The following is a 117,760-nucleotide window of genomic DNA, read 5'->3' as shown; positions in this document are numbered from 1 at the left end:
ATTCCACTGTTTTATTCAGTCCCACATTCAGATGCGTGGGAGGATTCAAGCTGAATTCAGTTTTTTCTGTGTTCGTGGGAGATGGGAGCAGAGCAGGGCCGCACTGACGCTCTGGAGCCGTGTGCGTGTCTTCCACTAGAGGGAGGCATTTTAAAAGTCAACAGAGTTGCTCCTCATTAGGAGTCATTTATGGACCAGGTGCCGCTCATAAAAGCGCTTCAGCTCAAGCTATTAACTTCATTAGCTTTGCCCAAAACATTCCCCTGCATATCCCACCGTGCAGCTTTTACACAGCCAGGTGCGGCATATTTACGCCGAGACTCTGAATGCTCGAAGCCGCACACAGCTTTAGGATCATTTAACCCAATTTGCTAATATTTTCACTCAGAGTAATTGTCATCAGCGGATTGGGTTGGCTGCTCGGGAACCAGAGTATGGCGACATGTTCGGAGGTGTCAGCCCGCTGATATGATGAATGCCCTCGCACCCGCACATGAAGGTGACTGGCTCCGGCGCAGCGCAGTGAAACCCATGGGTGGGCACTGTAAATAGTGGAGGGGAAATTACCATGAAGGCTGCTTTTGGCGGCTGCTCGTCTGCATTGTGTCCTGTCCCCGTGTAAGGGGGGAGAGTTTTATAGGAGCTCATTTGTTCGGGACCCTTGGCCCCTCCAGGGTCTGTCATTGCTCAGACAAGCCAGGCATTTCACAGCTTGGTTGCGGGGGGGGCGGGGAGGAGGAGGCAGGGAGCAGGTACACCCTCGACCATCTTCCATAACTACCAGCATCAGACACACCCAGGTGCCTGGACCAACCTCTCTCCCTCAAGTATGCTCCTGGGCGTCTATTTTGTATAGGCACAATAACCTTTAGCAAAATACACTAACGTTGATATTAATGAATGTTTGCTTTTCAACATATTCTGTTAATCTCCACTTGTAAATTCAGACAAATTCAAATCAACACATTTCAACCTTAAATCTGCGTCTGTTGAAAAACAGATCTCTTAATTCTTGTTTTGACTTGTATTAGTCAGGACATATATACAATATGAGAGTAATCACTTGAGGCAGAATTATACAAGGGTACAATGAGAGTTCACGAGACATACATTTGAATGTGCTGATGATGTAAACAAGTGTTACGCAACCGTCTACACAAGAAGTTCAGGAAATGCCCAACATTTTTTAATGAGGTTGACTTCATGAACCATTAGCTATTCCAGGTGTGGAATAAAAGAGCCTCACCGCTTACTATTAATGCAACAATTGTACTAAAATCAGCTCCAAATGTTGTTGTGCATCAGGGGCGTTTCTAGGATTGAAAGAAAGGGGGGGCTTAGCCCCTAAGGATGCTGAATGTTTGCGCGTGCAGCGCACACCAATTTTTTTTGGGCTCATTTGGGGCTGCGGATATCCATGTTTCATACAGTTCATAGATTGGTTCAATAAGAAAGAGTGTGATTTTTCTCTGTATCTTTGCTTGCATTCATTCAGTATAAGATAACAGAAGAGACAGAATTTCAGGGTCATTGTGAAATTTGACAACACAAATATGAACAGATTATAAACAACAACATTCTATAGGCACTGATATTACTGTAAAACAGGCCTAATGACGCCCCTGTTGTGCATGATGTCATAAGTACTTAAAAAAAAGCTATTTTACGTAAACACTACAACACATACAAATTGAAAAGGTTCAAGCCTAATCTAATGGCGCTATATATATTTTTTTCCTACCCTTTATATTCAAAATAGTGGGCTTGTCTTTTATTTACCTTATGTAGAAAATCTAATATCAAACTTTGTTTTTTAAATACTATAAGGATTTGTACTGTATAAAGTGTTTGTGAAGTATTTGGTGGCTGTGGCTCATTAGGTAGAGATGGTCGTCCACTAACAAGAAGTTGAGCGGTACGATCTCAGTCTCCCCCATCTCCCATGCCGAAGTGTCCTTGAGCAAGACACTGCACCTCAAATTGCCCCTGACGGCTGCGCCAGCGGTGCATGAGTGATGTTTGATAGAGAAAGTGCTGCACATTAAAAATGCACTATATGAGTGTGTGTGAATGGGTGAAGGTGTTTAGCACTTTGAGTGGCTGTCAAGACTAGAAAAGCTCAGTATAAATACGACAATTCACAGACCATTTATTTCTATCGTGTTCCTACAGTACACATTCTTGGCAAAAAAGCTATGAGTAAGGATTTTGCTGTACAGGCAAAACATTTTGAAAAAGGGTTGGGGTTAGGGTTAGCCCTAACTTAACACTAACCCCTTTTTTTGATTTTGATGAGTTCAAGCAGAAGCTGTGAAGTCCTGTCTCTGCTTGTCACCACTGACAAACAATTGACCTATCAAGGGTTTTTAGGCCAGTACCATGTAAGTGCAGCGGATGTAACGAGTTACTTAGATATCATCCTTCAACAGTAACAGAAAATGGCTTCAAGTTTGAATAAGACTGTTAGCGAGGAGTGCCACCGATTAGCATTTCAGTTTGATTACCAGTGATGCTCTGATTGTGCTTTTTAACAAGATAATGAGACATTTTCATTGAGCGTGTCTGCAGGCACAAGATTGGAGACAAGTTTTCTAATTGTTCCGTTGTTGTTAATGATTTTGATGCGCTGTGGTTTGAACGCCACACTCCTCCACCGCAGCCTCCCCCTGCGACATTCTCCAGGCAGATTCCATCAAAACATGGACGACAGGGCAAATTAACAGCAAGTGACATCTTGTAGGGTTAGTATGGATGCATATACAGAGTCACTGGTTGTCTATTGTACGGCAGAAACTCATGGATGAGAAGCTGACGAGATACAGTGGTGTCTCCGGTTGAAGATGTTCCCTCTGAGCATCTGCTCACATCACTTTGTGTCTGCGTTTCATTAGCTGTCATCCACATACCTGAGATCTGCCCTGTGCCTCATTGTTCAGCTGGTTAACTGTACAGCCGCTTAATTAGGCACAACTTCAAAGTCACGCTCCACGTCGGCGCCGAGGTGAGCCAGATATTTATATCGCGCAACGTCGTCCAAGGTCCTGAAAAATTAATGGTTAGGAGGAATCAGACTCAATGCTGGCAAAGACAATTATGAATCAATCGGGTAGCACCAGGTGGACATTTTGAGGCCACGTCTTCCTTCCTCTGCTTCTCCTCACCGCGTCGAGACACTTCTGCAGGAGATGCAGCGCGCTATCCTCCTGAGCATTTCCAGCAATAGAGACCTCAGCTAGCTTTCATCCTACTTTCTGCCAGCTGTCTCCGCTGTGGCAAAGCCGGGAGAACAACACGGGCGAAACATGGGCAATAGACTGCGACTCCACTCTACACTCTACATAGATTTACACCACACAAACATTTCCCATAACATTTATGGAGTACGAACGAGACCTCTATGTTGAGCCAAATCCACAACAGCACCGGGGAGGATCCGTCTGGCAATTTGTGACTTTCTGAATCCAACAATCCTACAACATTTGTAACTTTTACACAGTGGCTGGTCAGGTGTACAGAGTTGATGAGTGCAGGGTTCGAGCTTCTCTTTTTATTCTATTTTTTCCATTTGTCAAACTACTGCTTCTGTCACTTTTTGTATAAACAGCCAGCAGAAAACTACCAGAGTTTATTTTACGATAAGTAAAAAAAAACTGCTCATTCTCGTTGTTGCAGGATTACCAACCCTAGCTTTAGTTCATTAGGCAGTTTCAGGCAGCTAAACCAGTTGCTTCAATTTAGGCAACGAAATATCTTGATTAACAAAAGATGATGATTTGGGTTGACCTTGACCTTGTCTTGGAAAGCCTGTCTACCACAACTTCTTCTATGTGACTCAATGGTGTGGTCCAGGAGAAATCAGAACCCGGGTGTAAAGAGCAACATAGGCCGTTCACACAGGGTGCAAATGCAATACAAATAAAAGTAAATGTAAAGATGGTGAGCTGTTATAATTCTAGATATCACATACCGAAACAAAATATACAGACTAGTAAGATACAGCATTTCTTCCCCCAAATTAAGAGACACTGTTTCTGTACACCAGAATAACATGTGTACTTTTTCCGCTCTTTATTTTTCACCAAAAACAAATCTTATCACAAATTCCAAAATACATATGCCTTGAATTTGAAGGTGCTGTTATTGACTACCACGCTTAATTTATATCGCCTTGTGTTTGACTTGATCATTGCCATCGATTGTATCGCATTTTGTTCAAAGAACACTTGATGAGGAGCTTGCTGACAGATAAGGATAAATTCATTGGGGGACGATCATTGTCTATAGACTCAAAACACAGTAATGATTACCGTTCAATACAGTATGCGGGTGGAACACAAGGACAGAGATTCAGTGGAAGTAGAAAAACAACACATCTCAGCTGCCCTGACGTCTAATGCTGACCTAAGGCTGCTCGCTCTTGCTGGTTTCCTCCTTTGTTTGTACTATGGAGGGAAAATCCATCTATCCATCCACCCATCCAATATCTATACCGCTTATTCTTTGAGGGTTGTGGGGTGAACTGAAGTCAATCCCTGCTGACATTGGGCAAGAGGTGGGGTACACCCTGGACAGGTCACCAGCGTATCACAGGGCCAACATACAGAGACAACTATTCACACTCACATTCACTCCTGTGGTTAATGTACAGTCTCCAATTAACCTACACCTAAGCCGGAGCACCTGGAGAAAATGCACAGAAACCCAGGGAGAACATGCAAACTCAACAAAGAAAGACTCTAGGGTTAGGGTTACGGTTGGCTCACCCTCGACTCAGGAACCTTCTTGCTGGGAGGCGACAGTACTAACCACCACCACACCTACTCAGAAAAGGTTTCATCAAACCAGTACTTTCATTTTGAGACATCTTACTCATTTACAAATGATCTTAAGTCCAGGCTGGTGGATGTGTGCGTGTATACACACACCAACACACACATACACACTCGCATTGGAGTCTGACCCCTCCAGTCAGCTGACTCCTCGTCATATGTTGTAATCTGTGGCTGAGCACGGCTGGGGTCAGCAGATTGCTTATGCTGATCCCAGTGATTGGAGTGCAGGTGATTACCATAAGCAATTTAAATGTTATTGATTTAACCTCCCACATGCTGTAATTGAACACTGTGGCCAAGCACCCAAAGGTAACCCCCACTCACCCATATCCCACTTCCCAATTCTCTTCTTCACTCCGGCTGTTTCTTGCCCTCTTTCCAGCATTTTTCAGCTCCCTCTTTTATTGTTCCAGCTCCCTCTCACCTGCTTCGGTTCTCCCCCCCCCCCCGCTCACATTAGTCTCCATGCTAAACATGCAGGCCTCTCTGTCAGCCTGTATCCTCAGGCAAGGGAAGCGGTGGAAGCACCGATCGCCAATCAATAGGCAGTCTGTCATTGTAACAATGGAAATGTTCAATTGACATCCGGCAGTTGATAATTTACAGTCTCACCATCACTACTAGTTGGTTGTGTGTGTGTGTGTGTGTGTGTGTGTGTGTGTGTGTGTGTGTGTGTGTGTGTGTGTGTGTGTGTATATATGTGTGTGTTAAACAGGGCTGGGGTGAGTAGCAGCAGAACATAAAACTTTTTTTGTATTAATGAGAATCATTTTCTGATAATTCCTCTCTTCAATAGACCATCATTACTAATCACCAACTTTAACACAAAAGCCCCCTTTTTTTTACTTAATTACAATTTTGCTGTTTTTAGATAACAAGGACGGCTTGATTGTAAATTACCGAGTGGAACTGACAAAAAAATGATACTGGCAATTCTTTCATTAAAATATTCCCAAATCTGTTTCATATCTTCTTCATTATACCGAGCCATAATGGAGGACCTGATTCAGCACTCGATCAATTAATAAATGGAGAAAACTCCACCTGGGAGACACACTCGTGCATTCTCCATTTTTCATTATGCGCTGCCATTCCTCATGAGGGATCACAATTTCTTGTTTTAATATTTTAGTGTTCTAACTTAAGCTTCAGAATTCTCTCCAGGTAGCACACTAGATCATCTTGACATTTCAAAGTACTGAAACCTTTGGAATAAAGTGTTTTTTATTAAATTCTATTAACATAATTTATGCTTGTCAGGTGCCCCACCTCAGTGTTAGCTGGGGTTGGGGCTGTGGAGAGACTCAAGTGCCATATTTCATCCCCGGGTCCCCTCAGAAGGAAGACTTTGCTGCTAAAACACATGTGAAACGCTGGTGATGATTAGTGCAGGAGACAAACTGCCCAGTATCAGTGTCATTTTTCACTTCCTGCTTCAGCGTGGCATAAACCACTGGGGGTTCTGAAGAGTAGCTTTTGGGTCAGAGACCACTTTCCCATATACGTGTGTGTGTGTGTGTGTGTGTGTCTGTGTGTGTGTGTGTGTGTGTGTGTCTGTGTTAGTGTATTTATTTCCGAGGGACATGACTTATATGTCCTAGTGGCTGCTTCCTTTCATTGAGAGAAAGGTGTCAAAGATTCCAAAATCATTTCAAAGCAACTTTCTCCCTTGGCTGTGATGAGGTCTCCTGATTTCCATCCACGTGAAATAATTCAAGCTGCCACAAACTCTGTGATTGATAATATTCGGAAACTTCTGCAAACGCTGGCATATTGTGCAGCACGGCGAAGCAAAATCGCGACCAACGCCACTCAGACGTTTGGTGTTAATGAGTTCTGCGGGAGGAAAAATCAATAACCTGGAGGGAGGCTAATTAACTGCTAATCATTCAGCCCCATTTTGGCAAGACATAAATGTTGCCCAGTATGAGAAGCCAAGTTGATGGCAGACACATCTAATTATCTTTAATAAGGAAGTAAAAGCTGTTAGGTCAGATGTTGCTGCAGGAAATAAGTGTTTAGCCTCCCAGCTGAGGTCATAACATTCCAGGATTGCATCTTTATAATGTGTAAGCTACACCAGAAAGTAGCAAAGTGTTGTCCTCAACTCCATGTCTAGCCCAATATACCTCAACAATGTCATATTCAGGAGGACTCCTGGTGCCAATTTGACACCACCTTATATATTTATTCATGCATTTCTCTCTCTTTAGTGTCCATATAGAAGTAATTTACTCAAAAGGTGCAAGTTTATTGTTTTTTCATTCGTAAATTAGCCGCTAAATTAGCAGCTAGCCACGTGCCATTGCGGTCTAACCTAGCCGACTGGCTTGGCGATCGAAACGCTAATGATGATTGTCTGGAAGGGTTCCTTTCACAAGGCAGTGGCAAATGGTCTGCGTGTTCTGTCCCCCATATTAAGGGACACTGATCCCTCATCACACATCACTGGTTGAACGCATGTGCGCGTAAACAAAATGCTCAGTCAGTGTGTGGTCGAGCAGTGCCGAGGAAAATAATGGACACCGCTCGAGAAAGAAACAGTGGGGCAGAGGGGGGAGCTCATTAAAACAAGAAAAGCCCTGGAGGGATGCTAAATGCGGCAAAATTACAGATGTGTTCACACATCAGGGACATGGTTTGTGTTTACAAATATATATATATTACATGATAGCAGGGCCACCCTTATTACTAAAAAATACAATACTTAATCATGATACTGTATGTAGGAAAGCAGGGGGCATATTATTATATTTCAAATAAAGGCCTAGACACTCCCTTATGTCAGGTGCAGGTGCATCCAGTTATGTAGAACTCTAACGTAAAGCCAGATGTAAGTCCTACACTGCTACATTGCACAAATACTGTACACAATATTCATATTCCTTCATGTAGCCACAATAACAGAAGTACATCTGACACTCAATCTTGAACCTTAAGACAGTTTTAGGTGTTTTGGATGTATTTGAATCAGTTATTCCGTGTGCTTACTAACTGCTGTGAATGTGTGGAGGCTGGCCTGCACTGACATGAGATTCCCAGCCTGAGTTATTACCCGTGTCCGGCCCTCGAGGCGACTTTGAGTCACTATGAAAGTGCAGATTTTCTTCAACTGAGCGGTGTTGTTTTCATCTGGTGGTGTGAATACACAATCCTGCAGTAGATTTGTTAAGAGGGGGAAATACAGTAAATCTGGCACAGCACGAGTTGCAGCATACTACTGCAGCTAAGCATATTGTTTTGTTCTTTGCTGCCCTCATCCCCTTTCTCCATTTGCAATTATGGATGCAAATTTGCTTATTTTTGGACAACTCACAACTGCATCTGGAGATCCGCTCAACCAGGTCTCTATTGTCTACTTCGGGAACAACTGTGTCACATGGATACTCAGTCTCAAGAGACCAGAGATCCTTGTGGGAATAACGAGATGGAAGAGGGGAAGCAAAGTCAGAGAGAGTCCAGGCTACGTATCGAAAGCATCATGCACTTCACAGAGACTTGGCTGAATCGACTTACCTCGGTTTTCGACAGATAGATTGTGCAGCCCTGGCCACATCACTGTTAAAGAAACATGCTGCACAAGGGGCTTTGAATATTTGCTGGATGTTAGAAATCATACTTACTGTAGTATCACAGCTGCAGACCTCACATCTGTATCCTCTCTTCCTCATCCCTAGAGACTTAACTATGCTTCCCTGTCTTCAAAAAACCAAACCCAAAATTAGGGAAATATACAGTCTAGAAGCGTGTTCCTTCTTTCCTCTTCAAAGACAACAGACCTGCAAATTCGTTAAAACTAGATTTTTTGGGGAAAAGAGATGACGCTATTACATGAGGTCTCATGGTCTTTTCTGATGTGGTGGTTTGACCCCGACTCCAGGGGTCCCACAGGGTTCAGTTCTCTCTCCTCCTCCATTCACCCTATATACTTTGGACTTCAGATATGACACAAGGAAACGGTCTCCTTCAGAAGATCTCATGAGCCAGGCAGCCATCGTTGGATGCAAATCAGAATCAAATATAGATGAACAGATGAAAGGTTGTCAAGGGCTTTGTTGACTCGTATGAGCTCAACCAACCTCACATAGACACTAGCATGGCAAAGGAAAGGGTGATAGACCTCTGCAGGAAGACTCCCCAGATTAACCCAGTAAACGTCCATGGACTGGTTATTAAGGTGATGGGAGCATAAACACTCCCGGGTGTTGACCTTAACAGTAAATTGGACCAGTCCCATACAAAAAGCATCAAAGACGTCTCTGCAGAGGAGACTGACATCCATTGGAGTGCGTTGATTACTCTAATATTTAATACAATATTGCTACATTGTGTGTATTATTAACAGCCTATATCTGCAAAGGTGCATATAACGTGCATTGTTTTTTATCACTCACTCACCCTTTTTCTTCGAGCTGCTCTAACAAGTGGATTTCTCCTGTGGGGATTGATAAAGTTTTATCTCATCTGTCATCCCCCCGGTTGACTAGAATCATGGAATACAGGGTTGAGATAGGGTTGAGACGTACCGCAGCAATATCAGAGCGCATCTCATTCCGCCGGCGCCTCCATTTGTTATGGAGAGGAGTGCAACGAGTGGAGCAAAGACGCTCGTCCTCAGCGGCGAGGCACAGTGAGAAAGGAAAAGTTAGATGTTACAACGATAAAAGTTGATCAAATTGTGTATTGATTCATTCTGTAATATATTTTTATTTTTTTGTCATATTTGAATAGATCAGTTTTACTATGCTCGACATGTCCCCTCACAAGATAGGGTTTTTATTAGATGTACTCCGGCTGGCTGTTTGTATCAAATGTATTTGGCGACAAAATCTCATGCTAGCAATGGAAGAACCAAATTGGACGCTGGAGGAATGAGTGCTGCAGTTCAGACGAGACCATGAGCTGCTGTTGGAAGCAATGGAACCATCATGATATCCTCCCACAAAACCTTTACCAACATTTTAAAGTAAACGAAATGAGTATTGAAAATATAATCCCTGACAAACTTGGAGGGGGGGGGGTTGTTCGGGTGGTCGGATCAGTCTTCCAAGCCAGAGGCACCATAGTTGTCATGAATACGTTCACATAGTTTTACAATAACGATACAATACCTTACTCTGTGTGTTTGTTTTCCCTACAGTTTTCTTTTTTCCCTGTGTCTTGTCAATCCATCTTCAGTGCATTAATACCCTTCTGTTTCCACCTTCAGTTGCCAGAATGTTGCGTTTGCTGCCATGTGGTTTAATTCTGTGTTCTTGGTTGTGTTTTGCTTGTTGTACTGTTCACACGTCAGTTTGGACTTTTGGACTGATCCTTCGGGCTCTGGATATCTGCTGGCTCCCCTTGTGGATCTGCTTGCCTGCTCAGACTTTTTTTTACTTTAGTTTTCCTCACCAATCACTGAGCTGCATCCCTTGCTGTTTTATTGAACTAATAAAACTCTATACTCTGCCTGGTCATCTGAATTTGGGTCCTTCCCTCACATCTGTTGCTGTGGTTGTTGCAATCAAGGTAAGCATCACGCCATGAGCAAAATAAAAGCTTATTCAAACAAGATGCAAAAACAGGTATAAATACAAGGTTTCAGGTATGGACATGAATCTATATCAAAAGTAAAATAATGGCGTTTGGTACATCAATGTGTTTAATGCGAATACTTTTGGAGCTTCTGGTGTGAAGGCTGCATGCCTGAAATTCGGTACACTATATTTCTTTCAACATTTAAAGAGATGGAAACTAGCAAAGAATATCCTTTTTTAAAAAGATCCTAAAATTACACATGTGGAAGTATCTAACTGGAGTCGATGTGTACAGCTAGATAGACAAACTACAGCAAATGGTACATACGCCATTGATCGATATAACAACAGCTCGAGTGATGAGGGGAAATGAGAGGAGGGATTCGCACAAAGCCTGGACCTTTTCTATTCTTTTTGGATGTGCCAATAATTGTGATTTGATGAGATACAAATAAAACTGAATTGAATAGTTATTGTCGCATTTCCCCAGTAAATCAGTCCATCCAACAGTTAAATTGGTATATGTTGTATGTAGGAGCGAATGGAACGGTACATTGAGTGTATTTATTTTGCACCTTTCTAGTATTATCAACAACTCAAATAGCTACAGAGCAATTTCACATTCACACACAAACATACAGTGCCAACTATACTATGCACAGTGCTTTTCCCACCACACACCATTCACACACCATGCACACACCGCCGGCACAACTGTCAGGGAAAAATACTCCAAAGACACCTCAGCATCCAGACTGAATGAGGTTGGGGATTGAGCCACCAACCTTCTGGCTAATGGATGAACTTTGACTTGTGATTTCATAATTCCGGCTTAACAGAGGTTACTTTGCTGTATGAGCAGCACCACTCCCAGGTGTTGCTTCCTGGAGATATCAGAGATACAGTAGCTCATGAGTCCTTGCTAAGTGGTGACATGGACGTGATGAAAGCATGAATATAATAACAGGGAAAGACTTGGGAAAGCATGGAAGGCTTCACCACTGGCAACTTTCCTTCATTTGCTTGTCAGAGGAACAATATCATGCTCATGTTACTGCCTGTTGCAGGACTTATTATGTTGATAGGGCCCTGATTTATTCCGGGGTGTTTGTGTGGTACCAGTCAAATATCTAGACATGATATGCTAATGATGAGTTATCTATTGATAACTTTTTCATCAAAATTAATGGTATATAAACATTAAAGCATTTGAGCTGCTGCCAAAGTCTGTTTCTATAAAAAGCAACAGTTAGTAGCTTCAGTATCTCGTTAAATACTTGGCATGTCCAGATGTTTGGGGGTTAGGGTTAGGGGTACCATATGTTGCATCACGTTTTCAGCATAAATCAGTATGAATACATGCTGCATCGCTGCAATAACTCGTCACTTTGTAACCTGGTAATATGGGTCAGTGAAGAACCCGTTAAATGTTGGTGCGTATCTGGATAAGGGGGCGGATCCAGGTTTTCTTTGTTCAATGCGGCACATTTCAACGTCTTCAGTGTTTGGCCATATTTCATAGCACTTGATGAAAAAAACAGGTACATTCAAGAAACTGATATGTGCTGAATTTGGTGCAGCTTGATTGAATTCAAGGGGAATGTTAGGCCTTGGCAGAGGCATGAGCTTCGCTGAGCCTTGCTGAGTGCCATTTTAGGAGGAGGTTATTTTTTGTTAGTTTATTTACATATATCGTTGTATATTTGCAAGAAAGATTATGCAAAAACTACTGAATGGAATACCATTTGGTGCAGCTTGAATGAATTCAAGGGGACCTTGACAGAGGTATGCACTCTACTGAGTGCCATTGTGATTGTTTATTGTGTATCGGCGATTCTGCATTTGTTGATTTTCTTCACTCATATATTCTGGGTGGGGTGGGTTAACCCTAACCCTGTAACAACATCTATCGACATTTTGGCATTTTACTCTCAGTACTGTAACGCAATGATGCCGTCTCTCTAAACTAAACGTATGAAAAATCCTGTTACTTTACTAGAAAACACACTTGCATTTCCCAGAGCGTGGGACAAAAAGTTACAGAAGGAGAGCTCTGCCACCCGGCCTGTCCTGTCCCCAAACTCACGTATGAAGGTTACTGAGCTGAGCCAAAGTCCTATAATGTACCGGCTTAGCTCAGTAACCTTCATGCATGAGTTTGCAATCATTACAAAAGTTAAGAAATATATATTTTCTGCAATATTATAAGAAAACACAAATAAAACACCTTCAAAAATCTCTGGTAAAGCATACACAGCAAATTCTCTGAGAGTCGACCGACAATTTTCTCACACTCTTGGCTCTGTGGGCGGGGCAAGACTGTAGGGGGGGGGGGGGGGGGGGGCGACAAGACATAAGAGGCAACAATGGGATGGCGGTCTGCAGATGTCTGCAAATTAGACATATTTACACAGTCTAGCAATCTTTAGCTTACTAATATTTTTGTCAACACTGCCGCTATATTCAGAAACCTTTGACAGGCAGTGGGCTCCTTGGGTTTGAATGCCTAATAAAATACACAATCAGAAATGGAAGACACGGCTGCAGGTTGTTCAGTGTGTGCTAAAGTGATGGAACTGCCATTCTAGCAGTCTGCTCTTGGTCGGCAAAGACGTCAGAGCCGGGTTGGACTGTTCTGGTGCTGCTGGCGGTTTGAGCCTACCAGCCAATCTGGGATCTGGACACGGCAGCATGAGGGAGAGACATATGGAGACAAAGCCTTAAAAAAAAGGTGCAAACAGATTTATTTGGACTGTACGCGGTGTGCTTTGGCTTTCACCCTGTGGCACTTGTAAATCAATAATTGAGCGGAGCGAGGATAATAGCTACTACACACACCGCACACTCTCCGCATGGTGAAGAAAACTCATTTGGAGGCAAAATAAATTGCTGCTCATGGTCCAGAGTTGCTCACCTGTCTCCTCTCAGTAGGATGGATGGAGAGTGCTGTTGTTGTGCACACATTAGCTTGTATACTGATATTCCGTCCATGCTTTACATGTCCTCCAACATATATACAGCACATCTGCTCCCCACCCCCACTGACTGTCACAGTAAGTCTTAAATGTGAGACATTATCCCCCCCCCCCATCTCACAGATCAGAACACCCACACAGCCCTGGTGACATCCCTGTGGTGAGGTCTGCTTTACTGCGGTTATTCCATAATTACTTTGTGAAATACGGACACAGGTAGATTCATGAGCAGTATTTGTCCGATTTTTTCTTTCCAAAATATTCAGAGATGAGAGAATAGATCTGCTGCTCTCAGAGATTTTAATGCCAGAGTAAATTCAAGTCATTTTGTTGCACACTGCTGCTTATGTGTCACGTGGATATAATTCTAAATAAATATTTTTCCTAAAATCTTGATTTAAAGTCAAAGAGCGATGTAGTCAAATCTTGATACCATGTATCTCAAGAGTCACATTCATAATGAATCATAATACCAGTGGCGGCTGGTTAACACGATTCCACGTGTTGCTAACGTTCCTCTTAGATTCTGCTCCATGTTGACATGAATCACATCATCTCCACAGATTTGCCAATCTCCTGGTCTACAACATCCCAATGCTGTTCCACAGGATTCAAATGTGATGACTGGGGAGGTCACTGAACTCACTGATCATGTCCGTTAAACCAGTTTGAGACGACTTTTGCGTTGTGACATGGAATATTATCCTAAGGGATAGTAGAAGATGGTGTAACATAAAGGGATGAACGTGGGCTATACTAAAAAAACTTTCCTCACTCCATCACACCACCACCAGCTTCACTGCAGCCTCATATGTTCTTGGCTGACAGCAGTGGAACCTGACATGGTCTCTGCTGTTGTAGAACTTCCACCTCAAAGTTGAACAAGTTGTTTATTCTGAAAAAACAGTCTGATCCTTCTCCTCTGACCTGACTCCTCCGCTGCTCACTGGAGTTTTTGTTGCATGTTCGGATTTGTTTTAGAGACTTAGAGACATTTGTATGGACATGAATATATTCCTGCGCAAACGAGGACAAAATCAGCTTGAAGTAACTTTTTTGAAGGGAAGTTATATAACTTCCCTTCAAAAAAGTTACTTCAAGCTGATTTTGTCCTCTATAGCTGAATAGTTGGCATGAATTAAGGGAAGTAGATGTTTACTTTATTTCCATATACATGCATGTTGGTTAATCAAAGATTCATAGTTTCTGACGCTGGGGTTGATAATGGCCCAAACAGTAATTGGGTCTCATCATTGTTGATGCCATGTGTTCAGAGTCTTTAGTTTGGTGCAGCATGAGTCAGATGATCCTGATATTTGCTGAGTATATTCGTGGGGTATTCAAATCCTCAGGAGGGAGTGGGTCACCCAGTGCAACAGTGTAGCTTGGTGATATACTTTTAATAGTTATTAGATAACAATGAGCTCTTTCAGGGTCTGGATGCACACAGAATTTGCAGCAGCAGGATACATTTGATTTCATCATCATCCTATTCCCTCTAATCCCTTACACACACCTTGGTTATATGGTGTGTACACACTTCGTCGTGACTGGATTTAATTAAATGTACATTTTATGAAAATTCTCAAACTGCATCCGGAGAGGAATTAAAAGGGATTTTTGCAGCTTGGAGGAGGACTGGTTTCTTTAGCGTCCACCAGCCTTGCCAGGAGGAGCGGAGGAGCAGATTCATTTTTTGACGATGGAATCGATAGAAAGATTTTCCAGTCCCCCGACTTTTCCTGTCCTCCTGACACAGACACGTCTAATTTGTTGTTTACCTTGCACTTATTGAGCTTTGAGCATTGTTAAATCATACCTTTCAGATGCTTCATTTCACCTTGCGCTAGACCTTCAGTCCCCCTGAGCATTGTCTTTATACATGCTATCTGCACCGAGTACAGAGGAGGGATGAAGAGAATGGGGAGAGAGGCAGACAGGGAGGGAGGGATGGAGAGAGAATAGAAAGAGAGGGTGCTAATGAAGCTTTCCTCTCCATTATTTTGGTCTCTCCCCTCTCCTATGGCTTAGGTGCTCCTGCATAAAATGCTGATGTGGTTCCCCTCCTCCCTCCCCCAGGTCTTTCTTCTCCATCTCTTCCCTGTGGCAATAGATCAGATTTCCTCCAGGGAAATCATTACTTGGCATCATTACCATTCCCAACACTTTTATGTACTACCCCTTGTTTCCTCACTCCATTGCTTGATTAAGTTTAGGGAGGGGAGCATGAATGGGGGTGAAAAAAAAAAGAATACCTTTTAAAAGCACCCCCAATAAATAGGTCTGGGAGGAGTTGCTTTGATTGGGGTACTTTGAGGGTACCCCTGTGAGTGCCGTCTTGCGGGACGACTCCAAATTTAAAACAAAAATCTCCAGAGTTTCCCGTGAGAGACGAAAACTACCGCGATCGGCGGAGACCTACTGCGGCAGATGTTCCGGCTCAACCTTTATTAGCAATGGTAATGAATTTAGCAGGTTGCTGACTGCGCAGAAGATGTTTGCACCGGCTGAAAATAGCTGGAATGTTTTGATCTGAGGGGACTAAGGAGAAAGTAACAGTGGGTACTGTTCTCAATGTGTTTTTTAAATCGAGAGTGCTGACTCCCTAACTTATTCTGAGACGCCCACTCCGGTTTACTGCAGAACTAAGGTTGCACCAGATAGTTATAAAATTCAGATTTATCTTTATTAATGATAATTCGGCCATTAAGCAACTCCTTTTTCAACACCTCTAATAAAGATGAGGTCGGTTTACAAAAAAAAAAAAAATTCATTTTCTTTCATTTTATAGTCCTACAAATGAACCAGACAATAATCATCACATTAATCAGTAATTAAAACTAGCCTCGGTTACAGCCCTAATTAACTGCATGTCTCTACAGTGTGGAGGAGTTTCTTCTCTCACGCTGTTCCCGAGGTTCCGCCTGAGCTGTTCTTTTTTTCCTTTCTCATTTTAAAAGTCGTCATAATTGTGTGTCCTACATACCTTCACCAGCTACTCAAAGGGATAATTAACTGCAGTGAAAAGAGAATCCATGTTATAACGCCTGAACCGTGATGGTTACTTTTGAGACTTGATTTGTGTTTAACTTCAAATTTGTCCTGGACTTGCATTTGACTTTATTTTACAGACAAAGATCAGTTTAGTTGGTATTTAGGAGTTTCTACTCAGGCAGTGGAAATAGTTGCATAATGTTTTCCGTGGCCCTGCTCTGTGCTGGAGTGATGTCACCGGGGTTATGTCAGGTTGAACTGTACTGCAGTGGGGATGTGGAGTTTGAAAGACATGAACAATTACCAGGGACGGAGAATCTAAGGAAATGTATTTATATGTATGTTTTACCGTATACGCATCAATTTCCTGCAACAACAAGATAATAGTACTTAATGATTCTTTGTTGAAGCTTGACTGGCTCCATGGATTATAGAAGCAGAAGAAACAGGACATTGAGTTGAATTATGACAAATAGAGAGCATGTATTTTCTCTGAAAACTGGATAGAGCTGTGCTGATTTTATTTTTAAATCCTTTCTGTAGCATGTTGATTACAGCTTTAACTCGCTCCCTGCATTGCTGTATTTCTAAAGACATGTGCTGCATATCGATAATTCATACTCTGTAGTTTTGGTGTCTTTGTTGTCCCTGCAGGCAGTCCCAGGGTTGTCCCGGTGCCTCAGTAGTGCTGTATTGGGCTGAGAGGCCCCGGGGTAGAGCCCGGGGCGATGGCTTTGGCTCAGCCGCTCTCCAGAGACGGTCCTGCTCAACCGGTTTGCTCCGTCTTTAGAGACAAATACGAGCACTCCAGTCCCTGTCAGCAGCAGCAACTCGGTCTCCCTCTTCTTCTTCTTCTTCTTCTCATGTTCTGTTTCTCTCCCGCTCTGCCCACGTATTCAACCCAAAGTTATTTACACCCGACGAGTGCTGCACGTGGGCGGGCTCTTTCAAAATGTGCAACTAGGGTCAGGGGTTCAGCCGTGGAGGCGGCCAAAAGATGTCTTTCATGATTTCGCCGATGCAAACACATCACGCCAAACAGAGGAGGGACAGGATGAGAGTCACGCTGATAGCAGCTGTTCAAAAATATGAAAGTGTTGGAATCTAAATCACATTTAGTATTTAACAGCAGCACAGCCTGCTTCTCTTGCCTGTGAGACTGTACCTGAGCAGCAAACAATCACAAACTGTCACAACGGCCCTGATGACATTTGAATCCGGTGCTAATGCAGCTAACGGTGCAGTTTCTGTTGCTGGGGTGATTTCCGTGGCAGCCCCGCTCTCCAACTGACTTTTTGTCTGTTCCTGCTTTTGGGCGGATTAGAGATGAAGCTCCGTCAGCCTGTGCAGGCCTCTGAGGGGCCTCCTTGGCCTTTCAGGCTGGGGCTTCCCGACGTGTTAGAGGTGTCAGGTTCTATGACGGGACGGTGAACAGTAATTACAGCGAGGGCCGTGACCCCCGTCAAGTCCCCCTCCCCCCCCCCCCGGTGTCAGGAGGACAGCGCTGTATTGGCAGGAGGGAGACCCAGCCCCGGGAGTCTCCAGAGGACCCATTAGGACGGAGGCCCAGTGTCCTGATCAAGCCAACCCCTGTGCACCCCCACAGCACAATTACGGCTAGGCCCACTCATTTGAGGAGCTCAGCGCTGTTGTTAGCGTCTCCTCAGTCCACAGCCTCCTTAATAACGCACTCAGAAGCGAGACTTGGCCGACCGGCAGTCAGCCAGGTGGGACGTGCAGGGGGAGTTAATGATGGGGGTTAGGGCTTCTGTGTGATGTTACATAAGATTTGATTGGAAGAGAGAGATCCTGACCTTGCGGTGCACTGGACCAATTACTGAAAAAACAACAAGTCCGCGGGCTCTGTAATAAGGATAGTTTGTGTTAATATTCAATTCAGGGCACGTTCCGCACGTCTTACCTCTGAAATGAAGACATAACAGGTTATTCAGGGTTAGTGGTGTTATATTTTTATTTTTTGCTCGCATACTTTCATTCCAATGATGTCTAAAAGTGAATGACGTGGCTGTACTCGCATGTTAAATGTATGTAGATGCGTGTGTTGTGTCGTGGCATAGTTGAAATCGCTGAATCACAGTCAAAGTGTATTTTCTAATAACTCACAAGGGTCGCTGTGACCTTTGACAGGAGGCTGTCCGGTCGTGAAGATTGTAGTGTCACTGTTTGTGACATATGTTTATTGAAAAACATGTTCTTAAGGGAATTTGTTATACTGAGAGGAGACAATGACCTTGTCCTTATTGCAGTTTCGTACCAGGGGGCTGGCGGGGAGGGGGGATGGAATGATGAAGCATGATTCCACGCAGCTCCTCATGTGTGGAGTCTGCATCCTGGGCCCCAGAATAAAAACAGCAACAACAGAATTACAACGACCTGAGGGTGTGGACATGATTCGAATACAGCAGGACCCAGATCTAGATCAAAGAGAGACATTTTTTATTATTTTAATCACCTGCTAACACAGTGAATGTTAAGATACTTAACTGTTTTTGAGGAGCTGCTTGAAAGATGGACACCCCACCTCTGGTACATTACTGATGAGTCTCCAATTGAATTTAATGTAGTGTTTGTTTTGCGGTGTTTCGTGTTAGTCTAATAAGTTGTCAGGGACCTGGGAGCACGTCAACTGAATCTGTTGCATGTATTATTTTTCCATCGCAGCAGATCTGGAAATACTATATTCATCATTATGAGCTCTAAGAAGCACCAAGTGTGCATGTGTGTGTGATTTGGTCACGATGCAACCGTATCTCCTGGCTTTGTGGCACATGTAACAATATGTTGACGGTTTAAGAACTGATCATAAGTGAGGTTTTCCTGCATTTGTGAAACAGTCCAACCAATGATTAGAAGTTTCATGTTGTGTGTTGACTTTGTGGAGATGTGTGGTGATGCTTGCAGGATGGAAGTAACTTTAGTGATGACTGTGAATGAAGTTGTTTGCTGTACAGCTGATGGTTTCAGCACATTGTCTTTAAAAAGGGATTTTAAAGTTGACTTTGAAATAACAGGCCACAGTTTAAGAGATTTTGTCTGCTTTGCCCTACAGTTTCCGTGTCAGGATTCTTTGACTTGAGCTTAAACAGTTTCACTAACATGGGTTTGTGAGTCAAGTCTGTATTTATTTTCATTAGGGTGGAGGGAAGATATTTCATTGCATATCAATTAATCGTTTTGAAGACAATTCTGTCTACTAGCTAAGGATCTAAAGGAAAATGTGCTGAAAAGCTTCCTAAATGAGTCCTGTACAGTTTTGCATATTAAGGGAATAGAGACAAGTATCAATATTAGAAAAATATCCATTTATTCCAATTGATTTATAAGATATCATCCAGCCATAATATGTGTTGGTTCTACTAATGACAGGATATTAGATTGTCATGGTTAAGGCCCTAAAATATGTTCCACTAATCTAGCTGGACAGTCCCATCTAATAAAATACACTTTTATAAATGGATAGAGGGACTTGGAAAAGCCAATTGAGGGTTCATTTGTCCCTTGAAACCGCAGTTTACTGTTTTGAAAAAGACAGCTGGATTGTGACTGCCAGCATGTTTTTAAGGTTAAAGCAAATGGGTAGGAAAAAACCCCGGAAAGCCCAAAACATGGTCCACCAAAGTCTAAGTGTAAGCCACCCTCGCCCCCTGTGCATCTTCACAGGTGAGAGGCAAAACCGAGGAAGATCATCTTAAAAGATCAAATAAGTGCAAATAGCAGTGATGCAACTATTGCGAATGCTTTGTAGATTAGAAATTCTGAAGCAGAGCTGATGAATACGAGCTTTTACATTCAAACTAGAGGTGCAGCCTTTCTTAAGCAGGAAAAATAAGTAGACACAAGAGTTAAGTTGTGAAGAACAAAAGTTGGAGTAGAACAGAAATGAAGAATAAATAAAGAGGGAGGTATTTATTTTCTTTACCTGAGTAAGGTATATAAATAATATATAAAAATATTTCACAACAAATACTATGACTCAATGGAGAAACATGTCCCCTGTACCTGAGGTATTATTTTTTGTAATACAATTTCCTTTGATGGTTTCTATTTGTTAAAGTTCTTGAGTACATGTACTTATAGCAGACCTATACTACTGTAATCTCACTACAAACTTTAATTAATGACCCACACTCTCAAATAGCAGCAATTTACAACAAAGACCTTTTCACACACACATACAAACACACACACACAAACACACTGCCTCGAGCTACCCCACTGGGTTGTTTATGTTCGTTATCTCCGAACCGACTCGCTTCAAACTTCGCTTGAACAACATTCACCTGTTCCACATTCGGGGGGTTTTGCTTCCCCTTGAGTTGTCGAAATTCCCAAAGCGCTAAAGTCGCAGTGGCTCAGTGACCTCGATTCCTCCGCAGAGTGACCATGTGCAGTGACGTCTCAAATGAAACAGTATCAGTTGTCACAAAGAAGCAGTTAAGCCATCAGGCCCGTCATTGACTCTTCTCAAACAAAGTGTTTTAGCTCCAGCTTCAACCTTCTGTAGCTACCAGGCAAGACAAGTTGACGTGTGTTTCACCAAAACGTAGAAGGAACAAACAAAGATTACATAAGACAAATTTAAATAGGATTTAAAATGGTAAAATAAAGCAGAAGATAAAAATAAGCTAAAATAGAATCGAAATTACAGTGCAGTCTAAGATATGCCTAAACAGTCTTATCTTGCAAGTCCATTGGTGAACCGAAAAGACCTTAAGCCTGAATGTTTTACCCAACCCTGAGGTCAACTGAGCTGGAGAATTTGGCTTTGTGCATCATCTTAAATTAATACCCAATTCTAAATATGTATTCAGTGGTGGATTTTTTGTGTTGGGCTTCTGAGGGTCAGAAATGGGTGGCCGGGAGTTCCTTTCCGATATGTATGCCACAGTGGTAGGGAGGGACCTTGTCAACCTCATGCCCCCTAATGGAAGTGCATTGCTTCAATATGCCAATGATCTCCTAATGGCCTCCCCTTGAGAGGACCCCTGCAAAATTGTCTCCATTCTCCTCTTGTAGTGTGGGGCCAGACTAGGTCGCATAGCATCGCTTGCCAAGCTGTGCCTCTGTCATCCCGGGGTTACTCACTTGGTGCACATTTGGGGAAATGGACGACCTCTTGTATCTTCAGATAGAGTATAACTGCCGTCTGCATCGCCTCCTCCACTAAAGGGGCAGAAAGCTACTTTGTTAGGCGTGAAGAATTACTGCCGACACTGGATCTGCAAACCAAGCTGGAATGCACCCTTTTCCTTCCTGCTCCCTAACTGACCCCTTTCAATTAGCTGAACCTATGACGGCTACATGCAGGGACTTGAAAGCTGTACTTACATCGAAACAAACCGGGAACTTGCCAGACTACAAGTTTCCCTTTCACCTGTATGTGCATGAGGAAGGCTCCACCTCAGGCCTTCTGGTTCAGAAACATGGATCCCATTACTGTCCTGTGGCATTATATTCTAAGCTGCCTCCTGTAGTGCAGCGACTGCCAGCTGTTGCTGCCACAGCTTTCTTAAATGAAAGTCCCCCTCCCCAAACATTTTTTTATAAAGAAATCTGATGGGTTCCATATGTTCTGCTTTTGTTCTTTGGTTATGAGCAACTGTGACTCCTGGCACATGACAGCTGCTTGTAAATCAGGCTAGAAGGTGACCATTAGGTGCTTTCCACTTGGACTTGGTCAAGACTTTTTACTTCTCGTAGCATCAATGAGACGGGAACAAGGACCGATCTAAGATCTACAAAATAAGGCAGACGTAAAATAACATAATAGAAACAATGAGAAACCAACAGATATGCACTGCCAGTGAATATACTGTATATTAACTCAATATTATACATTCACACAATCATGTATGTAAATATTATTATAGGAATAGTCTTTTAACACCTTACATTTCTATATATTCTGAGCAGAAAACCCATCTTAATTCTTAATAATAACAACATATGACACATCATGCGTGTCACTGAAGCCGTCAGCCAATCAGCAGGGTTGTGACGTCACGGAGGCGGTCCCGAGATGCTGCAGCTGGAGGAGAGCAACGGCACGGTCTGACTGCAGCCGGCTCGCTCCAACAATGTTTGAAGGTCACGTGACCCGCTGACGCTTTGAAGCGACTCGCTCCCATTGGTTGAATCAGAACATTCTTGGTTATGCACAATTGCAAGGCATTGGTCAATGCAGGTAGATCATCTGGGCAGCAGCCTTGCAGACTCCATATTCCAGATTTTAATTCTATTCAGAGTTGGATCAGCATTATTCCACCAGATACACTACATGTTTCAGTTTATGCTGCTAACACGGAAACAGCCTATTCTCTGCTTGTTCTGTAAGATTTGATCCACTAGTTGTTAAATTACAAGTCTGCCATCAATTACACAGATTTTGATGCACTGTGGAAACTTAACATTTGATGCAACTTTAATGCAATAGTGGACACTGCTGCATGACAAACAGTACCTACTTAAGTCACTATGGCACTACAATGTGCATTAGGCACCTTATTCCCTCAACATCTGCTCCCCGGGTGCAGTCCATGGCTGCCCACTGCTCTGTGTGTTCACGGATGGGTCAAAAGCAGAGGACAAATTTACCCCATTTACATGTTGCATGTGTGTGGGACCAATAAAGGAATCTTAATGTTAAAATGAATGGTGAATAGATATCTTAATGTCTCTTCCACAGAAGAACCTGGTCAAACTCCCTGTCTTCCAACATTCTGCAGGACCACGACCCCAACAGAGTGGGCGGGTCAGAGCCAAGCAACCCTTCCCTCTCTGTTTTTTATTGCAAATTTAATAAAGGATTATCTTATCCTAAACTGCAAAGCTGATTGTAAACGTGTAGCATTTGTCATCTGTCATCATGACAATAAATGGATTTTTAATCTGAAATTATGTAGGGATTAAGTTAGCCATGCTGCTATTTCATCAGCAAGAGAGGAATAGCAGAAGCAGATCAAGCGTTCTTCACTGAGTTAGCGAAAATAAAAAAAGCAGAACCATTTCTGTATGGATCTGGCTTTGTGCAGGAGGTCACCCTCATGGTGAAATTGTTCCTCAAACTGATGGAAGCCCATTACTGTTTCAAATGTCACTGTATACTGAAGCATTAACATTTCCCTAGAAGAGCAGGTACACAGAATGTCCACATATTGTGTCCCAGCACCTTTTGATTCCCATTGTCTGCTCACACATTTAACTTGAAAGTTTGTGAATGTGTGTGTATGTCCGAGGCCTATTGCTTTCCGTATTTTCTAAAACTGCACCTCCGTTTATCGCTGATACACACATTTCTCCTCAGATCCCCCATCTGCCCTGTTTGATTACACTCATCCTCTGGAGAGAGGGGAGGAGAGAGAGACGGAGCAGTGCCTTTGAGTCTCCTCCGCCATTTCACACAACAAAATAAGACGTTTCATCACACAATGCTTCTCTGCCAAATGAGCTGGGCGAAAATTGCCTTTTGAATAATCCGCTTCTTGATTTTTTTTCTTCTTTTTTCCTCCTGAAAGGTTTTCTGAAGGTTATTGTTGAGAATAATGCAGCTCCTGCCCCCCCGCAGATGACAATCATCTTTCCAATTTGTTTGAGATTAGGTCATATGGAAACAGCGCATCGTAAACACACAGTGTCTGTGTGCCGGCGATGGAGAATGGAGTGGGTGGCACCGTTTCCCCCCCTGTTCTGGGTGCATCCAGCTTTGATTGCCATGACACTGGCAGTGGGAGAAACCAGGGCAACAAACAAACAGAAATCCACAGATCTCTGTTACTAACTGGGGGAAAAGGAGAAACCGAACCCCCGCCCTCCTCCTGAAGCAGCATGACCAGATTGGATGTTTGATTTGTGGCTGGATCAGTAAACAGACTACAGCTTCAGCTGCTTCTTTTGATTCAACATAAATCATATCTGAACAAACAAACAAGTTCTCAGTGTTTGAGATACGACAGTATTGACATCAGCGATGTCATCTGAAAAGAACATTAATATTTCTCTTAGCACTACTAGAGACTGACTTTTATCACGAAGATACTTAAATAGCATTGCAGTGCATGAACTCTGTTGGTCAGCTGGAGTGTGTGCGTGTGTGGGAGGTAGATTGCAGTAATTTTCTTCGCATGGTTGAGATGGTAGACCGAGGCCTGAGAGGGCATCTGCTAGAGGTTAACCTGCTACATCAAAAGAAAGATTTCTGAGACCTGGGAAGCTGAATGGCTGCAGAGTCCTGACAGCATCGGGGCTAATGGCAGGCCGATTACTCTGTGGCGATAACTCGCCTAATGCGTTCTCTGAATAGTAGATCAGTGGACTGGGTCAGATTAATGCTCAAACATGTGTTTGAGATACAACTACACAATCAATGGGGTGCTAATTGTTTGTCGCAGACACATTGGCATATTTTGCTATCTAGGATGTCAGTAATCAGTTGGGTTGCTTTCCTGCAGAGACAACATGGTACCCAAAAGATCAACAAATAAGATTAGCCTGATAACTGGACAAAAAGTACCACAACCTGTGCAAAAATTAGCAGTTTTGACACATTTGCGAGTTTATGATGCATGGTGTCTACCACAGGTAGGCAATTTGAACAACATAAAAATTCTATGGCCCCTCTGGCAACCCTGGAAGGCTACGTTCACTGTTCATTACACCCTACTAGACACGTTTGCGACAGTGAACAATATTCAGATTTTGCTATTCGAGGAGCCAAGTCATGCCTCATGCTTTTGCAGAGTTCAACAATGGTGAATTTGTGTCATTGAGCAATTGTAGTCAGAGGAGGAGTAGTGAAGGGTCCAGGATGGAGGAAGTCATCATATTAACTATATTTCTAGCATGCATTTTATATAGTGATACCCTGACATAGTGGGCAGTGCAAATACTTGAACTTTCCTTCCAGTCAGGGCAAGACCATGCAAATTAAACCTTGGAAAGTGACGGAGCAACAACAGCCACGTTGATAGCGGGAGTGTAAAGCCTAATGTATTGCTCCTTTCAGACATGTACTGAACCCCAGATCATTTCCTGAAATTATCTAGCGCGGTGGTGTGTGAGAACGCAAATGGCCACGCCAGTTGCTGCGCACATTCTCTAAAGTTTCTCCTGCTAGCCCCCTAACTAAAACTAGGATAATGTTGAAGTGAGCCCAGAATCTCCCGCTGCATTCTTCATATGTGAAAAGGCAAACTCCGGAGGAAGCCTGGAATCCGATTGTTTAGACATTTTCCAGATTTATGTTTCAAAGGATTTTTTTCTCTCTATGCAGAGATGGCATTCATGCATCACTTACGAGACCCACTGTATTCTTTCCTGCCTTCCTCCTCATGATCACCTCTACTGTGTCATACTGCAGTTGAATTGACAATAAGTCTGTTCTCATTTGCAATTTGGATTTTCTTTTTCAGGTGACAGACATTTGAGTATATTAGAAATGCATAAACAGAGAGAAGGCATTACAAACTGATTGCTGAAGTGCATCTGCTTTTTTTAACAAGAGGTCTGGACAGGAAAATGACTAATGCATCGGAGTGAAACCAGTAAAGACATCTGGGCGTAATATAGGACCCAACGGGTTAAAAGCTTTCACTTTATTGTCAGCATGGACGTACTTAACTATGATGGCAATAATTGTCCAATTGATTTATAAGACATACATTGTGCAATCTGTGTGAAGTATTTTGTGCCTAATGGAATAGGGTACGTCTCTGGTTAAGTGCTATTTATATTGCCATATTAAATTACAAAAAAGCTTGTACTTCTTCATATATTTCATCATTGGGGGACACTATATGTCCTCAGAAAATTTTACAATAATTCGTTTTGAGGATACTTTGCCTGATGGTGGTGGAACAAGGATAAATAGACCTACAGATTTAGTGAGGACCACAAATGTCCATGTCAAAATCGGAATGAAATCTCCGCACTTCATTCAGGGATGTCAAAGAGGCTGTGTTGACTTTGACAGGTGATGGACGGGAGTTGTTTTGACAGCCATGTCTGAGGCGTATCCGGAGCTGCATTCACAATACCATATCTGTTGTCATTGAGCAGCCCTCATAATGTTGTAGAACATTGTTTGGAGTTTACTTTCTGCCCCTTGCTCCCCGACCCCTTCCTTTATTGTGACTGGGGCCCCCAAATGACTTTGACTGGCCCTGAATGGAGCCAAAGTGGACCCGGGTTTTAATGAACTGTACAGATTACCACCACAGATGGAACAGCGACATAAGTAGCAATGAGATAGTTCTTCAAACAGAATCTTCAGTGAGCCATAACTTTGGTACAAGCAATCATTGTCCAGACAATAATATATTCATTTGATGTCTCGCTCTTCTCGCATGTTGTGGTTGTTTTGACTGGTGAATCCGTGATGGTGACCTGAGAGTTGGATATTGTTACTGAGGGCTGGCTAATCTTTGGGAGGTTTGCACGCAGTTGCCCACTCGAATCAGACCAAAAATACAGGGGTCCATTATCCTTGCAATAAAGAGTTAATGGCCCAACAGCGGGGAATATATTTGCCAGGGCGCCCATCTCCTTGAAAGGGCCAAAGGATAAGGAGTCATTAAAGCAGTGTTATCTGGTCCAGATAGCATTGGCATGTCTGTGAAGATCATTATTTTTGCCCCTGGAGCCGTTTGGCAAAGGAGAGCAAGCCTAACTGCACACCCGACGCTTACTCCGGGGTCAGCTGTGACACAGGGATGAAGACGCTAACGATACACAGCCTGGCAGTTAATGCTTTTTCTAAATGGTCTTAATGACTGTGGACCCTAATGAAGGAGAGCTCGGGCTCTCTGCTTTTCTTTGTGCCTTGTCAGCTCCCTGTAGCTGCCGGGGACACAGCCGAGTTGTTGCGTTTTCATGTTCTTTACTTTTTCGTAGGGATTCTTCGACTTTGATGTATTCTCTCTTTTCTTCTGGAGGGAGGGGAGTACACATCTCACGGCCCCACGGCTCATGGCCCCACTGAGCTGTGAGTGGTCTATATTGTTATAAAGACTCTTAAATAAAACACAGTTTCGCAGTGTTGTGTCTCCCAGTTCAGCCTTCCCGTTGGTTAAGCTGAGTTTTTATGTGAGTGAACACCCCACGGGATTAAGAAGGAGCTGACTTTAGCTTAGACAGAAGTAACTTGTAGAGAGGAAATGTTACAATTTGGTTCATTCTGTATCTACTGAAATGGTTATATGATAATGTGCAGCAAAAGAATATCAAGTTAGTGTACAAAGGAAGTCATGTACTATACGGATTTGACATCTGTACATTGTAAGGAAAGCGTGGTTATTATCACTCTCATTTTTATATACCTCGAGTCATATCAAGGCTAGAAAATACTAAAACTTAAAAGGTTACAATAAACACTTTCAACCCTATTTTCAATGTAGCTCCATGAAGAATGTGAAATCCACATTCCATTTCAGATTCACATTTTGTAGAGAAGGATGATTCCTGTGCCTTATACTCCTCCAGATGATTCCATATGAACTCGTTCCTGCATATACATGCCAAACAGAGTTGAGGCATGACTTTAAAGTTCCTCAGATCACTGCTTTACCACTGGAAGTTGAAAGAGGAGATCGTGTCACTCATTTAACCGGAAGAAGAAGCTTAACAAGGACTTTCATTTCACTTGTTGTAAAGGCAGAGTCAGTCAGTGGAACAAGGTTCAGGAAGGCAAACTTGCCATCAGCTTCAGCACTCGATGCAGATAGTTCAAACTTCTCCCAAGGCTGTTTATTCTGTGAGAGCACATGTCATAGATCAGGAGTGTAATGCGAAAAAGGAAAACTAAAATAAGAAATGGGAAGGTGTTTTGTATGCCTGGCGATGGCATGTTGCCAAATTTTGTAGAAGCGTTTCATGCAGTGCGAGAATGTGGAAGGAGACAACATCCCACGATGTGCGGAAAAAGGTGAACTGAACTCCACAATAGTGATCAGAGACAAACTGATGCCAAAGTGAGCTCTGCCGTGATGCAGGTTCCTGGAGAACAAATGCAGCAGCAGCCAGAGAAAAGCGGGTTGCCTTCAGCAGATGTTTCATGTGGCAGTGATGAAGAACTGGAGCTGTCAGTAGTGATCGGTGCTTACCTCTGTCGGAGAGTATTGTTTGGCAAAGTAGAGAAACTGTCAGAATCTCTGCACGGGCGCAATTGAAAACATATTCTGCATTGCGGTTTCCATGAAAAACATCTCTGAAACTTCAAGTTTGTCAAGAGACCGGGATTGGGGAAAGCAGCTAGATTTTAAACCAGTTATGAGTCAGAAAAAGAGTACCTGGGAACAAATTTAAACCCGGATGTAAAGATGGAGTACATGAACTGAGGACCCAAGAGCCAACTCTTGAAACAATGTCCAGTTTTCAAAAACATTTGTTGTTTTATGCCAGTCAGGGTTCGGTACACAGAGGGCAAAAGACAAGGCAGAGGAATCCAGCAGACGTGAGGCTAAGGCTAGGTCTCTAAATACAAAAACGTGGTCAAAACACAAGACAAAACAAAACATGGCTATATCGTTGGAGCTCTACGTACAAGACCAGACAACTTGCACAGGACAGGGGGTGATGCAGACCTAATATACTAAACAGAAATCAGGTTAACTACACACAGGTGAAACACATTAGGGAGGGGCGAGGAATCCGTGAGAAGCACAAGGGCGGGAGTGAAGTTACCTAAAGAGAACAGAGGCAAACGTTAGTTTTAAAGTAAAACAGGAAGTGACATAAAACACGAAACAGGAATTATGAGTATGTGTGTGTGTGTATATGTGAGTATGTGTGTGTGTGTATATGTGTGTTTGTGTGTGTGTGTGTGTGTGTGTGATCAAACCTCCTAATAGTCTACGGTGTATCAGGCTGTTTCCAGCATGCATTCATGGCAGACAGAATCAGATCACAGAGGCTTTCCTATACGTATATATTGCCGATAAGCACAGATTCATCTTGAGGTTCTTGTGGTTCACAGGATCTCTGATGCCAAGGATAGCAAGTTCCATACAGTTTGAGTTGGTGTCCAAGTGTGTCATTGCACTATCACTTCCGGAGTAAAATAAAATGCTTCAAGAGTTGAACCCAAAAGGATATATTATATATATATATATAAAAGATATGTATCTACAAACCAGCGGTGCAAAGCAGATCTTGTCCCTGCAAATTCCTCTCCAGTGAGAATGTCTGCAAGGGAATTTAGAATGTTTGTGTTTGGTAGGCTACTAGTTCGTCAAGTTTTGTGTCCAGAGAGACTGACAACTCTGTCTTCAGCCTGATAAACTAAAAACAAAGAGGCCATTAGATAAAAGCTTAGTTATCCAAGATATTACGAGTACCATTTACAGTAAGACATGGTCTCGTCTGGATGGGAAGTTGCGCTGAAAAAAGTTACACCAATGGTGTACAGGACTCCTTCAGCTGCATCAGAGGGTCATCCTCAGACGTTCAGTAGTGCAAGTAAGAAAGCCTGAGAGAGCAGCAGCATATATCAAGGGACAGATAGCTCAGGAAAAGCTATGATCAGACTAGTCATGTCATGTCTTTAAGCTAGAATGGGGAAACAAATTGAAAGGTAATGGCCATTCAGTCAACCCCAGATCCACACTTTGTCTGATACCATGATAATCATCAAGAGGATTTGCAGCTGAAAGGAAAGTTGGAAACAGTTTGGTTGTCAGAACCGGGTGGAATCATAGTGGAAGGCTTTACCCATCTGATCTCATCACAAGTTGTCAGACAGCCTCAACACAGAGGAATGGTTCTGGTGGTCAGAGGAGCCCTCATGCCTGAGTTCAACAGTGCAGCCGGAGTCATCTGATGAATAGCTCTGTGAAGAGGAGATAAAGGCTGAGCTCGGGCTAAGCCATGTCACAATCAAGCCGTCAAACACAGAAGAGACATCAAGCTGAAGAAAGTGAAAGCTTTATTCAGAGTCACAGCCCGGATCAAACAAGTCATCCACAACTCTCGCTCAAAGGGAATCTGACAGCTGAGGAGCCCACTGGATTGTGGAAACACAAACTCAAGGTATCCAACGTAAAATAAGACATAACAGAAGAGGTTTCATCATGAAAAATGTTTTATCTATTAGGAAGGAAAGCGCTATCAGTGAGACTTGAGTTTTCAGGGAGTAGCAACAGCGGATTCTGCTTGACAATCACAGAATATCCAAAATGCTGCTCAAACACATTCACATTCAATTGTAAGACTAGACAGTGGAAAAGTGGTATAGAGCATTGGTCCTCTGTATTGTATCTGTATTGTGTCCACCTGGAATTTGGGTTCTGTCTCTGTCAAAAGTAGGTTTCATCATAAAGGAGATTCATATTTTAGAAAAGGGTCTTAATTTAGCCACTTCCCAAACCTTTAGTGAAGCTGATCAAGACCTCGAAGCGCTCTGGAAAGCTAAACACAGATCGTGACCTATATCAAGTTATTTTCTCAGTGAGGCGTCACATGGAAGTACAGTGCAGAGTGAGCAGCCTGGTGGGGAGCACTTGGGCAGAGACTGGTTTGATCGGGGAGGAAGTTAAAGAAATATATTTATATATAATTATATATCATTTCATTGTTACCTTGGCCCGTCAAGCTTCGACCTCCAGCTGACAGGAGCTGACCCACAGTCAGTAATATTGTCGATACCTTTGACTTCTGGACTCAAAGGAAATTGGGAGTGAATAAATTGGTTAGAGTGACTTGCAATAAATATGATGTCTAACACTTCTTTACTTCCATTTGTTATTCTGAGTATACCAGTGTGTACACACTGAATATTGCAGAGCACTATAATTATCTGAACAGTGCGCTCATACTGTTCAAGAAGTTGAGTGTGTGCACTTCTCTCGCTAAAATTTGACCGTCTTGGTTAGGTAGCAGAGGGAGAGGGGTCATCGTTATTTTAAAACTTGTGAAAATAGCATCAGCAGAATGAGGACACATTGTTAGAGCCAATGTTGGCATAATTTACATTTCCATGGGGCAAACCTAAGAGAGGAAATGTCAAGTGAGAAAAACAGCTAGTATCAAATGTTGTGACCATAATTTTCACTGAGGGCACAATGGATGTGTTTGATTTGAGAGACGCTCTCTCGAAAAACATGCACTACTTCAGTAAGTACGTTGTCTACACTGGGTACTACATATAAGTACAACAACAGAAACATGTGAGGACTTTAGCACAGGAGTGATACAAACAATGCAATGCCATGCAATCTGTTGTAGTGATTTATTAAGAATGTGCAATTATTTTAGTGGTAGAGTTTACTTTTTTCAATCACTCACACGTGGAACTTATCTTTATAACAACCTGCTGAATTCATATTTATGTGTTCATGGATAAATGGGACGTCGCTTCTTCTGCAGCAATGAAGTTAAAACACAGCGTTGCATCATAATCTGCGAGGAGGAAATTCTCTCCGTGCTGCAGGAGTGTGTGTCTGCTCATCTCTGTCACTCGTCACACAAACTGTATTTAATTATTAATCAATGGTGTCGGATCATGAATCCGGATCGTTTCGGCTACTTTAACCCTGGTGTCCTGGTTGACGTAACGTCTCCTGTTGTGTGTAGCAAAGGAAATCAAATTCAAATTTTTTCAATTTGTTTAATTACGTGTAACGTAAATTCTGGAGCAAATAAAAAAAAAAACACAAAGTAAACTTGAAGTCCTGTACGTCTCCTAATTACTTCTGATTGTCGTCCGTGTTTATTGTTAACATGTAAATTGTGAGCAGGTCAGCAGGAGTGTGGTGAGGGGAAAGGGTACAAGGACCACCGCTGCTAAATTAATGTAGTAGAACGATTAATATGAACGTTGTCACTGTGATTACACAATGCATAAGCTGTATATTGAAATATTCCATCATATTTCCATTATCATGTTGTATTTTTATTGGGATTATTTTGCTGGTTTTGATTTATAGCCTCGCCATTAGTCTGAATGTTCTATTATAATTTAAACTATTTCTACTTACAATTTAAGGTTAAATAAAATAATATTTGTAGAAAACATTAATTTGAAAATCAAGTATTCAGTTTTATTCACAAACTGGCCACACTATTTTCCATAAACCAGTCTCTGTGCCATAAACCAGCCATGAAAACCTTATTCCCACCATAATGGTCATTACACCATCTGTGATATGAATGTGATAGGTGCTGGTAAGATAAGTGCTTATAGGATTCTACCATGTGAGCCAACAACAGATATGTGTTTGCACTGGGCTCATACAAACACCCCCACTTATCTGCATATGTCGTAATGGTGCAGACGGCCCTCACATTGTGTTGCATCACCCCTGTTGTCCACAGACAACACGGCGGTAATGATGTCACATTATCACCCCGCTGAGCCATAATACCACATGACACATGTCTGCCGTTAGTGAGAATTCTTCTTATGGCTGCCACACTTTATTTTAATTTGACGAGGCTGTAATCTCCATCTACTAAAGGACTTTCAACAGCTTGAGCCTAATCAAAGAGTTTCTCTCCCCTCTTTGTGTCTGTGGATAAGGAAATTCAATTAGCTTAATTGGCCTGGATATTATGCTCTGTAATGTGGTGTCGACAAACTTCACAGGGCACTTTGGAAGCACCCCGCTAATGAGAGCAATAACTTTAATCCAAATGTTTTACCTCGACATTCCAGATGATTCTAAATTGAAATCCAGGTAATTAGCTGAAACAACCCACGAGGAGATGGATGGCTTGGCCCTTCTTGACGCCCGCTAATGGCAAAGTATAAATGAGGTGTTGCATTTCCCCTTGTTCCACGTGTGACACATGACAGAACGAAAATAGAAAAATCCACTTTTAACTCCGGCAAGATGAAAGCCTGTCGTGTTTTTATAGCTGCACAAAAGGTGGATTTGAAAAAAAAAAAAAAGAAAGAAATTGTGATCTCATTTGAATGAGGGAAATTTCAGCCCTGAAACCACAGCTCTTCACTCTGAGCTCCCTTTCATTTTCACAAAACTAAAAAGGGCATTTTACAAGCAGCAGAGACAACTGGGGATGTGATTTCAGATCAATCCTCTATCATAGGCTGCAGCATGCTTTGCTGGTTTGGTTAATGAACAGGGAGCCGGCTCTTCCGTCCACTGGTTTCCATGAAATGCTGGATATTTAACCTCAGCTGCCTCAGTAAACATTATGACTTATAAATTAAAGTGCAAACTTTCTTCTAGTATGAATTTCTTCTTTTGAAATAACAGTCAAATCCATGAGAATGAGGGAGGGAAAAAAAAGACGTCACACTCACTGGTAACACAATAAAACTGTATTACATTTGTGCTTAAAATTATTACAATTACAGTATTTACAAGCGTTGTCCTAAAAATAAACATCTCATGCTGGATGACACATAAAAAGAAATCATTGTACAATAGCAAGCAAAAATGAATATTTCTTTTATGTACACCCATAATTTACAAATTAGAGAAGGATCTTTTCTTTACCAGCTAAGAAATGTTGCTGAGCGCCGTATCACACATTCAGATGCTGATATTTAATATTAGAAACATGAACATTGTTGAACGTTTGAAAGGGATGTGACTCCTCTGCAGCAGGGGGGGGCAATCACGACTGAGATGACTGACCTGTTGTAGAGTGCAGGTGACTGAACCCAGAGCCATCCTCAACATAAGCCAGTGATTGAGAAAACATCGACTGGATTTCCGTACCAGCAAGTCAAACAATGCAAAATCTCGGACAACTGGTGAAGCATCGAACGTTTATCAAATAAATAGTGTACAAAAAAGTAACCAACCCGCCCTCCAACCCACACCGATCCCTTCACCCCCCGACGGACGCTACGACATCCTGCCTCCATGACCAATGCGAAAGCGAGGTTTCAATAAATAGAAAGACTGTTTCCGGCAGAAAAAGAAATTGCACCTTCTTCCACCGCAGGAGAAGAGAGCCTGGAGTCACAGTCCAACCCACTGCTGAAAGGAGCTCTGACGGAATGCATTTTAGGAATGGAACCGACTCTCGTCACCTCATGAAAGATCTCACACAGCCGGGTGTTTGTCTACAGGCATAAAGTCTGGTCCATAACGTTTAGAGCTGCTATAAATGTATTCTTTTATTTCGTTCTTAAACAAGCTGAAGACACAACGTTTCACACACTGTAGCTAGGAACATACTGAGCTTCATATTTACACATCCAGCAGACAGAGAGCAACTTTAGCATCTCAATGGAGACAACAGCCAATCTTTACTCTCACTTTAGCTCCGCTTTGGTCTCCACCTACTCCCGTGATAAATATCTGCTCCGCTTCGGTCACCTGCTAGTTGCTGCTGACTCAGTGTGACTTGTGTGTGGTGGTGGGAAGGCAGGAGGATACAAGCTCAGAGCCGAATGGTGGATAATGATGTTCACATTAGAATTAGCAAATGTATCCATGTTTTCCGATGTTGCCGGTTTTGACCTGTGAAAGGTCATTCCATTGACATTCAGACTTTCTAATCACACATTTATTGTTATCTCTGGAGATGTGCGACCATAAAGTCACACCTACATGACACGAGTCATCATGGGTCGACAGTACAATGACTCGGTTGTTTAAGGGGAACAGCTTTGGAATCTTGAGGGTTCTGAAACGACTATATGGACCAGACCAAGCCTTGTGAGACTGCACTGCAGAGAAGTGCTCATCCTGAAGAGGGATCCACACACACACACACACATACACACACATACATACAGACACACACATTGCAACAAATCACTCATCCCAAGGCGTTAGTTTTGCCGCTCTTCAGTTTACATTCAGCATGTTTTTTAATCCGATATCAATACAGTAAAAAGGTCTTCATCGCAAAATTACATTGATTGACAATACCTCAGTGTGTTTTAAGATTCAAGTATAAGTTGTTGGACTGTGCAGTCATGTGGGACGCTGTCTGTCCTTGTCAGATAAAACGAGACAAGTCTGGTTTGGGTGGGTTCACTTTTTTTTCTTCCAACAACTGGGAAACACCAGTTGGTTAGAAATTGCTCTGGGGCCAGTGTTAGTTGGCCTGAATGGAAGAGGCAGCATCCGTCAGTCACAAACAAAGAAATGGACAAACTGTTGTTTCATAGTTGTAGTATGTTGTATGCTTCCAGGGCCTTTCTCTGCCACGCCGGCGTCTCTATGGCTATTTTGTACAGCAGAATGTGTCCCCTCCAAGGGAGGCTTTCTTAGTTATGTACATGTGGGGGACAGAAGATGGACAGGAGGCTATAGTGCTTTTTGTTGTGTGATTGCAAGCTCTCCGTCAGTCTCTCTCTTTCTCCCACTCCTCCTCTTCCTCCTCCTCTTCCTCCGTGCCGGCCTACGAGGGTCAGCGTACCTGGGGAGCGTAGCCCTCCTTCATCAGCCCCTCCTCGTAGTCTGTCTGGCACAGGATCATGTTGTTCTTCAGGAAAAACTTGTCTCCCACACAAAACCTGCACCACACAAAGAGAAAGAAGAGGAGGGGTGGGGGTTTACATAAGCATCAAAGCGAGAATCTGATCATTAGTTCTGAGCTGTAGGCTAACAGGCCCAGCCGGCTGCAGCGATAGCTCTCTGACTACAGTGCTAAATCTCTACCTTAGCTACCGTACCCCCCCCCACACCCCACACACACACACACGCTTGGGCTTCAGCGGGGGCCATGTGCAGACAAGGAGTTCTCCTTTAGGAAACAGTCAACTCAATTACCACGGGGGAAATGCAGGGCTTGGGGGGGTGGTTGTTAGTCTGAGTGGAGGGGTGGGGGCTCTGGTGTATACGAATAGAATTATCGGTGTTTCAGGCCAGGGCTCCTTTCTACCTGCAGCTACTACAGAAACCCCCACCGACCACGGCAATCCTATACTGGTCCAGCCATGTGGAGTGGGGGGGTGAAGCACAGTTACGCTTGACCTTTCAGCACAGCACCAAGCGGAGATTATGTTGAACACGTAAAGAGCGGTAACTCTCACTGTATTGTCCTGAGGGCTGCTTATCTCCCTCAGTGTGCAGGTTGGACAAGGTCGGGAAGCAGCGGGGCCGGTGTTTACCAGGGGGGAGGTGGAGCTGGGGTGGGGGGTGGGGGTGGCGCTGGGGGCGCGGGGCAGCGAGAGTGAGCTCGGCCCCCGTTTGACTTCCCTGGATGTCAAGACGGCCGAGTTCAGTGCTGGGAGCTGCGCCGACGCAGCCCAGGTACCTGAAGAGCTGTGTAGCATTTACTCGGGGCTGCAGGGCAGATTGAGAGCATGATTTGTTCCATCCAACTGGGACCAATTAGCAGGATTCAGATCCACCATAGGTACTGGCACGAAAAATGTGTGAAACTGGTTTTGGTTCCTGAAATAAAGCCAATTGTTCAGAGAACGAGGTGGCTTTTATTTTTGAAAGATGCAGTCTCAAATATATATTTTCAATTCATGGACGTATGTAATGTGGATAAACATAACTCCAAGCTGATTTTAGGGATGCCCATCCAACCTCCCTATTACTGTTGGAAATGATTGAAGTGGCCCTTTTATTCAGCTCTCTGGAAGCTTTGTCCCAGGAAACCGAAAAGCGTTCTATTAAGAAAACCTTTTAAACCTATATTTGTTAAAATTTGACTGATTTAATGCTTGGAATGGGAGCGCTATTTTTTTTCCCTACCCGAATTACGCAAAAACCTGCTTCTACCCTACGTCTGATTGGCTCACCCTGATAGTCTTATTCTAAACCTAACCAATCATCAAACCTTAACTAACCCGACCAACCAATCTTTGTTTTCCACTTTGGGTGGAAAAGAAGCGTGTGGAGCCAAAAAAATTACTTGTAAAGGACGATGGCGTAACTAACAGGTTACTTTTCTCTAAAACCTGAATTATCTTAAAACAGTTAAATTTTTAATAGGATGATCTCACGAATCAGCAACTCAACAGCTTTAAACGTATTGGCAGAGTGGGCTGTTTGACAAAGTGATTATACATGAGGTGAAGGTGTGTTTCACGAGAGGGTTTCATTCCCTCCAGTAAAAATGCCGTGCTCTCTCTCTCCCAGTATCTGTCAGTGTATGTCTTTATTGACACTGGGCCGACTCCCACTTTAGCTTTATCTTATTTATTTATTTTTAACACCGTCTCTTCCATCGCTGTCATCTGCGCCCATTTCACACAGCCAAATGGTTTCTGCTCGGTGAAATGTCAACAGCATATGTGACATATGCGCACCAATTATGATGTGGATATTACACTGGGCCCATCACAGGCATGTCTAATAAAAGACCTTGTGATGCCCTCATGTTCCCACTTTCTTAAAAAACATCTGCCGGGCACATCTTGTGTAGAGTTCTCTGGTAAAGTATGTTGATGTATTGGTTTGCTGCAACTAGAGATCTAAAATCCTTCTATTAGTTTTATGTTGCTCAGTGCTGATATAAACAATAAGAAAACATTTTTACTGGGTTAGATTCAGCGTTATTAACGTGCAAAACCTGCAACAAAACCTGAGTCACTCTGGTTTGAGAAGCTGTTTATCAAATTTCACCTTCAGTCCAGCTTTTAGAGTTATATGCTTCCTATATAAATAGAAATGTTCAGACCAAAAAAGGGCATGGGCTGAGCCTAGCATTTGCACAGGAAATCAAATAACCAGACCAAATGTAATTAAAAAGGTTCCTCTACCCAGTCATTTCAGAGTTTTTATCTTATTTTAGATCCGCTCCACATTTTCTGTATTAGGATTTATACAGAATAGTTCTGCAAATGTAACACAACACATATACACTGATGAGGACTGTGTGGTGCTGTAAAAAGCTTATTTTGTCGAATACACAATGTCTCATATGTCCCATGTGTGTGTGACTCAGTTTGTGGTGGCAGGCTTTTCACCCCCCCTTCTTCCACCCTGCCGATGGAAGCAAATACAGTACAGAGAGCTTTGCCCTTTAGACTCTTCATGTTATTTGGATGTTGTGTACTAGTTTATTTGAAGCATGTTTTGAAAATCTCTAACCGATGTGCAATTAGGTTGAAACCTGAAGAAGGTCAAGGCCATGACATCATATTTCACACTCATCGTTTCAATGTTTTCCTCGTGCCATGGAGGTTTTGTTCGTCTGTCTGCCTGATAGCAGTATTTTGCAAAAAGGTAAAAGATAGATTACCTTGGTAACTTGCTGGAAAGATGTTGTCTGGGTATGAAAAGAACCCATGAAATTCTGTTGCGGATACACAAACAATTTTTCTCTCTGTTTTACATTGTGAGCTAGAGCTTTTGCAACTTTTCCATTGAAGAGAAGATGGATCTCGATAAAAAAGGTTGACGTGTTTAGGGGACTGATTTATGAGTGTATGGAATTTGGTGCAGATCCAAGTAAAAATGTGGATCTAATGAAGTTGAATAAGGTTTCATAAGGGGACTGTAGGGCCTTGGTGGAGGTGTGAAATCTTCTGAGAGTTTTGTTTAGTCGGATACAGATTTTTCCTATATTACATGACACATCAAAACAAAAGCTTTACATATTAGCCGATTCTGAGCTTGTTCTCTCACTATCGGTGTTATACATCACATGATTAAGGGGAAACTACCCTTCTTTCCAGTCACGAGGGTGTACCACCTTTGTGTGAATATACTATATAACTGCGCCCAGTGTAAAAAAAAGTCTCCATAGTCAACTAGGAAATTTGTTTTCAATGTAAAAGCTGTATTTGGTGAAAATACACCCTTTTCCTTAGTGGGTTACAGATCAGAGATTTCTGGATTGCAACACGAGGGGGCACATTTCCACTAAGCCCCAGTAATACACTCAATGTACATGTACCAACACGGGGCTGAACGCTGGTAAATGTCCCCTCCAGTGAACTGACAAGCCTCTGTTTCCCACATGTGTTTGCACGTGTTTTAAATCCACCATGGTGGTTGTAAAGACACAGCGAATCTGAGGACTCATGTAAAGCTCAGCTCTAAACGGTCGAAAAGTTGTCTAATGTTTTGTTGTATCGATACCACACTCTCCTTTTGGGGGTTACAGGTCTCCCTTAACACCACATCTGTTATCACAAGTATCGAATATAATGATGTGCCATCATATCACGGTTTCTAACTTTAAAGGCATTCGGTTTCTGCTGGAGCTATCTTCCCCGGCACCTGGGCTGCCTTCACTTTCCTCCCTCCATCTTCCTTCCTTTACTTAGAGGTGACTGTGACTAATGAGTCTTTGGAGACCTATTGTTGTAGGAGGAAGAGAAAGAATGGCTTCCACGGGCACACACTTAAAAGATGTATTGCGATGCCAGCCATTTGCCTCGGGGGCTCGTGTTAACGAGAGTATTCACTTTCCACTCAAATGAAGAAACAGGCAGGGTTGTCAAAGGGAGGAAATGGTCTCAACTGCACCAAATCTAATTCCTGTTAGGATGCATACAGGTTCAGAAACACTTGGTCCTATGACACTGATGCTTAATTGTGACGGTGTGTTGTAAATCTTCCGCGGCAGATTGCTGCTGGGCAACCAGCGGCGGCACAAGGACAAGTCGAAGATGAGTTTTTCTTTGGGGAATGTAACGCGGAGAATACAATTTCACATTTGGAACGGAGGAGATCGACATTATTTATTTATCTAGTCTCCATCTTCGGTGATAAAAGTCTGCTGCCGCTGTTGTGTTTAAGAACACGGCTGGTTCTGTCCCCATCTGAGAAGTTCTGCACTGGTGGATGTGGGTTTAATGAAGCCATAGTGTTAGACCCATGCAGTTGATGAGCATATTCTACAGACGCACATTTGGGAGAGGGTTCAGGGACTAGTACACAGCCACAGTAATTTGAGATACGCGTGACATTTTGGAAAATAGATTTAAGGCACAAAAATATGGTGCATGTAGAACCCACTCTTTAGCAGTTGCACTTATCTAAAGAAGAGGTGGTTTCCTTCCCAATAGAAACTGAAAGATTCATCAGAAATGCCCTCTGTATAGACATTAGGCAATAGGCAGATCTTGAGGGCAACAAACACATGTGGGTCTGGTATTCACCACAAGAGTTTCGCTATCTGGAGTGAACCAAATTTGGTGCGACAAGGCTATTCCATTTCAAACGTTCCTGCAAATATAACCCATTAAAAAGGCAGCCCCTTGGAATCCATAACTCAAATAGACACTAACAACATGTGCACAGCTTGTCAACTCTTTATGATGAGTATTGTCTGAAAAAATGGAGGCCTTGAAGGACGTGGCCCCCAATTCCTTATATATGAACAGGCTCCACCGGTGTAGAGATTTTGACATTTATTTTACTTATACATTTTGTCATTGTTACATGAGATTTAGACTTTTCTCCACAGTGCAGGGCTGTGTAGTTGGATTGTGTTCTGTAGTCTGCTGGCTGCACAGGCTCCGAGACCTCACCACCAATCATACACAAAGTGACAACTGTGTCCCTTATTGCCTATTAGGCCCCTGTCTAACAAGCCTAACTCATGACATACAAGGCACCAGTGGTTGAGCTTAGCTGTGCTGAATCCAATTGGTGTCAGTTTCCCCTTCCCGAGCTCCAGCGGGGAGCCTCCTCCCTATATCAGCACTGACCTTCCCCCTGCACTGTCACCCATCCTGCTCCGCTCTGCTCCGCACTACTCTAACCTTCCTCCAGCCTCCCCTAGACTGTGGCCTCCAGCTCATCAGGGGGAAATTGGGCCAGCACTGGTTAGATGATGAGGCTGGACGACAGCCCCATCGATTAGCTGTCCCCCAGGGCTGATCTGTGGCTAACTGCTTGCTGGATGGAGTCTCATATCACTTTCCTTATTCCCAACACCCCCCACCCTCAGTAGCACCTTCCCCGCTCCTTAGAACCAGCTCCCCGCCCGTTTGGCTCCCAGACCAAGGCGGTGCTTCCTTTCCTCAGCTCAGGTAGGGAAAATAACAGGTCTGAGTGGTGGGAAGGTCACGGCGATAGATTTATGTCCAGTTTAAGAGAGTAAGGCCACAGTGGGTGCAGACATGAGCAATCAGAGCCAATGTAGGATCCTATATTTTCACTGATGGACCAGGGACAGGAGCTATTCACTGCCCTCAGCTTGATACCATTTCAAAGTCATGCACAGAGTGGAGAAGGAGGTGTGGGGGGGGGGGGGGGGGGAAAGGCTGTTGCTCTCTGGCAGATACACAAGTAAGATAAGTGGTCGGGCTCATCCATTTATCTCATTCTCAAGTCTTCCGTCGTGGCGAGCAAGAGACTGGGGACAATTTGATGGCGGTGATGACAAAGAACGAGAAAGCGGTCGCGGGTCGTGATGGCACTGACATGTCCACCCTCGGCTAATTAGTCTGTCATTTAAGCAAGGCCCCCGTAATAAGAGCAGCACTAGGCACTGACCATTAGAGTCCTGCAGCGAGTCCCTGATGAAATCTGAATAATCCCTCGCTCTGGGTCCCTTGTCCTTGCTCAATGGGCTACAGTAGTGTAGACATACCCGTAAAGCTATCCAAAGCTGCATTAATGCATGAGCGAGTATATATGTGCGGGTGTGTGTGTGGCGGGGGTGGCTGTGTGTTCATACTTGATTGTAGCAATTCCACCTTCAAACGCCAACACAGGCCGCGGCTGACCTGCAGGAGCAGCGGATAATTACACGGCGTGACCCCCGGTGACCCCATGATTGCCTGCTCTGTTTATCAGATTTCACATTTTATGACAACGTTCCGCAGAGAAATCTCTGGGCCATTTGTGAGATGGATTAGATTGCTTTATCAAGAGGGCCCGTGGGGCCGGAGGGGAAGGGGGGGCAGGGGCTGTCAGGTTTTCATGTTTGTTTGAGGCTGGGAAACAAGAAGGGGACGGCAGGGGGGAGGGGGGGCGCAGAGCCGGCATAGATGAACAAGGCAGTAGATCGGCATGCCAGACAAAGATCAGAAGTCCCTTTCCTGTACGGCTGCAACAAGATGTTGAGAAACTATTCAGGGACTCTTAAGTGGGATCAGATCTACTAATAGATCGCCCGCTGAGGCTGAGAAAGTCTGCAAAGGTCACTCTGTTAATCAGGATGAAAATATGGAGTCACCCACTTGCGGAGGACTAGTTTTCTTTTGAAATTATAATGTCGTCACTAAGAAAGCGAACTAGTCTGAACATCTTTAATATTTTCCTCTGAACGTATATTCCTGCACAGCTCTATCAATGTACAGAATCAAAATGAAAAACAAAGGTCAGAGGCGGGGAGCAGCCTCAATTAAAGCCAGTGCCACATGATAAATCTGGTGCCGGGTCCCGGTGAAATTGTGATGGGCATCTGAACGGTGCTCGCGAAGCCACAGCGGACCGCGTGGAACACACCGACGTCGATTTTATTCAACAGTTCAGCAGCTGCCCTAATGTAAAAAGAAAGATTTGCTCGCGCTTAAATGGGTTTTAATGTGCGGGGAGCAGAGTTGGCCAGCCTGGGCCTGGCTGATGAAGATTAGCTGACTTCTTCCATTAGGGGAGGCTGTCTGGTGCAGCCGGCTGAAGTGGCAAGACAATAACCGAGTGCTAATTGTGCGTAACCAGGTCCTTTGCCGTGAGCATGCACAATGGGTGTGTGTGGGTGCTTGTGTCTGTGCGTCTGCGACAAAGTCGAATTTGGGGGGAAAAAGATGAGAGAAAAACAGGAGCCAGACCAACACTTAACCTCCCTGACGTTCCCCTGTAAGGTTTTCTGATGGATAGTATTTCATCTGACCTTCAAGAAAAAGCACTTTGATAACATTCTGGTTTGCTCATTAGCTCCAGGAATGTCCCCAGAGTGGGTTCGCAGTGGTTCCATTAAAGTAACGTGACGAAAATGTCTGGGAACATGGATCCTGTGAGGCCTTTTCAGAACCTGGGAGATGGAGAATGGTTTCGGAGGGTCGTGGCTTCTTTGAGCCGTGATGGCAAAAATCACAATATTTTTATGAATATTTACAGAACTAAAGATACAGAAACTGGGAGGCAGTGGGACTCAGCCAGGTGGATGAGGGAGACCTTTTGCAAGGTAAACATTAAGTAAAATAGGGTTTTAACTCTTAGTATAGTGTTTTTAAATCTGATCTGAATAGTTCTTCCACCATTGCATGCACTGTACTTCTCAAAGGGACCAATGAAGAATTGTGTCAGTGTTTTGTTGTTGTTCTAAATCTTGGGGCTCTCATGTTAGCTCAGGTGCATTTAAAACTAAACTCTACTGGTTTAGAAGATATTTTCATTTCAAAACACTACAATGAACTAAGGACGCAGCACTGTTTTATACCAAATAATTAATATTATAAGCACTGAGACCAGATGTGTTGCAGGGCTGTTGTGTTGGATTGTAATAGGTAGTATCAGCGTACATAATAAACTCATTGTGGGGCTGCCATAGAAGTTCAGTCAAGGTGACACTGAGTTTCTTTCAGAAGTATTTTCCTATGACGAAGCTGAGTGCCTCCAGACTGCTCCCTCTCTGGTGCTGTGGTCAGGAAACACTGTCCTGAAGTCTCTGTCCACATCCTGATGCACTCAGAGCCCTGAGTAATGAAGACTTATGGGAAGCATATGTATGGCCGTGTAACTGCACCTGTAGCTCGAGGCTGACACTGTACAGTAGTAGTGCAGGATCATAATCACTGCGCCGGGCGCGGCAGGCGTCCTTAAGGCCTCGGAGGTGTCCGCTTGGACACCGGTTAGAGTGATAAATTCCGGCTGTGGGATATTGCTTTAACTACGAGGAGCACTTGGGATTTCACCGCGCCGCAATCTAGAGTCCCACACCAGCCGTCTGCCTGCACGCGGGTACGAGAGAGGAGCAGGGGTGTGGTCCGATCGCTCACCTCTGATTGCAGAGCTGGCATGCGAAGCAGTCCAGGTGGTAGACGTTCTCCTTGGCCCTCATGACCATCTCGAAGGCTGGAATGAGCTTGCTGCAGGCCGCGCAGTTCCCCGTTACACCAAACAACCTGAGAGACACGCACAGAGAAAAAAGACGGATGATGTTAGTCATCCCAGTACACAGCAGTACGTGGGAATCCTTCTTAGATTAAACTCACATGTGTTTTCATTTTAAAATGACATTTTAAAACAAAAAAAATCTCAATCATGTTGAGCATTTTAGCTGCATATCAGAAATAATCTCTGTCCATTCTAACACACCTGAAAACAGACAGATCAACTGACCACATGCAGAGGTCATGCGTTTGTCAGTGCAAACAGGAAGCAGATTGTCTAGTCTGCTGTTGGGTGCTTAGTTGCACAAATTACCACGAGGCCTTCACTGTTTGTATTGAGTCGAGACTCTTCTGTCTCTGTTTTAGGGGCTTGAACACTAAAGAGTATGTTCTATGTTTCGTATTGAACCTTGTTATAATAATAATTATTATTATATAGCACATTTAAAAAAAAGCCACTACAACGTGTTTCACAAAGTGTTTCACAAAGTAGACGTGTAAAAACGACATCAAAGACTACAACAAAATAATAAATAATGATAAAGTACAAAATCTAAAATGAAGGACAACAAATACAAGGAAATGATAAATGTTCAAGTAAAAGCCATTTATTTAAAGTACGTTTTGAGAGATGATTTAAATTCTTGGTTGATTTAAGATGGTTTAGGTCTGGAGTTCCTCGAGTAAAATAATCCAAAGGGTTAGAGGCTTTGAAGAGGGTGAGATTAACCCTGACCCATTTATAAGGTTTTGGGCTGGATGGAGCATGTTTGTGTTACTGTCTCAGCAGAGCACATTGGAACTTTTGAACAACGTTGACTCCACCCACCACTGCACCCCTTTACATGCACCCACCAGGAGAGGAGGAGTGCAGCTGCTGCTTCTGCGGCTCCTTGGTGCCTCGGAGAGGGCGAGTGGCAGCTGTCATAGAGATTGTGACAGGCACGCTAACGGGCTCTGCAGACACGCGTAGGGCCTCTGAATCAGTTTTCAAAAATAGGTTAGACAGAGCCGGGCTACAGGAGCACACTATAAAAAAAAAATCGCAGTGGGCCTCAGCTTGTACCATAGAAATAGATGGGACATGGCTGGCACTACTGCCCAGGGAGGACCCTATTATTTCCTCGCCTGCTCCAGAGACATTAATGTGAGTATTCATTAGGGATTCAGGGCTGTTACTACACAGGGACCCAGACCAGGCCAGCAAGGGAAGGAAATATCTGATAACGAAATCATATAACAAAATAACCTATTAGGCAGACTTCTTGAGGCACTTTTAGCCGTCGTTGTTAAAATGATAAAACGCCATGCCACTCTCAGAGTCTGTAAGAGATCGCGATCTGATAAATGATCTCAGGGCTCGGGATATGCAGGGTTGTTTATTAACCTTCAGAAAGCATGTTTCCCAGAGGCTAAGGAAGCAGATAGATTGTGCCCTCATAAATACCTCCAGAATTAAGGACCACTGTCAACACACCTTGAGACAATGAGGGATATCTCTTGGAACATGGTAGGTGGGTGGAAGCACAGAGGGCCAATTAGATGGATTAGTGCTGACTTAATTAAAAGAATTATGCCTTTTCCTTTGAGCAATCTAAATTTAGATACATTTGTGCTACTGCTTGTCCTTTCTCTTCTTCCGCACAAATGTGCACTGCCTGGAGCGCCTCACATGAAATAAATGAAATGATGATTTCTCTCCTTTCAAAGCTGAGTAATTGATCTAAAAAAAATCTCTTTGGAAAAAAAAAAAGAACAAGAAATGTGAGATTTAGTGCAAGATAATGAGTGTCTGAGGACAACAGCGTCACTTTGTGCAGCAGCTCGGGACAAAGAGTTGTTACACGGCCACCTCTCGCCGCGCGGGGGCCGAGTGTCCTTGTCTTCCCGTAACCTGAATCATTTTCAGATAGCATACACTCAAGGCCCTGGATTATAAATGATGGAGGGCATTTGTGTAAAAAAGCAACGTTTTAAGCTCTCTGCCTGTCAGCTCGAATCAAAAGGGTGTTCTGTTTCACTGTTCGCCGTGTCTGTCCACGCTCCTCTCTCATCTCTTGCAAATTTAAGCTGGCCCGCGCTGCTGAAAAGGACTGTCACACTACTTGGCCTCGGAGAAATCCTGGGTGAGAGTGGTCGCATCTGTTAACATCCAGGGAGTGCTCGAACCAGTTAGAACTCTGCTTGCACAGAAACCACAAAATAAATAAAAACATCTCAAATATGGTGTGTTTTCTACCATGAGGTAAAAGTTGTAATGTTACAAAAAACACATTGTACTTTTATGGGAATAAAGTCATAACATCACGTGTAGTATAATATCAGGCAAATACAGTCATTATTTAAGGCTATGTGTCATTGTAGAAGATAGATGGATACTTTATTCATCCCGAGGGAAATTTTAGGGGGAAATCAGAAGACCTGCCTGTTGCCTGGGTTAAATTATGACTTCTTTCAAATTAATTATGACTTTATAACCTTATCGTTGTATGAATGTCTTTATTTTCATTAAATTACAACCTTACTTTACATTACAAGAGTTATATTACAGCTTAATTCTCATATTATTGAGACGTTATTCTCCAAATCTCAGAATCTATCCATCTTTATGTATTTGTTTTTTATTATACATATGTCCGGTTGTGCTGGTGGAACTGCTGATCAGTGCAAGTCCCAAAACAAATAAGATAGGAATTAAAATGAACAAGGTTGTTTGCTGTGTGTTTAGGTTTAAGATCGTCATTGTTTAAAAAGTTTGTCCATATTTACCCATTTATATCAACGGGAGAAGTCTAAATAACAACGGCACCTCAAACCTCATCATCCACGATCATCAGGCAGTTATGATGAGGAGATAGAAGGCAGTGGAATCCAGGTGTCCCACTCAGTGAGATGAAACCGAATGAAATAAAACTCCCAAAGAGCCTCAACAGAACTTCCAAACTCCTTTCCGCTTCTCATCCACTTGTTTTCTGCATAATTCATCCCCTACTTTCCTGTGCAACTTTAACCACTGCTCCAAATGATTAAGCGTCCCAGCCTGTGCTGACTTATGGGAATACATATATCGCTACCTCAAATCAAACATTTTCTCTAGCGTCCCTGACAAGCTGAGGTAAAAAAAAGTAGAAGTGCTGATAACGGCCTTCAGAACTACAATCTGCGGCACAGCCAAAGCATCCAGCCAGCCTGGCTTTGCCGGGCTCCTGTGTGGCAAACACTCTTCAAACCGCCGCACACAGGAAGCCCCGACTCGCCCTGTGGGGAGGGGAAGATAGATGGAGCGTACCTGCCACTCGTCTTTCATCGTTCCGCCAGTTTGATGCCACAGACGCTAATGGCTCTCAAGGGAGGAGGGAAATTAAGCACGGTTTGGTTATAATGAATTCAAAGGCACAGGCTAAAACCCAATATGAGCATGGTGGTTTTGGAGGCCCTGTGTGGTTGAGCCGGCGGCTTTTAGCTCGGGATTATAATTTGCAATAAATGTATAAATGTCAAATGCATCTGTCTCAGGCTGACACTGCTGCAGCTGTCTGCCATATCTAGAAGGAGGCAGCTAACTGTGGGTCTGCTGGAGAAAAAAAAAGAAGAAAGAAAGAAAAACAGAATAACATATGTAGAATAGCGGGCTTGACATACACTTCATATCCATTGCTGACAAGACAGCATGTATATTTAAAGAGGCTCAAGATACAACACGGAATTAAAATTCATGCCTTGCTCAAATCTGAATTTGAAAGAAAAATGGGGGCCGTCAGCGCCCAGCACCTTGTTTCAGGCGGGAGGCGTTCACTGTGCCTGGTACAGCTCAGTGCTACCTATTTGATGAGGGGGAAAACAGACACCAATTAAATTATTCCACAAGGCTTTAGCCCAGTGGACCCCAAAAACCCAGCCGCCAATCCACCCAGCCCACTCCTCCCCCCCCCCAGCCCGCCTTGGGAGAATGCAGTGGTGTCGTGCCAAAGCTTTTTCTCATCTTTGTCAAACTAATTCAAAAAAATACAATGCCGCCCCCTCCCCCCCGTTGGTGATAAGTGGGGTGTAGGAAATAAAATGTATTACCCTTGACTTTGTACACGGAGCCGCGGATACTGTACAACACAAACATGTCTGTGGGTGGAGGGAATTTTCCCAAAGCCTCCTCTCAGAATACAGAAATTACATATATATATGTATATGTATATATATATACAGAGTTATATCTGTGCTTTGATTATTATTTCACGTGATGATAACACACTGCTCGTGAAACCCCCAAACTGCTGCAGCAGCTTTAAAGAGTTACTCAGCAGTGAATCCCGGATCACACACCACAGCTCAGCCGACAAAGGGAAAACAAATATGTGGCCCTTCACACCCGACAGAGAACACCTAAGCCCCGGTAAACTGGGATTTATAACGCAGACTGCATGTCGTGTAGTCGGATCATGTCGGAGACCCCCTGACAAACAAACACACAAACACACACACACACCTTTCTGACATCGCACGAGGGGTACCTGCACCTCAGCTTTCCATCCAGTAAAACACAACTCTGTCAACTGCAAAGAAAATGTAAAGCACGTGAAAGACATGTGCAGCCATGATTTCACTGTGGCTACATGAAGACTTTTGTGTGGACGTTACTGGAACAGACACATTCCCAGCTCTACAGACACAGGGACAAATACTGGTGGCACGTTTTCACACGGAGCTCAGTTGTGAACAAATGGTCCCGGTGAAAACTCCTCTCGTGTCTCGTGGGTTATTTGGTGAGACGGGTACACTGCTTCTGGAAAGAGATGTTGACGTTGAATGCATCAAAAGTGGAAGATAATTAAAGAGACAAACAGAAATACCTTAAGAATAACATTAAAGTCTTAACTAAAATGTGTAGACGATCATGATAGAATTATTTCGGAATATCTGAAACACAGTAATTAAATAGTTAACTGTAAATGTATATGTTTCTCGAAAGGTTTATGATCGGCTGTAATATAAATTCTTACTTTCCTTTGATTTCCCCCAGAGGGAAACATACCACTACTGCAAAATAGAGACAAAAAAAACATATACATATGAACTGACCCTTTAAAACTAACTGTAGAACGCTGTCTATTGAACAAACTTTGAAACCACTGGGAACCAATTTACCCTCCTGTCCCCGGCCCCAGCCCCCATCTCTTCCATCTCTCCCACCACTTGAATTGCTCCAACCCCGGCGTGCATTTATCAGCCGCTGGATTAGAATTTGTTTCCTCATAAACCATTGATCATCGGCCTATTACTAGGCAAATGACAGCTAATTACCCACTACATTAACCACAGGGACCTGGGGACCGACTCCCTGTGCCATCAGTCAACATGATGAATGTGGCAAGTTCAGTAATGCACGGCCGTTCCCTCGTCTGCCTGCCACGCCGAGAACAACACCTGAATCTCACTTCCAGGCACCCAGGGAAAATCTATGGCAATCTGCATAATTACAGGCTCAGGGTTAATAACGGACAAATGATTTGCTGCATCTCAACGCTGGCCTTTTATTTTTTTTGTGTGTGTGTCTCCTTTTTCTTTTTTTTTTAATGGAACTGCGCTTTGCCCATTTAAAAGATCCACCCTGGCTCGCTCGGGAATTCAATCACGGGCGACGAGAAGCTAAAGTTTCAAAAAGTCTGACCCATGAAACGGGACGAGAGGGGCGAGAAATAATTGATTTGATTTGGCCGTCGATGCTTCATTACAGGGAAACAGGGGGACGCACGCGGGGGAACACAAAGCGAAAGGTGGGGCTGCAGAAATCCGAGGTGCTGATGCGAAGTGCGGCAGTCGGGGGGGGGGGAGGAGACAGTTAAGGGTGGCAGATGTAATCAGACTCATGCGTTGCTCAATTTAGTCCGCCCTGCATGTGTGATTGTCAGTGATTAAACAACTCTGGGGGCAAAATTATTTCAATTACCGCGGGCATGACCTGGGAATTGTCTCTGGGATAAGATTTTCCTCCTTGAGTGCCCCGACTTGCCTGGCTGCCGGCTCTATCAGTTCTCATCTGCACCTGGACTCTGATATCCTAATGATGAATTATGGCCCTGCTTTTTGAGAGAGTGCCGACCATACAGAGGAACATTCCTCTCGCCTGTCAGCCCCGCGGAGAGAGCCACCTAATTAGCTCCTCCAGAAACTCCTCCAAACACATTACACACAGCTGAAACTACCGACGGCACTCGTGTCCTGTGCTGCTGGGATCAAATAGTATCTAAAGTGAGGTGAAGCATCGACGAATGTAAGAGATTCAAGAGATATTTAGGAGATTATCCCTCAAACCTCCTCTTCCAAGCGTCACGTAATTCAAAATGTCCCCCTGTTCTCCTGTCCTCAAATGAGAAATGTGACTCCAAACAAAGTGACCAGGAAAAGGCTTTTAGCACGATGAGATTTTGGCAGCGCATGTGTTTGGGTCCATTTTTGGAAATGGGTGTAATGAAAGACTTTGACCCCCGCCGGGGCCAGATGCGCGGCTCGATAGGCACTTCCCCCGACGCCAACCCACCTGCAGTCACGTAGCTGGGTGCCAGGGTGCCGCACACCCGCCCCGCAATTATCTGCACCAAACACACGCGGCCCCACGAGCCATTGCTCCTCACAGCCAATTTAGCTAATCTCAACTGGAGGGGAAGGTCCAAAAAATAATGTGTCCAGCCGACTGAGCTGAAGCATTTCAGTTAAAATGAAACTGTCGTGTCCCGCGTGGAGACAAAATGGTGGAGAGGAAATTCTGGTTTTTAAAACAATAAAAACATCATGAAGGTTCCTGACCCAGAATTAAGAAAGACTGATGTATGGCTTTTGGAAAATACGGCAGGATTAGGAAGGTGAGACTTTATAGGAGACCTATTCAACATCTCCTCCTATACTCTCTCAATGATTTACCAGAGAAAACAAATCAGAGAAAAAGACCAAATCCAACAACACATGAGTTCATCTCTAAACCCTCCTGACTGTCTGTGCCACCAGCTTCCAGGCTTAAATGTAACAACCCACACATACACAGGATAGTTTTTTTTTCAAGGCTCAGTAAAAACGAGAAAACAGTTGAGGTTTATTTTCAGTGGTGAATCATCGAGCATTTCGCTGCACGCAACCTGTCTAACCTCTTTCTGAACCTATTGCAAAAATTGCCATCGACATCTCCCTCATTTGAGCGACGTTATAAGTTATAAGTTAATAGAATGGTTGAATGCGACTTTTACTGCTAAGCATTTTGAGAAGATTGGGAATTCAAATGATTGCATTTATTATCCAATCGAACAAAAAATGTTTACTTAGTTCAAACTTGAATAAGCGTGAACCTTTAAATGGAAGAAAATACTTGGTAAGTGGTCTTGAAGTGCTTTACAGTTCAGCTTTGCCCTTCACCTGTTCACAGACGTCCATCCAGTGCATCTATGAGGATAATATGGATTCAGTATCTTTGCCCAAGGACACTTTGGCAAGCAGAATGGGGACGACTGGGATCAAACCGCCGACCTTCTGCTTTAGAGGACAACAGCTCTTTCCCCTTTGCAGCCTCAATCTCAAACAGATTTCTACATTGTGATATTTCTGTGATAGTTAAATAAAAACTCTTAATTGAATTTTTTGTATTATCCCATCAAACAGAAATGTGCAGTGTTTTGGGAGTGCTTGGCCTTGTGCATCACCTCCAGAGGGGGTTTTAGTAATCCATTAATGGAGAAGCTGCTTCACTTGGATATTGGAAATGACAAAAGGCTGCTGAGCTTTTGTTAAGAGCTTTCTCCCCCAATCATAAAGGTTGTACTTCAAATGCACGCTAAATGATATTTTTACTGAAGGCCTATCATTTCCTTCCATCACATCACATTCCTCCTGTGCTTTTGAGAAAAAAAACAAAGGCACCCCACCCTTAACCTCTCCTTAAGGAAACGCGAGCCCCCCCCCCCTCTCATCGGGGACAATTAAGTGCTGGCTGAAAACAGACCCTCCAGTACGTGTGACCCTCCTTCAGACTCAATCACTCGTGATTACCGGCACCCAGTTTGACCCCTTAGCATTTTCAGATTACATGTGAAAAGCCCTATTTAATTACAGAACTTCGGAACACACGCATTTGCGAGGCCGGGCATTATTGGTGCGGTAATTGCTGGATGTGTGAAGAGAATTGTGGCGTTGGGAGGTTAATGGCAGCCAAGCTTTCCCAAGCACAACATAACAATTACAGTGTGCTTTCAGAGCTTTTAACATCTATGTGCCATCTCATTAAACGGCAAACTGAGATGGAAGTTGCAGAGAGGCGCACACACAAACACACACACACACACACACACACACACACACACACACACACACACACACACACATAAATAACCTCTTTGTATTATATTTTCTGCCATTTAAACCTTTAGTAGGGGACAAAAAATATGACAAATGACGGATAATTTAGAAAGGGGGTGATGAACATGTATTTAAAAAAAATCCTGTGCGAGAACTTCCTGTTCATGTTTGTAGCTTGCGATGGTCAAATCCCATTGAATTGTTTATTTTCTTTCTAATGAAAAACCATTTTTCAACAGAAAATGAATGCAACGCACCTGACAATCACTCCTAAACACCCAAGGCGGAACCTTGTTATTACACCTCCAAATCAGCCTCCGGAAGGCGCCGACATGACACATGGCCCATCAGGTGAAATGCGGTTGATTGACACGTTGTTGAAACACTGACATGGATGAGAATATTATAAATATTCCCGGCGCAGCCTCCGCGCCGACTGTCACAATCTGTCAGCGGCAGCATCTTTTCATATTCATCCCGTTCTCTTATTACGCTATCTGCTACATATCAGAGGGAAATACCTGGAGCGTCTCGCCATCAGAAGAAGGTCAACAATCCCCCCCCCCCCAAACGGTTACTCTTTGATAAACACTGCGGTTGTTTCTGTCATCCAAGAGAAACTATTTTGCAAATACTTTAATTTGCTCTGTTTTAACACAATAACTGAGGTTTCTTAATTACTGATATTTCCTACATTTACAAACAACTGAATCAGACTTGACGTGATGAAATTGGTTACGGAGTAGTAGACAGTAGACCTGTAACCGACAACAGTAACTTTTCATAACCTTTAAAGTTAAGAAACGAGAAAACATAAAAATATAGATCAAGTAATTTTGTTTAACTGTTTGACCCATGTTGCGATGCCACCATATTGTGACACCATACATTTGATAAACCAGGGGGCGCTATCATGTTGTTGTTTCTTAAGTCTGTATGTAAAATATGTGAAAGTATCTGATAACGTTTTCTGTGTATTTTCATTCAGTTTCTCTGTAACTTCTGATGTGTCAGAACGCGGGACCCTCATCCTCCTGGGCTCCTGCTAAACTTCGATATACATTGTTGTTTTTTCAGTCTGTAAAATGCGAGTTAAATGCCAAGAGCCTGATCATTATTGGGTGAAAAACCTTTGATTTCCAGGAACAGGTCCGCTGAGGCTACATCCACACTAGGCAGACACCCATGTCGGCTTCCTCATTGGTTCTAGTCAGTCACGACTCTGCGACCAGCAAAGCATTGATGTGAGTTCCACCTCATCGTCGATCCATGAAAAGTAAACATCGCTCTTACGCATCACCATTGTTGTTCCTTCACAGGGTGGCTAGGGTGGTCGAGCGGATCCTACACCAACCGGGGGGTTGGTGGTTCGATCAATAGGCGTATGATAGAGAAAGAGCTCCACATAAATGCAATGTATGAATGTGAGTGGGTGGATGGCAAAACAGGTTCTTTAAAGAGCTTTGAGTGTCGAGTCAAGACTAGAAAAGCTCCACATGAATACAGGCCATTACCTTCTTTGTAGTATTTTCTGCAACACACAACCAACTGCAGAGTAGACAATCTGCTTCCTGTTTACACCACATGTGTACACCTGAATGGGACTTGGGTCAGCTAGGGACGAACATAGCTTTAATTTTAAAGGAAGACATATAAGTGCGGAGGTAGATTTTCCTTTAAAGCTGTAAATTGTCGGGAAAAAAAACCCTCCACCAATCAGGTGATTTACAAAGTGCTTATGTTAATTGCGATGTACAAGTACGTATGGCCACAGAGACATTTTAGGGGTGAATCAGGAAGTGCGTGGGAAAGAAAATCTAAATATTAACTCTGGTCAGTGTGAAAAGTAGGTTCAGGTATGACAATGAGGCCTCGCGGTCAGGAACACCTACAGACCCTGCGGCATTATGGGTATTAATCGTCCGAAAAATGTGGCGATGAGGCAAAACGGTTGTGAATATGAAGCCAGGCAGGGGATCTCGGTAATGAAGGGACCGAGCGCAGCCAATTAAATTAATGAGAGCCTACAAAGGTCTGGCCAAACCCAAAAATGGAAAACCATTAAAGTCCGAGGAGCTCTCTCTAGCAGCTGCTACGGAGCGACGCTCGACTTTTTGGGTTTGGAGCGGCCGGAGGAGAGCGTGACTAAACCCCCGGTGAAACCACTCGTCCTGTCAGAGCACAAGGACAACATGTGCATTATGAGGAAGCTAAAAAAAGGGGTGTGGTCTCAAAACGCTTATAACCAGCGTCAATATACCTGTTCCTCTGGGAAAAGTGACGACTATAATCGATGCCAAAGACTTTTATTCTGATGTGATTTCAGTTCCGCCATTTAAAATGAGTTATTATTGATTTAATTATGTATTTACAATGTTGTTATTTTGTGTTAGTTTCTCTGGTGTTTTTTTTTTTAACATTCTGTGGTGGGTGTTTTTAAATGGACTCATTCATGCCCATTTTAGAAACGATCTTTGTTTTTTTTTCTTGTCTTCATTGGCCAACACTGTAATGTAAGTGTTATTGATTGATTGATTATTTATTTAAGCCTCGGAAAACACATTGAGGAATAAGACCCTAGTTTACAATGGTGCCGAGGGTACAATGAACAGTTAACACATTGAGAAAATAAATAAATAAATAAGAATGAAATAAATATGGATATATACATACAGCAACACATGGGAAAAGGTCACAAACAATCAACCCTGACGATTCTATTATTGATCTTCTAAACAGCTCCTAAAATCTGAAAGGATTTCCGCGGCCCACCACCTCTGTCCGTGCGCGGTAAACTGGAGGGGCCCCACCCTCGCCCCCCCCCCCCCCCCCGCCCGCTGATCAGGCTTTCTAAATGCGGTGCAGGTGCCTGAGAAATCACCTGGACACTGCTTTGACAGCGCGGCTTTGATTGCCTCTTTAGCATTTCACAGATTAAAAGCGTATGGGAAAGTGGTGGAAGGCGCAATCAATGCAGCACCAGCAGCACCAGCAGCACCAGCAGCCCCTCTGCAGTCACTGCTCCAGTCTCTCACAGCCATGTGCTCAGATACACATCAGATATACCAGAGACAGACGTGACCTCAGCAACACATTGATTCTTTTATACCCCCCCCCCCCCCCCGCCCCAACCCCAAAACCAATTATAGATTGGATGTCTTCTCAATAATGAGTCTTTGTATGGATTTACCCAGACTGATTTCTTGCAGGCTCTTGGACAAACATCCTAAGATGATGCTTTAAAAACACTTTCAACTAACGCTGTATATTGAGAATTAGAAAATATATTTTTGGCTCCCCCGGTATAGCAGTACGCCGCTCTTGCATCAGCCGGCCCAGACGAAGCGATGCAGGGCCGGATGCTGTCAGGTAACTTAATGAAGTTGTTAATTCCTTTCCTGAGTGACTTGTTTGTCGATGTGCCCTGGCCAAGGGCAAAGTGTTGTGGAGAATTAGCATTCTTCTCTTTCTTTTTGCCTCCTCCATGAATAAATCAGGCTGTTAAAATTGCCGCATTTACATCTCATTTTACACAAGCAGCTAGGAGTCGCTCGGGCTCGGTTACACGAGCCGGGCTCTTCCCTCCCTCGCTGCGCCGCGTCTTATCACAGAGATTCAGGTTTGACCCGTCACACAGCATCAAACACAAAGCTCCATTCTGAACACCGGGCTTATCAGGACGGAGAGAACAACATCAAAACCATCACATTATGTTGGCAAAGCTTTGGCGCTGAAAAAAAAACAAGAGTCTGAAAAGTGCCTTTTGGTGACTTGAATAACTTAACCAATGCTACATCACCGGAGAGATCTGGCTGCCATGGAGGCAGCGGCCGGATCAGGACTGGATGGGGGGGTGTTGGGGCGCACAATAGTGTCTGGCAGTTCCGCTAGGCCGCCCACTAATTGAGAAGTCGCTCAGGGGTTCAGCGCAGGCCTCACAGCTCTGCCTATACCATCCAAATATCGCCTGTAAGTGGGGCTGACACCGACCAATCAGCATTTTGAAATCCCGTTTTCCACAGCGCTGCCCCTAGCCCGCTCCACCCCTCACTGTTCTAACAGCTGCAGCCAGCTCCAGTCTCCCCCGCTAACACTCGTCTCCACATCCTGCTCTCCTGCACCCCCCCACTTCATCTCCATAAAGGCCTCATTAACCAGGGGTGGCACAGAAGGCCTGGCTGAAGCCCACCACACACACACACATACACACACCCCAACACCACCACCACCACCTGTCAGCTGAGCTGACTGACTGCAGCTCAGATTCAGTGCAACACATGCAGACGTGCTGCGTTCACGCTCCCATAATGGGGCTCGACTCCCTCTCCCACACTCACGAGACGAGGTGACCTTCTTAGTTAAAAGTTTAACGCCCCCTCTGACTCCGAGGGCGAAAGCAACTGCTATGATTCTCACAAATTCTAATGTGCAGGTGGAAAGGTATGTAAAAGATGAGGTAGATCGAACAGGTCTGTGTGTTTTCTTCTTCCCTAAATAGATCCAACATCTATCATCTTTGTTTTAACTTGTTTGTCACATGTTCTTGAGAAGGCAATTATGCTATATTATATTATATCATATTATTTTATATAATCTAGATTCATATGGACTATTTGACCCAGTCACAGCACGTATCTATCCACAATGCTGTGGGCCTGGACTCGCTGCTGTAAATTGACATGCGTTTTCTTCTCAGAGTTCAAACTAATCCAGGTTGTGCTGAGGCCTCAGCCCACAGCGATGACTGGAAACACTGGGAGTGAGTGTGTGGAGGCTGAGCCCTGGACACAGAGGGAGAGAGAGAGAGAGAGAGAGAGAGAGAGAGAGAGAGAGAGACGGAGTTCTCAGGTCACAGTCGACTGCTTGACTGAGTCTACAACAGCAGCAGCACTCGTCGCCCTGAGCCTCGCCGTGGCCTCGGCTGATCCCAGACCAGAGCCCCTACAAGCTGCCGCTGGTTGGATCCTCACTGGGCTGGTGTGCACAGAGACATCACACACACACACACACACAGACGCAGAAGTTAAAGGTCATACTAGAGAAGGGGAGTGTTTTAACTAACAGGTGCTCTTTCTCTTCTCATCTTCCTCATCTTCTCTCTCCCCCATCCTCTCATTGGCGGGCACGGAGCTAGACCCTCGTCTGTCTTCATCTGCCCTGGCAGGGCACATTAATCATACACGCATCACGCCTGCCGGAACACACCTGCTTTTGTCACTTGGAGCTATTTAGCGAAAGAAGAGAGAGAGGGAGGGAGAGAAGAGGTGCAGGCTCGGAGTATAGGGGTGGAGGGGGCGGGGGGAGGAAGGGGGGGGGGGGCGACTTTCCTCTCGGGCATCAGACAGGCTTCACCTTGCCCTCCGCCACACTCAACTTTCCAGCAGTGTGAAGACTTTTTATTTATTTCACACAGGCTGAAAACTGTGGATGACTCCCAAACACATAGCCCCCCCGAAAACAAAACCAACGTGTGCCAGAGCCTGTGGGTGCTGAGGAGGAGGGGGGGGGGGGGGGGGGAGTCGCTGCATATCTCTGTGTGTCGAACAACAGGGCCGTTATCGCACGCTCACATGCCTGCAGAGGAGGGGCGGCGGCCAAATATGTGGCGGTGCTTGCAGCCAGTGGTTTGTTGGAGGCGAGGCACCGGGCCCGGGATGTGTAGGCAGTGCACCGCAGAGAGCCCCTTACCCACACACAAAACAACACAACGTGACAATAAATCACAGCACCCAGGGACTGCTAATGGGGTCAGAGTTCAGCAGTGATACTACTAAATTAAATACATACAAGCCATTGACATCTAACGGCACATGTGTCATATTTTGTCAAAATAAATTGTGTCTGGAAATTTTCAATTAAAAAAAATATAAATAAATATGCCTCAGTGTTTTTGCTTTACTCTCAGAATAAAGACATTTGTTTATAAAGATGACAATGGAATTTAATCCTGGTAGTGTATTAGCATTTCAACAGTTAAATTAATTTACACACCCTCTATTGAAAGCACTGACTGCACTGCACTAATTTCAACATCCCCAGTATCGTTATACACTGTGTACACATGTAATACATTAACTCCATCTCTAAACCTACCTGTATGCATTGTTTTGAGTATTTTCATAATCACACGTACTGCTCTAATATATTCCTACCGTTGAACGGTGCTGTTCTTGTGCCACAACACCTCTTGTGGTAGAGATGGGTGGATGGTTGTGCGTGTACGTATATATGATGCACAATGCGTCCTTTTGATGGAATACTGAAACTGCCATTTGAATTGAAATGTATTATCTCATAAGGAAGCATCGCACACTGCACCTTGATTGACACTGGAACAAGCAGATGCAGAGCACAGATATAAAAAGAGAAGAAAAGCATGGTTGAGGTTCTTCGCCACGTCTACAGACAAAACACAAGCACTTAAACTCCACCTCCTCTCAATCATTTCCACTAAAGCCTGAAACATTTTTGCCTTTTCTCTATCAAAGAACTTCCCGCGTAACAGATTAAAAAACGGGTAATACTCGAGACCAAACCCTCTCCTTAATCTGCAAAGCCTTAAGGATCATTGCCTGAGAGGGAAAGGGCCATTAATATATGCATGGAAATGACCTGCAGCACTCCCCTTGAAGAGGGGTCAGCAGAGGTCAAATAGCCTCCAAACTGCACTGGAGTTTAATTAAAAAGACAAAGAAGAGCATAATTTCGAAGTGGACAGCCATGATTACTGTTAGGTGAGAAGGGGAGCTGAGCTCCGGCTCTTCCGGAGGGCCCGCGTTCCCTTTCCCATAAGGCACGGCGCCATCTTCCCATCCCTTTGATGTCAATAGAGACCATTTATTAGGGCCATAAAGGTTAATCTGGAAGGAGAGAGGATATCAAATAGTTGGGATGAGGAAAGAAACCCACATGGGCTATCACTGGGAAGGGGAGTTCAATTTAGCCCAAGTCCAGTCAGCAGGTAACACACTTCCCAACATCAGGTCCTACACTTTTTTTGAAAATTAGAAGAAAACCTTGAACTAAATTTAATGCTGACACTCGGGTGCCCGTGACCAGAGCGGGGGCGCGGCGGGCTTCACCCATTTAAAAGGCTTGATTTGCTTGAATGAATTTAACGCAAGCCGAGTCAATATTCATTACAAAGAGGTCTGCGTGGTCAGAGGGGGGTTCACGCCTGGGACGGGCCGCATGATTTACAATATTACAAAGTATCAGGGGATGATGGATGTGTTCAATTGTACAAAGTAACTGACACAATGAATTTTTCATTACCCCAGTGGGTATGTTTGGGACACGGCGTTAGATAAGCCCGCTGATGAAACACAGAGCTGGGGATGTATATCAGCCGGCCCTCAGGGGCATACACGAGGCAGCGCACTCAGAGGATCTCCGAGGATACGGGAATATGGTCAGGTTCAGGTCAGTCGAACACTGTGCTCTTCAAATGTGCAGGCAAACATGACCTATACCATAATATACAAGCATGTGGCTCCATGGTTACACGGAAGGAGAGAATGTTTGGAGAACCGCTGGCTAATTACCCTGTTGTAAACATTAACCCATTAACCCACCGTCAAGAGAGGAATTTTATGATTGCCTTTCACAGGTCTTTAAATGCCTGCAGAGCTATGAACAGATGCGTTTAATTTGTTCTTTCAATCCGTCAAAGACTGAGGTTCTCTTTTTGTCTGTTTGTGGTTGTGTCGTTGGGGGGAAATCATTTGTTTAAGGACGAGAAATGAAGCTAATTCATCTGCACAACAAGCGTCAAGTATATTTCAGTATTAAAACTCTCGGAATAAGCTGTTCTTTTCACCTCATGCGCATGAGGGGTAACTTTGATCTTTAACGCGTTCGCTCGCTTATTCGTGTTGACTTTCAAACTTCCACTGAAAAACAAGTGACTCATCTTTCCCCTCGACCTGAACCCTATTTTAATTTCCACATTGCAGCATCACAGTGACAAGAATGAGAACATCTTAAAGGGTAGATTTTGGCCCCTGAGGTTTTACCTGTGCCTTGTTAGATAGAAAAGATGTGAACCTGGTGAAGCACTGGGTTCTCAGGCCTTGGAAACATAAATAAGTCCACCGGAAGATGTGAGGCATGCAAGAAATGAATACAACAACAGCAACAGCTACAAAATGAAGGCTGCAGGTGAGTAGACCTTCACCACACAGCTGACCACCATCACTCTGCCTTTCTTACAGCATCAAGAAAACCCCCAAAATATTGTTATATTTATATTAATATTCAGCAACACAAATCTCAGGATGAGCTGATGTATGCTCCAGTATTAATTTTACCTATACGTTTGGCTTTAATGCTTAAATTTAGTTGATTGACGAAACAGCTGGGATTTGCTACCACACTTCCCCGATATTTGGCTTCATTTCTGGATAGTGGGAGGAAGTGGACACGTGTGGTCCTTTAACTTTCTCTAATGCTTACAGATACGAGAGAGTCGCCTGCTCACCGTCCTCTATGGAAGCTCGCATTTGCCCTTTATCATAAAAATGCCTCACAGTTCTGCAACAAAACATGTGAACCGTTCAAATGAAAATGATCACAAATCCTCAAACACTGACAGTTAACTCTGCTCCGACATGTTTTTTCATTTGTGAGTGGGTGAGTCACACAAAATGATCTCACATGTGCTTCTGAGCCGATATTCAGCTGCTTTTAAACTGCACTGCGCAGATAGGAAGGCAAATATCTCCTCCCTTTCTTCCAGGGGTGTTCGCCCATAGCCGACTGCTTGTATGCATTCCACTGGCATGGCGTGTATGGATTACAATAAATGTGCATTGATCGTTGTGTAAATTCATCTTCCTTCCCTGGGTCACAGCTAGCCTCCTGTGATCTGGAGGCAGGATTTAATCGCTCCAATCTGCTCTCTGTGAGAACTGTAAGAGCTTACAGCTGCCCTCACACACGCTGCACATGGGGTTGTCTCAACACTGCCTGTCAATATCTTTGACTTGGAGGCAACTGAATACATCAAAATTTGAAGATAATTAAAAACAACAATTCATAAACACTGCGTTTTAGTGTCTACTAAAATTTTCGCTGAAAATCCCTTTGTAGTTGTTCAACTTTCAGTTTCAAGTCAAATCATATGCAGGATAAAAAAAAGAAAAAGGATCCACTGTACACAGGCCTGTTCATTCATCACCTGCAGTATGTGGTGACAGCACCGCTCTGGGTACATGCCAACATGTTTTATCAAGACCAAATACACGTCTTACAGTGGATCAACTACCTTACGCTGGAATCTTGGAAGTAACAGAACAAAAAGTGTTTTCCTCCTCAGACAATCTTTGTGATCGTCCTCTCACGTGAGAACCTGGAGCAGCGCTCTCCCTCCTCACTGACCGTGTGGGAGGAATCAATGCAGCAGAACATCAAATCCCCAAAAAACAAACAGCCTAAAGTCGACCAGTCATTTTTAGGCCTTTGAATCGAGGCATGAAAACAACCAAACTATAGGTGTTTTAACTCCACACCACAGACTTAACCATAGTAGTGTGGAGGAGGTTAAAGCTTGGACCTGTGATGCATGTGAACTAAAGAAGATACTTCACGAAAAGGCTGAAGGGAAAAATCTGTCTTCATTACTTGTTAAACTCCTGAAATCATCTGGTGGATGGAGGATGGAGGTGAGAACGCAAATGTCAGAGTGAGCTGCTGGAGTTTCTCTGGATAATGTTCGAGTGAGCCCATGTTCAGAATACAACAGCAGATTATCCAGAGGATTCAGTGGAAGCGATGAGGTTTCTAAAACACAATGAAGCAAAACTGTTACTATTTATAGTTGGACAATTTTATTCTGGGTTATTTTTCTCAGTCTCTGAGCAGCACATTTATTTTGAAATCAAAATAACGAATTCCACAGATCTCAGCTTTAACTTCAATACCTTTATGTTAGTTTGAAAGAACTGTGTGTGAGACACAGCTTTTAACTCAGCTCCCAAATCGCAAAGTAGTAAAAGATCACTTGAGCACAGGATGTTTCTTGGGCAGCTGAGTGTGATTTCGACATAAGTGCATGCGCTAAAAGAGCTGACATGTGGCTCGGAGGTAATTGAGAGTTAACATTCAGATTGGGGTGCAGCTGTGTGTCAATAAGAGGAGTGAAGAAAACAAGCAAAAATCCATCAGAGAGAACATCGAAACGTCTATATAAGAAGGTCCAGACAGAAAATAGTCGAAAATAGCAAACAACCTTGTAGAGAGAGGAGCACAAGTCTTAAGGTCGACTGGATAATATAAGAAAACACCTTTTTGACTGTACAGCCTTGTCAATGACAGAGAGAAGACTTCCAGAAACTCGGGGGGATTGATGAAGATGCAAACTCAGCAAGGTCGGGGTGCAGTTCACAAAAGCACACACGCACAAAAAGAAACCGGTATGTGTTTGGTTCAACGAAAAACTAAAATCAAACCTTTGTGAAAAGAAGGGAAAAAGCAAAGTGAAGAGATGAAAAAGAGGAATACCTTGTGACTTAAAGCCAGCACGTCGTGTTTACAACTGCATTCTGTGCTCAGGTTCAGCCAAATGCATCAGAACTCGTTGGACCACATCTCATCATTCAGCGGGACAATGAGCCCAAACATTCGTCCGAGGTGACCAAAGAGCTTTTCAGCACGAGGGGGGGAGTGTCCGAGTCGGTCACATGATCTCAGTCCGACTGAGCAGCGTTCCACTTGGTGGGGACCGGACTAAAGGCAGAGAAGACCCCACAGCGAGATGAGGAGCTGGAGGAGGCTGCTGGGAGGGAATCGCCGGGGAAGACGTGGGTCCAAGACAAAGTCTGAAAAATAACTGAATCTGGCTGAGCCAAATTAGCAAATTTTAACTACAAAATTGCAGGGGAGAATCTGATTTTGAATTAGGGCTAGGCTGTCAACACTAAAGCCATTTTCAGACAAGAACTGTGCACAATTGGGTCAGGACTTTCTCCAGAGCTTGCCTTTCACACATGAACAATGCAGCAGGAGATTCTCCACTCAAACGCATTCACAACGACATAGAAATGTCCAGGAGGTACGACGTCATGTATAAATGAATTATCATGTGTCAAAAGGATTACATCTGGCACACAGTTCCATATTGATGTAAATAAACTCAAAAGAAAAATAAATAAGACCTGGCACTTTAATGCAAAATCCATTATGTTATTTCAATTTAAATGTAGTAGAAGGGGGGAAATGTTCAAAGGGGGGAAATGTCCAACTGTCCACACGCTTCAGCCTGCACTGAATTTCCTTCTGTCAAAAGAAATATCTCTCAGGAGCATGTGGGATTCAGATACACTGCATTCCGGCGCTGTCCCACTTTGAAGGTTGCCAGGTATGCCACCAACTACATTTATCTACACTGCCCCGCTGCACTGCTAAAATGACTATAAAACCCCCGTGAATTCCACTAACTATAGAGATGTCCCATAATTCGACTGGTGATTAGCATTTCGCCCGTTCTCCATCTCAGACCACCCCCCCCCCCACTGGCTCTGGACTCACCAGCCATTTGAATTTAATGCCGCCATCAGGATTTTAACGACAATGCAGGGGTGCAGAGAGAGAAAGAGCGAGAGAGAGAGAGAGAGAGAGAGAGAGAGAGAGAGAGAGAGAGAGAGAGACAGGGTGTTGAAAATGATAGCCCCAACCTGCTCATATTCTAACACCGTCAGCTCGGCGGTTAAAAGGTACCGCTCAAAAGCACCGGGTGGTGACATCTTAATTTTTCACGTCTACAAAATGTGGCTGCGCGGCTCTCCCCCTCTCTTCTACATGCATTATTCTTGCTTTAAGCAGCATGTCTGCTCAAAGGGGGAAAAGAGGAGGGGGGGGGGGGGTATTGTTTTACAACACAGCCCCTGTCGCGGCCTACTTGCCTCGCCCGGGGTTCTTTTCAAGGAGTAGTCTTTAGGTGACCCCTCTCTCCGGCAGTTATTAATAATAACATGTGCCGGGGAATAGTTCACCTTGTAGCGCTGAGGCCGCCTCGCCACTCTGTGCACCTGTATATCCAGTCTCATGCAGGGGAGTCTCCGGGGGGGTGGGGGGGGGGTAGAATAGAAGGATGTCTGTGTGTGTGGCACGGTGAAAGCTATAGGAAGGCAAGAGCTTGAAAACACAAAAGACATCAAACAAAGTGCCCCCCCCCCCCCCCCCTCTCATGTACCGCATGTAATTAGAATCAGGTAATCATCTATCTCCTCCAAAGTGATGGAGAGTCTGATTAGCGGCATCAAAGAAGGCCAATAGGGCTGAGACTTAAGAGTGAGATGGAGAGGTATGGTGTGAGTGTGTGTGTGTATGTGTGCCTCTGGAAAAGATGAAGGACTAAGAAGGTAAAGTGGCATGGCTGACAAACTGAGTGCTGCACTCTCCACCTAGAGGTCCCATTAAAAGCGGGGAGCAGGAGAGGCCCTTTGTGCATGCTGAGTGCTCCATTGTAATAACAAGCAGTGGAGACAGGATTCAATCTGGCGCCTGAATGAACTAACGCAATCCAGGCAAATTCTACCCCCCGCCCCCCTGTCCACAACTCCCTCCTCCTCCCCGAGTGCTCAAGGGATTCAAATAAATTAAAGGACCGCTTCTTGTCGAGGCCTCTGTAAAAACATTTTGTCCTCCGAGGGATCTTTCGAGCTGAAGAGGACGATCCCGACACGATAGCATCTCGACACCGCACAACTTAACCTTCGGGTACACATGTGTCATGTAGCATAATTAATGATGCTGATGTTAATAAAGCGTTCGTGGGGAATCACCTAAGTGGACGAGCCGGAGCCTTGTTTTTCTGTCAGCGTGTGACCGGCTTGACTTATAGACGCAAAACTGCAGCCATTAGCGGCGGCGCGGTTGTGTTGCGGCCGGTGCCAAAGGATGAACGAAAAATGTGGCACGGCGCAAGGACAAAGTAAGTAATGACGGTGGCATTCAGTGGCCCAGTTGGCACTGTGACCTTTTAGAAAGCCGCTGCTCCTCTTCTCCAGGAAAGAAGAGACTCAATTAGAGCCAGGTGCAGTCGGTGCGGAGAGAGAAAGAAGCGTTCGACCTCGCATCCGTTAAACAGGGAGGTGAAGAGAACGCACGGAGCTAAACAGGTCCCTCCGCCAACTAAATTAACGTTGTCCTTGAATTTGGAGAGCAGCTTTCATGACACCTCTGCTGCTGCGGTTCCATTCTTAGTTTTTCTCGGGTGATGCCTATTTTCCAGGGTGTCTTTTTTCCCCCAGGTTTAAACCAATCATCTTTAGTTGGGAGACGATATGAGGTGGTTAACGCTCGAGGCCGTAGTAATAATGGCAGTGACAAAGGAGGAAAGTCCGCTTTAGGAAAAGGTGGTGAAGGTCCCTTTAAATAACACACTGTTTGTTACATGACCCTTTTACAACCTTAACCATGTGAATAATTGTAACCATAATAATCTCTACTTCTTTTAACCCAATCCAAGACCTTTCCCTAAACCTGTTCCACAACCCTAACTGTATTCCTTGTTGTTACCTTCGATGCCTGCTACTGATATGCTCCTACAGGTAAGGGCGATATTATAGGTTCATATTATTTGTTGACATGACAATGGTGTCTGCAGATGCTACACAAACAACCCTATTAAGATTAAGATGCATTTATTTGTCCCAAACACATGCACAGACAGGCACACTCATGCAGGTAGGGAAATTTAACCTCTGCTTTTGACCCATCTGGTGCAGGACACACAGAGCAGTGAGCAGCCATGTACGGCGCCCGGGGAGCAGATGTTGGGGGAGTAAGGTGCCTTGCTCAGGGGCACTAGACAGGGTAGGGAGAATCCTCTTGGATTTTAGGACAGATCAATCCATGTTCGTCTTTTTGTTGTTTCTCCATGGAGTCGAACCAGAGACGAACCAGAGACCTTTTCTGCCCATAGTCCAAGTTTCTGCCACTAGTCCAGCGCCTCTCCATGAGGTATTAAAGGGCAGAGGATTTGTTGAACTGATTAATTGAAGTTGACTCTCATGCCCTTTTTCCACTGGTCAAAAAAAAAAAACATGAACTCCCACTAACATCTCGCTTTTGTCTGCAATGTGAATGGATACAATCGTCTTCCACTCCCAGGTCAAATGATTCTGCAGTAGACACGTGTTTTTATCGACTACTGCTCCGATCTGCGATGATGGAAACATGCTACACGAGTGAACATGCTAACGTCTTCTTTGTTTGAGCAGTTTCGACACTGCATCTTTTCTGCACAACGTTACGCAACTACTTCACCTGTTATTGTGCATGGTGAAAAATGCAACACGGACGAGACAGCGAGGTGAGAGAGCTTCTCAGTTTGTGACGTCGAACATGACTCACGGGGGGGGGGGGAACTGAAAGGCACCCTCTTCTACGATCAATGGGAAAGGATGTCATCTTGTTTTGCATGTTTACCCACACACATGTTACATCGTAGACAACAGTATGAAGGTGGTGGTTTGGACTTTGCTCTATGGACGGAACTGAACTGAACTGGTTTCTTGAAGATAATTAACTGGTTATGGTTGTTGTAAAAAAGGCCTTCCTGTCTCTTTCAAAATACTATTGTGTTTGTTGTGTTTTATATGACCTTCTGGGTTTTTCAAACGCCATGTTTAAGAGAAACCAGTACCATTATATAGTGTGGTAAAGGGCAGCGGAAGATGCTGGTCATGTGCCAATACAATATAGTTTTAGATGTGGTTAATTTAAGGCAATAAAACACTTGGTTAGAGATTACAGGATGTGAATTCCGTGTTCCTGCATTAAAGTGAGATAAACTTCCCATCTAGCTCTGTCGCTAACGGTCTAACATGAACATTAATCATCGGGAGAGCAGACGAGCTTTAAGTAAAGGGTAATAAAAAAACATTAGCCCAACTACATCGTTTGGGTCAACAATAATACGAAGATAAAAGTAAAGTAAAAACACTACTCTAGTTTTACTACCATAAGCAGTTCCTTCGCTGCAGCTATTGAGTAGAGAAGCTGGAGAGAAGTGAGCTCGGGTGTCACCGACCAGAGGCCGGGCTGACGACGTCCTCGTGCCCTTCACCGTGAGTCGGGAGAACAGCCGAACATCTGTAGTCATTAGAGGGAGAGAGGCTGCCCTGAATCTCTCAGCCTGCAGAGAATCAGGGAGGAGAGAGCTATGACAAACTACACCCAGCTTCCCGCGAGTCTCCCAGGAGCACGGCTATCGTCATGTGAGCAGGGTTTTTATTTGCAGTAGAACTCACTGGTGTTCAGCATCTCGTGGCGTTGTTCCCCATCCATCACTGCCCGAGTCATGACCGATCTAACTGGGAGATCGGGCAGCTCTGTGGAATTAGCGTGTAAAAGCTGTATCTTTAGCCTCACATTCACTCTGAATGGCCGTTGAATTAGCGCTTCCTTAATCAGTCCGACTCTTCTGCGACATTTTCTGTCACTATTGTGAGGTGGGACTTTACTTTACATTTTAAGGATGTGTGATATCTCGTACATACCCGATGTATTGGGATGAAGAAAATAACTATCGCGAACAATGAGTTAACGTTGTCGCACAATTTTTTTAGCTGCTAGCACAAGACTTGTTTTGTTTCTCACAGACGCACACACAAAGTGCAGAAAATGGGCAATTCAGATGGAGCCCGAAAAAAACATCAGCATAGGATCCATTTTCTGCCAGTGGACTGTGTATCGCAAAGAACATAGCGACCAAACAAAACCAGAAGGTATCACGACAACAGGTTTGTTTCGCTGTTTGATGTCACAACACAAACAAAGACCTACAGTTCGGTTTTTCGGGGACAACAGTTTGTCACAGTGACGGCCTGGACCTCCGCCTCTGTGGTTCAAGCTATTTTTACCGAGCGGTTTGAGTAATCACCTGGTGTCACAAACATCATGTACAACAATTGCACTTTAATTTGTGTTGTTTTGACTGGTGTTCCTCAGGGGTTTTTGCTAATTGTCCTTTTTAGTTGCCTTGAGCTTGTTGTCTTTGTCAAGGGTCTTTGTTGAGCTTGACCTCTACCGAACTAGGCCGCAGTACGTTGGCCTGTTTCTTTTCATTATGCATTTTCATTTATTAAAAGCCTATGTGAGGAAGTGGTAGTTCATTTGCTCCATTTGTAGTGGAGATGTTAAAGGAGACTACAAATGGAAATAAGCTTGAATCGAATTGTTTTCTCTTTGTTTGAGATGAATCTATTTGTGCATTTTCATCATTTCTGAATCGTTTCTGAGCATCTTTGTCTGCTTCTGTTTTTCACAAACCGAAGTTTCCATATCAGTAGCTATGGGACACAAAGTACGCCATCATCAATATGCTGGTCAAGCAATACAATTTGCCAACTCATACCGCAGCTAGACTCAAGTTTGAATAAATTGTGTTTTGTAAAATTTTATTAAAAACGTTCCAACAGAAATCCCTGAGGATTAAAAACACCATAGTCAATTGGTGACTAATAGAATCGTCATAATGGTGATCGTATCCATTAGAGTTAAATCAAACATTCATAAAAAGCTTAAGAGGAGATTTTCAAAGTATCAAAATAAATATCATGTAACTAGATAGAGCCTAAACAAAAAGCGCCATATTGTTTATAGGCCATAATGCCCCGGCCCTATTATCCTGAAGCTGAAGGAGTCAGTGTTGATTTAGCGAAAAATAGCTAACCCTCATTAATAACGGCTTAAAGGAAGGCCGCGCAAAGTTCGCACTTAGTGGCTGTGATCAAATTGAATCCATGTCATTCCCAACTGGCTCTAATAAGGACACATTCACACTGGCCTCCCTTGTTGAAACAAACAGTTGTTGTTTCAAAGCACCGTTTAAATACGACGCTGCTGCGATCACTCTCTCCTCGGAGCTCCGACGGCTGGTTGTATTTCACCATGTAGTGGAGCATAATGAGAACACTGACAGACAGAGTGGGGAGTTTTGCTGCCGGAGTGGTTTGAGAAGTTTCGGTGGACAGTTACACGCTTAGTTATTCTGCTGTGGAGACTAACATCCACATCCAAAGTTGACTGTTGTGAAAAAAATAAAGGAAAATCTGCTTTTGGCCGCGTCACTTGGAAGGAGTGTTCAGACTGAGAGGGAGACAACTTTTTAAATTGAGCATATACAGTTAGGCCAATGCACAAAGGATGCTTGGCTTAGCTTGATGGCTCCTCTTTTTCATCCCGAGATATTTGTATTCTCTTTTCTCATTAGGACATCATCCAGAGTTTTGACTGGGGAATCGCAAGGAGACAGGCTGCAGCAACCTATTCGGACATTTGCGTGCTATTGGATAATTTCAGGAGATTAGCCGGAGTACAGTGCACGTTTGAAAGCAGCTATAGACTCTTCTTGAGTAAGGGGGGATGTGTCAGAGGCTGAGTAGTTACACGTTCAAACACAGTCCAGCAGTCACAGAAACGATTTCCACCTCCCCTTCAACCCGAATGCACATTTAGCCGTTTTATTCTAAATGTTGTAAAAGGAAAATGTGCTCATTAGGCTCACAGTGAAGCTGTGTGGGCCAACATAGCGAAACATTTTAAAACAATCTATTAAACCGATTGATTGAGGAAATTAAAAGCTGCGGCAGACTAGAAGGAAAAGGAAACAAGCTGTGGTCTGATCTCTGAATCAGTAGACGAGGCGAACACCTCCGAATCTGGATCAAGGCCATCAGCGCTTCATAGGAACGCGCCTGAGCTCAGGAAACTATATTTGTAAGACCTTTGAGAGTAATCACATTCCGAACAGTCGTTTCTATTAAAACGGTGTGACACATGTTTCGTCAGAAAGAATATATCTAAATGAGATTTCAGAGGAAGAACAGATGAGCCTCAGACTGCCCGAGCCGGTTCTCCTCACTCCCTGCCGCTCGTCGGAGATAAAGCTTTGACTTGATGTCACACTCGCGTCAGATGCCGACACACAAACTGACAATGCTCCAGGAGCCCGATGTGCGACGGGGGGGAAAAAGATACATTTTTTGCATTTACATTTACACATATGGTTACACAAGGTGGCTGTGGACTACAAAGTTGATCCTCGGAGGAGGAGGGAACTGTAAGTTATTACACTGAACCGTGCTCTACATGTTGGTTATCTCCCGCTGATAACCAGCTCTCCGTTAATAAATCCAGCCGTGTTGACAGCCCCGCCAGTTTGCTTGCATTTACAATCTTACTAAAAACCACTGTAGAGGAAAATTGAAGTTGGATTAAAAAAAAAAAAAAAAATGAATGAATAGATAGATAAATAAATAAGTGTTCTCCTAGTGCTGTCTTTAAAATGGATGTCTGGAATTTACAGTTTTTCATTAACTGATGCCCAACAGCTTTTTTTTTTTTTTTTAAACCGTGGCCTTGGAGCCAACGCTCGTGTGTGCACGTGTGTGTGTGTGTGTGTGTGTGTGTGTGTGTGTGTGTGTGTGTGTGTGTGTGGCACTCAAGCAGGCCGCTGTATACCGCAGTCCTCATTTCCTCTGCCTTTTTCCTTTTTTTACCTAAATGTGTCTGTCTGTCTGCCCCCCTCCCTCTCTCCCTCCCCCCGTCCTCCTCTGGGCTTTTTACAAACATTATCACACATCAGCATAAGCAGCGGCGGTCGCGGCCATTACCGGCGTCGTCAATGGAGGCTTTTGGTTTCAAGGGGATCATTTGTTGATTAAATGTTCTCGCTGAATTCCCCCATATTCGGAAAAGCGAGCGGAGCACAAATCACGCTCTCGTAGATTATACCTGTAATTATGTTTGTGTTTGCAGGTTTATGAGGGGACAGCTTGTTTTTCTTTTTTTAAATACACACACACACACACACACACACACAGACAAACACACACTCACTGTGCATCGTGTTTGATCACACAGGGGCTGCTGAAGCTTTAAGTCTCCTCTCCCTGTATTTGCTTCACCTTTTTTGTCCCGCGTTTTGCGAGGATTATCATTTCCCTGCTGGCAGATCACGCCGCTCGTGGTTGTAGACCCCTGAAGAATTCTGTTACCCCTGATTATGCCAGGTCTAATAACATGCCACCCCCGCTAAGCAGAGTGGGATTGACTCGGAGGAGAGGGTGGGGGACGGATAATGAAGGTCCAAATAATTTCCTTTTTAAGCCAATGGAAGGTAAGAAGTAAATGTGAAGTCATCATTTCTTTCCCTGCTCCTGTCACTAACCTGGGCTGACAGACGGAGATAAACATAAGTGGAAATGATATGTTCCAGGTCGCCTTTTTAGTCAGGGAGTGTGTGTGTGTGTGTGTGTGTGTGTGTATAAAACCGCATTGTGATGTTGCAGCAATTGACTGGCTGAGTGATGGAGCCCGGCTCTCTATGTTGCTCCGCAGACCAGATGTGGATCGCCGCCGCCTGCTCCACACTTGCCATTCATTAGCCAGCAGTAAGGGGATGTCAGGGTGCGTTCGCTAGCAGGGCCACACGCGCGCGATAGAGAGCGTCAAGTCAATTCAATCACCTTGAACTTTGTCGATGAAAGGATTCACATTTCTGAAGCTCTGCTCTGAGACGTGTTGGACTGTGGATGGACAGATGCTTAGACGGGGCTGGTATATTTACATCACATCGACACGCTGAAGCACGATCCTAGCCAGGGCAGTGGATGTACGAAAAAAAACATACGGATAAAATATAAGTCTGGTGCCACTGGTTTCTACTAATCATCTTTAAAAAGGTCATACGTGTCTACGAGTCTCACAAAGAGACTCAAACAAAAGGAAAGAGGATATTTGTTTGGGACTATTTTCAATTGTAATTGGGGTTCGGTGGTGGAAATGAAGGAACAGGTCACAAGTTGCAATGTGCCTTTCCAGTTAGACTCTGACACTATCTCTGGGAGGAAGTTCAAATAGAGAGAATAGAGGAAAATTAAAGATAGAGAGAGTTTGGGGACTGTTCCAAATTAAAACCCCGGTTACAGATTTTAGGCCAAAAAACATGCAGCACTGTATTTCCCTCCGTTTAGCACATTCTCTGATTCGGCATGTCAGGAAAGATTTCAGAAGAAGGTGAGGAGAAGGTGTCTTACAGCTCATTCACACTCTTCTTCACAGTTAGCACAGTTAGGTGCACAGGACACACACATACACACACACAGGCTGGAACATGTTAGCTGCTACTGTACATGCTCCCGGGCTGCTGTGCTGCAGCGAGCCACAAACAGAGTGAGAGGGAAGGAAGGAAACTCACTCAAGGGAAACATGTCTCACAATATCTTTACACAGATCCCCCTGTCACCTTGCAGAAAAACTCCAACAAGCCTATATAGATTTATAATTCTGATCAGCTCTATTCCCAGGGAGTGAATGTCCTCCATAGAGGTTTATTTATAAATGTAAAATGAATACCTACAATAAACAGTTTATACACTACGGTGAAATCCAATGAGCAAGACAACCTTTATCTTGCACTATCTTCCCTTTCATAAATCGATAGAGCCTTAATGTGCCACATTCAACAACCCTTAGCAGGCCTCATGCAACCACCACAACAGCAGAGGCTCTGAGGACGAGGGCGATCAGGTTCTCAGAATCGGATCTACATTTTACCCGTCATGTTAAGAAAAAAAAATGTGGTCACATCATTTCTCAACAGGAAGCGATGATTCCCCCGATAACGTCTGAGAAGCAAGTGTCAGTAGAAACTGATAAAACACAAAGAGTGGCTGTTTTCTAAAGGGCCGATGAGACCGTTTTGACCTTATAAAGATAAGAAGTACTCAGAACTGTAATTTATGTTTACCAAACTAAATAAGAGTTTGTTTAACAATGATCATTTAAGGAGTCATAGTAGTTGATATAATAAATAAACGATGAACGTCTGACAATGGATAATGACAATGAGAAATTGTAAAAGCAAAAGCTAAGATGCAAATAAATGTTCCAACTGAGAGCAGAGTTCCTTCACTCTGTTCTGTAAAACAATCCAAGTGTTCACTTTACGGAAGAACTGAAATAATAAATGAAAAAAGGAAAATAAAAGATAACAAATGAATGAGTCACAGTGAAACGCTGGTGTTCCACACACTGTCAGTTAAGATGTCAGCAACACTAAAAACCACACATTTCACCGATCAGCTCGATTACATTTATGTTACCAACTATCTATGATTTAAACGTGTATTTTTTTAAATATACTTTCCACAAGTACATAACCCGTTAAAATATTGATTGCAACTACTCAATCCAAATGTGTCTGTATTTTCAAATAACTGTTTATCCTGGAAAACAAGGTGCCACAGCAGCCACGTCTGAGGCTAATTAGAGACTTTGTGAGGAAACGCAAATAGAGAGAGTTCACCAATGCTATTTATGGAAATGAGGTCACATGAGACTTGTGAGAGAGTTGCGCAGATATGTGCAAATAATAAAAGAAATAACAACAAAATATACACAAATGCAGCTAATTAAAATTGTGGAGTGATTAAACTCTATCTGATAATTAAACATGTCAAATTTGCCGCTGTCTAATTGCTGGATTACGGCAAATTCCGAGGCCTTAAAACAAGGTCACAGGATAGAAACCGGAGAGGGGAATAAAAATCTGTCTGTTCCGCTTCCTGCAAAATAAAGGAGGAGCACGACTGGAACTCCAAATGTGTGCAGGGTAGATTTCAGTGACTCTAACTCCTCACACACACACACACACACACACACACTGAGACCGTGCGTGTTCTCGTTGACCGTCACACGGACACAGTGGAAATGTCAGCTGCCTCTCTCTTACCGTAGGTAGTCTCTCCGGCACAGGATGAGGTTGGCTTTGGTGTAGAGCGTGGAGCCCACCTCGCCCAGCCTGCAGTCGCAGCAGGCACACTTGAGGCAGTCCTCGTGCCAGTACTTATCGAGGGCCTTCAGCAGGTAGCGGTCCTTGATCTTCCGGTTGCAGCCGGCACAGCCTTTTGGCTTGGTGTCCGGCTGGACGGAGAGCATTTGTATACCTGGGAGAAGCCGGGAGACAAGAGAGAGGATTTAGACACTTGTCATCCTGTACCAGCATAGCAACATAAGTTTCTTAATGAATGAAGACACATCAAGTTTCTAGCATTTAGCATAAAATGACAGCAAGATACTCCCCAGTTTGTCACAGAGAGTAAAATACAGGTTGTCTGCCTTCAGCTTCATTTATCATTTTAAACGACAAAATGAAATAAAGGTGAAAATGAGCATTCACAGGCTGGAACGTTCCATTTCTAACGTGTCTGAAATTACGGTCTAGCACTTTACTGTACGCAGACAACTGTGAAGAGTGAAGCTAAATGTAATCAAACAAAAAACTCAGAATTAAATCATAAACTGCAGCCCTCAATGGAGCCAGGAGTTTGCGGAGACCTTTCCCACAGTGACTGTACAATCTTTAGAAGATTTTTACACGTGGAGCGCGTTCACACATAAAAAAAATCATGTAAAAAATCAAAAAGTCCTTTGTGCACTGGACAAAATACATTATACATTATTGGCTTGTTATGTAAAAAAGAAAAGTGCACTGAAAAAGGTAAACACTATTTTTTGACACACAGCAAAATTAGGTACATTGAGAAAAGAGATCATCATGCGTAGGCTTCTCGAATTCACTTCTAAAGCAAACCTATTTTCTCACAATGCAATCAAAACAAGATTACACATGGGGAAGAGACAGCTCCGAAAAGGCGTGCAGAGTATGTCGTGTGACATGTGTGTTACAGTTCCTGTTTTACGGTACGCATTTAGCAAGGTGTAAACATTTTTGATCAGGCCTGGAAAAAAAACCCCACAAAAACGATTTCTACGTTTGAGAACGCACAACGGCGTGAGCCCCGATTTGAGTCTGCCAACATTTGGATGTGTCTCCTCTGATAACGTGCTGTGGTATTGAAGCAGGTGGAATGAGCAGGTTGGTCAGAAGAGAGGACGTGAATGAAAAGAGACACATCCTCTGCACCCTCACTTTGTGAAGAACAGAGTTTGAAGGGACCCTGCACTGACTTGTCATATCATATTATCGTACTCATTTTAGAAAGAGTTAAACGAAGGCACTTGTGGACGCTGTTTAATTTGTTACCTGTAGAAAACACTCACCAATAATTCCTGTGCTTTGAAGTCTCATTTAAACGACACCGAACTGAACCAAAGTCTGTTTCCAGAGCTGCCAGTAAATGACTGGAACTAGTCACTGGTTTTGACAAAGAAGGAGAAGAAGAGCGTGCAGGCTGTCTGTCGGTCGCTACACTAACAGGAGCACTGTTTAACAGTTTACGGGACAAACACACACACACACAGACACAAAGCCACAGTTTCACTCCTTTTTCCTGGTCACTCTCCTTTTTTAGATATATGTTGACCCTCCCTGTGTTTGGGGGAGGCGTGGCTACAGGCGAGGAGCTTTGCGGCGGCCTGCATTGTTCGGGCCTGAGCTGACTGGGGAGAGCCTTTGTAGGCCGGTGGGGTGGGAGGAGAGGGAGGGCAATGTGGCCCAATGTGGCTTCGCACCAGGCTGGAATTAGTATTCTCCTACTATTCCCTGAGGACAGGCACACCCCCCACTCCCCTTTGTCCTCCTTTCACCACACACACACACACACACCCACACAAACACACAGACACACACACACTATATCTGAAGTTGTGGTTTTATCTTTAGCTACTTTTGGAAACACTGAAACTTTCCATTTAACCGTATTTTAGTTTGAGACATGTCGGCAAAACTCCTTCAGCGATAGTTGTCAGTGTGAATTTAAACACCACAGTTTAAACCACTCATCAGATCAATGCTGCTGCAGCATTTGTATAAAGGTGCTTCACTGTTTGGGACGTTCACTCTTTCTTCCTCGAATTCAGTCTTTAAATGATTTCAACACTGAGAACTGAGAGGAACTCGAAAGCCGCACAGCCTCAAGTGAAATGTGTGCTGTCTTCAACCATCAGGTTATATATTGTTGTTTTAGTGATTCAGTGTGTGCATGAATCAGGCTGATGTGCACAGTCTGCACAGACCACAGGACATTAATGAACATCAACCTCGAGCAGACTTTGTAACTCCCTCTTGTAAATGAATAAACTGGAAGTTGAAAAAGTTAAGGACAAACTTTTAGTTTTAACCCAGTAAGGAAAAACTACAGCACATGTATTCCACTGAGGGTTGTTGTGCTTCGAAGAAAATGAAAGCATCTACCACCACACAAGAAAATAGATTTTCCACCTGCTGCACATTATTTTAAGGCTGATATCTTGTATTGATTCTGGTAGGAGAAGGTTGTCTGAGACGGTATCAAACAGGTTGCAGCGCGCAGCGAGCAGCTCGGCTCATTTGTTCCAGTGCGTCCTGGCTGTTGATCTGTTAATTGGCTGGATTTGGAGAGCGCGCCGCGCACGGCTGATCTCCGCCGCCGCCTCCGCGCCTGTTCAGCGGCACTGATCCGTCCAGCAGCCTCGTTACCACCACAAAGTCCCTGCTACTCATTACCAAACCAAGAGGGAGGAAGAGTTTCGAGCACCGCCACTCACCCCTCTCCTCTCATCCCTCTTTATTTTTTACAGTGCAATCAACTCGGGGGGGGGAGAAGGAGACAAGCATGGCAGGAATTCGGCCGCTTCTCCCTTCCGATTGCCAAGAAGGAGGAGGAGGAGGGTCCCGAACAAAAGCTTCCTTTCCCCATAAAGGAAGGGGAATCACAGCTGCTCGGAGCCCCGGTGCTTTCTGTTTTCCTTGCTCGAACCCTCCCTTCCCTCCTCACCACCCTCTCACCGAGGCTGCCGCCGCCGCGCGCGTCCCCGGCCACATGTATCATCCTCGCAGCCCCGGAGCGGATGGAGGAGGAGTAGGGTGATGGTGATGATGATGATGATGGGGATGATGGTGATGGAGAGGAGAGCCTGCTATTTCAGTCGCCGTGTTCTGCGTGAAAGCGAGATGCTGACATTTCACCCTATCAGTTTAATTACCGTTGCCATGGCAGCGCGGCGCCGGGGAAAGGCCAGTAACGGATTTAACGCGGAGACTCAATTTGCTCGTGCATGCTTTCAACGAGCCCAGAGAGAGAGAGAGAGAGAGAGAGAGAGAGAGAGAGAGAGAGAGAGAGAGAGAGAGAGGAGACCGGAACATGATCATCAGCTGCTGCTGCACGATCACACAACACCGGAGCCCGTCTCCTCACGGCTCCGATGAAAGGTTATCAGAGGGGGGACGACGACACAGATAATGGATCCGGCGGCGGGTCACATCCGGACGCGTCGGGCAGCAGAGGTGATGCTGTAACTTGGGTCGTCGCAGAGCTCATCGTCACACACACACACAAACACACGCGCACACACGGAACGAAGCGCAAAAAGGCGTCTTACCGAAACTTTTCTCCCTTTTCTGCATTTGTTGAGCCGCTGAAGCAGCCGAAGCACCACCATGCAACCCGAAGCCGCCGGGTCCGGAGAGCAGCTCTGTCTGCCGGGGAGGGGAACGCTGGGCCGATCGGGCTTTTGTTCGGAGAGGAGGGGGAACAATCCAGCACGGCGACCAGAGGCGAATGAAAAGAAGTCGGGGAGGAGGTGGGTGGTGGTAGTGGTGGGGGGGTTTGGGGGGGGAGCACCGGCCAACAAAACGCAAGGCTGTGTGTGTGTATGTGTGTGTGTGTGTGTGTGAGGGAGAGAGGGAGGAGGGGGGAGCTACAGAGCTGATTCCTCGCCGTCGGGCGTCACACGGCGTTTGAGGGAACGTCCCTCACCGGCCGGAGCTACGCGCACTCGTGCGCAGAGACGCACGCGGCGGATGACAGGGCGACAAAGGAGATGCTTCTCCTCATCGGGCGCGTGTAGCGACCATCTCCTTTAATCCCGCAGCACAGCCACAGTATTAATCACAGAGGCTCCCGCTGCGCCGCGCCGCTTCTCTCATTAGCGCCTCGCTGGCGTGCCACCGGTCACCGCGCGCGCACCACCACAGGAGGGACCAGCTCCTCCGACGCTCCAAGTTCTCACTCGCACATGTTTACACCTTCCATAGCCTCGCGTTACTCAAATCCCTAATCACCATTAGCCTCGTTTTTTCGCCCACTTGTCTACGGGTGGTTTGTGTCAGGATGCATGAGTGCCACAGTCTGGCTCACCTTTCTCAGCAAGTTACGCAGAAACCACAACTCCAGCCGCGGTGAGCAGCTCCGGGTTCCCGGGAAAGTTTACCAAACTGGCATGGCGCTTCGCAGCGCACCGATCGGTCAGGCTGGATCAACGAGGAGCTCCGCATGGATCAGAGCGACCACTTGGCCGGATGCTACCCAGCTACAGGTGTTCTTCCGCCCGGGGAGCTTGTTGCGAGGCTCAAGCCGGCGTCCTCATGCGGCGGAGGGAGGAAGTGAGTCGAGCTTTATTACGTCCAGAAGAGAAAAAAAAAATCCAATCCTTCAACGGTGAGACATCGCACCCCCACGATAAGGTCATTCACTTGATGCGAGGACGGAAAGCATGGATCGCGTGCGCGCTCCCGGAACGCCCACTTTTCTTTTTTCTGCCAAACGAACGTCCTTCAATCTTCGGGGCGCGCGGGGGCACGACGCTCGTTAGCACGGTACGGAGAGAGAAGCACGGGGCGCGCGTGTTCAGGACTCCGCGCACGGCACAGTCCAGGTATCAGGTGGAGGACGGAGGACTGGGTGCTGCTCTCCAGTCATCACACCCGACGGACATCCACACAAGACGGCGGAGTTTAACGACAAAAAAACTCCCGAGGACCGATGATCCACATCATGACGTGGGTTTAAACTGCAGCCAGACGGACGCTTTAATGGCTCAGATTTATAAGCGACGCACACACACACACACACACACACACACACACACACACGCACACACACACACACACACACACACACCTATCAATACACGTAATGCGCATTAAAGCCACTTGTCTGTGTCAGTCAAATGTTGGCTCATTAACTATTTGGGGGAAATATAAATAGTGCAAACACGAAGTTGATACAATGTGGACAACTATAAGTTTATTTTTTTTGCTGAGGACACTGTTTCCTATTACTATGGCATTATTTCTCCAAGCGCGCACACGCACGCGCCTCGTGAAGTCCCGGGTTCCACTGTGGCTGCCCGGCCTGATTATCTCCTCTGCACACTCTTTATTTAAATCATCCCTGTAATTAAAGGACAGAATTATACTTCGCCCAGTTATTGCGCCAGTGCGCACCAGTGCGCCGCCCGGTTGTGACTGGATGAGGCCCCCGCGCACGACCCTATAAAGTGCGCGGGGGCCCCCCCATCACATCTAGCCGAACACCTTCGATCCCCTCACCGCCTCACCTCGCGGCTTGCTATGGCTCACACATACACACACGCACACACACACACACACACACACACGCGCGCGCGCGCACGCGCACGAACACCTCACAGTGCTCCAGTCCACAGCCTGACAAGTTAATAGTTGGCATGCGGCTCCAGCCTAAAATGCAGCGATAATGAGATGGGTCATAAAATGCTCTCCGCGCCATTATGAGTGATGAGATGCATTAAAGTTGACAGGGTATTACCTGCCAGTAATTAGGTTTTGTCATGGATTGAATTATTTCAAGGCGGCCTATCTTGGTAATCATGCAATTTGCTGCGGTGTGTGTGAGAGAGAGAGAGGGGGGTGTATGTGCGTGTGTGTATGTGTGTGTGTGTGTGTGTGTGTGTGCGCGCGTGAGCCTGCCACGTCTCTCCCGGTGCCCTTCCACTCTCCTTTCACTCACTGCGTTCCGCGTATTATCCATCCTCAGTGCGAATGGGGGGATGCTGACAGGAGGCAGCGCGGTGAAAAGTGGAGGATGCGCGGATCAAGTCTCCTCGCCCAGCGGGAGCACGCACCTCCACATAAGCCCTCAGATGTGAGCGAACGAGGAGAGGCTTGTTATGTTTGCACCTGACCCCCCCGAACCCCCTCTGCGTCTGTGTATATAATAAGGTAATATAATGACAGCGCGGACCCCTGAAGCCCGCTCCTCCCCACTGGCGGCGGCTGCGTTTAACCGCCGGAGTCTCGGGATGGTGGACGAGAAGCCAAACGCGGAGCTTTACGCGCAGCCTTAAAGCGTTAAAGTCACAACCCCAAATACAAAGAAGACCGCACGTACCTTGAAGTAGAGCCAGGGATGCCCGAAACAAATGCTGCAGAGGTTTGTGAGGCAGTCGTCTCGACTTCTCTCGACTTTGAACCAAAAGTGGCCACGGGGCAACTTTCTCTCAGCGCTTGCCAAACTCCAGGTTGTCTGCAGAAAAAAAACTTGGCGACAAGGAGTTCTGGGGGAAAAAAAAGAAAAAGTTGCGCAAGTTGTTGGGATGTCGGATCCCCCTCCGCGCTGCGTCCCGTGCCTCAGTCTATCTCTCCCTCGCTTGTCTCGTACTATCACCCCCCTCTCGCGTCTTCCTCACCTTCGCCTGTCTCCCCGCAGTTTGTTGAACTGTGTGCGCGCCCGAGTGCGTGCGTTGCGTGCCTCTCTCTGGTTCTCTGGCAAGGAGGAAAAGCGGCGGAGAGTCGTGCCTCCTCTCCTATTTAAGCCCCTCCACCAGGTCCCCAGTCAGCAGCACACTCCAGCTCATCCAAGAAGCTGACAAGCACCGTTAGGGAAGGCAGCGCATGTTGCTCTAATGGACCTCATTAAGCTCTACTTACAGATGTTCTCTTAACATAATTGATCTGCAGCGAGTTGAGAGGACGGCAACCTATTCCCCAGCCCCCAATTATGGCCCGGTAATTAGATCCCCAACCTCCAGCTCTCCACACTCACCCTTCTAACATTCCGAAATATCAAAGTATCTTTCTCTCAAAGCGACCGCCCCCCCCATCCCTCCCCCTCTACCACCTCACCTCCGTGTCTCCTCCCTCCCTCCCTCCCTCCCTCCCCTCCTCCTCCCCGCCTCCCACCCATAAGACACTATTGACAGTCAGATCTGCTAACCTTTGTAGTGTAGCCAGACTTAGCAGTGCACTGACTCCAACTGACAGAGCTCACTCACTCCTCTCCCCCCCCCCCCATCTCTCTCTCTCTCCTCCACTCTTCTCTCTATCTCTAACCGTTGGGAGACAAGAGTGAGTGGCACAGATGGGGAAAGAAAGAAAGAGAGGGAGAGAGAAAAGGAAGGGAAGGAAGAAAAAAACAAACAAGTTAGCACTTTCCATAACGGTTGTAATGATAATATCTGTCAGGGGAAAATCTTTTTATTTCCCGTCGTGTCTTTTATCTTAAATAATTCCTGTGATGGCAACTTTGCGCGGGTTGGGGTGAGTGGGGGTGGGGGCTGCTGGGAAACCGGTGAAGAGTGATAGTGCAGCTTTTATAATGCCAATCAGTGCCACTCCTATCACCCATCCAATTAGCCAGGCTGCTAAAACAGAAAGCACTTGACAACTATTTGAAAAAAAAGCTGTTTTGTGACGAGGTGCCATCAAGTATTTTCCGAGCAGGCCCTGGTGGATTCACACATATTTACTATATATGTTGTCACATTTGTACCGCACATACATTTTTTTTTCTGCACGTCTGGATGCATGACCCAGATTAAAACGTGTCTTTCTGTGCATGTGTGTTTCTACAGTAGTACACATCAGCGTTATCTCCCTTACCAAAGGACAAATACCTTCAAAATGTGACGTTGACAGAACATAGGTATGCTTCAAGTACATTCCATAGAAATTACTCATATACTGTATGTTCTGTCACATATCTAATATATCAGCTAGTCTGTTGTTGCTCAAGGTATTTTGTCCTGTCACTGATGTCTATTTGAAAACTGTTTAAGTTATAGGCCCATATAATTTGAGTTATAGGCCTATAAATAATATCAGCTCTCTCTCTCCCTCATATATGGTGGACAAGTACAACACACGCATATTGTTTTTTTTACAACTCACACCATCCTTGAGTAGTTACTAAAGCACTGAATGTAGATTAAGCCACCACTTAACATAGCCCATTACAAACGTACTGGCTCCTCCGGTTTGAGGAACTATTGTCAAAAACTGCAGAGCTTTCAAAAGAAAGGGAAAAAACATTGAACACAAGAGGTAAGAGGAAGGGGGAAAAATTGTCAGGTCCCGGGTTCCACTGTGGGAACCCAACAACGTCTAGAGTTGGGAAGCAGAGTATCATAATAAAAGAAACAGTGTTTAGGATTTAGTGGCATCTTGTGGTAAAGTTGCAGATTGCAATCAACTGAATACCCCTCCCCTAACCCCAGGGTGGCCTTCAGGTAACCTAAAAACAAGAAGACGGGATAAAGAATAAGGAGGAAATACAATATATAGGTGTCACATAAAAGCCATTGACAGCTGCCTTTTAAGGACCGCTGTGTGAGGTTTTAAAGGAGACATTGAATATAATAGTCATAGTGTTGTTTTCATCGGTGTAATCACATGAGCCAAGAATTAATGATTTAAAAAGCGAATAAATGCTGCAACCAGAAGTCGCTGATTTGCATTTCAACCCTGCCACACATCTGTTGGCAGACATTTTGCAGGAGTGAGTCTTGTCCCTGGCAGCATGCAGACAGTTTGTTGCATTGCAGTGTGGGACTATGGGTCCAGGTCTGAGAGGAGACATACCTCGCTGTTATTCGCTGCCAATTCATGACACGCCTTGCGTTTCATATCATCATATATGTAAAATGTAATGTTTAAATTGATATGGAGGATTTGATCCTTGATCATTTATTTCTGGGTCAGCATCTGGCCTGTGAAAAGAGAAGAAAGAATTAGATCTGTGATCAGACACTTTGCTTTATGGATGTTTACATCTTGAGGGATAAAAGACAATCGTAACTTTGAAATATTCCTCATCAAAATTTGCAGCTGGCCTTGCCAGATGGGGTCTAGCCTTTTTTCCAGATACGTCATTGGGCCTTTTCCAACATCAGAAACCGGAATGCAGCCCCTAACTGTGGTTTGTTTGACCACAATTTACTACAGTCTACAAAATAAACAGCTAACAATGATGCATCAATACAAATAAGTAGTATCACATTATTTGAATTGTTGCTGTATAACAATTTCAAGGCCATACCTTGTCCACTGCTATCTTGTTTCTGTAGACACTTGTGGCTGGGGGGGAGCTGTTATTCTGGACAGCACTGAATGTTGACATGCATCATCTGACCTGGTTGTACATCACCCGTTTCCTCACTATTGCCCTTCCAACATTTGAGTTTAAGGATCTGAGATTAGGGATTGGACTGTATCGACGTTATATTCTATGCAAGCTGATAAGGTTTGGGCTTCATTAACCAGAGGGCCAAAGGGCTTGCTGGCAAACATCAGAATGTTATGGATGGACCCCAGCTCTGCAGTTGATGAACAAGCACAGAGGGAACTCTCAGATGACATAATTCATTTCCAAACAGTATTCTAAGAACAATCACTTAAAGGATCAGTGTGTAGAATTTAGTGACATCTGGTGGTGAATTTGCATGTTGCAGCTGAGTACTGCTCACCTCACCCTCCCCTTCCAAATATGAAGGAGAATCCGTGGTAGCCTTCAGTTGTCATAAAAACTCAAAAGGTGTTTAGTTTGTCCAGTCTGGGCTGCTGTAAAAAACATGGCGGCCTCCGTAGAGAGGACCCACTCCTGATGTTGATATTAAGTAATTAAATACAAAGGGCCCATTCTAGGGTAAATATAACAACAATTTGTACAATCTAGATGAAACCCACAGTTAAAACATCACTATGATTAATTTATATAAAATGTGTTCAAATAGATCTCTTTCATCTAAATCTTACCCAGTGAACCTTTAAAAAGTGACACTACAACAAATGGAAGATAATACCTCTTTGGTCACGGATCCTTTTCTCTATACGCCCGCTTTTCTCTGTTCTTCTCCATGTTGAAAGGCTTCTAGGGATGATCTTTGTATCCGAGTTTATTATAATGAACTCTAAAATCGACATAATTTGTGTACGTTTAAACCACAGATTTCCCCTCTAGGGCAATGCATATAAAATGTACACAAATTCTAATACAATTCACTTGCAGGAGTGGACACTGCTAAGCTGACCCAGTATGTGCAGGATTACATTACTCATTAAATAAAGTCATCATAGTGTTTTGCCCTCTGCCATCAATAACATAACTTGTTCCATTGCAAGGATGGGGAACAAACCTTTGTGACCGTTTTCATGAGAAAAAGATAAATACTTATGAGAAATACAGAATATAGGTGCTGTCAACCCCTGATTTTCAAAAATAACTTTTTATAAACACACTTAAAGCATGTATTCTCTAGCTTAGTTTTTTTAAACATGCCAAAACTGTTTGGAGCACTCGACTATGTTCTTCTTCTTGGATCTGTATAATCAGTGCACAACAGAAAATGTTTTTAGGCAGACTGTTTAAAAGTCAGATGTTATGCAAATCGGGGTCAAGCTAACATTTACTAATTTAAGTATTAATTATGTGTGTTGCCCGCAGGAGGGGATTTGAATGGTAATTATTGGAAGCGTTATTGTGTCATTGCTGTATAATATATGATCATAAGGTTGAAGAGTGCAGACACAGAGTGAAGGCCCAATGATGCCGACTTACTGAAGACAGCAGATATGTTTGAATGGGCCTCTGTGAACCGCTCAGCAAGCTTCACCTCCTGTTGGGGCATGTTGAAACTTCTAATGAAGCCATTTCCTCTCCAGGACCACAGAGCTTCTCTGCGTCTGTCGCTTGTCAGAGAAACCCATATTGATACGAACTCTTTTGGGTGTTTTGTAATGGTGATGTAGGGGCCTGTCTGACCAGACAACATAAAACTGTCAGGAAAAGATCTACGCAAGAAACAAAGTTATGCTGTCAAAAGTATTTCTACCACTGATTTCTGAGACAGTTGCTATAGCTGGCTGACATAATCACAAACTACAGCAACATTGTCCCCCAATTGTTACCTACTTTTCTTGTGCCAAAAGCCGTTGATGTATCCACACAAGATGTGTTCTGTCAATTTAAGAAGGTTTCGCCATTGTCCCAATGTTCATAAACTTAAAGAGCAGTGCAACTTCGGTGCAGTTATTTCCAGACAGGAGTATATTTGATGCTAAGATGAAGTAGCCAGCTGGCACCCTCTACTTGAATGTAGGATGAGAATTCCACTGCCAGACAAAGTGATTGTTTGGACAGAGATAAAAAAGAAGGGAATCAAGGCAAGATAGCATTTAGCTTTCAGCACCACTGACAATGGCTGCCAATGGCATTGAGGCTGTCATCAACAGAAATAAGAGCAAAAACTAACGGTGGAAGCCAGCAGACACTAGTCTGATGCAGGGGTTGGTGTGTCAACTATTCAAGTCTCCCCTTGCTATGTCTGAGTACAGGTGTCCTCACATGTGGGGAAAAGGGGACAAGACATGTTCGTTGTTGTCATGCTCAACATCCCAGGACAGGAAATGGTGTTGAATGAAGTGCTGGTGGATCTCATACTTCTCAAAGCGGTCACAGACATTGGAGGCTTTAACAGGAGCGCTGCCTATTCACTCTGATTTGGCTGTATTCTGGTTCTGTAGATTCACTTGTGCGGCATCACAGGCAACTGCCAATTAAATCGTGTTGAAACAAATGCTCCAACGCAAGGCAACAAATGTCAAAATGAGCATGAAGAGCAGAGGCAGTTGGTGAATCTGTTTTTTGTTGATCTGTTTTTTGTAATCGTATCCTTCGAACGGACAGCGAAGCAATGCACGCTAGCAAGAAAACCAGTGTTGTGTGTCTGAAGTTTGAAACTGTGGATTTTTCTGCTATGACGAATACACCAGCACCGAGCATCAAGCACAGAGAGCAGCAAGTAAAATGTTGAGGGAGGAGTGTCAGGCCTTTGCATTGGATGATAATGGCGTCAGTTGCGTCTTATCTCCCTAGATATCACCCTTCGTGAAACCAGTTCAGTACACACAAGCTACTTCTGTCCCGAAGACTCATCCATGAAAATGAAAGAGCACATGCCAGGTTCATAGAAAAGTAAATGGGTAACACCATTGTGGTGGCCATTATCATCGCCATTGTCTGCAAGGATGTCAGCCACTGCCTCTGTTGAGATTACAAAGAACCTGGCCAGTCAGTTCCTGATCATTTCTGCATACAAGGGCATGATGGATGTGCTGGATGGAAACATAGGATACTAGGATAAATGCAAAACACCAAGGAGTTTAATCAAGGAATTAAAAGAGCTATATCAAATAAAGATTCCTGTGGAGGGGGATGGTGCAGCACACGACTTCCTCCTGACAAGAACAGCTGGTGCTCACCAAGGCCTGCACCATTCGCTGCTCTTCATCATATTACATCAGCACTTGGGTCATTTGGATGTGCAGAGAACATTTGACCGCATTTGGGAGAGGTCCTATTGGCCTTAGTCCTCAATAAGTTGCATCATCAGATGGGCACAGAGTTGCAGAGCAGACTGACGGCTGGGCTGAAGAACTGTCAGGCATCCAGAGCTCCCACACAACATCCTACCACCTTCTGCAAGGGGTCAGAGGACTCAAATTTAAAGTGTGTTTACCGTGGACATTGCAGTTTATAGATCATTTATCGCATTGCTCTGTTGTTTGGGCTGGTGATTATGCATTTCTGTATCTGTGTTAGTGAGGATCAGTGGAGGACAATCGGAGTGGCGATATGTCTCTTGCAGCAGAGCAGCCCAACAGTTCTCAGTCAGGAACTATAGCAGAGCTGATGTACACTGGTTTTCACATGCCAAAGGTGGGATGTTAAAGTAAATACACAGCCCTCATACTGAATTATTGGACACTGAGCATTTATGTTTGGTATATTTCAACTTGACGATTTCCGATGATGAATTTCGGAAATTTGTTCAATGGATCCCAATCCCAGTGGTTCATTGGTTAGCGCTACACTCCCCCTGTGTGCAGCTGTGAACTCTACCTTCCTCCCACACTTCACGCCCAGGGTTAGGTTAATTTGAGACTCTAAATTGCCCGTAGGTGTGAATGTTAATGGCTGTTACTCTCTACATGTCAGCCTGTGATAGACTGGTAACCTGGGGACTGTGGCTCAAGAGGCAGAGAGGGTGGTCCTCTTAAGCCTAGTTCACAATACAAGATTTTCAGACTAATTTGCCAGTCACCAATGACTTTTGAAACTGGGTGACGAAAGCCCCTGATTGGCAGAAAAGTGCCGTATTAATCCATTTAGCATTTACCATTGCCTCCTGCCCAATGTCAGCTGGGATTGGCTCCACCCCCTTGCAACCAAGGATAAGTATAAATAATGGATGGAACCAAACACACTGTATGTGCATGGCTCAATCCATCTGCTAAACTAAACTAAAGGTTTTCTTAAACTGATTTAACAGTGACAGAGAACAGGCCACTGGTATCACGGCAGCTGATGTGAGGGGGTTTGTTGCAATCATAACAAATCTCTGTAACTCTGAGTGAATCACTTCACTGAACACTTTGACATTTCCTAGAGGACACTCTATGCTCCCGCCGCTATCATTGTCCTTCTATTGTGGAGTCATCTCAGGCAATCCAGGAGCTTAAGGAGTGAATACCTCACTGTGGTCCTCCAGCCCCACATGCACACTCACACACTCACCCTCGTCCAGCCCACGAGGATGTCAGGAGGAGAAACCCACTGCACTCACAACCAACAGAGCCTCTCCTTAAAGATACTCTCAGTAACGGCTACCAGTAGATAACCCTCAAGTGGGGTCAAGGGATATAGAATTTTAAGGACAACTTCTCCGTAACAGACCCATTTTTTTCTTTTGGCGAAGGAGAAGTGGTAGAACTAAGTTCCAGCTCCATCTCTCCACAAAAGACTTGGGAATCACCTTTGGTAATATGTCAGAAGGGAGCCTTTGAAATCTCAAGAATAGCCGGGCCAGAGAGTATTGACCCTTCTTATGACTCCACTGAGAGTTAATGGAGATTACTTAATTCAAGCGTCTATTCATTTACCCGGAATATAAAATGAGGACAGCAGCAGTCAAAGAGCTGGGAGGAGGGTAAAGAGGCTGTCTTGTTCTCTGGGACTCTGAACGGGAAATAATAGACAGTGGCCAGCGACAAGAGGAAGATGAAAACAGCATTCAAAGAGAAACCACAGCTTCATCTTCTGAAAAAAAATGCAGAACATTCATACATGATTTTTTAGTGTATGATCTCAATGAAACATCTATAAAAATGCCATGCCACATTGTTAATCAAAGTCTACATGTTATAAAACTCCACTCAATGGACCAATGTCTCATAAAAGATTAGAGACTTTGGTTGAACACTTGAAAAGGTCTATGTTGTGTATAGACTATGTACATTGATTTTAAAAAGGTGAGTTACTGTATCGTGAATAGTTACTTATGCCTTCAGACCTATTTGTACTCACCTTGTTCCAATGTAGAAATTAGGCTTAATCACATTTTTATGTGAACTCAATTCGTTATCAGTGGCATAATTATCATTATTACAAGGATTTCTTTATTAATGATTGTTAACATCATGTATGAATTAACAGTTCACTGATGGCCACTCAGGTCATGATGCACTTACAGACTGGGACCCCTCACTATGTTTCAGATTTGTATTCGTCATTGCAATGATACATTATCACCTGTATTTAATACCACATCAGTAGCATAAATAAAAGTATTTAGTATAATTACACTGTACAATTCCAAAGCCTCAACATAAGGAAATGATAGCATGCAAGGTTTATTGTACAATGAATGGATAAAACAATCAAGGTTCTGTATATGTTCAAACCTGAAAATTATCACTTGAAATATATTCCACTTAGTTACTACAAAAGTTTGTCCAAGTTATGGATATTGTATATGACTCGAATCTTTGGAAGGGAGCAGTGGGAATAGGCTGCCCAATACACTGAATAATTATTAATATTAATATATTAATATTGTCCAGAGGGACTATTTCATCAAGATAAACCAGTTCCATTGGAAAATTGTCTCAGTCACATCTGTGGCACAAGGATTTTTTTCACCTACCTTTAGCCCATCCTATTAACTTTCTGATTTGATAGGACCAGTTCTCTCTCCTTATCAACACTGCCTTTCCTCTGGAGGAATCATGCAGTGATCAAACAAGGATTCATAATCCACCTGCTCACCGTTGTAAATGAATAATGTTATAGACGAGGGAACACGTTAAAAGGAAATGACTCGGTTTGATGTCAGGTGGGCAAAAGATGATACTTCTGAAAAAAAGACTGGGGTCAGATTATACTCAGTAAATCTCAACGGAACATTCTCCTCACAAAAAAAGCTATATATTAAAATTGCAACACACTGTCAAATAGCAAATATGTATTTTTTTCATTTCAAATGTAAAATTCTGAGACTTATTGGCCTAATAAATGTAAATTAAAGGTCCGTACGCGTGATTTCAATATCATTTTATTCTAAATGTTAGGGATGAGCGAGTACAGCATTATCTGTATCTGTATCTGTATCTGTTAACCATATGAATTATCTGTATCCGTATCCGTACTCGGTGTGGGCGGGGCCTCACCCGGAAGTGGGTGTGATTTAACCAGGAAGTGGGCGGGATTTAACCCGGAAGTAGGCCGGGTTGTCTTGAAATGGGCGGGGCTTTAACCAGTATGTTATTTTAAGCATGCAATTGATATGGGTTGATCAAAAATTGTTATATTTATTGCTGATTAGAGAACTATACACAGCAGCATCAGCATTGAGCTTCAGATCAATGATTTTGATCACAATAGCAAATGAACTATTTACAGAACAAGTTTTGCAACAATGAATACAACACATGCTGTTGCAATTATGAAGTGAAATGTAATAACAAGTATTTTCATAATCAACATAACCTTCTTTTTTAACTTTGACATTTTTTTATGATTTTTGTATTTTTATTTTTTTTTAAATTTATTTCCACACCAGGTGTGTGTGTGTGTGTGTGTGTGTGTTTATGTGTGTGTATGAGTGAGTAAGAGAGAGACAGAGAGAGAGAGAGGGGGGCGGGGAGACTGTGTTCTACGTATCAAATAGTCCGATGCTGTTTTTCAGATCTGCATTGACTTTAATGAAGACCAGTTGTTCCACATGGCTAGGGTCTAAGTTTGCACGCTGTGGACTGACCACATTTCCAGCTGTGCTAAAAACACGCTCAGACTGGACACTTGTAGGTGGACAACTGAGATGCTGCAGTGCAAAGCGTGTAAGATTGGGCCAGCATTGAAGCTTGCCTGACCAGTATTTCACTGGGTCATCGGTAAGGCTGATGTCCCCATCTGCCAGCTAGGCCTCCACATCACCTGATGGTAAAATGTATTGTGACATCCCTGGTCTTATGTGTTTCCCTGGCTGTTGCCTCTGTTGCAGGTGGTTTGCCCGCCTCTGTTGCTTAGTCTGCTATGCGCTGGTCTCCTGCTTTGTTTTGCCTGACTTCCTGGTTACTGGGGACTCCGCCTACTCTTGATTGCTGACTCGCTGCAGTATAAAAGCCCGGCTTCATTAGGGCTTGTTTCTTCTTTTGCTTTCCACCACACAACACAAGCTACACACACATGGCTTTCACTGCATCGCACACCTCCGCCACACACTGACAACTGACTTGACATTTCATACATTTAGCAATTATTTTGAATCCATCATCTTTTTGCTTTGATTAAAGCTTTCTGTGTAGACCTCCCTTAATTGTTGTGGCCTACAACCAGCTGGTCATAACAGTATATTATCATACACTCAGTATGATAATACTGAGTGTCAGTATGAATGACTCAGTGAAAACATGCTTTTTGACAAAATCCAGAAATCCAGAAATCTTTCAATAACATACGAATTCAGACCCTAAATTCAACTGTAAATCTCCATCTGACTGGATTAGATGTGTTTTCAGGCCTCTCTGTCTTATAGGGTTTAAGTCTGGGCCTTGGCTGAGACACTCGGGTACTTGTGCCACTCCTGTGTTGTCTTGGCTGACTTCTTCAGGTCACTAACGTGTTCTCTGGTGCATGTGTTCTTCTAAAACCTCTCTCTATTTTGCATAATTCATCTTTCCCTAAATTCTGATCAATCTCCATATCCCTTCTGCTGAGGATCCCACCCATAGCATGACGCTGACCCCACCGTGCGTCACCATATGAATGGTAGTAGCCAGGTTCTGAGCAGTGACTTGTTTTTAACAGATACACTGTAGTGCTTTGAGTTCTCAACCCATTCTTTCCTCATTTACCTCGTGCTCTCAGTGTCCTTTAAACATGGCACACTCCAAGTGGGCTGTCATGTGCCTCTTACACCACAATGGCCTTTGTCTAACCACAACACATAAAGTCTTTCCAACAGGTTCTCCCATCTCCACAGAAAACTTCTGAAACTCTGTTACAGTGACCATTGGGTTCTTGGTCACGTCTGTGACTTGTCCCTAAGAAGAGTCCTTTAAACTTCTTCCATTTGATACCACTGTGCTCAACTCAGAGCTTTAGAAATGGTTTCATACCTTTACCCTTATCTATGGCAGTGGTACCTTATACATACAAGCATGTGTCTTTTTATACTATGTCTAATCAATTCAATTTGCCACAGAGGCACTCACAAGAAGTGCATGCCTATAATTACAGCAAAAGTAATAATTCTGTAAATGAGAAATTGTAGTATTTACTTTTAATGACTTTGTTATTACGGGTCATTGAGTGTGGATTAGTGGGAAAAACACATTTTATCCATTCATTCAAAATCAAATTTCCAACACAGTAAAGAGTGTAAAAGATGAAGGCCTGAAAACCTTTTCAAGCTGCTGATTTCCATTAGTATCTCAAAACAAGGCCCTTCTACAAAGCCCCCAGGTGCATACAAATAAAAAAATGTTCTCTTCAAATTTGTAAACTGTGTAAACAAATTACAAATTCCTGTGCTTAACTGAACACTTTCTAATATTTGTATCGGTGTCATTTACGGAATATCGCTTCTGGCAGTTTATTCTGTGATGCAGCCCTGGTTGCAGGTTTCAGCCATAGTGCTCAGCAGTGAGTGCCTTCGGTTAGCTTCACATAAACAAAATGACTAGGTAGCCTGATGTGGTAAATATGTACCAACACTCTCCTAGCATAGCAGCAGTCTGGCCCGGCTCTATGCATCAGTCTGAAACGAGCATGTTTAATACTGCTAGTGCAGTACCTGTTCCACACCTGCCTCTTTGGAATGGGCTGTTGCCGACAGATTATTCCTTATCATTAGTGAGTCCTCCACAATCAGTTCTACAATATACTGTCACTTTTTATTTTTTGTGTATTGGATGTTGTGCGCAGAGCTCTTTATAAACTGTAAGGTGCAGAGTGAAGTTAGAAATCATTGTGTTCATCCTTCCTGGTTTATCTGCAATGACGATTATAGTTAATGTTTTTCTCAAAAATGTAATTTGTTATCGTTGGTGTGTGGCTAACCCTGACCCTTTATTTAAAATGAATGCAATAGAGTTACATGGAACTTCACTTTGTAATTGAAATACATAAAGTTAATGTGTTATGCATAGTTTTTGAGTGAATAATAGTTCATCAATGATAAAAGTATCGAGAGCACATCAAATACTTGATGATCAGCAGACAGCAGTTTGAGATGCAGAGATCTGCCAAGGCACTTTTATGCAGCTGTAATTGCATTTCAATTTTTTTTATTCATTCATTTATTTATAACACACATTAATCAGCATTTGTAAATGTGCCAGTGTTCATCACCCAACCACTGCAGTGACTGTAGATGTTCTAAAAAAAACAGATGTCAGATGACACCAATAGATCTGCAACAAGCTTCATTCTCGTCCATGGCTGTTAAAGTTTCCTGTCAGACAAATGAAAACACTGGTGGTGCATGCTGGGAAGTAGCTTCACGCTGCAGGATCTAAAAGAATGACTCTTTGCTTTTGGGTCAAATCCAGAGCTTGCTCTTCTGAGATGACATGTGACAGACAAACTGTGGGAACCAAGACGACAGGGAACAAAAGAGAACCCTCTCCACAGTTCTTCCGACAAGCTTCAAACATCAAACCGTCCTAGCGGGCTCTGAACACATGTCCTCAATGTATCAATCAGTAGCTGCATGCATATTTTTTTCAATAAGATGTTAATTTAACAGTTAAATTAAAACTTGGACAGTGTTTTACGTGTTATTCCATTGATATATGAGCAGGGAGGCTTTAAAACTGAAAACACATTTTTCTTCAGTGTTTCAGATGCTTTTTATGGTTTTGTCATACCTAATCTGATACTGAATCTAAAGTAGCTGATAGAATTTACAGCAATCTGTAGACTGATTACTATTTAAATTCATTTCTCGTGCCCTTAATTACTTTGACGTGAATAAATGTCTACAAATCAGGGGAGTTCTGAGCATGATAATTGGAACAACTACGACCTGAGGACTGAGAGATAGTTCACCCTGTTAATATTCTCTACTGGGCTGGATATTGTTCTGGTGACAATATCGATTTTTGGTATGATTTGGCTGATCTGTCTTGCCTGTTTTTTTGTACAGCTGCTTTCAGACATGCACTGAACTCCGGATAATCTCCAGACATTCTCCGGAGGGGCTGTATGTGAAAACGCAAATGTCCGAGTGAGAACCTCCGGACTTGCTCCCCATTCGTAAAAAGTGGAGCAACGCTTTCATCCTGTCGCCGTGCTGATCCGGAGATTTCTGCGTTGTTGAGAACGAGCGTGAGCGGAGAATCTCCCGCCAAGTTGTTTCGCATGTGAAAGTCAACCTCCGGAGAATGTCGGGTACCAATTCTGCAGACATACTCCCAAGGACCATATCTGAAAACAGCTTATTCATTTCAAGGGAGTGAAGAAATCCAGTTTCCATATCAGGGAACTAGGGCTGTCACAACATCAGTGTTTCACTTGATGATTATTGTGCCCAAAACAATTAGGATAATATTAAGTTAAAAAATTCAAAAATTATGCTTTCAGTAAATTTTATCTTCAGCATTGAAAGAGAGAGAGAGTGAGGAACAAGTGAGGAATTGAATAATAACATAGAACTGGAGGCATTTGATTGATCTGCACGATATTGCTCCCTTTCTATTGTTGTTATTTGTAAATATTCATGTTCGATGCCATTTTACAGACAAACACACACACACACATCGACAACATCTTAACACCATCTGTATTGCATAACACACATAGTAGCATAAGATGCACCTTTTGAAAAGCATTTTTTCAGGCCTTTAATGATAACCTTGAACAATGCAATGCTGGTAATTGCTACATTATATCAATCGGTTCCATCCGGTGTGATTTCCTTGAGTAGCTTGGGCTGAAATTACTTATGTGTTCAGAACTGAGCATTTCAAACAGACTGCTGGATGCCTCAGCAGCAATCAATCATCCTTAATCCAAAACCAATTTACTCCGCCTGAAGAGGAAAATATCTTTTAATCTCTTGCCGACAATCCCTGATTGCAGTGCCGAGCTTCAGTTGACAGTCAAACTGTGCCGCTTAGTATGGGACGTTTATATTGGATTTGCAGTTGCCATCCTTACACACACATGAATGAATAGCGAGTGCAATAGTAGATCAGTCTTTTCCCCTCACTGATGATGGGATATTACTTTACCCAACATCTTTTGACACAATCATGCGGTCAAGGTCATCACTTAAGGCCTAAGGGGGGAAAAAAGACATGCACATACACAAACCGTGTCCGGTCCACGGTTGCACTACAGTTTTTTCAGCAAAACCATAGCCCCCTTAAAGAACCCAACCCTCACATGGCCGACACTGGTGTTATTATCAGCAACCAGGTGGTTTTTGTTCAAATCCTTGTTGGAGCTGAACTATAATTATTTGAAATGTGTGCATTTTACTCATATACACTAGCCTAATTTAACAGCTGTGCATTAAATAAAGGATTTAATGTTCTTATGTTTTTACTAGAGAGTTGTTGCTTGAATATCAAAATGTCTTTTACCATACAGAAAGGTATTTCTAATATTTAGCCTACACATACTAAAGTGTTATGGACATTTTATTCCTAGCGTCGTCACCTTGCACCGGTTGTTTGTTATCTTCTGCATTGATTTCAAAATATAATTTTTAAAGCATTAAGTGGCCTCACTCCTCACCACATCAAGGACTTATTAACCCCCCATGTGCCGTGGTGTTCACTTAGATCGGTGAATAGATGCTGGTGCCCGCATCACAGTTGGTGAGTAAATGTGACCGGACCTTTGCTGATAGAGGCCCGAATCTGTGGAACACTAAACCCATGGAGATCAGACAGGCAACATCCTTTAGTATCTTTTAAATCTCATATTAAACACGTTTTTTTTTTTTATAACAGAGCTTTTACGATTGTTTGACATATCCTGTGTTAAATTTTTTTCTAACTTCATTTTATTCCCCACAGTTTTATGAAGTGATTGTCTATCTTTTGATTGTTGTGATGCAGTTCTTTTCATTTCCATGTTTTTATCTGTTTTACTGAGAAAAGTTTAACATTATTAGTAGAAGTAGTAGTAGTAGTATTTTAGTATTTATTAACTGGTGCGGCTATCATTTATATCCTCATTATATCTATATCACTCTTTATATCACTCTTTTCTCCCCATCCTTCCTCTCTCCCACATTATTATTGTTATTATTATTATTATGTAATAAGGTGGACATATGCCTCGCACAATAAAATTGCAGCGCTGCAGCTTCAAACATAAACATAAAGTTAAATCAATGCAATTGTCAAAACGTAAACAGGATAGACTTCATAATTGCATGGGTATTGCAGCCTATTAGATTCCATTAGTTTCTGCGACAGTAGAGTAGATACATTCTAAAAAACTTTTTTTTTGTCACGCTAGAGACACACTGTCAATAACCCCAAGTAAATAAGTCTCTTACCGAGTTGGTGTTTTTGATTTTTGGTCTGAGGATGAACAGTATTATTGTTAGGATTTGAGGAAAAGGTTTACACCCTAGCTGCAGAAACAGGAGTCAGGAGGGAGTTTGATTTCTCAACAGAATGAATGAATCAGAGACTGAGAATGTGCAAAGGCTTTCAACAGACGGGATGTTCTGACCAGTGTGTTCTCCAGTGAAGAGGTGACTGGAGCCTGTGCGGGTGGAGGCAGTGGCTGGCTGATCACGGTAGTTTTTATGCCTCCATACAAAGTAATAAGAATTATTGATTTAAGATAGTTTGCAAAAAAAAGAAGAAGCACGGCAGTGTTTCCTGTGGTGCTGTAAATTGAGCTGCTGCAACTGATGATATCGCTAACCTCTCATAACCTCAGGGGTCACATGGGGACAAACATATCTTTTATTTTCATAGTATTATTTTAACACACACACACACAAAGACACACACACACACACACACACACACACAGAGCTAATTATAATTATCTGTGTACAAATTAGAGAGGAAGAAGTCAAAGTGTTCCAAGACGCCACATTTTCACATCTGAACATGTCTGAATTAAAGATTTAAATATGAAGAGAACACTTTAAAATATTCAGTGACATGCAGCCATCTGTTGTGGATTGGCCCTGTTTATATTGTCCTCCGTCCTTCAAAGCAGATAGTTATGCTGAATCCATTACAACTTCTAACCTCTGCCAGTGGAGCTGGAGAGATGTTTGATCATTCAGCTGTCCATGTGTTTTGTCTCAGAAAATATAAAATTGAAAGAGTCACATGTGAGGGATCCCTCTCCCAGGACGGATACAAGTGCAATAGATGCTGCTAATCATAATATTTACAACATTTAAAGTTTAAGTATTTATAGGAAAGAAAATTAAACAGAGATGAAGAGGGCATGACAACTGTGATGATATTTCCAATATGGGTAGTAGATCGCTTTGATATTGCTACCCACATATACTACCCATATTGGGTTGTCATGATATTTCCAATAGTATATGTGGGTAGGAATATCAAAGCAATCTGGTAGCTTCACAATCAGCTGCCACCTCGATCTACGATCCAAGAGGTGGCCGCAGCAGCGATCCTGGATCTGCAACGGTAAAGCAGAAGGACTCCAGGGAAGTCCACTGAGAAACATGTACTGATGAGACATCAATGTGATGAAGAGGAAGAGGAGGAAAGAGAAGCTCCTTGTGTCATGCGTTCCCCGACAATGCAGGCCCATATTGCACCTATGAGAGCTGGTCCCAGACAAAGCTGAATCAGCTCTAACTATGAGTTTTATCAAAAAGGAAAAGTTTCAAGCTTTTAACTAACAATGTATAATGAGGCTTCTGCATTATTTACCTCTTTTGGACAAACCATAAGTAAACACGACTTAACAACTTGATGCAGCTGACAATGAGCAGTGTTTTATGTAACTGAAAGGGGACATATTATGCCCATTTTACCAGAGTTGATATGGTTCCTTGGGGTCTTAATGAAATGTCTATAACATATTTTGGTCAAAATACCACAAGGATCATTTAAAACAGCACCTTTTTTTACCCTGTCTAAAACAGCCCTCCTCAGATTGACCTGTTTTGAGTGCCCCGCCCCCCTCAGCCCCCCTCCCTCCATCACGAGATACAAGCGCCCAGATTTTTAGCTGTCCATTACCTCTGTAGAAATATGGCTACTGGAGACGAAGATACAATCTTGCAACCATATCATTTTGAACCAGATTCAGGTGGGCCGAAGCCTGGCTGCGAGAGCCCCAGCTCCCCAGCGCATCCCCGCAGTGGGAGCAGTGGGAGCTTGAGCTTACGCAGCAGCAGGATCATTCCACACTGTTGAGTCAATGTTTAGAGGTGTCCCAGGGGTTCCTTGTTTATGCGGCCACTTAAATGTCTGACGGGTAGCAGCAGCAAGCTAACGCTAGCCGGGTTCCTCCGGCCTGGTTAGCTCGCGAGCTAACCGGGCTGAAGGAGCCCGGCTCCCTTAGCCGGGGGGAGCCCCTAGGGAGCTAGGGCTCGCCAGCTAACGCTAGCTAATGGGAGCCGTCTCTGCCCAGAGCCAGTGAGATGATGGTGGGGGTTGGTCCAAGGCCATGTAGCGAGACTTCCTACATGGGCATGGTGTGACTATGACGTTTATTTCGGTTGTAATCCCTTTCGACGCCATCTAGAGTATTGTCTCTGACATAGAGGAACCACAACAAATCGTGGGAGTTGTTTTTTTTCAGAGTTTTTGGGACGGTAGACATGCCAGATACCCAAATGAACGTGTAGGAGCACTACAAAAGTGGAATTTTCATAATATGTCCCCTTTAAGTCACTGTCGAGAAAAGCATTGAACTGGGATAATGATGTGAGTATGTGAAACCATAGAACTGTCTTTATATGTCAGGTGTGGTGAATTCTGCCATATTTTGATTTCAGATATGAAAATTTGTGTAAAAGTCGCATCTTCCCATTAAATTAGAAAACTTTCTGGATCACAGGCGCACGTTAGCTCACCGGGTAGCACGGGTAAGAGTCCCCCTGCAGCGGCCGGGCGTTTGTTTCTGACCAGCCAGCTGGCACCAGTTTTTCAAACAGATCATTGCAGAAAAACCCTTTTTACCCTGTTAAAAGGGTTTTTAGTAGTTTTTCCTTACTCTTTGTGAGGGTTAAGGACAGAGGATGTCACACCCTGTTAAAGCCCTATGAGATGAATTGTAATTTGTGAATATGGGCTATACAAATACAATTTGATTGATTGATTGAATTTAAATAACTTCTCAGTGTTGTATGTTGAAATCAGGAATTTATGACATTCTTTTTTATAATTCCCTTTTAAACATAGATACACTAGTGATTTTGTGTTGTGTTTTGGGATTTAAATGGAAATGTAATTGTTTTCACCAGAGATTTGGTGTTGATTGAGTTTGGGAAAAAGTTCATAAACTTTGAGTCAAATCAAAGTGATCCCCAGTGTCTTCTTCTTTTGTGATGACTGTGTGGGAGATCTGAACTAGTAACTCATAGCATAAAGAAATGTGAGTCAGCGAAAATAAAATACAGTTTTATTTTGTTTTTGTCTTTTTAAGTGCATCGTGTAGCAGACACTCATTCACTTTAACGCATCATCTGCCACCATCACTCAAATTACCCACCTTTCCATTCCATTGCTATAAAACCAAATGGTTCATTTATTCAATTTGTTATTTCCTGTTTCATTATCCTAGTAAAGATTCCCTGGTAGATTTGTTAATACATCTCACGTGTTTGTATCTCGTTGGTGCCAGTTGGTTTTTATAGTAGATAATCGAGATCCATTAAATCTGTAATCCATGATTAAATAATCTGAGACAGGTTAATTGATTAAATTACATGAATTTGCTCAGATAGGACCTGGTGCCCTACAAATTCATTACAAGGCTCCTATATTTACCACCTATTTTACAAAGCCCAGGCATAGTTTAGACCACGTCTTACTGACCAGCTGCCGAAATAGACACAGTGCAGATGCATTTAGAACACTCTCAATGTGACTGTAATTTTAATCACACACTGTTGTCTCATTTTTAATCTACTTTACCTTTTCTCACCAGTAAAACCAAAAAGTGGTCAGCATACGTGACAACAGTGCTTTTCATCACTGTTAAGTTGGGATACATCATTTATTTGACAATGTGTTAGTTTGGTGTTAAATTAACATCTTCTTTATACTTGATTTATGCTCGCTATAGATTACTTTATTATTTAATAGAAAATCCACAGAGAGCCGAGCATCTTCCTAGGTAGCCACAGAGGACCATCACACCCACCATGTTGCACGGTCTCATGGAGGAAGTCACACTAAAAACAGTCAAACATCGAAAGTTATTTCTTTTAGAGTTTTGACAATGATGGTGTGTACAGCGGAAGTGGACGGTAACGATGTTTGTGATTGAGTTTGAGTGAGAAAACAGTTCATGAATTTTTAAAGATGTGGTCACTGAGTGAATTTTGTGTCAAAGCAATGAAAGCCGATCCACAGTTTAGTCCGCACCGACGGTCTGCCGTGCCGTCTGCGGGAAGAGTTTCGAGAACTTGAACTCCGTGTGGAGAGATGTGGAGTACCCATTGTACTTTGTGTTTTTAACCAACTGCAGTTGTTTTACAACCCTGACTTCAGTATTAGTTCCAGCAGTGTGAGCTCAGCGGCACGCTAGATTATCATCATGCAGTGATTTTCTCTGTATTCACAGCACTAATGAGAGGACAATAACAACTGTCACAGTCTCCTCTGGCTATGGAGAACATCGTGTCAGTCATTTGCTGTAGTACATTTTCTGGTGCAGCCTCCGCGAGCCCCACAGTAACCAAACTAATTGAGGGCCATATGTAAGCAAGTAGTTTCTTGCTTTAGAGTAGCGCAGGGAGGGAGTCTTACAAATGAGCCCCCCCGGAGGGAGGCACAGCACAGCCACGGTCAAGCAGAACATCAGTGCGTGGAGAGCAAGTCAGGGACACTTCGCCCAGTGGTTCGCAGCAGCCAGCACTGAGCTGTGTCTTTGGCATCAGGACGGCACTCAAGTTAGGGTTAGGAATGCAAGTGCTGGATGCATCAAGCAGCAAAGAAAGCAATGTACAAGCAATAAGTGTTGCACAGTTAAAGGAAAAACAAAAAAATATATATTTAGGGTCCAGACTAAAGCCAACATATTGGAACATTGGGTGAAAACATATTTGATTATCAAGACAGGGTAATGTTTTGTGGATTATTCATAACCTTAAATATCAGGATGTTGAATATGCAAGGATACTTCAGCATAATATGTCAGGTTGAGGAGAGGCTGGACATCATGTTCTCACCAATTTATAAAGACCAGTCAACACTCTGGCTCTCCATGTATATCACACTTTGGTTCAGTCCCATTTTTGAAGCCCAAGAATCAAATCCAAGATATATCTCACTCTCATCTCATCTCATCGTCATCCGCTTATCCGGGGTCGGGTCGCGGGGGGAGCAGCTCAAGCAGGGGGCCCCAGACTTCCCTTTCCCGGGCCACATTGACCAGCTCTGACGGGGGGATCCCGAGGCGTTCCCAGGCCAGTGTTGAGATATAATCTCTCCACCTAGTCCTGGGTCTTCCCCGAGGTCTCCTCCCCACTGGACGTGCCTGAAACACCTCCCAAGGGAGGCGCCCAGTGGGCATCCTTACCAGATGCCCGAACCACCTCAGCTGACTCCTTTCTAAGTAAAGGAGCAGCGGCTCTAATCCGAGTCCCTCACGGATGACTGAGCTTCTCACCCTATCCCTAAGGGAGACGCCAGCCACCCTTCTGAGAAAACTCATCTCGGCCGCTTGTACCCGCGATCTCGTCCTTTCGGTCATCACCCAGCCCTCATGACCATAGGTGAGGATAGGAACGAAGATCGACCGGTAGATCGAGAGCTTTGCCTTGCGGCTCAGCTCTCTTTTCGTTACAACGGTGCGGTAAAGCGAACGCAATACCGCCCCCGCTGCTCCGATTCTCCGGCCAATCTCACACTCCATAGTACCCTCACTCGCGAACAAGACCCCGAGGTACTTGAACTCCTTCACTTGGGCTAAGGACTCATTTCCTACCCGGAGTAAGCAATCCATCGGTTTCCTGCTAAGAGTCATGGCCTCAGATTTAGCGGTGCTGATCCTCATCCCAGCCGCTTCACACTCGGCTGCCAGCCGATCCAGTGAGTGCTGAAGGTCACAAGCCGATGATCCAATGAGGACCACATCATCCGCAAAAAGCAGTGACGAGATCCTCAGACCACCGAACTGCAACCCCTCCCCACCACGACTACGCCTCGATATCCTGTCCATGTATATCACAAACAGGATTGGTGACAAGGCGCAGCCCTGGCGGAGACCAGCACCCACTGAGAACGAAACTGACTGGCTGCCGAGGACCCGAACACAGCTCTCGCTTTGGGAGTACAGAGATTGGATGGCCCTGAGGAGAGACCCCCTTACCCCATACTCCCGCAGCACCTCCCACAGTTTCTCCCGGGGGACCCGGTCATACGCCTTCTCCAGATCCACAAAACACAAGTGGACCGGATGGGCATACTCCCAGGCCCCCTCCAGGATCCTTGCGAGAGTGAAGAGCTGGTCCGTAGTTCCACGTCCGGGGCGAAAACCGCATTGTTCCTCTTCAATCTGAGGTTCGACGATCGGCCGAACCCTCCTTTCCAGCACCTTGGAGTAGACTTTACCAGGGAGGCTGAGGAGTGTGATACCCCGATAATTGGTACACACTCTCTAGTCCCTCTTTTTGAACAGGGGAACCACCACCCCGGTTTGCCACTCCTTTGGCACTGTACCCGACTCCCACGCGATGTTGAATAGGCGTGTCAACCATGACAGCCCCTCAACACCCAGAGCCTTTAGCATTTCTGGCTGGATCTCATCAATCCCTGGGGCTTTGCCACTGCGGAGATGTTTGACTACCTCAGTGACCTCCACCAGGGAAATTGACGACGAAACACCATCAACCTCGAGCTCTGCCTCCAACATAGAGGGCGTGTTATTCGGATTCAGGAGTTTGGTTCAGTCCCATTTTTGAAGCCCAAGAATCAAATCCAAGATATATCAGGCGAACTAATTCAGAAAGTCTTTAAGTCCTGCCTCATCTTACTTTAAAGGACAATTGCCTCCTTGCAGTTGTTTGTCTCCGACAACCAGTCAAGTTGGGGGAGATTTGGTTCCTTCCTGGGTCAAAGCCAGAGTAGGGTATTTTTAGAACATTATGATGACACAGTTAAATTGACTTGTGACCTTCCTGATATAAAACATCATAATGTTATCAGTTTGTGTTCATTTCTTTCATAATTTCTGTGTAATATTTAGATTTTTTGCCCAGAAACCTTGTTTGTGCAGGTGAGATGACCACAAAAATCGAATAGTACATCTACAGTAAGTACGAATAACTACCAAGAGACACATGAGCTGGATGTAACTGCTTTTAAAACAAGTTGAAACGGAAGTTGTCAGCTGGTATTCATCGTTATGTTTTGATTAGAGCGTATTCATGCAAAGTTTAAAAACAATTAACACAGAATAATGAGTAGAAATATTATTGTTGTTCCCTGTCATTGTGCCAGGAAAGTTAAAGATTTAAATTTTAGCCTAATACAGTACGACTACGTATCCTTTTTTTGACCTGCATATCCTCAGACTCTGATGAATATGTATCGTTATTAATTTATTCTTCTCCAAATATCCATCCATCCATTTTCTGCTGCTAATCTGGAGTCAGGACCTGGTGGCGGAGGGTTGAACAAGGTGGTTCAGATCTCCATCTCCCTAGCAATGGTTTTAATATTTCCTCCAGAGTGCTCTGAGTCCATCTCTACCAGCTGGACCTGGAAGTGGAGATGCATCAGCTTTAATCCGAACCCCCACCCCCCCCCAGATGGCCAAGCCCCTTACCCTATCTATAAGGGTGAGTCCGGCCACCCTACAGAGGAAACTAATTCGGCCAGTTAAATGTACTTTCTTCTTCTGGGCCAACTGTGCCTTCTTCAGCTTGACATCCTCTCTCACAACTGGTGTCCACCTTCAGGTTCCCAGTCTTCTGCCATGATAGACACCTACAACTTTCTGACCACAACTCACCTGCCTCCACAATGAAGGCTCGCGAACATGACCCACTTAGACTCCATATCCCCAAACTCCCCTTGGACACATTGAGATTACTTCTACAGGTGAGCGTGAACGATCTGGGTCTCAGTCAAGCATTCTCCGTCTACCCTCAGATAAACAGATTTTCTGAAATCATTCACTATCATTTGTTCATAAGTATAGAGATCTGCTGCTCTCCTCACCAAAGGGTCCTAAGCATATGGCCTTCGGTTCTATTGAAACAACAACAAAGTCAGTGATTGATCTTAGGCCTGGTTGTCTGGTACTATGGTTGAAACGCCCTATAACATGGTGTTTGAAACCACCATTCCCCAGTCAACACAGGCAAACAACCCTCCAAGGGCTGGCTCTAGGATGGGCTTCTGATTTAGCTGGTTTGGGAAAGGGGACACATTCTAGAAAGAACCAATCATCAAGGTTTTATAAATCAACCTTATTCTGGTCCTTCCCCTGCGACAAAAATCCTTTGGGAAACTACCAGGGACTGTTTCCACCAACAACCCAGCTCCTATGATCACTGGGACATAATCATATCCACCATGTTAAATTGGCGATTCACAGAGAAGTCTTTATCAGAAAGTGTCTCAACATTCAGTTTCACTGACACAAAGTGCCACAAGCAATGAAATAACTAGCAAATTAATTTGTTTAAAGGTTTAAGAAATTGAGAGAGAGAGAGAGGGGGTGGGGGTGGGGGTGGGGGGGTGTTAGGTAAGTGATTATTATCAAATGAGTTAGGTCTTCAAGCTGATTTTTAAGAATACATCTCACACATACCGAAGTGTATTAATTATTTTTCTGGCTTCAGTCAGTAATTGGGGCTTTTAATTAGTGTGTCTGGAGACTAATACCATATTACAATTCTTTCTTTAAAACAAAACTTATCTGTATTACCTGCTTTTACTTTAACAGCCTGGGGCACACATTGGATATCTTAGCAGTACCGTGGCAAATTTCATATACCGTAACTTTATTTCCTTGTAGTTTACTGAAGTTTAACTGCGTGACTTTGCAATCAAAAAATTAAAGAGTCTATCCCTCAATGGGATGAATAAAGGCATGCATGAAGAGAACAACTTCCATGGCATCTGCCAATTTGAATACTGATACCCTCAGTGTATTACTATAAGATCCAAATTCAGTGTTTCATCCAAGTTGCATAAATGCCCTTAGGAAACTTTGGCAATTAGTGTGTGACATGACCAAGTATACATTTAATGGAAATCCAACCTTCATTGATATATGTAGTGTATGAAGTGGTCGCCTGGGATCTGGACTGGACGTGAACGCCAACGTTTCTCTATTATCCAATTAATGTTACAGGATATCATTGTTTTATATTGACTGATAGAGGAGGTCAAAGGTGTTGAGTACACCCACAGTTGACGTAAGAAGCTAGAAATATAACCCACATTGCCTGGATGACTAATGAGGTGAGCAGTTGCCAATAGAGAGGGCACACAGTGTCCTCTATCCTAAACAGCCTACCCACCTTGAATTTCTGTCTGTTTTCCTGCTTCCAAGCAGAGGAATGGTTGATTAAGAGGAGGCTGGTGGGTGGCTGTTGTTTTACTCCCTATTGATCCCCAGAGCACAACTTTCCATCATGCAGAGGAGGCCAGGGCCAAAGACGACAGCTAATTAAGATGGCTAATCACTTCATTTCACAACGGCTGCAGGCTCTGTCACTCTTCTTCCCTGCATCTGTTGTTTGGGATCAGTGACATGCTAAACAACAAGCTGGGGATTTCTAACATTACTGATCTACAGTAATGGAGGTGGTGGTGTTGGAATTCTGATGCTGTGGGGCACAGTGGCCAGTCGCTGATGGCTCTGGTTCGATTGGACACCTATAGGTAGACCCTAGTGATTTAATAGTAAGTCAAAATAAATGGATGCATGTTTTCATGTTGTAGCAATAAGCATGTTCTGTATATAGACATTTACATTATGTAGCATAAAAATGATGTTTGTTATTCAGAAAATGAACAATTATTCAAAAAAAGAAGAAAGTTGGTCACGCTGGGGTCATCACTGCATCAGTTGTTGGCCCATTACACATCTCCAAACAGCACCCAGACAATGTAGCCTTACATCTTTAGAAATCTCCTGACTTCTTAATATTCTGCCACCATGAGTTAGAAAATAAAATCTGTCCAATAATTAAGGTAATGACCAAAAACAAACGAGATAAAACCTTATGACCAGCAGAGGTGGTTACACCATGACCTAAGATGGACATACAAATTATTGGATGACAACATGTTAACTACGCTGATATTAGTACACACCATAGATTATATAAAGATGGATGACATGACAGCTCCCCCAAAAGGGAAGTCATAACACTTTGATTTGCCCCTGGTGGCTGGCAGCAGTATAGGTAATAAACCCCACCTCCTAAATGTTAGCAGGCAGGATATGGACCAAACCAAAAAGGTTTTCTGTCATTTTAGGTAGTTTTTATCACATTGCTGTATGTTCAGGACTTCATGTTTTTGATCATTTTGGATGTAATTAGTTATTTGATGCTATAAAAAACAGGGTGAAATGATTGACAGCTGAGACTGACTCGGGATTGGGCAACCGTGTGTTGTGGCAGGACCTGGATAATGTGTCTCCACTCCACGATTGACGATTTGCTGTTGACCAGGAATTGTAACTGTTCCAACAGTTATGCTGTACAATAACCGTCAAAGGCCTAAAACTGTTTTGTGTTTTTCTTCTTAGAAGACATATAAATAAATATAATGTAGACATGTACACACGCAGAGGGACATGCAGACAAATTGGCTACACACAAAGCGAGGTCTTGTCATTTTGTGGCCTTTAATGCACAGGGACCTGTGAGGGTTTGATGGGAATCCATAGCTTCATCAAACTGCAAATTAGGCATGTAGTTCATGCTTCTTTGGGGTTGAAAGCCCCTCAGGATAAAGAGGGCTTTAACTCAAACACAGCAATGCATGACATGGTTCATGTGCAAGAAAACTCAAAGTCTTTACATCTCCCTTTGTCGTTGACATTTTTTAAACATTTTTATTTGATTTTTCTCAGAGAGCACCCTTTCCCCTCCTTCATGTTTTAATTGACTGCTCTCTCGGAGCGCTAGGGGACCCCGCACAAAAGTCTGCTAATCCCCCTGTGATCATCACACCCCAGCCCAGCCTCAGAGGGACCAGCAAAACTTGGATCGTGTTCCATTACATCGGCGTGTCAGTTGTGATGCCGTCTCCCGTGGCAGCAACTACCTCGGCATACGCTGCGAGATGAGAGAGCGAGAGAGAGAGAGAGAGAGAGAGAGAGAATGGGAGCAAACAGTCACCTCAGTCCTTTTCAGAATCACTCTCTCTGAAGTATTGGATTCTGCTTTTTAGGTCAAATTGACTTTTTCTGTTTCTTACAGACGGTTCAACATGAACTCAACTAGCGGTGGAGTGTATTTATGCTCAGTAGGCACAAGATCACCGATGGCCCTTTTCACACCAAAGCAATATCAATGACAGGGATCTCCATCTGAAAAGCCGACCTCTGCCTCAGGGTTACTCCCATCTTTTATTTTGCTCTTTTGACCAATCTGAGAAGTGATTTGTGCGTTCGGATGAACACAGAGGAGCTAAGCCTCAGTCAGCGCTTATGAAAGTAAACTCTTAGGGAATGATTTCCCATCTGGATTCAGCCTAGATAAGCAGTTTGGAACTGCAGCTGCTCGTATACTGTTGACTGCATTACAGGGTCTGAGTGTGTGTGTTTGTGTGTGTGTGTGTGTGTGTGTGTGTGTGTGTGTGTGTGTGTGTGTGTGTGTGTAACATTACATCTCTCCCTCATAGTCTGACCAGGACTCGATTGAGGGGATAAAGAAATTCTAAGACAGGAAAGTGAGAAGTTGAGTTGAATCGTGCCAAGCCGTACAACATACAAACTTAGCGAAAGATTACAGCCGGAGTCACTTCACAACAGACAGATCCACCGGGGAGCTAATAGAGAGAGGAGAAACAGGAAGCGCTGTCTCCTCTCACTCTTATCCATCGGGCGGGTGATACGCTGGAAGAAGAAGAAGAAGCAGAAGAAGAAGGAGTGAATCACAAAGGATAAGGCTGAGAGATCCAGGCTTTGCTACACATTGGGCCTGTCATCTTCTGGAGCCATTTTGACATTCTCCATCGTCTTGAGCTCCTTTCGGCTGTTTCCAAACGCACTCCACTCATCAGTCTGGGGGAGGATAAGCAAGAAAATGTGGCAGAGTTGGAAAACCGAAATAGTCGACTGATAAAACGGAGAATTTGATATTTAATATCCTTACATGTCAGGTGTCAGTTGTCGGCACACTGTAGCTGTCTATCTTTGACTGAGAATTCATTCTAGCGATACTGTGGGTAACACAACTAATAGGCATTTAGCTCTCATTGTTGCTCGTACTGCTGCTCCTAAGTAGATGTCAAAAATTCTCCAAACTGGATGATAGTGTTTCTGAAACAGGCTGAGAGAGAGAGAGAGAGAGAGAGAGCAACATAATTGGACTCCTATAGATGGAGAAAACTGCAAGATGTGGCAAATCTGAGCGACAAGCCCCGTGTCAGGATGTATTAAATAGAGCTAGGTCATCTGTAATTATGCCCCTGTTGCAAGGAGGAAGACATATGATCATTGTGTCGCAGTTTTGGGAGCTTTTCAATCTCCATTTTGATGTGAAAGCTTGGGCCACCAAAAGGAAGCCTGCTGCTGACTCAGGCGTGCTTCTCTTTCATTTCTGAGATTGTTTTCCCCACATTGAGAGCTGATTGGTTGATTCCCCACCTCCCCCCCTCCACCTATGTATACACAGTATGGGCAGATGGCTTTTCCCCAGAGTCTTACCCTTTCTTCCTTTATTGGTAGTAGCACAACTGCAAAGAAATGGGATGTCTTCAGATGCCCTTCAGTCATTCTCTTTAAAGCAAATAATCTGTGCCAAGGGGAAACTTCACAGAAACAGTCGACTTGGAATAATTGCTTCAAACAAATGGGGGCTTGAAGGTCCATTAGGCAAGTATTGTTCCCATCAAACAGTGTGTGCGATACTGAGGGTTGCTCACAGGGCCTGTGTGAAACAGATGGGGCCACACTGTCCACATTTCAAATGAGAAATCAAACACTACCCAAGGCCTGTATCACTACAACTCAACTTAAAGCCAGAAACACTATTTGTAACTTGTACAGATGTGCTGGGTTGTCAAAACAAAAAAGAAGAAGAAAAAACTCACGCCATAATAATGTAACCGGAAGGTGTGTGGGATGGTTTGGATTATTTGGAATGGGATTGTATGACGCACTTATACCGGAGACAGTTTATTACCTGCAGTAGATTTAGGTGAGATGTGCTGCAAGTTTGTAGAAGAAGGCACACAAGCTGTCTGATGTGCTGGTGTGTGGACTGAGTTAGGAGCAAAAATGCAATTTAGCCTTTAAAAAAAGAACCACCTAAAAACAAAATCAGTTTATCTGTGCACCATATTTGAATATTGTCACTGCTTTATCTTGCGCTTATCTTACCTTTTCCTTTGGCTTTACATTTCCCAAACTTGTGTATCCCTTCTTGTGAGTCCACTTTGGCTGCATGATGCTTTATCGATTATTAGGCGCTGTTGCTTATTGTGTTTTTAACTCAGAGAGGACCAACTCATCTTATCATAGACAATACACCTGTGATTCCTGTTGCCATCACCAGTAATAAAAACCTCAGGGCTGAGTCTTAATCAGAATCTAAGGGCCTAAGTGTGGAGGGAGCAGCCTGTCTGTAAATTACATCCTCATTGTCCAGAACAGGAAGCAAAATGTATTCAACATTCCTCTTCCCACACTTCAAAGGGAGCTGGGCTAATCTTTTGTGAAAGTCTGTCAACAAGGTCCCTGACGTGGTATTTAAATATAAATTTGTATTCAAACCGGATACTTCTATTCGGTTACCTTTTAAACATTTTATCTATTGATTACAGTGTTGTCATGTTTTTGGATTGTGGGAAAAATCATGAATTTCTTTTTATTTGCGTCACAAGAGAATGTTGCCGTACATGAAAGGAGAGTTGTAGTTTCTCAATAGCTGATTGAAGAGTCAGTAATACAGTAAAACGAGTATCATTCACTTAAAAATGTACTAAGGAGGAGACAATTTCATTAATACAAATGGTGAAAAGGACAGAGCCCCAAATATATCCCTGTGACACTCCTGTTGTAACTAGATAATGTTCATTTTTTTTTTATAATGGCCTTACCCTGGAAGGTGGTTGCATATTTGTAATTGATTTTACCTCCTCCCAATTTATTACGGTTTACTAGTAAGCTTAACTTTTTACTTTATTTAAATTAATTTATTTTTCTTCAACGATAATCTATCCGTTCAGAGAAGCAATCAGGTCATATCCTTTTTTAAGGGTTACATTGAACAACTAAAGCTTGATGGGCACATGGTAAGAATTCAATGGCTATTCCATATCTTTTATCTAATTCATTATCGATCTTCACACCAACGATACAATCAAGAAATTATTTCATCTTCCCCATAAGAGTTCAATTCCTCTCGGTGTATAGAAGGCTTAGAAATGTTACTATTACAGAAAATATATGATCACTACATCTGAATGTACTTATTTGTATTGAATATATAGTTCTCAAAAATAAAAATAACCCCCAAAATGGGAAACAATGTGCAAGTGCGTGTTCACAGGATCCATGTGAACTAATGATTTTCAGCATTTCCCAGAGTTGTTAGGAGGGCGGCAGCAGGCAGCTCTGGCAGACTCCTCAGCTTCGATTATGTATCCTCGTTTATTCAATCACCACATTGCTCTATCCCTGACATTTGGTCAATACTGCAATCTTCCAGTGATCAGAATATGCCAGACCGTCCCCTCCACAGAATTCCATTAGTTTTGCCTTCAGATTGATGCACTAAAACAAGATATTGAGTGAGAAACAACAATTTGACATCTGTCTCCCCGTTTTATTCTTGCACCTGAAGGAGATTTCTCAAAAGTCAGTTTGTAAACAGTTTGTAAATTACTTCCTTTATTTGTTGTGTATGCAGTGTAAACAAGATTTATACACAAGACCTGCTAAAATCACTCAATAATATGGACAAAAAACGAGAGATGCGTGTTAAGGTACAACATTCACATAAATAAATACTCCAGTGGCAGGATTATAGGTGAACCCTTTGGAATGACCTGGTTTTCTCCATTAATTGCTCATAAAATGGGATCTGATCTGTATCAAAGTCACAAGCACAGGCCACCGCAATGTGCTCACGCTGATAACACGCAATTATAATCTTTGGTGTCCTTGTTGAACAGACCCATTACATAGTCACAGTGTTGGTGGAAAACGTAATAGCGAACCTATGGATTTAATAACGGATCGAATGGCCTTTGGCAGCAGTAACCTCGGACAAATCGTTTTGTGGTAGATTTACTTCGAGGTTGGGGGTCATTCTGCTCCTGCATTACCTAAACTCTCCTGAGCTCCGTCCAACCTGAAATGATCCTTTTATATTCTCTGTTAAACTGTGATGATGACGGCGCAGGCCTGTGGTCAGCAATGTCCCAAAACATGAGGCTCCCACCACCCTCCCTCAATGCAATAGTTCTGTTTTACATCTTCTTCTTCCCAAACAATTCATTATTAGTACTGTTGAGGGCCAAGGACCTTTTTGGAAAACTTTGGGCATCCAGTTTGTGCTTGGCTGACTAATCTGCGTTGTACCTTTTGGTGCTCAGTTACAGGGAGAGTAGCCACGGTAATTGATCTCCATATGACCTTGTTAGCCCAAATTCTAAAACTTTCATCTGTCACACTGAGGCCCCACCTCTCCACTGTTATCCAATCATTTCCCCGGGTTCTGTGCGCAGATCTTCTTATCATCCAATTATCCTCCTTGCTGCAGAACATTTAAACCACCATTACCTACCGTATATATTGTCTCGCTCTGGTGTCATTGCCAGTCAAAACTTACCCCCTCCACCACCGCCCTGCGTCCACTGGTGTTAAGGACCTGTCTGCGGTCCCTCAGGGGTTCCAGATAAGCAGCTATTCACAGAGCTTTATCTCTTAATTCAACATGGTCAATGCTAAAGTCTGTATCAAATCACGTCTCTGTGTTCATGTTAATTTGTATCTGTCCTAACTGAATTTTAGACAGTCTGTCTAACTGGACTGATCATGGATTCAACTCTGAAATTACTTTGTAAGCCCCTTCCAGCTCTATGACGATGAGCAATTATTTTGTGACGCATGTTTCATATCCGGCAGATTATTTTGGAACAAACTAAAAATGTCTAACCACACGTCCATTTTATGTCATTGACTGGACTCGAGGGGCCTATGAAGCACGATTTGTGGTTAGCGACTGGAATTCAGATTAAACTCTACCAGAATACAACAGGTAATGTGCGCTGAACCACTAACCTGCGCCAGGGCAGGTTAAATTGGAGAACTAATAAATGTCAGCAGATTTCTGCATGAATTATTCTCCACTGGAAACATCACTGGTTTTAAAACAGAGCTTCTTACTAAACAGACAGTTTATCACAAAATATAAACACATCACAACTATCAAAGCTTATTGTGAATACATTACAGATATCATAAGCTATTCTCACAGTAAACGAATATATCATTATGGCTTTATTTTAATTCAACAAAGAGTCTTTGTGACATATTCCTGACAATGTTAATGCTTCAATAAATCACTGCAGATCATAAAATAAGAAATAAAAGGCAAAGCCTCTGATGTGTTTTATTAAAAACATGATCCACACAGTCTACAATATTTCCATGATTATGAACATTTCAGTCAGATGAGCTCATAGCACATTGACCACTACACACTTTATCTGCACCACATGCTCATAATAGTTTTCTCAGACAAAAAACAAAAACAATCCCACTAATCTGTGTGTATCTTTAGTCTTATACTTTAAAGATTACATGGCTCATTTGTTAAGTTCAAGTTCAAAGTGATCATTTACATTTCTCTCTGTTGAATATCACTTTGGATGACATTCATTGGATGTTGCTTTTCTATTATCAAATATCTTATCAAGAATGTGCTCGTAGATGGTTGAGAAAAACTCAGCATTAACTGAGACAGTTGATAACCAGCGACTTTATGTATAATATGATAGTATCATCTTGAATAAAAACACCACCTCAATCCAAAGTTATACATGTTTGGCACATATCAGGTTAAATCCTAGTTTGATGTAGAAAACGTAAATGGGTTCTCTTATATCCCAGAAAAATATTTAATAAAATATAACAATGTGATTTAGATATTGACAAGCATTCATTTCTATATTTCTACACATTTTGCTGTATGTTTTTATAAGTATAAAGCTGGGCTGTGGAGAGATTAAGATAAATTCACATTATTTACACAAATGACCTAAAGTGTAGTATGTTGTGCAGTTGCACACAATATTAGTAACAGGAGGACAGATCAAACAAAGCCTTTAAATTGACTTGGGGAAGGATACACAGGTCGGAAGTCAGGTAGTATCCAAAAAAAAGTAAAAATGCAAGGTCAGCAAACTCAATGGTAAAATAAAGATTTGAGAACTGCTGGCAGAAAGACACAAACTAACCAGAAACTCACAAGACAAACTGGCACTGAGGTCGGGGAAATACAGGGATTAAATACACAAGTTAACAATAAGGGCGGGGAAGGCATCAACAAGGGAGGGAATCAGTACAAAAACAGGGTGTGAAGTGAGAAAGACACATATAAAAAAAAACTTCAAAGTAAAACTGGAAATAAAAGAACTCAAAAGTGCAAAATGTTCAAAACGTTCATACAACAGAGTCTTTCTAAAAGGTCCACAACAGAAACACGATTCCAAACGCAGAATCACAAGTTCACAGAAAGTCAAAGAGTCTCTTTGTCTCTCGAACAGAATCATGGCACACAATTGTTTGTCTTTAACTGGGCGCCACTTGCTGTGACTCATAGACCATGGAGGGCTCGGTCATGGCTCACACAGTTCAAAATGTCCGAACACATGGTTAGAAAGCATTTGTAACCACCTCCTATCTACTGAGCTAGAAAGGTTCCCTGTGCCTTTTAGTTAAAGGTGAAACTCGTCCTCCAGTTTAAAAGACAAACTACATTGTTAATGATCACATCCTCAATCTTATTAATGTAACACATGGTTGAGATTGGTGTTAGTTACACACACACACCAGTGACCTGATATAAAGAGTTGATGTTCCCTCAGCAGGCTGAGCCGTGTTGGTAATTCATTTTTGGCTTCTTAAATAATTAACTTTTCATTGGTTGTCCGTAACCTAATTTACTGCTTTGGAGACAGAATGCATGTCTCCATGGATTTTGCCACAGTGTGAATATTTAAAGGAAACAGCTGAATAAATGAATGCTGTACAGCTGGGTGCTCAGTCAGAGCATGTGACAGACAACTAGATCAAACCTCAAACGTCTTCTGGGCGTCTGGCTTTTCATTTGGGCGGCCATGCTATCTCATAGATATTGCATGCACATATTGTAAGTCGCTTTGGACAAAAGCATAAGCTAAATATAATGTAATGTAATATCAGATTGGAGCGCCACACCTGTTTGAGCCGCTCTTCTAGAGGTGGATTTTCAATGTCTACATCTTTCGAATATGTCACAAACAAATTTTTGCAACACTTCCTGAACCTGTCTCAAGGTAAAATCACTCTAGTGTTGACTGAATCAATTTCTTTGTTTTACAAAGATCTGTATTGCTATTGTAGGACTGGAACATACACAGCTTGTCCTGGCATTGAGTACAGAGCCCTACTCTCATTCGAGGGAAATACAGTAGTCATACCAGAAACCTGGCCAATCTAATAATTTCCTCTCAGAATATGCTGAGCTTGGACTGTGGAAGCATCACAAATATGTTTCAAATTGCCATGTTGTTGAACTGTTACAACAAAACCAAATTAGAGTTCACATCACCGTGGCCAGAAATTGATTAAAGAAATATTTTCAATTATTATAAGTCAGTGACAATCTAGCCTTAAACACACACGCAACAACTCATGTTAAGCAAGAGCTATCATCCAATCAGCAGTGGGGACACAGAGTACAAGGAGCAGAATTAAGTGCTAATGAACAAGCCGTGTGCGATGACATGTGTGACGGCACAGCTCCAATTTGCCACGGATTCACCAAGTGGGAAGATATCCACTCTCACAATCAGCAACAAACCAGGATCTGCCAAATCCCTTCATCTGTCTGGCTGGGGCAAGCCACCAATAAACTGCAAGGAATATCCCATGGATGTTCTCTGGTGAAAGCTTAACAACAACTGAACATTACAACACTGACTACATTTTATTTCTGTGGACACATTTCACCATGTGAGAGGACTGTTACAGTTTCATACATGATTCATGTGAGTCGCCTGATCTGACACACGTGTGGTTAACGCTTGGTTAAAGAAGACGTGCAGACATAATTCACTGTCTTAAATACAAATTGTGGTTTGAGCCTCTCCATGGACAGTAAACATGTGTATTTGTTTACAAGGAGACGGAAGAGGAACCGGCAACCACAGAAGGCAAAGAAGCACGTCAACCGACAAGGTAGAGTTATGTCCCCGGATTTTACACCAATATGACTGAATAGTTTTATTTGTTGTGACATAGAAAACATTCTGAAACGCAGCCCCAGAGATTTCAAACATTTTTCAAAGTTATCTGTTCTAGGCACTTGACAACTCCAGAGTATAGTGTTGACAGCAGGAGTAACCATGTGTTAAAACTGCTGCTAAAATGTAGTGTGGATGTAGCGACAATATTCACGCTATAGAAGATAATGTTAGGCATTGGAAGACTCTCCCCCCCCCCCTTTCGCTCACAGTTAAAATGCCAGAACTCCCTAGGATAAACTATTGTAACTCCTTTCCCTGGTTCCTACAGGACCAGGTCATTGAGAACAGAAACGCTACTGATGGCAAATTTGGTAAAGTCAATAAATCATATCAGTTTTATTATAATTCACAGCTTTGACAGCTTTTTTTTGGGGGGGGGACATGCATTAAGCACTCTGTGACCCCAGGGATTTACCCCAAATGGGCACAGTCCTGAAGTCAAATAATGATAATAAATTATGAATAAAATAAACACTTCAAAGCCTTTGAATGTTGCACCCTCAGCCGTGAATACGTAATTATGTATGTAATTACGTAATGCTCTAAGTCATTTCATTCAATTCAATTAGATTGTATCTGTATAGCGCCAAATCATAATATACATTATCCCAAGGCACTTTACATAGAAGGTCGAGTCCTGAGAAATTGTAGAGAAACACAACAGCAGCACTTTGGCGACTGTGGAGAGAACAAACCTCCCTCATTAGCTGGAAGAAAACTCCAGATAGAGACTCAGTGTGTCTCGACCGATCATGTGTTTAAGAATAAGTATGAATAAGACTCATTGATTAATCAAATGATTAGTTTCTTGATAAGTTACAATTTCTCTCAGACTAGTTTGACTCCTGACCGACCAGCAGTCCACATCTCAAAATCAATCCGTTTTCTACTGTGTGCGACAAGGAACAACATCGCATCCTGACATTTGAGAAGCTCGAACCGGTGAAAGGTTGTCATTTTTCTGTTGGTCTGCTAATCTATACATCGATTGATCACAGGCGCTCTTAGAAGGACGTAACACAGTGATTTACACTGATTGTCCTCCCGCCCGGCCCCTGAGAAAAACACACCAGTGCTATTCTGGTAGCAGCGCTAAGAAGTGATAGAGCTTTACAAGAACAGGAAAATAAGGACCAAGAGTTTAACTGTTCTGTTGGTTCCACCATAACAGAACTGGATTTCACTCCGAGAATAGATCAACCTGAAAGTGAGATATTGAAATTATAGTCCTGGCAGTGAGGGTTTGCTTCAGACACTTTACATATAACAATAACTGTACATTTTGCATAATCCCCCCGGTCTATAATATCTTTATTTGCTTTTATGTATTTTTTTTACTTTGATATGTAATAAGTGTTTCATATTTTTATATTTTGTATGTTTACAATTGCACAAACAAACCACAGCAAATTCCTTGTATTTGTAAACCAGCCTGGCAATAAAACCCAGATCCTGATTCTGAAGATCCGTACCCAGCAGTACATAATGTAGCAGTCTGTTTGTTAATAATTATATTAATGTATTCATGGTAGAACCTATCACACGCTATATCTTTAATCTAGATTTTTCACAGCAAAACGAGCGGAAAAGTTGCACACAAACAAATAAATGTAATCTGGGTCCCGTAAACGAGTTGCTGAAAATTTCCAAACATATATGTGACTCTATCTGTGCTGCCTATGTGGATCTAATAATGAAGGAACCTTAGACTCCACCGGTATCACCTCCCTCACAGTCCCACAGTATCAATTGAGTCAATCAGAGCTTATTCCAAAAGCTGGGCTTGGACACCGGGACCTTATTTCCAGATAGAGGCCTGGCATTATCATTCATATTAAACAATAACCCGATGGCACTTATTTTCAGAGAACAATATCAGTGGTTAATCAATAATGCATCCAGGGTTCAATTTGAAATTGATATTCTGCTTGCAGTTAATATGGTGTGGCCACTCAGCTGCAGCTCTGTGTCTATGAAGAAATTACCCGGCTAAATAATCAAATGCTATAGTGTGAGTGGCTGCTACACAG

General features: G+C 43.5%; 1 protein-coding gene across 2 annotated transcripts; it reads right to left on the bottom strand.

Annotated features, from left to right (window-relative positions):
* Positions 1-33,598: 33,598 nt before the first annotated feature.
* Positions 33,599-80,876, bottom strand: lmo3 (LIM domain only 3). Of its 2 annotated transcripts, none has more exons than XM_053414936.1 (4): positions 80,665-80,876; positions 74,304-74,517; positions 44,114-44,239; positions 33,599-35,770 (listed from the first exon to the last, which is right to left on the bottom strand). In XM_053414936.1, the coding sequence occupies exons 2-4, from the start codon at positions 74,507-74,509 to the stop codon at positions 35,665-35,667; spliced, it is 438 nt and encodes a 145-aa protein (XP_053270911.1). In that variant the 5' UTR covers positions 74,510-74,517; positions 80,665-80,876; the 3' UTR covers positions 33,599-35,664. The 2 variants fall into 2 exon arrangements, with proteins under 2 accessions (XP_053270911.1, XP_053270910.1); XM_053414935.1 differs by lacking the exon at positions 80,665-80,876 and adding an exon at positions 77,894-77,937.
* Positions 80,877-117,760: the final 36,884 nt, after the last annotated feature.

This window comes from Pleuronectes platessa, chromosome 22 (assembly GCF_947347685.1).
Source record: "Pleuronectes platessa chromosome 22, fPlePla1.1, whole genome shotgun sequence".
In the NCBI taxonomy this organism is placed as follows: Eukaryota; Metazoa; Chordata; class Actinopteri; order Pleuronectiformes; family Pleuronectidae; genus Pleuronectes; species Pleuronectes platessa.
The sequence above is the reverse complement of the archived record's forward strand: the minus strand, read 5'-3'. Positions and strand labels throughout refer to the sequence as shown.

Bases quoted from the DNA above. Each gene is read 5' to 3' on its own strand.
- lmo3 (XM_053414935.1), bottom strand. From the start codon at position 77,918: ATGCAGAAAAGGGAGAAAAGTTTCG. The intron at 74,518-77,893 runs GTAAGACGCCTT...GGCTTCTCCCAG, and splicing joins GAAAAGGGAGAAAAGTTTCG to GTATACAAATGCTCTCCGTC. The intron at 35,771-44,113 runs GTGAGCGATCGG...TGTGTGGTGCAG, and splicing joins TGCCAGCTCTGCAATCAGAG to GTTTTGTGTGGGAGACAAGT.